This window comes from Stegostoma tigrinum, chromosome 38 (genome assembly GCF_030684315.1).
Source record: "Stegostoma tigrinum isolate sSteTig4 chromosome 38, sSteTig4.hap1, whole genome shotgun sequence".
Taxonomy (NCBI): Eukaryota; Metazoa; Chordata; class Chondrichthyes; order Orectolobiformes; family Stegostomatidae; genus Stegostoma; species Stegostoma tigrinum.
The window spans coordinates 13,587,636-13,727,841 of NC_081391.1; the positions used below are offsets into that span (position 1 = coordinate 13,587,636).

General features: G+C 46.3%; 11 protein-coding genes and 2 pseudogenes across 11 annotated transcripts; all 13 read left to right on the top strand.

Annotated features, from left to right (window-relative positions):
- The first annotated feature begins 759 nt into the window (after positions 1-759).
- Positions 760-15,493, top strand: LOC132206488 (ferritin, heavy subunit-like). Its single transcript, XM_059640679.1, has 7 exons — positions 760-861; positions 3,657-3,803; positions 5,171-5,296; positions 12,219-12,365; positions 13,774-13,899; positions 14,364-14,501; positions 15,452-15,493. Exons 1-7 carry the CDS (start codon positions 760-762, stop codon positions 15,491-15,493), a joined length of 828 nt encoding a protein of 275 aa, XP_059496662.1.
- A 1,233-nt stretch (positions 15,494-16,726) lies between these two features.
- On the top strand, positions 16,727-22,346 carry LOC132206489 (ferritin, middle subunit-like). The gene is made up of 5 exons (XM_059640680.1): positions 16,727-16,828; positions 19,187-19,333; positions 20,863-20,988; positions 21,452-21,595; positions 22,227-22,346. Exons 1-5 carry the CDS (start codon positions 16,727-16,729, stop codon positions 22,344-22,346), a joined length of 639 nt encoding a protein of 212 aa, XP_059496663.1.
- A 2,597-nt stretch (positions 22,347-24,943) lies between these two features.
- On the top strand, positions 24,944-30,103 carry LOC132206372 (ferritin, heavy subunit-like). Its single transcript, XM_059640418.1, has 4 exons — positions 24,944-25,045; positions 27,834-27,980; positions 29,358-29,483; positions 29,948-30,103. Exons 1-4 carry the CDS (start codon positions 24,944-24,946, stop codon positions 30,101-30,103), a joined length of 531 nt encoding a protein of 176 aa, XP_059496401.1.
- Positions 30,104-34,554: 4,451 nt separating this feature from the next.
- Positions 34,555-38,718, top strand: LOC132206447 (ferritin, middle subunit-like). Its single transcript, XM_059640619.1, has 4 exons — positions 34,555-34,656; positions 36,420-36,566; positions 37,973-38,098; positions 38,563-38,718. Exons 1-4 carry the CDS (start codon positions 34,555-34,557, stop codon positions 38,716-38,718), a joined length of 531 nt encoding a protein of 176 aa, XP_059496602.1.
- A 12,558-nt stretch (positions 38,719-51,276) lies between these two features.
- Positions 51,277-56,437, top strand: LOC132206442 (ferritin, middle subunit-like). Its single transcript, XM_059640605.1, has 4 exons — positions 51,277-51,381; positions 54,176-54,322; positions 55,706-55,831; positions 56,282-56,437. The coding sequence occupies exons 1-4, from the start codon at positions 51,277-51,279 to the stop codon at positions 56,435-56,437; spliced, it is 534 nt and encodes a 177-aa protein (XP_059496588.1).
- Positions 56,438-59,763: 3,326 nt separating this feature from the next.
- LOC132206430 (ferritin, heavy subunit-like) lies at positions 59,764-64,758 on the top strand. Its single transcript, XM_059640561.1, has 4 exons — positions 59,764-59,865; positions 62,486-62,632; positions 64,013-64,138; positions 64,603-64,758. Exons 1-4 carry the CDS (start codon positions 59,764-59,766, stop codon positions 64,756-64,758), a joined length of 531 nt encoding a protein of 176 aa, XP_059496544.1.
- Positions 64,759-69,173: 4,415 nt separating this feature from the next.
- LOC132206445 (ferritin, middle subunit-like) lies at positions 69,174-73,338 on the top strand. The gene is made up of 4 exons (XM_059640612.1): positions 69,174-69,275; positions 71,039-71,185; positions 72,593-72,718; positions 73,183-73,338. Exons 1-4 carry the CDS (start codon positions 69,174-69,176, stop codon positions 73,336-73,338), a joined length of 531 nt encoding a protein of 176 aa, XP_059496595.1.
- A 13,154-nt stretch (positions 73,339-86,492) lies between these two features.
- Positions 86,493-91,982, top strand: LOC132206490 (ferritin, heavy subunit-like). Its single transcript, XM_059640681.1, has 6 exons — positions 86,493-86,684; positions 88,846-89,005; positions 90,225-90,244; positions 90,537-90,626; positions 91,087-91,125; positions 91,863-91,982. Exons 1-6 carry the CDS (start codon positions 86,583-86,585, stop codon positions 91,980-91,982), a joined length of 531 nt encoding a protein of 176 aa, XP_059496664.1. The 5' UTR covers positions 86,493-86,582.
- Positions 91,983-94,556: 2,574 nt separating this feature from the next.
- Positions 94,557-99,743, top strand: LOC132206554 (ferritin, heavy subunit-like). The gene is made up of 4 exons (XM_059640765.1): positions 94,557-94,658; positions 97,480-97,626; positions 98,999-99,124; positions 99,588-99,743. The coding sequence occupies exons 1-4, from the start codon at positions 94,557-94,559 to the stop codon at positions 99,741-99,743; spliced, it is 531 nt and encodes a 176-aa protein (XP_059496748.1).
- A 4,453-nt stretch (positions 99,744-104,196) lies between these two features.
- LOC132206584 (ferritin, heavy subunit-like) lies at positions 104,197-108,353 on the top strand (annotated as a pseudogene).
- Positions 108,354-113,575: 5,222 nt separating this feature from the next.
- Positions 113,576-121,038, top strand: LOC132206491 (ferritin, middle subunit-like; annotated as a pseudogene).
- A 260-nt stretch (positions 121,039-121,298) lies between these two features.
- Positions 121,299-126,291, top strand: LOC132206565 (ferritin, heavy subunit-like; the record flags this gene model as incomplete). The annotated part of the gene is made up of 4 exons (XM_059640796.1): positions 121,299-121,400; positions 124,034-124,180; positions 125,558-125,683; positions 126,148-126,291. Coding segments are annotated over exons 1-4 (519 nt in total), but the record flags the coding sequence as incomplete, so codon positions are not given.
- Positions 126,292-130,312: 4,021 nt separating this feature from the next.
- Positions 130,313-134,418, top strand: LOC132206591 (ferritin heavy chain B-like; the record flags this gene model as incomplete). Its single annotated transcript, XM_059640835.1, has 4 exons — positions 130,313-130,384; positions 132,137-132,283; positions 133,691-133,816; positions 134,281-134,418. Coding segments are annotated over 4 exons (483 nt in total), but the record flags the coding sequence as incomplete, so codon positions are not given.
- Between the last annotated feature and the right edge of the window lie 5,788 nt (positions 134,419-140,206).

A 140,206-nucleotide genomic window follows, 5' to 3' on the forward strand; every position in this document is an offset into this window, starting at 1 on the left:
TACTTCAAACAACGAAAACGAAACTGGGAGACAGAAATGTTCAACGTGCGATACATTTCTAGCAGCAACTGAGGCATAGAGGCCTGAGGCCTACTGTGTAGAAGAGGCACTCAGCACATTTAGCGTTTTGCTTTTCAAACTGGGCTTCAAGGTCAAGGTCAGGGAGATCACATCAGATGCAGAATGGATCCACAAAGTACATCAGTTGCCTGTTTTAGATGATCCAAAAGCACATTATTTCTGTTGCTGCACAGAAATAGGAAAATGTTCAGATCAACCAAATCGAGCCATTTTTCAAAGAGCTCCAACACCAACGTTCAAAAATTATGACGACTAATCCCTCAGAATAGCAATCCGACAGAATTCTGCAAATCTGTGATGAGTGTGTCTTAACGCACAACCTCAGATAGAAAAGTGAAGTTTTAGAGTATATTTTATTCTCATTTTCAGGGAGATGTCCTTCCAGAATTTGCACTTGTGCGGGAGGTCAAAGGTCATTTCAGCAATTTCATCATCAACCAGTTGTCAATTCTGATTGGTTTTTTGACCCGATTCCCATCCTGCGCTGATTGGATGTGGCAGCTGATCAATTGATTAACAAGAGTGTTTGGCCATCACTGATGATCTCATTTCCTGCTTCATAAAATGAGTGTTGGCTCCTGGAGTATAAATAGAGTCCCACGGGAGGCATGTTTACTGTTGCTCTTAACTTTGTCATTTTTGTGGTGAGGAAAATAAAGCAAGTGTTTCCTTTATAAGATGGCCTCTCAGATTAGTCAGAACTATCACCAGGATTGTGAAGCTGCTGTCAACAAGCAGATTAATGTGGAGCTCACTGCCTCCTATCTCTATCAGTCTTTGGTGAGTGGAGTCTCTGTTGGGTGAAACATACTTCTGTTCTGTTGAAGTGAACTCTTCCCCTTGGATGTAATTAAGTTGTCTATCTTATAGACTGAGTTTTGTGGCTCCTACCCCTTTCTCAATGCAGGATGAGTGTGATGTTATTATAACAATAGTTTGGTGCCTAATGTTACTGTAACTTGGGTCCCAGTTGGTTGTCAGTGAGATGTGGAGTGTTCTTGTAGTTACTTGCCTGTCCCATGATGGTGCTGTGACTGGTGGTAATTATCGCTTCCTGTGACTGTTTGAAACTTGAGGGAACTAATTTAAAAATGAATTGGGACTCACCATTGTGGGAATGGAAGCACCATCAGCTAGTCATTGCTTTTCTTTTCCCTCTTGTATCCTTGTTTCTATTTGAATCTTGTGGGGATCTGAAGTAAACCTGCCAATTGATACTGAGAATCTTGGTTTCCTATTGCAATCAGCTTAGAATAGGCTTGTTCTAGCCCTGCAGAGCGGGGCTGAGAGGTGGCAAATGGAGTTTAATGCAGTCAAGTGTGAGCTGATGCACTGTGTTAGGAGTAACCGGAAGGCAAAGTACAGGGCTGATGGTAAGATTCTTGGTAGTGTAGATGAGCAGAGAGATCTGTGTCGATAGGTAGACACGGATTGTTCAAAGTTGCCACCCAGGTTGACAGGGCAATTAAGGCAGTGTTTTGTCTTTTATTAAGAGGATTGAGTTCTGGAACCAAGTGGTTATGGTGAAGCTATCCAAAAACTCTGGTGCATACAGTTCTGGTCACTGCATTATAAGGATGTGAAGCTTTGGAAAGGGTGTAGAGGAGATCTGCTAGGATGTTTCCTGGTATGGAAGGAACATCTTATGAGGAAAGGCTGAGGGACTTGAGGCTCTCTTCATTAGAGAGAAGAAGGTTGAGAGGTGACTTAATTGAAACATATAAAATAATCAGAGGGCTAGTTCGGGTGGATAGGGAGAGCCTTTTTCCTAGATGGTGATGGTGAGCATGAGGTGGGGTAGCTTTAAATTGAGGGCTGATAAATATAGGACAGATGTCAGAGGTAGTTTCTTTACTCAGTCAGGGAATGCAATGCTTTGCCTGTGACAGTAGTAGATTTGCCCACTTTAGGTACACTTAAGTCATCATTGGATAAGCAAATGGGCGTACATGGAATAGTGTAGGTTAGATGGGCTTGAGATCAGTATGACAAGTCGGCACAACATCAAGGGCTGAAGGGCCTGCACTTGGCTGTTATGTTCTATGCTCAGATTAAACTGGGTGAGGTTGTGACTCTTATCTGATTCAGCAGATCTCCATTTGAAATCTACCTTGCTTTTCTTCATACTCATGAGGTGGGTGTGGGCTGTCTGTATGTCAAGTGTTGGAGCTTTTCAAAGGCACAGCACTGCCATGGGGCTGAGAATGTACTGACCCAGTGACTCTGGTAAAAAGTTTGTGCCCGTTGTATTTGGCCTGATTCTAAACTAACTGGACCCTCTTTCCCCAGGTGGGGTGCTTGTGCCCTTCCAAGGGGTAGAAGGTGTTTACGTAACCTTGGTGTTTGTTGCAGGGTGCTCTCTGGGCTTGTCCCTGTCAGCAGGAAGTCCCCCTCCTGATGAGGATCAAGCCCCTGTCAGCCCCAGTTTGGGAGGGGGAACAGCTTTCATTGAGCCAGCAGTTGGGTTTTAATCACTGACCCATTGTCCCAACACACCTTGTAAGCATGTGCCAGGAATGAAATCCTTACTATTCTACATCTTCTAACTGCACATTTAAATCGCAAAGATAAATTGTGCTTGTGTTTGCATTTGAGAATTGAAGCAACTTTTTTCAGCAGGATTTGTAAGAATGTGCTTGTTACTGGCTGCTTCCAATAGCAGACCTGCTAAACCTCAATACATTGAATTGTGAACATCCTGGTTTAGAAATCTACAGGACTTTGCCTGTTGGATTAAGTCAACAGTGGTTTTTCCAGGTTAATGAGGGATCTTGTCTGGAGAGTAGTTGATCTGCGGATCACTGTCATATTTGTCATGTGATCAGTTTGTTTTGTCAGTCTTTGTTTCATGTGTAATGGTACAAGTTGCTAGCAGTCTGAGTCAGTGCAGCTGTTTTAGATGCAACAATAAACTGTTGCAGTAACAACCCAAAGGCTGTCCTTAGGCAGGCTTTCCTTGGCAGATTCTTGGAGCTAACATCCTTCATTCATCTCCTCCTCTCCCCCCCCCCCCCAGCCACCCCAATACTGCAGTTCTTGTCAAACTAATACATACAGTGCATCCAATTGCATTGATCCTGACTCAGCAGAAAATGTGCTTCTTCCAAGCTGTTAATTGCAGTGTCTAGGATCTGTTTTCTGGCCTTTGCCAAAGCAGCAATACAGTGCCCTGCAGCTGTTCTATTGGTGTACATCCTGCACTCCAGCCCCTGGCATTTCTTGAAACCCGATTCAATCAAAGATTTATCCCATTTCTGGTGGAGGTTAATCAGTAAAAACATCAATTCACACTTGTTCTCACCAAATGCTGTGCCAGACCCTCCTGGGCAATTTGCCTGGAGTTTCAAACCAAAATAAAACACATGGTATTTACAGCTTACTGGAGGAAGCTGGGATTGTTTTGATTTTTCCAATTCAACAGCAACTGTTCAAAACTGGGTTCTGAATTGTTAATGCATCAGGTACTTAACAGCTTATTGTCAGTTTGATTTTGAGAATGCTCAACTAGCCCTGTAGTTCTGAACTGAAATTGGCCCATGACTTGTTAATGGACTTTACCTTGTTCTCCCTTCCAGATGTCCTACTTTGACCGGGACGATGTTGCCCTTCCCCATTTTTCCCAGTTCTTCAAACATCAGTCTCAGGAGAAGCGGGAACATGCAGAGAAGCTGCTGAAATTCCAGAATCAGCGTGGAGGCGGAGTCTTCCTCCAGGATGTGAAGGTTGGAGTTGGGTGGGGTGGGGAATGGGATGGTAATGGCTGCTCTTGTGGTGTGGTTTCAAGTCAGTGACAAGGTTTTCATTTGAGTCAAAACTTTGTTCAGCCTGTTTGATCTCCTTTTTGAAGCCAGTGTGGAAAGAAGCCCTTTGGCCCACCATGTCTATGCTGACCCCACAAACACTAACAACATTAATCCCACTTACCTGCCCTTGGTCCACAGGCCACTGTCCTGGCACTAAGTATTTGTCCAGCTGGACCCTAAACTGATCTGGAGTAGCTGTCTCCACCACCATCCAACCCTTTATGTGGTTCATCTCATATTTCAAACAGCCCCTCAGAGGGGTGGGGGTGGGGTGAAGTTTCCTCCAATCCCCTCTAACCTGCTTACTCCTCAAACCTGGTTTCTCTCCTGTCTTGGTGTCTGCCATGGGAAGACATTCCATCAACTGGCCACTCTCTATTCTTCAATTACATCAGGTCACTCCCTCAGCTGTTCCTGCTCCACAGAAAATCCCAGCCTATCTAACCTCCAATCAATGGATCTTGGGCAACAGCCTGGGGAACCTCACCAGCTTCCCCCTGCAGTGCCATCCTGTCCAGGTGACTGGTGAGGCCAAAGAGGAATAATGTGGTGACCAGAAAAACAAACTGAGGAGACTGGTCCCCTTCCTGTTCCACCACACCCAACTAATAGAGGTTGCTTGCCCTCTGTCACTGTTACACCCTGTTGACCTTGTCTGAACTTTGAGGGATCTATGGTTGTGGGCCTTTCTTAACTGTTAGCAGCACAACACACTTTGCAAACACCTCGCTGTCCCTTTGATGAATTAAATAGCCGTGATGTTTCTGATCATCCTGCTCGGGCATGTATGAAGCCACCAGCACAAGTGGTACTTGAACCTTGGCCTTGTCAGCCAGAGACAGGGGCACTACCACTGTACCATGACAGCATTTAGGATTCACTCGTGAATATCCTCGCAATTCCATCAGATGGACCCTGATGCAAATCTTGTCATTATCCCCCACAATGACCTGTTATTCACCTTCCTCCTTCAGATCAAGGACCGACAGGCAAGGTGAAAGCAATTCTGAAGGAACTGTGCTCCAGGGCTGCCTCAGGGGCTAGCAGTGTTCTCAGTGCCAGGGACACAGGTTTTGATCTGGCCTCTGGTGAGGGACTGGTGTTTACATGTCCTCCCCATGTCTGCGTTGGTGTCCTCATAGTATAAGAGGATTGGCCATCTGAAATGCAGGGTTACAGGAATAGGGTGGGAGAAGGACGAGTTGGGATCCTCTTCAGAGCAGTTACAGACTGATCCACGTTGTAGAGATTCTGAAGCTAAACTGTCCTTCTTTGCCTCCTCCCAGAAGCCAGAGAGGGATGAGTGGGGTAACAGCCTGCAGGCAATGCAGGTTGCCCTGGATCTGGAGAAGAATGTGAACCAGAGTTTGCTGGATCTACACCAAGTCGCCACTGCCCAGGCTGACCCTCATGTAAGCTTCACCTCCTCATTGACTTCACTGCTAGGCCCTCAGGGCAACACCTTCATTGGTTGGTCTTTTGTGGATTAGAAATTCAGTTAGACTTTGTTTTTGTGCAGATGACATGGATCACTTCAGATCCATAGTGATTACAAAATCATTGCTGAGCAGTTGACTCCAAGTATGTATTTTAACTTGTAAACCTGTGGGGAGGACTGAGGCGATATTGGTGACTGAATTCTCATTCAGGGCCACTGCAGTGGAATGACTTTTATCCATCACAAGTCAACTCTGCTCCAGTAAATAAACAGCAAGATGAAGCAGCTAAAAAGCAGTTGTCCTCATTGCACAATTTCTCCAGGCGTTGGCTCTAGTCATCCCTGACAATCTCCCTCCATATGCATGTTTTTCAGTGGGGATTGTGAAGTTGTCTTGGATAGTGTTAATGTACCAAGTGTCATATTCCTCTGTTGCAGCTGTGTGACTTCCTGGAGACCCACTATTTGGATGAGGAGGTGAGGATCATCAAGCAACTTGGGGACTACATCACCAACCTGAAGCGCCTGGGAGCCCCTGAGAATGGGATGGGAGAGTACCTGTTTGACAGGCTCTCCCTGGAGGACAGCAGTTAGTGTGGCCTGGAGTACTGTCTGCTTGTCAGAATGCATTCCCCACTTCACCCTGGCCAATCTGTCTCTCTCCAGGGAGAAAGGACTTTGAGCAAAGAATGTAATGGCTGTCCCAGCCGAATGGAAATGAATAAAATGATCTCTTGATCTCAGTTACTGTGCATCATTTTGAGACCACTGATACCTCTTTGGTCAAGCAAGCTTTCTTGCCTCTCTTCACCATTGCTTTTCCCCAACCCCCTGTGGACAGACTCCAGGCCTATGGGAGCCAGTTGGGGTTCAAATGGGGCCTGTGACCGACCCTGACGACAACCATCAACTAGTGGCCCTGCTGACCAGTTCACTTTGTCACTGAAGTCTGCTGCTCCTCCCAGGGGCCCTTGGGTTTTCTGAACTTTCTTGGTTCAACTGCATAGATTTGTTTTTCCCCCAGAAGGAATCCAAAATTCCTTCAAGTGGCTTCCTCGGTTTGTTGCTTTCTTTCCTCCGCCCAGGGCTCAGGCCCTCCCCATAACTGGAAGTCCACCAGCCCTGAGCTGGGGGAAATTCAGCCCAAACATTATGAACAGTCACATTCCAGAGAATCATCTCCAGATTCTCTGGGGCTACTTGATTGATAGTGGATGCTCTTTAAACCATAAATACAAGGATTGGTGACCTGGAGCTTGGATGATTGCCCATGGTTCAAAATACTCACATTTGGTTTATGCTTGCTGCTACAACTGGCCTCTGACTGTTGAAGGGTTTGTACAAAAAGCTGCTGCCTTGGTTCTTGGAACCTTTCCATGGGCTGATGAAATTTTTTTTTGACCCAGTGAGGGAGCAGGGATTTCTGGGGAAGATGGGGGCTGTCTCCTTCAGTCAAGATGCCTGGACATGCTGACTTTGCCTTACAGCTGTTTCCTTGATCATTCAAGGTGTCTGATCATGGGTTAGGGAGGGGGTGATCAGAGACAGCCCGGAGATTATCTTGAGTTTTGGCACAAGTGCACACTGTAGCCTTAGGAAGAGTGTGGGTCATTAAGGTACTGAATAGATTTGTTCCATCACAAAAATCGTTGTTGTTTGGCCCAGTCTCTATCCTTGGTGATAGAATCCCTGCTCTCTGGCAAGAGGCCATTTGACCCAGGTAGCATCAACCTCCTGACCAGAATCCTGCTCAGACCCACCCCAGTCCTTTAACCCTGTGTCTTCCCCATGGCTAATCCAGCTTGCCCCTTGTCAATATCACCAACTTAGCATTGCCTATCCACTTGACCAGCAAATAGTTCAGATGGTGGGTGGGAAACCAAACAGACACTGTAAATGTACAAACTCCCCAGGGTGCCCTAAGGCTGTAATAAATCCCATGTCGCTGTGAGGTAAGTGTTCGCTACTGAGACACTGTTTCACCCTAAAGTACCGAACAAAGGAATATGCTGTTGCATACTGTCAGAGTCCTACAGCAGAGATACAGGTTGTTTGGCTCAAACCGTCCAGGTCGAGCAGTGTTCCAAATCTGAACTAGTTGTGTTTGCCCCGTTTCCCTCAACCAGTCCTTTCCCTGGAAATCACCAAATGTCTTTTAACAACTGCAATTGCACCTACTTCTCCTGCTTTATGTAGCCACTCATTCTTGACATAAACCATTTTCTGTGGGGGAAAAGCTGTTCTTCAGATTCCTTCCCTCTCCTCTTTTCTCCCCCCCCCCCCCCCCCCAAACTCCACATGCCTGTGTGTGAAAACATTACCCCTACCACCTCTAGTTTTGGACTCCCCTACCCTGTCCCAGCATGCTTACTGTATGCAGTCAATCGTGAGTCTGCCAAGGGCAAGGCCACATTTAGTACTCAGCAAGTGTTACACTTCAGGAGGTGGTGATGAGCTGGTCATTACAGTCCATCTGGTGTAGGAGAGACTGGAATGATGCTGCTGAGGAGGGGCTTCTGGGATTTTCATTCTCAAACAGGGATATTTTCCCAAGTCAGGATGGTGACAGACTTACATGGAGCTCCATTGCATGTTGTTGGTGCTGCCTCCAGCCAGAACATTGAAAACTGTTCCAGCATTACTCACTCCTAACTTCAGTCTTATTGATGGTGGACCGGCTTTGGAAAGTTAGAAGTTGTGTAATCACAACAGAATTCCCTGCCTCTGACTTCCCAATTCTTGAGTTGTTCACTCTACAGAATGCAATGAAAACTGTAACAGATACTGTCACCTTGGAAACATGCTGGCGTTAAGCGCTGATTCAACTTCAACAATGAAAAACCAAACATGGAGACAGAAATGTTCAACGTGCGATACATTTCTAGCAGCAGCTGAGACATAGAACCCTGAGGCCTACTGTGTATAAGAGGCACTCAGCACATTTAGCATCTTGCTTTTCAAACTGGGCTTCATGCGACCCTAAGTCACGGTGATCACAGCAGATTCAGAATGGATCTGCAAAGGACATCGGTTGCCTGTAGCAGACGATCCAAAAGCACATTATTCTGTTGCTGCACAGAAATAGGAAAATGTTCATATCAACCAAATCAGGGCATTTGACAAAGATGAGGATTGCAAATGTCATTCCCCTGTTCAGAGGATAGCAAATGTGGTTCCCCTGTGCAAGAAGGGGAGTAGAGACAACCCTGGTAATTGTAGACCAGTCAGCCTTACCTCAGTTGTTGGTAAAGTGTTGAAAAAGGTTATAAGGGATAGGATTTATAATTATCTCGAAAAGAATAAATTGGTTAGGGATAGTCAGCATGGTTTTGCGAAGGGAAGGTCGTGCCTCACAAACCTTATTGAATTCTTTCAGAAGGTGATCAAACAGGTATTTGAGAGTAAACCGGTTGATGTGGTGCATATGGATTTCAGCAAGTCGTTCGATTAGGTTCGCCACAGTCGGCTATTGTACAAAATGCGGAGGAATGGAATTGTGGGAGATATAGCAGTTTGGATCGGAAATTGACTTGCTGAAAGAAGACACAGGGTGGTAGTTGATGGAAAATGTTCATCCTGGAGACCAGTTACTAGTGGTGTACTGCAAGGGTCGGTGTTGGGTCCACTGCTGTTTGTCATTTTTATAAATGACCTGGATGAGTTTGTAGAAGGATGGGTTAGTAAATTTGCAGACGACACTAAGGTCAGTGGAGTTGTGGATAGTGACGAAGGTAGCTGTAGGTCGCAGAGAGACATAGATAAGCTGCAGAGCTGGGCTGAGAAGTGGCAAATGGAGTTTAATGCAGACAGGTGTGAGGTGATGCACTTTTGTAGGAGTAACTGGAAGGCAAAGTACAGGGCTAATGGTAAGATTCTTGGTGGTGTAGATGAGCAGAGAGATCTCGGTGTCCATGTACACAGATCCTTGAAAGTTGCCACCCAGGTTGACAGGGTGGTTGAGAAGGCATACAATGTTTTGGCTTTTATTAATAGAGGGATTGAGTTCCAGAACCAAGAGGTTATGGCGAAGCTGTACAAAACTCTGGTTAGGCCGCACTTGGAGTATTGTGTATAGTTCTGGTCACCCCATTATAAGAAGGATGTAGAAGCTTTGGAAAGGGTGCAGAGGAGATTTACTAGGATGTTGCCTGGTATGGAGGGAAGGTCTTAAGAGGAAATGCTGAGGGACTTGAGGCTGTTTTCATTCGAGAGAAGAAGGCTGAGAGGTGACTTAATTGAAACATATAAAATAATTAGAGGGTTGGATAAGGAGAGCCTTTTTCCTAGGATGGTGACAGCGAGCACGAGGGGGCATTGCTTTAAATTGAGGTGTGAACGATATAGGACAGATTTCAGAGGTAGTTTCTCTACTCAGAGTAGTGAGGGAATGGAACGCTTTGCCTGCAACGGTAGTAGATTCGCCAACTTGAGGTACATTTCAGTCGTCATTGGACGAGCATCTGGACGTACATGGAATAGTGTCGGTTAGATGGGCTCCATATCGGTATGACTGGTCGGCACAACATCGAGGGCCGAAGGGCCTGTACTGTGCTGTAATGTTCTATGTTTTATGTTCTATATTCTATGGCTCCAACACCAACGTTCAAAAGTTATGACGACTATTCCCTCAGATTAACAATCCGACAGAATTCCGCAAATCTGTGATGACTGAGTCTTAATGCACAACCTCAGATACACAAGTGAAGGTTTAGAGTATATTTTATTGTCATTTTGTGGCAAATACATTTACAGAATGTGCACTTGTAGAGGAGGTCAAAGCTCATTCAGCAATTCCATCATCGACCAGTTGTCAACTGTGATTCGTTTCTGGATCCAGTTCCCATCCTGCACTGATTGGACGTGGCAGCTGATCAACTGATCATCAAGAGTGATTGGCCATCACTGATGATGTCATTTCCTGCTTCATAAAAAGAGGGTCTGCCCCTGGGGTATAAATAGAGTCCCACGGGAATGATGTTGATTGTTCTTCCTAATTTTGTTATTTTGGTGGTGAGGAGAATAAAAGAAGTTTATTGTCACAAGATGGCCTCCCAGATCAGTCAGAACTATCACCAGGATTGTGAAGCTGCTGTCAACAAGCAGATTAATGTGGAGCTCACTGCCTCCTATCTCTATCAGTCTTTGGTGAGTGCTGTCTCTCGGGGTTAAACATATAAATCTGTTCTGTTGAAGTAAATTCTTTGCCTGGCCTCTAGTGAAGCTGACAATCTAGTAGATTGAGGTTTTGTGGCTCCTACCTAAATATCAGTTCAGGATAGAGGTGGTGTTACTGTCACGATGGTGTAGGATACTGATGTATGTTAACTCAGGTCCCAGTTGGCCTTCAGTGGTATCTGGAGGGTAAAAGCCTCTTGCTTTTGTTTTCTTTCTGACACAAGTTTCCTGACTTCATTTGCCTGATCTCTGTGGTGGTCCTAAACAAACATGCTGATTTTTTTTAACACTGACTATAACAATAACTTCCCTGTTGCAGTGGCCCTTGTTAGTCTGAACAAACCTGAGGCTAGTCTGTGACTGGTATCTATTTTATGTGGATCTCCTTCATTGAGGCTGACTTGGCTTTACTTGTATTTATTCAAGAGGTGGGTGTGGCCTATCCCGTTCCTACTGAGAGTTGATCTGCCGTGTGTGAGAAATGTTGGATTCCCTCTCCACCCCACCCCACCCCACACTGGGGCTGCAGGAATGTGCTGAGGCTATTAGCCCAGTGACATTGAAGAAATGGAGGTTGTTCCCATATCATTCAGCTTGACCTAAAACAAAATGTCCCCTCTAACCCGGTGGTGATGTGACTGTGCCCTTCCAAGGAGTAGAATGTGCTTGGAAGCTATGTGTTGAAGTAACCTTGGTGAGTGCTGCAGGGGACCTGGTAGGTAATGGACCCTGAAAGGAGGTGGTGAATGCAGTCCCCATGAAGTGGGCTGCCCTGTCCTGGATGGTGTCTGCTTCTTGCATGTTGTAGCTCCCCTTCTACAGACACACGGGGAATATTCATCTCTCTCTGGGCTTGTGCCTCTTGGAAGGAAGTTGTCTTGTAATGAGGACTAAGTCCCTATAAGCCTCACTTGGGAGGTGGGACCGCTTTAATGGTGAGCCAGTTGTTGGGGTTTCATCACTGTGTCCCAACTCTATTGGCACATGCTTCCCAAGGATAAAATCCCGACTATCTTCTGCCACAACTTGTAACTACCCACTGAAACCACAGATATTTGCTTGCCTGACTGTGGTTTTTGGATTTGAGGATTAAAGTAACTTTACAGGAGTCCTTCCCCAGAATGTAATTCTTAGCTGATGCTTCCAATAGCGAGCATTAGCTCTTAAACCCTTACATCGAATTGTGAACATGACAGTTTAGATATGAGTCACATGGGCTGAAAACCTACAGGATTTTTTGCCTGTTTGGGTAAAGTCAGGGCAAGTGTTTTTCCAGGTTACTGTTTTCACTAGTGACGTTATCTACAGGCCACTAATAGTTGACATTTGATCATTTGTTTTGCAATTTGTTTCAGTCATGTGACTTGGTGCAAGTTTCTGACAGCCTGAGTTTGCACTATTTAGGCAGAGCAATAACCCACTGCTGCAACGATCCAAAGGCTGTTACTGGGCAGGCTTTCCTCGGCATTATCTTAGTGCCAAACTCCATACTGGAGACAGCACACCTTTGTAGAGTTCATGTGTACACTTACATCCCAATCTCATTGATCCTGGGTTTGCAGAAAACATGCTCCCTACTAGTCGTTGACTACAGCAGGGTTTCAACATCTTTTTTCCAGTTTTCCCCAAAGGCAAAACATAGTGCCTTGCGTCTTGTAGTTGAGAACTGGAATGGGGAGTGAGCCAGTGATGTCTGATGTAATTTTAACTTGATCTTCCAGATGTCCTACTTTGACCGGGACGATGTTGCCCTCGCCCATTTCTCCCGGTTCTTCAAAGATCAGTCCCAGGAGAAGCGGGAACATGCAGAAAAGCTGCTGAAATTCCAGAATCAGCGTGGAGGCCGAGTCCTCCTCCAGGATGTGAAGGTTGGGGTTGGGTGGTGGGGGAAGTGCAGGGGGGAATGGCTGCTCTTGCGGTGTCATCTCCAGTGACAAGATTTTCAGATCCTGAGCGAGTGTGAGAAGTTCTTTTGCTTGGCTTCCCTGTTTGCTCTTCTCCATCTCCAGTGTTTCAGCATTTATGCAAGCCCTCTGGTCCACCAGGCCTATGCTGACGCAGCAAAGACCGAACTGTACTCACCCTGTACTTGGTCCAGGCCCTACTATACCCTAGTGTTTAGCACTCGCCCAGCTAGTCCTTTAAACAGTGCTGCAGTAGCCGTTTCCAGCACTTTGTTCTTCCGTTCCCCAACACACCCACCAAATTTCCTCCAATCCCCTCTATCCTGCTTCCTCAAACCTGTGCCCTCTGGTCTGAGTGTCTGCCATGGGGAAGACATTTTCCCCATCTACTGTCCAGACTTCCTTGTCTTCCATCAAACAACCACCTCAGCCTCACCTGCTCAAAGGAAAACCCCCAGCCCATCCAATCTCTCTCCTCAATGGATTTTCTGTCTTGGCGAAACAACCTGGGGACCCTCACCAGCACCCCCTGCAGTAGCATCCTGTCCTTCTGACCAGTGAGGCCAACGATAGAATGCAGCAGAGACCGGAAGAACAATTTTCATAAAATGTGTTCAAAGGACTTGTCCCTGTGCTGTTCCTCACAACCCTGCCCCAAACTAACACATGTTACTTGGCCTATGTCCCCTTTCACACACAGTTTGCCTTGTGTGAGCATTGAGGGATCGATGATCCTGTGTTTATTGTAAGCACATTACTGCCCCCCACAATGAATTCAAGTCATGATGGTTCTGACCATGCTGCTCGGGCATGTATGAGGCCACAAGCACAAGTGAGACTTGAACCTCAGCCTTGTCAACCGGAGCTTGGGACACTACCGCTACTTCCCCCACAGCCCTTGGGATTCACTCCTGAATATCCTTTTTAAGACTCCAGCAGATGGACACTGGTGCAAATAACTAATCTGGTACATTTTTATTCCCTGTGGTACAAGGATACGTTCCTGAGCTTCCGGCTTCAGGTCAAGGATAAATGGGGCAAGGTGAAAGGAGTCACCAAGTAGCTAATGTTTTCTTTACCTGGACTTCAGGGATGGCACAGTGGCTCAGTGGTTGGCACTGTTGACTCAGTGCCAGGGGCACCAGTTTGGTTCTGGCCTGTGACGAGAATTTAAACGTTATCCCAAAGCATGGCTTCCCCACAGAGTAGAAAAGAGGATTGGCAACTTGAAATGCAGGTTACACGAACAGGGTGGGAATGGGGCCAGATGGGATGCTCTTCAGCAGTTATGGTCTCAATGGGGTGAATGGCCAGCTCCCATGCTGCAGGGATTCTGTTTCTAAAGCTTACCTGTCCTTCTCTCCATCCCCAGAAGCCAGAGAGGGATGAGTGGGGTAACAGTCTGCAGGCAATGCAGGTTGCCCTGGATCTGGAGAAGAATGTGAACCAGAGTTTGCTGGATCTCCACCAACTCGCCACAGCACAGACTGACCCTCATGTAAGCTTCACCTCCTCATTCACATCACTGCTAGACTCTCAGGGTAATGTTTCATTGGTTGGTCTGTGTGGATTGGAAATTCACTAATGTAACACTTTCCATCCATTACTTTCCTGAACTATTGTAACATTGATCACTTGGGATCATACTGATTACAATGAGGTATAAGGGGAATTTGATCTCGAATCTAGTGGAAGTGCTGAAATGACGTTGGCCACTGAGTTCTTCATTAGTATCATTGCAGTGGAATGATCATTGTCCATCACAATCCAACTCAGCTCCATTTCACAAACAGCAAGATGCAGCAGCTGACATGTTGTCCTCACTGGCACAAATTCTCCAGGTGTTAGCTCGCTTTTCAGGGCTGTCCAGAGCTAGTCATGGCTAAGTCTGTCTTGCAGAGGGAATTCTGAAATTGTCTTGGATAGTATAAATGTACCAAGTGTCATATTCCTCTGTTGCAGCTGTGTGACTTCCTGGAGACTCACTATTTGGATGAGGAGGTGGAGATCATCAAGCAACTCGGGGACTACATCACCAACCTGAAGCGCCTGGGAGCCCCTGAGAATGGGATGGGAGAGTACCTGTTTGACAGGCTCTCCCTGGAGGACAGCAGTTAGTGTGGCCTGGAGTACTGTCTGCTTGTTCTGAATGTATTCCCCACTTCACCCTGGGCAACCCGTCTCCTTCCAGGGAGAAGAGGCTTGTAGCAAAGAATAATGGCTGTACCAGCTGAATGCAAATGAATAAAATCATTTATGATCTTGCTTATTGTCCATCATTCAGAGCACTGGATATTTTGGGAAATGTCTTATTGAGCTTGAAGGCAGTTCTCTTTCTGTAATTTGGCTGACCCAATTACTAATTGGACATGAAAACAACCTTTCAATGGATGTATTTACTCACTCTCGATCATTGCACAGTAACTAGACGGACTTCCTTTTTCTCATGACACAGGAGACTCAAGACTTTCCCCTCTAAGTAGGATGAGGTTGGTGTTTCCCCAATTGTGGGGTGGAAAATCTTCCAGAGGTCAATTAGTACAGTTCTGGATACTCTAGGTTCAATTGTCGATCAGAACTTGTCTTCCTTTTTGAGACAGGAAGTTCCCGTACCTGCTCGAAGGGATAAACCAGACGCCCATTCCATAGGATGTGGGATATCTACGTTCAATGCCAGGTTTCCCTTCCTGCAGCCTCCCCTCAGTCACCACGCGCAATGAGATTTGTCACTCGGACGATAATCTAATGGGAAGACAAGTCTGTGATTTGGAGGCTGGATCAGTTGACAAAATGCTGGCGGAAGTAGATATATCAAGTTCTGCTCTAAATCCAGTTGCAGGAACCAGCTAAGTTAGGAAAGACACAGGCTTGACTCATCTGGTGTAACCTCCCCAGTGAGGCCCTACCATGACCAGTATTTTCTATTCTCAGCATTGTTGTTTTTGGTCTCCTGTGAATGTAGCCTAGGGATCTTGGAGCCGGTTATGGATCAAAGCAGGACCAGCACTGGAGGCCTGTGACCTTCTCTTTCTCCCCATCTCTTGTTCCAGCCAACTGCAGTTGCACCCCCTACCCAGTTAAATCCCTCTTGACATTTCTGAGGGAGGGTGGCTGGACTCACTGTGGGTTGGCTTTTTCATTCCTCCATCTGAGTAACATAGCCCGCTCCATCTTTGCTCAAGAAGGAGTCAGTTCACACTGGGGCTGAGCTTTTCCCAAGAGCAATCCAAAATTGTCTTTAATGTGGCATCCTCCCCTTCTTCCTCCTCCTTTCTCCACCACACCCCCCTTCTCTCCCAGCATTCACTCCAACAAGCTGCCCAGCCCAGATCTGGGAAAATTCAGCCCAACCGTTCACAGAAGCCACATACCAAGAGGTCAGCTGGAATTCCCCTGATCTGTATGGGATTCCAATGTCTGCTCTCGATGCTAACAACAGGAAGTTTTAGTTTTTGCTGTAGAATCCCTCAATGCGGGCAGATGCCATTCAGCTGATTAAATTTGTAATGACCTACTGAGCAACCTCCTGCTGAGGGACACCCTATTCCCTTAATCCCACATTTCCCATGGCTAATCTAACAAATCCGAATGCCCCTTGTCACTGTCAGCAATTATCTTTGCCAATCGACCTAATCTGCAGCCCATTGGACTAGGGGAGGGAGTCGGAGCAGATGGTGGAAATCCATGCAGACACAGGGAGAATGTGCAAACTCCACTCATGTTGCCAAAGGCTCGAATTGAACCAGAGTCCCTGTGGCTGTGACGTATCAGTGTTAACCACTGAGCCCCCATCACGTCCAAAAGTACCATACAAAAGGGGGAGGCTGTTGCACAGTCATCAAGTCATACATCATGGAAATAGACTCTTCTGCCCACACAGTCCCTACAGACCAGGTTTCCAAAACTCTGTAGTGCCATTTGGCCCATCTTCCTCGAAGCCATTCCTTCCCCCATAAGTGTCCAAATGTCTTATCAAAGTGGTAATTATACGTCTATTTTATTCTCATTTTCAGCTTGATAAACTTATACAATTTGTTCTTGCACAGGAGGTCAAAGGTCATTCAGCAATTCCATCATCCACCAGTTGTCAATTCTGGTTTCTGGATCCAATTCCCATCCTGCACTGATTGGACGTGGCAACTGATCAATTGATTAACAAGAGTGATTGGCCATCACTGATGATGTCATTTCCTGCTCAAAAAATGAGGGTCTTCTCCTGGAGTATAAATAGAGCCCAATGGCATTGCTATTTTAGGTGTAGCTGATTTTCTTTCTATATTTATAATTTGGTTTTGTTGGATAAGGAAAGCTGTTTCTATCACAAAATGGCCTCCCAGATCAGTCAGAACTATCACCAGGATTGTGAAGCTGCTGTCAACAAGCAGATTAATGTGGAGCTCACTGCCTCCTATCTCTATCAGTCTTTGGTGAGTGCTGTCCCTGTGGGGTTGGAGTTACTTCTGTTATGAAGTGAACTGTTTTTTTTTTAAAACAAACTAGATTAATACTCTTGTATAATAAAATGTGAGGCTGGATGAACACAGCAGGCCAAGCAGCATCTCAGGAGCACACGTTTAGCTTTTGTGCTCCTGAGATGCTGCTTGGCCTGCTGTGTTCATCCAGCCTCACATTTTATTATCTTGGAATTCTCCAGCATCTGCAGTTCCCATTATCTTTAACACTCTTGTAGACTTGTTTGTTTTTTTTTGTATCTCTCTTAGCTATTTCTTGATTCAGCGTAAATGTGGTGACAATGGGATATGATACTGATATGCAGCAACTGAGGCCCCAGTTGTCTCAATGATATATGGAGGGTGAAGCATCTTGTGATTTATCTTACAATTCCTTTTAGGGCTGTGATTGCCTATAACTGGCTGTGGCTCTCCATAATTTTCTAAACTACTGTCAAGCTTTGATCCAGATAACCATTGGCTAACTACCTTTTTAAATCTGCCTTGATGTATCTGCTTTAATTTTGTGCATGTAAATAAACAAACATACTGGTTTTGGTATTTACAATAAGGTGTTGTAGTAATTTGACAAATCAGATTTTTTTAAGCTGAACTGAAGTCCTTGAGGTAAGACAAGCTGCTCCCTGCTTAAGTAGGTCTCCGATATTATTTTGGCTTTCTGTGCTCTATATCATGAAGTGGGTTTGATCCATCACTTCACAACCTATAGAAAGTTGACTTGTTATAGGTGCCTGCCCCCCCCGACCCCCCCGCCCCCAAAAGGGGGCTGCTGGAACATGCTGAGGCTATTGACCCAGAGGTGAAGAAATAAATGTTCTTCCTTTACCATTTAACCAGATAAAGAAACAAACTGGCTCCTCCCACCATGTGGTGGTGCCCCTGTGCCCTTCCAAGGAGTAGAATGTGTTCAGAAGGTGTTGAGGTCCCCTTGGTGAGTGCTGCAGGGGACCTGGTAGATAATGGACCCTGAAAGGAGGTGGTGAATGCAGTCCCCACGAAGTGGGCTGCTCTGTCCTGGATGGTGTCTGCTTCTTGCACGTTGCAGCTCCACTTTTCTCCAGACACATGGAGAATATTCATCACTCTCTGGGCTTGTGCCTATTGGAAGGAAGTCCTATCTAGGGACATGAGGATAAAGTCCCTATAACTACCTTTTTGGGAGGTGGGAATAGCTTTAACTAGTGAACCAATTGTTGGGTTTTAGTCACTGACCACTGTCCCAACTCAATAGGGAATCTTGTGTGCTGATAATAAAATCCCCACTATTCTTCACCTTCTACAACTTAACTACCCAATTAAACCACTTTTTTAACTTTTAGTTTGTATTTGAGGATTAAACTAACTTCTCACCAGGATTCTACCAAAGAACAACTTCTTCTTTTGATGTCAATAGACTGTTCCTAATCAGCAGTAACTTGTTGGATTGTGAATCTCAGTTGAAAAGTGAGTGAAATGAGTGGGGAAAACAATAGTTTAGCCTCTTGGAATAAGCTAAATTGAGCTCTCCAGCTTTGAACAAGTCAACAATCTATAGGTCACACAGTCCTGCAGATACCATTAGGTCTCCTGAACATTTGATCTTGTTTCAGTTGTGAATTTTAATGCTTTGCTTTGCAAGCTTCTGGCAACCTGAGTGCATGGCATAAACAAATGTGATAAACTATTGCTGCAACAAGCCAAAGGCTGTCACTGGGCAGGCTCTCCTTTAGCACCAAGATTCTCCTAATCGCCCTCATTCTCCTGCATACTGCAAACAGCATCTCTTGTAGAGCTGCTTTATGTAAAAAAAAAAAACAGTACATCTGATCCAATTGGTTGCAGAAGACCTGTACCTACCAGCTATATTAATGTCCAGCATCTGCATGTTACTCGAGCACCAGGGGAGACATGTAATGACTTGAAGTTGCCTGACCCTGTGCACATCCTGCATTCCAGCTCCTGGCACTTGTTTAAACCCTATTCAGTTACCACTTCCATCCATTTCTGGAGGCTAGATGGTAGAAATGTGCTTTCAGCTTTTCTATCCAGGCTGTGCCAGACACCCCCCCCCCCCAACCAATTCAGCAGGGTTTACAAACCAAAACACTGAAATTGTATCTTACATGGAAGAAGCTGGGGTTGTTTGGTTTCCTCCAATTAAAGGAGCTGCTGGCTAACTTTGCAACACCATTAGTGAACATTGTAAGGTGTCAACAATTTTCAGCTGATTGAATCATTAGTTTGCTTTAGACTAAACCAGTCCTCCAGTTCTGAGCATGAGAAATGGGGTCAATGATGTGTTTAATGGGCTTTAACATGTTATCTCCCTTCTAGATGTCCTACTTTGACCGGGATGATGTTGCCCTCACCCATGTCTCCCGGTTCTTCAAAGATCAGTCCCAGGAGAAGCAGGAACATGCAGAGAAGCTGCTGAAATTCCAGAATCGGCGTGGAGGCAGAGTCCTCCTCCAGGATGTGAAGGTTGGAGTTTGGGAGGGGGGCATGGTGTGGTGTGCAGGAATGGTAGCTCATGGTGTTTTCTGTTAGTAGTGACAAGATTTTCATGTGGTAAAGGATGTGAAGGTTGGAGTTGGAGAAGGCAGGCAGTGGGGAGGAGATGTGAGAAATGGCTGCTTATGGTGTGGTTTCATGTCCTGAAAGAAAGTGAAAACTGTTTTGTTTGGCTCCCCTCCTTTTGATGAAAAGGAAAGAAATCCTAGAAACAAGCCTCTTGGCTCCCCTCCACCTGCTGCTTTCCCCCACACCCACCCCCCCACCCCCCCACCCCCCCACCCCCCCACCCCCCCACCACCATGCTGACCCGATAAACACCAAACCACATTAATCCCATTTACTGCACTTGGTCTACAGCCCCCATGGCATTGGTAGTTGTCTAGAAGCTGCTTAAATATTGCAGCAGGAGATGCCTCCCCCACTGCCCCACCCCCCCCATATTATTTTTCCACTACCCTCTCGGCAAAGGATTCCTCTAACCTGCTTACTCCTCACATCAGTGCCCTCTGGTCTTAATGTCTCTTTCTCCCCACCCCCTCATAGCAGACACTCCCCATCTACTATCAAGACTCCACACTAATCAAATGCCATCACATAAACATCTCAACTGACTTCACTCTGAGGATTGGAGTGAGAAATCTGATCTCTCCTTTTAATGGATTTTTCAGTCTTGGGGCAACATCCTGGTGACCCTTCCAGTGCCATTGTGGCTCTGGTCACCACACAGTATTCCACCTTTGCATGGCCAATGCTGCAAAGTTTGTGACAAGACTGGAGTCCCTGTACTGCGCCCCAAGAAATGGGGAAGGGCATTGTGGAAGCCAACTTCCCCACCCTGTCTACACTTATGGATCCTTGAAATATCTCTAGTCTTGTTCTCTTGGTTCCTTTTATTGTCAACATATTGCTGTCCCTTCAATGAATTAAATAGTAGTGATGCTTTTGATCATTCAGGTCAGTCCTATATGAAGCCATAAGCACAAGTGGGACTTCAACCTGGGCCTATGCTCCAAACCTAGGGACAGTACCACTGCATTACGAGCCCTGGGATTAAGTTGTGAATATCCTCCTTGGGATGCCATCAGATGGGCACTGACAATTCTGTGCAAACATAACTCTTATCCCCACTATGACCTGGTTGTGAATTGACTTTCCTTTCGGAAGAAGCAAATAGGGCTAGGTGAAAGCAATTCCTTAAATAACTGATCTGTTCTTCCTAAGGACTTCAGGGATGGCGGTGGTTAGCACAACTGCATCAGTGCTTGGGGCACAAGCTTAATTCTGGAGTTGACATGTTCACCGCATCTCTACATAGGCTTCCTCCCACAGTCCAAAGATGTGCAGGGTAGGATAGGCCATGAAAAATGCAGGATTACATGGCTGGGGCTAGGACCAGGTTGGATGCTCTTCAGATGGTCATGAGTGGGCAGAATGGCCTGATGCATGCTGCAGGGATGTTGTTTCTGAGGCTTACCTGTCCTTCTTTCCATCCTCAGAAGCCAGAGAGGGATGAGTGGGGTAACAGTCTGCAGGCGCTGCAGGTTGCCCTGGATCTGGAGAAGAATGTGAACCAGAGTTTGCTGGATCTACACCAACTCTCCACAGCCCAGACTGACCCTCATGTAAGCTTCACCACCTCCTCATTCTCATCACTGCTAGACCCTCAGGGCAACACTTCATTGGTTGGTCTGTGTGGATTGGAAATTCACAGGTGTGCACTGATCACTTTGGGTCCATGCTGCTGAGCAGTTGTTACATGGTGATCAGTAATGAAGTGAAATGGGAGTTTGGAAGGCAATCCATTGGGAGTGATGAAGTGATATTGGCCATTGAATTCCCATTCTCACTTGGGAGCATTACAGTGGAATGATCATTGTCCATCACCATCCAACTCAGCTACACTTCACAAACAGCAAGATGGAGCAGCTGACATCCTATTGTCTTCACTGGCACAGATTTTCCAGGTGTTAGCTAAATTTTCAGGGCTGTCTGGAACTAGTATGGTAAAGCCTGTTTTTCAGTGGGAATTCTGAAATTGTCTTGGATAGTGTTAATGCACCCAGTTGTCATATTCCTCTGTTGCAGCTGTGTGACTTCCTGGAGACTCACTATTTGGATGAGGAGGTGGAGATCATCAAGCAACTTGGGGACAACATCACCAACCTGAAGCGCCTGGGAGCCCCTGAGAATGGGATGGGAGAGTACCTGTTTGACAGGCTCTCCCTGGAGGACAGCAGTTAGTGTGGCCTGGAGTACTGTCTGCTTGGTCTGAATGCATTCCCCACTTCACCCTGGACAACCTGTCTCCTTCCAAGGAGAAGGGACTTGGAGCAAAGAATGTAATGGCTGTACCAGCTAAATGGAAATGAATAAAATCATGTATTGATCTTGCTTATTGTCCATCATTCAGAGCTCTGAATACTTTGGGTGATAGCTCTTGCTTGAAGCCAATTCGTTTTCTGTCATTTGATTGGTCCAATTTCTAATTGGATTAGGCAACCCTTCACAGAATAGCTCACTATCCCCACATTAGAATGTAACTCGATGGAGTGTTTTTTTTTGGTTAGTCCTGTGGAAATTGAAGGTGTTTCTCCTCCAAATAGGATAAGGTTGGGATTTGTCAATTGTGGCATTCTCCCTCTTCTAGAGGACAATTAGTGCGCTTCTGGATATGGTGGGTTCAACTGTAGCTCAAAGAAATTGTCTTCCTCTGGTGACAGGAAGTTCCCACACCTTCTAAATAGACTTCTCTACCCAGCCTGATAGAATTTGGGATAGTGGTGTTCAATTGCACATTTCCCTTAATCTCTTCCCCGCCTCAGCCATCCTGCGTACTCAATTATTGCCTGAATGATGACAGCAACACAAAGTGAAGACAGCCCTTTATCTACTGACCCAGCTGCCTGATCACAAAGGTCTAAAGGAAGAGGCCCAGCAGGCTCTGATTTCAATCCAGCTGGCGGAAGCAGCAGAGGTGTGAAACAATCTCGACTGCCTGGTATATCTCTTTTTTTTTTTTTTCCCCCATTGGGCCCTACCCTGACCAATAAACACTATATTCTCAGTATTGTTACTTTTGGTTTCACCATCCCAAACTGTGGCTGGCGCTCTTTCTCTTCCGCTTCTCCTCACTTCTCTCACCCCGCCCTCCCCCCACCCAACCTTTTCTATCCACGTGCCCCCACCAGCCTAAACATTCACCACAGCCCCTTTCCCTGGGAGTCAGCTCCAGACGTTCACCTGAACTGTACTGGATTATAATGCAGGGCCTCATTGCTGCTTACAGCAGGATAACAGGGACCTGGGAAGAACACAGCAATGCACCTGGTTAAATGCTGCTGTTTGATTGGCTCTTGTTGCTAATGCCAGCATTGAGCACACTAAGCTGCTCCTTTGGTTCCTCTGAGCTTTCCCCCATGGTGAACATTACTCCTGATGCAGGTTGATTGGGTGAAATCACATTGAAGGAGCAAAGTGGCTCGGAGGAGACATGGAGATGCTGACTTTCCTTTACGGCTGCTTCTTTTATCTTTCAAGGTGTCAGAGATCATGGGTTCGTGAGGGGGCTATCAGAGACATCCTGAGGATTGTTCCAGGGAGTTTTGTAGCGAGTGCACACTGCAGCCTTCATCGAGGTTGGCTGGGGTGGGGGGGGGTGCTGCAGAGTCAAAAGGCACTCAACATATTTGTTCCACCACATAAAGCAATTTATTTTTGGTGACAATAAGTCTTGGCTACAGTAACCCTCAAGTGCAGGAAGGGACCATTAGGCCCATTAAATCTGCATCGACCTTCTGAACAGCATCCTCCTTAGACCCAACCCCTTTGCCTTAACTCCACATTTCCCACGGCTAATCGACCTAGCCTGCAGGCCCCTGCTCACGATCGACAATCTGCAAATCGTTGGGCTGTGTGAGGAAACTCAAGCACCTGGAAGAAATCCACGCAGTCCATCACCCAGGGGGAGAATCGAACCTGGGTCCCTGGCACTGAGGCGCCAAAACATTCTAAAGTACCAAAGGAAAGGAATACACTGCGGCAAACTACGCCATGGGAATAGACTCTGCAGCGCAGCCCGAACTTGCAGACCAGGTTTTCATAAACTGTGTAGTGCCATTTGCCTACGTTTGGCCCATCTTTCTCTAAACCGTTCCTTTCCATGTAAATCTCCAAATGTCACTTAAATGTTGTAATTCTATCCACCTCGACCACTTCCTCTGGCAGCTCGTTCCATACACGCACCACCCTCTGTGTGACAATGTTGTCACTCACGCCCCTTTTAAATCTTGCCGCTCTCCCCTCAAACCGGTGCCCTCTAGTTTTGGACTCCCCTACCCTGTCCCAGCATGCTTTTTATATACAGTCAATCTTGAGTGTGCCAATGGCAAGGCTACATTTAGTGCTCAGCAACTGTTACACTTCAGGAGGTGGTGATGAGCTGCTTATTACAGTCCACCTGGTGTCGGAGAGACCGGAATGATGCTGCTGCTGCTGCTGTTGCTGAGGAGGGGCTCCTGGGATTTTCATTCACAAACAGGGATATTGTTCCAAGTCAGGATGGTGACAGAGTTACATGGAGCTGCTTGAGTGTCGTTGGTGCTGCCTCCAGCAAGAACATTGTAAACTATTCCAGCACTACTCCCAATTTCAGCCTTATTGAGGGTGGGCAGGTTTTGGAAACTCAGGAGTTGAGTACTTCCTGACAGAATTCCCAGCATCTGAATTCCCAGTTTCTGAGCTGTACCATCTAGAGAACGCAATGTAAACAGAACCAGAAATTCTTCACTTGGAAACATGCTGGGGTGAATCACTAGTTCTACTTCAAACAACGAAAAACGAAACTGGGAGACAGAAATGTTCAACGTGCAATACATTTCTAGCAGCAACTGAAACATAGAGGCCTGAGGCCTACTGTGTAGAAGAGGCACTCAGCACATTTAGCGTTTTGCTTTTCAAACTGGGCTTCAAGGTCAAGGTCAGGGAGATCACATCAGATGCAGATTGGACCCACAAAGTACATCAGTTGCCTGTTTTAGATGATCCAAAAGCACATTATTTGTGTTGCTGCACAGAAATAGGAAAATGTTCTGATCAACCAAATCGAGCCATTTTTCAAAGAGCTCCAACACCAACGTTCAAAAATTATGACGACTAATCCCTCAGAATAGCAATCCGACAGAATTCTGCAAATCTGTGATGAATGTGTCTTAACGCACAACCTCAGATACAGACGTGAAGTTTTAGAGTATATTTTATTCTCATTTTCAGGGAGATGTCCTTCCAGAATTTGCACTTGTGCGGGAGGTCAAAGGTCATTTCAGCAATTTCATCATCAACCAGTTGTCAATTCTGATTGGTTTTTTGACCCGATTCCCATCCTGCACTGATTGGATGTGGCAGCTGATCAATTGATTAACAAGAGTGTTTGGCCATCACTGATGATCTCATTTCCTGCTTCATAAAATGAGTGTTGGCTCCTGGAGTATAAATAGAGTCCCAGGGCAGGGATGTTTACTGTTGCTTTTAGCTGTGTCATTTTTCTGGGGAGGAAAATAAAGCAAGTGTTTCCTTTATAAGATGGCCTCCCAGATCAGTCAGAACTATCACCAGGATTGTGAAGCTGCTGTCAACAAGCAGATTAATGTGGAGCTCACTGCCTCCTATCTCTATCAGTCTTTGGTGAGTGGTGTCTCTGTTGGGTGAAACATACTTCTGTTCTGTTGAAGTGAACTCTTCCCCTTGGATGTAATTAAGTTGTCTATCTTATAGACTGAGTTTTGTGGCTCCTCCCTCTTTCTCAATGCAGGATGAGTGTGATGTTACTGTAACAATAGTTTGGTGTCTAATGTTACTCTAACTTGGGTCCCAGTTGGTTGTCAGTGAGATGTGGAGGGTGGAGTGTTCTTGTAGTTACTTGCCTGTCCCATGATGGTGCTGTGACTGGTGGTAATTATAGCTTCCTGTGGCTGTTTGAAACTTGAGGGAACAAAATTAAAAATGAATTGGGACTCACCATTGTGGGAATGGAAGCACCATCAGCTAGTCACTGCTTTTCTTGTATCCTTGTTTCTATTTGAATCTTGTGGGGATCTGAAGTAAACCTGCCAATTGTGACTGAGAATCTTGGTTTCCTATTGCAATCAGCTTAGAATAGGCTTGTTCTAGCCCTACAGTGATGGGCCGAGAGGTGGCAAATGGAGTTTAATGCAGACAAGTGTGAGCTGATGCACTTTGGTAGGAGTAACCGGAAGGCAAAGTACAGGGCTAATGGTAAGATTCTTGGTAGTGTAGATGAGCAGAGAGATCTGTGTCGATAGGTAGACACGGATTGTTCAAAGTTGCCACCCAGGTTGACAGGGCAATTAAGGCAGTGTTTTGTCTTTTATTAAGAGGATTGAGTTCTGGAACCAAGAGGTTATGGTGAAGCTATCCAAAAACTCTGGTGCATACAGTTCTGGTCACTGCATTATAAGGATGTGAAGCTTTGGAAAGGGTGTAGAGGAGATCTGCTAGGATGTTTCCTGGTATGGAAGGAACATCTTATGAGGAAAGGCTGAGGGACTTGAGGCTCTCTTCATTAGAGAGAAGAAGGTTGAGAGGTGACTTAATTGAAACATATAAAATAATCAGAGGGCTAGTTCGGGTGGATAGGGAGAGCCTTTTACCTAGATGGTGATGGTGAGCATGAGGTGGGGTAGCTTTAAATTGAGGGCTGATAAATATAGGACAGATGTCAGAGGTAGTTTCTTTACTCAGTAAGGGAATGCAATGCTTTGCCTGTGACAGTAGTAGATTTGCCCACTTTAGGTACACTTACGTCATCATTGGATAAGCAAATGGGCGTACATGGAATAGTGTAGGTTAGATGGGCTTGAGATCAGTATGACAAGTCGGCACAACATCAAGGGCTGAAGGGCCTGCACTTGGCTGTTATGTTCTATGCTCAGATTAAACTGGGTGAGGTTGTGACTCTTATCTGATTAAGCAGATCTCCATTTGAAATCTACCTTGCTTTTCTTCATACTCATGAGGTGGGTGTGGGCTGTCTGTATGTCAAGTGTTGGAGCTTTTCAAAGGCACAGCACTGCCATGGGGCTGAGAATGTACTGACCCAGTGACTCTGGTTAAAAAGTTTATGCCCATTGTATTTGGCCTGATTGTAAACTAACTGGACCCTCTTTCCCCAGGTGGGGTGCTTGTGCCCTTCCAAGGGGTAGAAGGTGTTTACGTAACCTTGGTGTTTGTTGCAGGGTGCTCTCTGGGCTTGTCCCTGTCACCAGGAAGTCCCCCTCCTGATGAGGATCAAGCCCCTGTCAGCCCCAGTTTGGGAGGGGGAACAGCTTTCATTGAGCCAGCAGTTGGGTTTTAATCACTGACCCATTGTCCCAACACACCTTGTAAGCATGTGCCAGGAATGAAATCCTTACTATTCTACATCTTCTAACTGCACATTTAAATCGCAAAGATAAATTGTGCTTGTGTTTGCATTTGAGAATTGAAGCAACTTTTTTCAGCAGGATTTGTAAGAATGTGCTTGTTACTGGCTGCTTCCAATAGCAGACCTGCTAAACCTCAATACATTGAATTGTGAACATCCTGGTTTAGAAATCTACAGGACTTTGCCTGTTGGATTAAGTCAACAGTGGTTTTTCCAGGTTAATGAGGGATCTTGTCTGGAGAGTAGTTGATCTGCAGATCACTGTCATATTTGTCATGTGATCAGTTTGTTTTGTCAGTCTTTGTTTCATGTGTAATGGTACAAGTTGCTAGCAGTCTGAGTCAGTGCAGCTGTTTCAGATGCAACAATAAACTGTTGCAGTAACAACCCAAAGGCTGTCCTTAGGCAGGCTTTCCTTGGCAGATTCTTGGAGCTAACATCCTTCATTCATCTCCTCATGCCCCCCCCAGCCACCCCAATACTGCAGTTCTTGTCAAACTAATAGATACAGTGCATCCAATTGCATTGATCCTGACTCAGCAGAAAATGTGCTTCTTCCAAGCTGTTAATTGCAGTGTCTAGGATCTGTTTTCTGGTCTTTGCCAAAGCAGCAATACAGTGCCCTGCAGCTGTTCTATTGGTGTACATCCTGCACTCCAGCCCCTGGCATTTCTTGAAACCCGATTCAATCAAAGATTTATCCCATTTCTGGTGGAGGTTAATCAGTAAAAACATCAATTCACACTTGTTCTCACCAAATGCTGTGCCAGACCCTCCTGGGCAATTTGCCTGGAGTTTCAAACCAAAATAAAACACATGGTATTTACAGCTTACTGGAGGAAGCTGGGATTGTTTTGATTTTTCCAATTCAACAGCAACTGCTCAAAACTGGGTTCTGAATTGTTAATGCATCAGGTACTTAACAGCTTATTGTCAGTTTGATTTTGAGAATGCTCAAGTAGCCCTGTAGTTCTGAACTGAAATTGGCCCATGACTTGTTAATGGACTTTACCTTGTTCTCCCTTCCAGATGTCCTACTTTGACCGGGACGATGTTGCCCTTCCCCATTTTTCCCAGTTCTTCAAACATCAGTCTCAGGAGAAGTGGGAACATGCAGAGAAGCTGCTGAAATTCCAGAATCAGCGTGGAGGCGGAGTCTTCCTCCAGGATGTGAAGGTTGGAGTTGGGTGGGGTGGGGAATGGGATGGTAATGGCTGCTCTTGTGGTGTGGTTTCAAGTCAGTGACAAGGTTTTCATTTGAGTCAAAACTTTGTTCAGCCTGTTTGATCTCCTTTTTGAAGCCAGTGTGGAAAGAAGCCCTTTGGCCCACCATGTCTATGCTGACCCCACAAACACGAACAACATTAATCCCACTTACCTGCCCTTGGTCCACAGGCCACTGTCCTGGCACTAAGTATTTGTCCAGCTGGACCCTAAACTGATCTGGAGTAGCTGTCTCCACCACCATCCAACCCTTTATGTGGTTCATCTCATATTTCAAACAGCCCCTCAGAGGGGTGGGGGTGGGGTGAAGTTTCCTCCAATCCCCTCTAACCTGCTTACTCCTCAAACCTGGTTTCTCTCCTGTCTTGGTGTCTGCCATGGGAAGACATTCCATCAACTGGCCACTCTCTATTCTTCAATTACATCAGGTCACTCCCTCAGCTGTTCCTGCTCCACAGAAAATCCCAGCCTATCTAACCTCCAATCAATGGATCTTGGGCAACAGCCTGGGGAACCTCACCAGCTTCCCCCTGCAGTGCCATCCTGTCCAGGTGACTGGTGAGGCCAAAGAGGAATAATGTGGTGACCAGAAAAACAAACTGAGGAGACTGGTCCCCTTCCTGTTCCACCACACCCAACTAATAGAGGTTGCTTGCCCTCTGTCACTGTTACACCCTGTTGACCTTGTCTGAACTTTGAGGGATCTATGGTTGTGGGCCTTTCTTAACTGTTAGCAGCACAACACACTTTGCAAACACCTCGCTGTCCCTTGGATGAATTAAATAGCCGTGATGTTTCTGATCATCCTGCTCAGGCATGTATGAAGCCACCAGCACAAGTGGTACTTGAACCTTGGCCTTGTCAGCCAGAGACAGGGGCACTACCACTGTACCATGACAGCATTTAGGATTCACTTGTGAATATCCTCGCAATTCCATCAGATGGACCCTGATGCAAATCTTGTCATTAACCCCCACAATGACCTGTTATTCACCTTCCTCCTTCAGATCAAGGACCGACAGGCAAGGTGAAAGCAATTCTGAAGGAACTGTTCTTCAGCTGTGCTCCAGGGCTCCCTCAGGGGCTAGCAGTGTTCTCAGTGCCAGGGACACAGGTTTTGATCTGGCCTCTGGTGAGGGACTGGTGTTTACATGTCCTCCCCTTGTCTGCGTTGGTGTCCTCATAGTAAAAGAGGATTGGCCATCTGAAATGCAGGGTTACAGGAATAGGGTGGGAGAAGGACGAGTTGGGATCCTCTTCAGAGCAGTTACAGACTGATCCACGTTGTAGAGATTCTGAAGCTTAACAGTCCTTCTTTCCCTCCTCCAGAAGCCAGAGAGGGATGAGTGGGGTAACAGCCTGCAGGCAATGCAGGTTGCCCTGGATCTGGAGAAGAATGTGAACCAGAGTTTGCTGGATCTACACCAAGTTGCCACTGCCCAGGCTGACCCTCATGTAAGCTTCACCTCCTCATTGACTTCACTGCTAGGCCCTCAGGGCAACACCTTCATTGGTTGGTCTTTTGTGGATTAGAAATTCAGTTAGACTTTGTTTTTGTGCAGATGACATGGATCACTTCAGATCCATAGTGATTACAAAATCATTGCTGAGCAGTTGACTCCAAGTATGTATTTTAACTTGTAAACCTGTGGGGAGGACTGAGGGGATATTGGCGACTGAATTCTCATTCAGGGCCACTGCAGTGGAATGACTTTTATCCATCACAAGTCAACTCTGCTCCAGTAAATAAACAGCAAGATGAAGCAGCTAAAAAGCAGTTGTCCTCTTTGCACAATTTCTCCAGGCGTTGGCTCTAGTCATCCCTGACAATCTCCCTCCATATGCATGTTTTTCAGTGGGGATTCTGAAGTTGTCTTGGATAGTGTTGATGTACCAAGTGTCATATTCCTCTGTTGCAGCTGTGTGACTTCCTGGAGACCCACTATTTGGATGAGGAGGTGGAGATCATCAAGCAACTTGGGGACTACATCACCAACCTGAAGCGCCTGGGAGCCCCTGAGAATGGGATGGGAGAGTACCTGTTTGACAGGCTCTCCCTGGAGGACAGCAGTTAGTGTGGCCTGGAGTACTGTCTGCTTGTCTGAATGCATTCCCCACTTCACCCTGGGCAATCTGCCTCTCTCCAGGGAGAAAGGACTTTGAGCAAAGAATGTAATGGCTGTACCAGCCGAATGGAAATGAATAAAATGATCTCTTGATCTCAGTTACTGTGCATCATTTTGAGACCACTGATACCGCTTTGGTCAAGCAAGCTTTCTTGCCTCACTTCACCATTGCTTTTCCCCAACCCCCTGTGGACAGACTCCAGGCCTATGGGAGCCAGTTGGGGTTCAAATGGGGCCTGTGACCGACCCTGACGACAACCATCAACTGGTGGCCCTGCTGACCAGTTCCCTTTGTCACTGAAGTCTGCTGCTCCTCCCAGGGGCCCTTGGGTTTTCTGAACTTTCTTGGTTCAACTGCATAGATTTGTTTTTCCCCCAGAAGGAATCCAAAATTCCTTCAAGTGGCTTCCTCAGTTTTTTGCTTTCTTTCCTTCGCCCTGGGCTCAGTCCCTCCCCATAACTGGAAGTCCACCAGCCCTGAGCTGGGGAAATTCAGCCCAAACATTCTGAACAGTCACATTCCAGAGAATCATCTCCAGATTCTCTGGGGCTACTTGATTGATAGTGGATGCTCTTGATACCATAAATACAAGGATTGGTGACCTGGGGCTTGGATGATTGCCCATGGTTCAAAATACTCACATTTGGTTTATGCTTGCAGCTACAACTGGCCTCTGACTGTTGAAGGGTTTGTACAAAAAGCTGCTACCTTGGTTCTTGGAACCTTTCCATGGGCTGATGAAATTTTTTTTTTGACCCAGTGAGGGAGCAGGGATTTCTGGGGAAGATGGGGGCTGTCTCCTTCAGTCAAGATGCCTGGACATGCTGACTTTGCCTTACAGCTGTTTCCTTGATCATTCAAGGTGTCTGATCATGGGTTAGGGAGGGTGTGATCAGAGACAGCCCGGAGATTATCTTGAGTTTTGGCACAAGTGCACACTGTAGCCTTAGGAAGAGTGTGGGTCATTAAGGTACTGAATAGATTTGTTCCATCACAAAAATCCTTGTTGTTTGGCCCAGTCTCTATCCTTGGTGATAGAATCCCTGCTCTCTGGCAAGAGGCCATTTGACCCAGGTAGCATCAACCTTCTGACCAGAATCCTGCTCAGTCCCACCCCAGTCCTTTAACCCTGTGTCTTCCCCATGGCTAATCCAGCTTGCCCCTTGTCAATATCACCAACTTAGCATTGCCTATCCACTTGACCAGCAAATAGTTCAGATGGTGGGTGGGAAACCAAACAGACACTGTAAATGTACAAACTCCCCAGGGTGCCCTAAGGCTGTAATAAATCCCATGTCGCTGTGAGGTAAGTGTTCGCTACTGAGACACTGTCTCACCCGAAAGTACCGAACAAAGGAATATGCTGTTGCATACTGTCAGAGTCCTACAGCAGAGATACAGGTTGTTTGGCTCAAACCGTCCAGGTCGAGCAGTGTTCCAAATCTGAACTAGTTGTGTTTGCCCCATATCCCTCAACCAGTCCTTTCCCTGGAAATCACCAAATGTCTTTTAACAACTGCAATTGCACCTACTTCTCGTGCTTTATGTAGCCACTCATTCTTGACATAAACCATTTTCTGTGGGGCAAAGCTGTTCTTCAGCTTCCCTCCCTCTCCACCCCCCTTCCCCCCCCCCCCCCCCCCAAACTCCACATGCCTGTGTGTGAAAACATTACCCCTACCACCCCTAGTTTTGGACTCCACGACCCTGTCCCAGCATGCTTACTGTATGCAGTCAATCGTGAGTCTGCCAAGGGCAAGGCCACATTTAGTGCTCAGCAAGTGTTACACTTCAGGAGGTGGTGATGAGCTGGTCATTACAGTCCACCTGGTGTCGGAGAGACCGGAATGATAATGTTGCCGAGGAAGGGCTTCTGGGATTTTCATTCGCAAACAGGAATATTTTCCCAAGTCAGGATGGTGACAGACTTACATGGAGCTGCTTGCATGTTGTTGGTGCTGCCTCCAGCCAGAACATTGAAAACTGTTCCAGCATTACTCACTCCTAACTTCAGTCTTATTGATGGTGGACCGGCTTTGGAAAGTTAGAAGTTGCGTAATCACAACAGAATTCCCTGCCTCTGACTTCCCAATTTTTGAGTTGTTCACTCTACAGAATGCAATGAAAACTGTAACAGATACTGTCACCTTGGAAACATGCTGGCGTTAAGCGCTGATTCAACTTCAACAATGTAAAACCAAACATGGAGACAGAAATGTTCAACGTGCGATACATTTCTAGCAGCAGCTGAGACACAGAACCCTGAGGCCTACTGTGTATAAGAGGCACTCAGCACATTTAGCATCTTGCTTTTCAAACTGGGCTTCATGCGACCCTAAGTCACGCTGATCACAGCAGATTCAGAATGGATCTACAAAGGACATCGGTTGCCTGTATCAGACGATCCAAAAGCACGTTATTCTGTCGCTGCACAGAAATAGGAAAATGTTCATATCAACCAAATCAGGGCATTTTACAAAGATGAGGATTGCAAATGTCATTCCCCTGTTCAGAGGATAGCAAATGTGGTTCCCCTGTGCAAGAAGGGGAGTAGAGACAACCCTGGTAATTGTAGACCAGTCAGCCTTACCTCAGTTGTTGGGAAAGTGTTGAAAAAGGTTATAAGGGATAGGATTTATAATTATCTAGAAAAGAATAAATTGGTTAGGGATAGTCAGCACGGTTTTGTGAAGGGAAGGTCGTGCCTCACAAACCTTATTGAGTTCTTTCAGAAGGTGAGCAAACAGGTATTTGAGAGTAAACCGGTTGATGTGGTGCATATGGATTTCAGCAAGTCGTTCGATTAGGTTCGCCACAGTCGGCTATTGTACAAAATGCGGAGGAATGGAATTGTGGGAGATATAGCAGTTTGGATCGGAAATTGGCTTGCTGAAAGAAGACACAGGGTGGTAGTTGATGGGAAATGTTCATCCTGGAGACCAGTTATTCGTGGTGTACTGCAAGGGTCGGTGTTGGGTCCACTGCTGTTTGTCATTTTTATAAATGACCTGGATGAGTTTGTAGAAGGATGGGTTAGTAAATTTGCAGACGACACTAAGGTCAGTGGAGTTGTGGATAGTGACGAAGGTAGCTGTAGGTCGCAGAGAGACATAGATAAGCTGCAGAGCTGGGCTGAGAAGTGGCAAATGGAGTTTAATGCAGACAGGTGTGAGGTGATGCACTTTTGTAGGAGTAACTGGAAGGCAAAGTACAGGGCTAATGGTAAGATTCTTGGTGGTGTAGATGAGCAGAGAGATCTCGGTGTCCATGTACACAGATCCTTGAAAGTTGCCACCCAGGTTGACAGGGTGGTTGAGAAGGCATACAATGTTTTGGCTTTTATTAATAGAGGGATTGAGTTCCAGAACCAAGAGGTTATGGCGAAGCTGTACAAAACTCTGGTTAGGCCGCACTTGGAGTATTGTGTACAGTTCTGGTCACCCCATTATAAGAAGAATGTAGAAGCTTTGGAAAGGGTGCAGAGGAGATTTACTAGGATGTTGCCTGGTATGGAGGGAAGGTCTTAAGAGGAAATGCTGAGGGACTTGAGGCTGTTTTCATTCGAGAGAAGAAGGCTGAGAGGCGACTTAATTGAAACATATGAAATAATTAGAGGGTTGGATAAGGAGAGCCTTTTTCCTAGGATGGTGACAGCGAGCACGAGGGGGCATTGCTTTAAATTGAGGTGTGAACGATATAGGACAGATTTCAGAGGTAGTTTCTCTACTCAGAGTAGTGAGGGAATGGAACGCTTTGCCTGCAACGGTCGTAGATTCGCCAACTTTAGGTACATTTGAGTCGTCATTGGACGAGCATCTGGACGTACATGGAATAGTGTAGGTTAGATGGGCTTCATATCGGTATGACTGGTCGGCACAACATCGAGGGCCGAAGGGCCTGTACTGTGCTGTAATGTTCTATGTTTTATGTTCTATATTCTATGGCTCCAACACCAATGTTCAAAAGTTATGACGACTAATCCCTCAGATTAACAATCCGACGAAATTGTGCAAATCTGTGATGACTGAGTCTTAACGCACAACCTCAGATACACAAGTGAAGGTTTAGAGTATATTTTATTGTCATTTTCTGGCAAATACATTTACAGAATGTGCACTTGTACAGGAGGTCAAAGCTCATTCAGCAATTCCATCATCGACCAGTTGTCAACTGTGTTTCGTTTCTGGATCCAGTTCCCATCCTGCACTGATTGGACGTGGCAGCTGATCAACTGATCATCAAGAGTGATTGGCCATCACTGATGATGTCATTTCCTGCTTCATAAAAAGAGGGTCTGCCCCTGGGGTATAAATAGAGTCCCACGGGAATGATGTTGATTGTTCTTCCTAATTTTGTTATTTTGGTGGTGAGGAAAATAAAAGAAATTTATTGTCACAAGATGGCCTCCCAGATCAGTCAGAACTATCACCAGGATTGTGAAGCTGCTGTCAACAAGCAGATTAATGTGGAGCTCACTGCCTCCTATCTCTATCAGTCTTTGGTGAGTGCTGTCTCTCGGGGTTAAACATATAAATCTGTTCTGTTGAAGTAAACTCTTTGCCTGGCCTCTAGTGAAGCTGACAATCTAGTAGATTGAGGTTTTGTGGCTCCTACCCAAATATCAGTTCAGGATAGAGGTGGTGTTACTATCACGATGGTGTAGGATACTGATGTATGTTAACTCAGGTCCCAGTTGGCCTTCAGTGGTATCTGGAGGGTAAAAGCCTCTTGCTTTTGTTTTCTTTCTGACACAAGTTTCCTGACTTCATTTGCCTGATCTCTGTGGTGGTCCTAAACAAACATGCTGATTTTTTTTAACACTGACAATAACAATAACTTCCCTGTTGCAGTGGCCCTTGTTAGTCTGAACAAACCTGAGGCTAGTCTGTGACTGGTATCTATTTTATGTAGATCTCCTTCATTGAGGCTGACTTGGCTTTACTTGTATTTATTCAAGAGGTGGGTGTGGCCTATCCCGTCCCTACTGAGAGTTGATCTGCCGTGTGTGAGAAATGTTGGATCCCCTCTCTGCCCCCTCTCCTCCCCACCCCACCCCACACTGGGGCTGCGGGAATGTGGTGAGGCTATTAGCCCAGTGACATTGAAGAAATGGAGGTTGTTCCCATATCATTTAGCTTGACCTAAAACAAAATGTCCCCTCTATCCTGGTGGTGATGTGACTGTGCCCTTCCAAGGAGTAGAATGTGCTTGGAAGGTATGTGTTGAAGTAACCTTGGTGAGTGCTGCAGGGGACCTGGTAGGTAATGGACCCTGAAAGGAGGTGGTGAATGCAGTCCCCATGAAGTGGGCTGCCCTGTCCTGGATGGTGTCTGCTTCTTGCATGTTGTAGCTCCCCTTCTACAGACACATGGGGAATATTTATCTCCCTCTGGGCTTGTGCCTATTGGAAGGAAGTTGTCTTGTAATGAGGACTAAGTCCCTATAAGCCTCACTTGGGAGGTGGGACCGCTTTATTGGTGAGCCAGTTGTTGGGGTTTAATCACTGTGTCCCACCTCAACTGGCACATGCTTCCCAAGGATAAAATCCCGACTATCTTCTGCCACAACTTGTAACTACCCACTGAAACCACAGATATTTGCTTGCCTGAGTGTGGTTTTTGGATTTGAGGATTAAAGTAACTTTACAGGAGTCCTTCCCCAGAATGTAATTCTTAGCTGATGCTTCCAATAGCGAGCATTAGCTCTTAAACCCTTACATCGAATTGTGAACGTGACAGTTTAGATATGAGTCACATGGGCTGAAAACCTACAGGATTTTTTGCCTGTTTGGGTAAAGTCAGGGCAAGTGTTTTTCCAGGTTACTGTTTTCACTAGTGACGTTATCTACAGGCCACTAATAGTTGACATTTGATCATTTGTTTTGCAATTTGTTTCAGTCATGTGACTTGGTGCAAGCTTTTGACAGCCTGCGTTTGCACTACTTAGGCAGAGCAATAACCCACTGCTGCAACGATCCAAAGGCTGTTACTGGGCAGGCTTTCCTCGGCATTATCTTAGTGCCAAACTCCAAACTGGAGACAGCACACCTTTGTAGAGTTCATGTGTACACTTACATCCCAATCTCGTTGATCCTGGGTTTGCAGAAAACATGCTCCCTACTAGTCGTTGACTACAGCAGGGTTTCAACATCTTTTTTTCCAGTTTTCCCCAAAGGCAAAACATAGTACCTTGCGTCTTGTAGTTGAGAACTGGAATGGGGAGTGAGCCAGTGATGTCTGATGTAATTTTAACTTGATCTTCCAGATGTCCTACTTTGACCGGGACGATGTTGCCCTCGCCCATTTCTCCCGGTTCTTCAAAGATCAGTCCCAGGAGAAGCGGGAACATGTAGAAAAGCTGCTGAAATTCCAGAATCAGCGTGGAGGCCGAGTCCTCCTCCAGGATGTGAAGGTTGGGGTTGGGTGGTGGGGGAGTGCAGGGGGGAATGGCTGCTCTTGCGGTGTCATCTCCAGTGACAAGATTTTCAGATCCTGAGCGAGTGTGAGAAGTTCTTTTGCTTGGCTTCCCTGTTTGCTCTCCTCCATCTCCAGTGTTTCAGCATTTATGCAAGCCCTCTGGTCCACCAGGCCTATGCTGACCCAGCAAAGACCGAACTGTACTCACCCTGTTCTTGGTCCAGGCCCTACTATACCCTAGTGTTAGCACTCGCCCAGCTAGTCCTTTAAACAGTGCTGCAGTAGCCGTTTCCAGCACTTTGTTCTTCCGTTCCCCAACACACCCACCAAATTTCCTCCAATCCCCTCTATCCTGCTTCCTCAAACCTGTGCCCTCTGGTCTGAGTGTCTGCCATGGGGAAGACATTTTCCCCATCTACTGTCCAGACTTCCTTGTCTTCCATCAAACAACCACCTCAGCCTCACCTGCTCAAAGGAAACCCCCCAGCCCATCCAATCTCTCTCCTCAATGGATTTTCTGTCTTGGGGAAACAACCTGGGGACCCTCACCAGCACCCCCTGCAGTACCATCCTGTCCTTCTGACTAGTGAGGCCAACGATAGAATGCAGCAGAGGCCGGAAGAACAATTTTCATAAAATGTGTTCAAAGGACTTGTCCCTGTGCTGTTCCTCACAACCCTGCCCCAAACTAACACATGTTACTTGGCCTATGTCCCCTTTCACACACAGTTTGCCTTGTGTGAGCATTGAGGGATCGATGATCCTGTGTTTATTGTAAGCACTTTACTGCCCCCCACAATGAATTCAAGTAATGATGGTTCTGACCATGCTGCTCGGGCATGTATGAGGCCACAAGCACAAGTGAGACTTGAACCTCAGCCTTGTCAACCGAAGCTTGGGACACGACCGCTACTTCCCCCACAGCCCTTGGGATTCACTCCTGAATATCCTTTTTAAGACTCCAGCAGATGGACACTAGTGCAAATGACTAATCTGGTACATATTTATTCCCTGTGGTACAAGGATATGTTCCTGAGCTTCCGGCTTCAGGTCAAGGATAAATGGGGCAAGGTGAAAGGAGTCACCAAGTAGCTAATGTTTTCTTTATCTGGACTTCAGGGATGGCACAGTGGCTCAGTGGTTGGCACTGTTGACTCAGTGCCAGGGGCACCAGTTTGGTTCTGGCCTGTGACAAGAATTTAAACGTTATCCCAAAGCATGGCTTCCCCACACAGTAGAAAAGAGGATTGGCAACTTGAAATGCAGGTTACACGAACAGGGTGGGAATGGGACCAGATGGGATGCTCTTCAGCAGTTATGGTCTCAATGGGGTGAATGGCCAGCTCCCATGCTGCAGGGATTCTGTTTCTGAAGCTTACCTGTCCTTCTCTCCATCCCCAGAAGCCAGAGAGGGATGAGTGGGGTAACAGTCTGCAGGCAATGCAGGTTGCCCTGAATCTGGAGAAGAATGTGAACCAGAGTTTGCTGGATCTACACCAACTCGCCACAGCCCAGACTGACCCTCATGTAAGCTTCACCTCCTCATTCACATCACTGCTAGACCCTCAGGGTAACATTTCATTGGTTGGTCTGTGTGGATTGGAAATTCACTGATGTAACACTTTCCATCCATTACTTTCCTGAACTATTGTAACATTGTAATCAGTATGATCCCAAGTGATCAATGAGGTATAAGGGGAATTTGATCTATAATCTAGTGGAAGTGCTGAAATGACGTTGGCCACTGAGTTCTTCATTAGTATCATTGCAGTGGAATGATCATTGTCCATCACAATCCAACTCAGCTCCATTTCACAAACAGCAAGATGCAGCAGCTGACATGTTGTCCTCACTGGCACAAATTCTCCAGGTGTTAGCTCGCTTTTCAGGGCTGTCCAGAGCTAGTCATGGCTAAGTCTGTCTTGCAGAGGGAATTCTGAAATTGTCTTGGATAGTATAAATGTACCAAGTGTCATATTCCTCTGTTGCAGCTGTGTGACTTCCTGGAGACTCACTATTTGGATGAGGAGGTGGAGATCATCAAGCAACTTGGGGACTACATCACCAACCTGAAGCGCCTGGGAGCCCCTGAGAATGGGATGGGAGAGTACCTGTTTGACAGGCTCTCCCTGGAGGACAGCAGTTAGTGTGGCCTGGAGTACTGTCTGCTTGGTCTGAATGCATTCCCCACTTCACCCTGGGCAATCTGGCTCCATCCAGGGAGAAGGGACTTGTAGCAAACAATGTAATGGCTGTACCAGCTGAATGGGAATGAATAAAATGTATTGATGTTGCTTATTGTCCATCATTGAGACCCTTGATATTAAAGAGCTTTTGAGAGCTTCAAGCCTTTAATTTTGGCTAATGAAATTATCAATAATTTGACAAAATATTTCCCTGGTCTTCTCTCCAACACACCCCCGCCTCAGTCTCGGAAATCCCGAGGAACTTCCTCTGTTATGAATCAAAGTTATTCCTCCAGCCAGAGCATGAGGTTGGGGCCTGTGGGGTGTAAAATCACTTTGTACTATTATCTCACACCCAGGAATGATGAATACACGTGCAGCTAAAATTTTGTATTGTTTTCAAAAGAGAAAACACGCCTGCATGTGCAAAAGAAAGACTTGACACCCACTTTCAGAGAAACAGGGCTGTTGGATGCTTATTTTCATGTCTAGCTTGCATAGCAATAGCTTCCCTGTCAACCTCCACCAACCTAGACTGATGCTGAAGTCAACTGAAATCACAAGTTGATGCCAACATAAATTATGTGCTGGCTGGCTCAGCTTTCCTCAACAAGAGCTTAAGGGAAGAGATCCATCAGCGACCCCCTCTCTAGCCTTGTGGAGGAGCCAGCAATGCTGGGAGCAATAATATTAAACTTAGCAACTGGGATCTGCCACACCTGGTCTATTCTACTCCAATCATTTTTATTACTTTGTGCTGAGAGTGCATCCTAGAACTTGAGGTTGGGGCCTGTGGGCAGGAAAATCACTTTTTGCTATTATCTCACAGCACGTACAATGAATACACATGCAGTTAAGATTCTCGGTGAGCCAGTTGAGGTTCAAGCCAAGACCAGCCGTGTGCCCTGCTGACCACCGCCACCAACTGCCTGCCTCAGGACAGCCATCAGCAGTTGCTCACAGTGACCAGTTCATTTGTTCCTTCGCCTGAGGAACATGCGCTGCTCTCCCCGGGGATGTGGATTAAATACCCATTGTAGCTCGACAAGAGAATTCACACGGGGGGAACCGTTTGCCATGAGTAATCCAAAGCTGTCCTAATGTGGCTTTGCTCCATTTACTTTCTTGCTCTCTGCCAAGTCTTGGTCAAAAACCCCACCACGCCTAGTAATAAACTTCAGGCCGGCCAGCCCAGAGCTGGGAATATTCAGCCCAAGTCTGCTTGAAAAAATTCACCTGAGCTGGATGCACTTAATGGCACCTACAGCAGGATAATAGTGACCTGGGAATAACACAGCAACGCTCCTGGTTAAATGCTGCCATTTGATTGGCTCTTGCTGCTAAAGCCAGCATTGAGCCCACTAAGCTGCTCCCTTGGTTCCTCTGAGCTTCCCCCACGGGGAGGGTTACTCCTGATGCAGGTTGATTTCACCCGATCACATTGAAGGAGCAGTGTGACTCAGGGAGGAGAACTGGAGATGCTGACTTTCCTGAATGGCTGCTTCCTTTATCTTTCGAGGTGTCAGAGATCGTGGTTTAGGGTGGGGGCTGTCAGAGACATCCTGGGGAATGTTTCAGGGAGTTTTGTAGCGAGTGCACACTGCAGCCTTCACTGAGGTGTGGGTCTTTAAGGCACTGAATGTATTTGTTCCACCACATAAAGTGTTTTATTTTAAACAATCTTGAGTCTTGGCTGTAGAATCCCTGTCGTGCAGGAAGAGGTTTTTCAGCTCATTTCGTCTGCACTGATCCTCTGAACAGCATCTTGTTCAGACACACCCTGCCTTCTTACGCCATCTTTCCCATGGCCAGTCCAAAATAAACTGCATGTCTTTGGACTGTGGGAGGAGGTCCACACAGGCACGGGGAGGATGTGCAGCCTCGACACGTGACTGGAATTGACCCCAGGTCCCTGGCACGAGGGTTCAGTAATGCTAACCATTAAAATACCCTGTTTGCATACAATTAGAGTTAATGACTCATTCCATATGCAAACAGACCCTTCGGCTACTCCAGCATTATTCCTAACTTCAGTCTTATCGATGGTGGACAGACTCTGAAAAGTCTGATGTAGAGTTATTCGCAACAGAATTCCCAGACTCTGACTTGGTCTCAAAGCCATGAGCTCATTAATTAGGATTGACCTTTGCCCATGGTTTCTTAGAAAATAGAACCTAGAACAGTACAGCACAGTTCAGGCCCTTCAGCCCACGATGATGTGCCGAACGTTTATCCTAAACCCAAGGCCTGTCTCACCTCCACTACTTTATGCTATCATCCATATGCTTATCTAATAGCCGCTTAAATGCCCCTAACGAGGCCGACTCCACTACACTCTCCGGAAATGCAATCCATGCCCCGGCCACTCTCTGAGTAAAGAACCTACCTCTGACGTCTCCTCTGTATCTACCTCCACTCACTTCAAAACTATGCCCCCTCATAATAGCTAACTCCATCCTAGGAAAAAGTCTCTGGCTGTCTAATCTGCCTATACTTATGATCATTTTGTACACCTCTATCAAGTCACCTCTCATCCTTTGTTCTGAAGAGAAAAGCCCTCGTTCTCTCAACCTTTCCTCGTAAGACCTTCCCTCCATTCCAAGCAACATCCTGGTAAATCTCCTCTGCACCTTTTCTAACGCTTCCACATCTTTGCTGGAATGAGGTGACCAGAACTGGACACAATACTCCAGATGTGGCCGAACCAGGCTTTTGTCTAGCAGGAGCATAACTTCACAGCTCTTGAACTCAATCCCTCTATGAATGAAAGCTAACACACCACACGCCTTCTTAACAACTCTATCCACCTGGCTGGCAGCTTTCAGGGAACTGTGGACATGAACCCCGAGATCCTTCTGCTCCTCCACACTGCCAAGAATCTTTCCATTAACCCTGTATTCTGCTTTCAAATTTGTCCTTCCAAAATGAATCATTTACCAAAATCATAAATAGAAGAGGACCCCGAACAGACCCTTGAGGTACACCACTCATAACTGAGCACCATGTTGAATATTTTCAGTCAACTGTCACCCATGTCTTCCATGGGTCAGCCAATTCTGAATCCAATCTGCCTCATTTCCCCCGTCGCATGCCTCCTGACTTTCTGCCCGAGCCTGCCATGGGCAACCTGATCAAACGCCTTACTTCAATCCATGTATCCCACATTCACTGATCTACCTTCATTCACATGTTTGGTCATCACTTCAAAGAATTCAATCAGATTTGTGAGGCATGATGTGATCATTAATTCTGTTTCTTAGAGTCCTTCCCATTAATTTGCCAACCACTGGCATAAGACTAGCTGGCCTGTAATTTCCAGGGTTACCCCGATTCCCTTTTTTGAACACATGAATAATATTCACATTTGTCCTTCAAAGCAAAAAGATAGCACTAGACTGCAACCTGCTATTTGAAGCAGATATTGAGTAAAAGTAACTTGCTTCCACCAGTCTGTACATCAGTGCTGTGATCATACTCGAACGTTCATTGGGGATCCTCAATTCCCAAAGCCTCACAGGCCACCAGTGCATGGGAGGCTGCTCCATTCAACGCAGTTGCTGAGCCATACATTCTACAGAATGTAATGTAAACAGGACCAGAAACTCTCCACTTGGAAACATGCTGGAGTTAAGCTCTCGATCTACTTCAAACAATTAAAAATCAAACTTTGCGATAGAAAGTTTGCATGTGCTATACATTTCCAGCAGCAATGTAGACAGGGAGGTGTGAGGTCTACTATGCAGGAGAGGCACTCAGCACATTTAGCACCTTGCTTTTCAAACTGCACTTCATGAACCCAACGTCAAGGAGATCACAGCAGATTCAGAATGGATCCACAAAGGAATGAGCTTCCTGTATGAGATAACCCAAAAGCACATTGTTTCTGTCGCTGCACAGCAATAAGAAAATGTTTATTGTTAACAAAATCTGGCCATTTTTCAATGTGCTCCAACGCTGTTATTCAACAAGTACAAAGACTAATCCCTCAGAGTAACAAACTGACAGAATTCTGCCAATCTGTGATGAGTGTGTCTTAAGATATAATCTCAGACACAATTGTGAACTTCTAGAGTATATTTCATTGTCATTTTCTCATAGAAATACTTCCAGAATTTGCACTTGTGCAGGAGGTCAAAGGTCATTCAGCAATTCCATCATCGACCAGTTGTCAATTCTGATCGTTTTCTGGATCCAATTCCCATCCTGCACTGATTGGACGTGGCAGCTGATCAATTGATTAACAAGAGTGATTGGCCATCACTGATGATGTCATTTCCTGCTTCATAAAATGAGAGTCTGCTCCTGGAGTATAAGTAATGCCCCAAGGACGTTATGTTTTTTTGTCTAGTTGATGTTGGTTCTAAATTGGTCACTTATGTCGTGAATAGAGTAAAACAAACTCCTCATCACAAGATGGCCTCCCAGATTAGTCAGAACTATCACCAGGATTGTGAAGCTGCTGTCAACAAGCAGATTCATGTGGAGCTCACTGCCTCCTATCTCTATCAGTCTTTGGTGAGTGTTGTCCCTAGGGGGTTAAAACTTGATCTATGTAGTTGCAGTAAATGGTTTCTCTTGAATTTAAATAACTGGACACTCTCTCTGGTCGACTGAGTTTTGTGGTCCTTTCCTAAATATTAATTCAGGATAAGGGCAATGTTACTATACCAATGGGGTTTGATAATGATGTACTCTGAAGCTGGGTCCCAGTTGGCATTTGGAGATATGTGGAGGTTTAAGTGTCCCTGGAGATATTTGCCAGTTTTGATTGGCAGTAGATGTCATTCCCTCTAAGATTACACAGCAGGCTGAGCAGGATGGCTGATGTTTTGGGGCTTGACCCTTCTGAAGGTGTGTCTAGGCCCAAAACATCAGCTTTCCTGCTCCTTTGCTTGGCCTGATGTGTTCATTCAGCTCTACATCATTGTATCTCAAGGGGTAGAGTGTGTTTGGAGGTTGTGTTGAAGTAACCTTGGTGAGTGCTGCAGGGGACCTGGTAGATAATGGACCCTGAAAGGAGGTGGTGAATGCAGTCCCCATCAAGTGGGCTGCTCTGTCCTGGATGGTGTCTGCTTCTTGCAAGTGGCAGCTCCACCTCCACGGACACATGGAGAAGCTTCATCACACTCAGCTTTTGTCTCTTAGAAAGAAGATGCCTCATGACAGATGGATGAAGCCTGTGTAAACTCCATTTGGGAGGTGGGTACAGCTTTCATTGGTGAGCTAGTTGATGGGTGTTAATTCCTGACCAGGGTCCCAATTCCCTTGGGCAACATGTGTGCCAATTCTAAAATCCTTCCTATTCTCTCCTGCCACAGCTTGTCCCTACCCCAATTAAACAGCCAAGAAATTTTGTTTGACTGCTTCTGCTTCAAGAAAGTAACTTCCCACCAGGTTTCCTCAACAACAAAACCCTTAGCTCCTGTTTCAAATATCAGAAGAATAGCCCTTCATAAACCTCAAGGCATTGGATTGTGAATATCTCGGTTCGGAAGTGAGTCACATATGGGTGGACAAACAACAGAACGCTGCCTGCTGGAATAAGCCAAACTCTGGTGTCCAGCTTTGTGTTAACTAGTGATGTTAGATCAGCCATTATCTGGAGGTACATGTCGCATTGGCCTGCTCCCTCTCTCTCTCCCCCCCCTGCGTGCTCTTGTGGTCATGTGACCCTTGTTTTCTCCCCCCTGACCCCTTCTGGATGTGAGTGCACTAATTTTAGTGTGCTATAAACTATAGCTGCAACAATCCAGAGGCTGTTACTGGGTAGGTTTTCCTTTGCACTACTTGTTGTTGCTTTCTCTCATTCGCCGCTACTATATCTTGTAGTAATAAAATATACCGTACACTCAATCTCCCTGGTTTTGAGGCCGCAGAAACCTTGCTTCCTCCTGGTTATATTGTTACAGCAGTGTCTAACATGCATTTCCATGCCAGCCCCAAAGGAGCAATAGTGTTGCAGCTCCGCTACTCAACTATAGCCTGCACTCCAGCTCCTGGTGCTTGTTTCAGCTGTTTTTTAGGCTCTAAATTTGTCCAATTCAGATGAAGGTTAGTGAGTGAAAACATGGCTGGATGTAAGAAGAGCTATAATGCTGTGCCAGACAGCCTGAGCAATTCACTGTTTTAAGCCAAACTTTTGCCAGTTTCCAATAGGAAATTGGGATTGTTGTTAGTTCCCAGTTGAAGGATCCGCTGGCCAGCTGGATATCAGTGGATTCTCAACCATGTTCACATACCACGCAGTTAACAGCTAACTGAGCAGTTAGCTTGCTGCAGAAGGCTGAACTAGAATTTGGAGTCAGTGCTGTGTTCAATGGGCTTTAACATGTTCTCTCCCTTCCAGATGACCTACTTTGACTGGGATGATGTGGCCCTCCCCCACTTCTCCCAGTTCTTCAAAGATCAGTCCCAGGTGAAGCAGGAACCTGCAGAGAAGCTGCTGAAATTCCAGAATCAGTGTGGAGGCAGAGGCTGAGTCCTCCTCCAGGATGTGAAGGTTGGAGTTGTGTGGGAGGGTTGCAGCTGTGGGGAAGAGAATGGCAGCTCTTGTGGTGCTGCTTCCTGTTGGGATGTAAAAATCCTCTTTTGGCCTGGCTTCCCTGTTTGATTTCTTTTGAAGGCAGTTTCTAAACTAGCCCTATTGTCCACCATGTCTATGCTGCCCACAAACCTCAAACTACATTAACACAATTTCCTTGCACTTAGTCCACAGCCTACTATCTTCTGGCATGAAGAAGTTGTTGAGATTAGGCTTAAATGTTGCTGGAGTAACTTCCTCCACTGACCCCTCAGGTCATGCATCCCATACCTCTCCCACCCTCCATTATCCTCCAATCTCCTCAAACCTGTGCCATCTGGTCTTCATGTCTGCCACAGGGACTGTCTATTGTCCATGCTCCCTGATCTTCCACACTTCCATGAGATAACCATCCCAGTCTATCCAACCTCCCTCTCATCATTGTTTTTTTTGTCAGTTTTCTTCCCCCATCTTGGGCCAACATCCTGATGACACTCACCTGTACCCCCTCCAGTGTCACCCTGCCCCTCTGATTGTGGTTCTGGTCACCACACTACATTCCATCTTTGGTCTGGCCAATGCTGCCATGTTTATGGCAAGACTCATCCTTTTTACTGATCCCCAACTCCTGGAGACCAGCATCCATGTCAGCCCCTTCCCCACTCTGTCTACCGTTGCTGAACCTTGAGGGATGGCCTTGGGCATTTGTTGCTTGTCCCTTTTACTGTAAGCACATTGCTGCTCCCTTCAATGAATTAAACAGCAGTGATGTCTGATCATCCTGCTCAGACATGTATGAAGCCACTGGCACAGGTGAGACATAGATGCCTGGCCTGCAAGGTCTAGATTGGTACTCTACCTCAAGAGCCCTTGAGACGAAGGTGTGAATGTCCTGATCTAAATGACAAATGGGCACTGGTGCAAACAGTTTAACTTTGTGTGAAATAAATCCCTGTCCCCACAATGACTTCATGCTTCAGATCAAGGATAAATGGAGCAAAGTGAAGTCACCTACAAGTCATCAATGTGGGTTTTAGGGGTGGCACAGTTGCTCAGTGGTTAGCACTGCTGCCTCAGTGCCAGGGACACAGGTTTAGCTCTGGCCTCTAGTGACTGGTGCTGACATGATCAGTTTCTTCCTACAGTCCAAATATGGGCAGGCTGGGTGAAGTAGCTGTGGGGGAAATGCAGGGCTATGGGATCAGGTAAATCTGAGATCTGCTTCAGAAGGTTGATTGCAGACTCAATGGGCTGAATGGCCTGCTCCCATGCTGCAGGAAGTCTGATTCTGAGGCTTAACTGTTCTTCTTTCCCCCCTCCAGAAGCCAGAGAGGGATGAGTAGGGTAACAGCCTGCAGGCAATGCAAGTTCTCCTGGATCTGGAGAAGAACGTGAACCAGAGTTTGTTGGATCTACCCCAACTCGCCACAGCCCAGACTGACCCTCATGTAAGCTTCACCTCTTCATTCTCACCACTGCCATGCCTCCTCAACTTCATTGGTTGATCTTTGTGGAGTGGAAAGTCACACACGTAACTCTGTCCAGATGCTACATTGTCATCATAATTATGTTATTAAGGTACAATGTTACAACTGCTCAACACTGAACTGAAATAGGAATTTGGATTACAGTCTAGTGGGAATGCTGATGTGATTTTTGGCTGCTGAATTGGGATTGTTGCACTATACAATACAACTTGGAGCTCTTTAAGAAGGTGAGATGGATCAGCTGAAATGTTGTCGTCACTGGCATCAATTCTCCACCTGGTAGCAAGATTTTCAGGGCTGTCTAGAGCAAGTTATGGCTAAGGGTTTTTCAGTGGGAATTGTACAATTGTCTTGGATAGTGTTAATGCACCCAGTTGTCATATTCCTCTGTTGCAGCTGTGTGACTTCCTGGAGACTCACTATTTGGATGAGGAGGTGGAGATCATCAAGCAACTGGGTGACTACATCACCAACCTGAAGCACCTGGGAGCCCCTGAGAATGGGATGGAAGAGTACCTGTTTGACAGGCTCTCCCTGGAGGACAGCAGTTAGTGTGGCCTGGAGCACTGTCTACTTGGTCTGAATGCATGCCCCTCTTCACCTTGGACAACCTGTCTCCTTCCAAGGAGAAGGGACTTGGAGCAAAGAATGTAATGGCTGTAGCAGCCGAATGGGAATGAATAAAATGATGTGTTGATCTTGCTTATTGTCCATCATTCAGAGAACTGAGTGGTGTCTCTCGAGAGCTTGAAGCCTGTAATCTTTCTGTAGTTTGATTGGCTGGTCCAATTACAATTGGACATGAGACTAATTTGGGGCGGCACGGTGGCTCAGTGGTTAGCACTGCAGCCTCACAGCGCCAAGGACCCGGGTTCAATTCCCACCTCAGGCGACTGTCTGTGTGGAGTTTGCACATTCTCCCCGTGTCTGCGTGGGTTTCCTCCGGGTGCTCCGGTTTCCTCCCACAGTCCAAAGATGTGCAGGCTAGGTGGATTGGACATGCTAAATTGCCTGTAGTGTTCAGGGTTATGGGGGCATGGGCCTGGATGGGATGCTTCAAAGGGCGGTGTGGACTTGTTGGGCCGAAGGGCCTGTTTCCACGCTGTAGGGCATCTAATTCACTGGGTCTTTTGACAATTTCCCCACCTCACTGGTCAGGGATAATGAGATGGAGTGCCTCCTTTGTGTGAAACAAGATATTCCCCTCCCACCAGAATTTGAGGTTGTGGTTTGATGCTGTTGGCCGAGAAAACGTTTTCGACAATGACTAGCATACTGTTGGATGTGGTGTGCACAATTGTAGTTAACAGAACGTGGAATTCCTTTTGCAAAAGCAACTTCCCACACCTTTTATCAAAAGCTGGGACCAGGCCCCAACATTCTGAAAATTAGGGAAATTTTAACTTGTACATGGATAAGGCATGGAAAAATTAACGTTAAATACCTTTCCTCATCAGCCTCCCTGAACAGTACCTTACACTCCAAGTGACAGAAATCACAATTTGACGACAAAACTAACTAATCTGCTGGCTGGATCAGCTCAGCCGAAGGAGGTGAGATATCGGGATGTGTTTCCTTGCCCGGGGCAGGAACCAGCTCATTGGGAGAGGATACCACTTCAGCTGGTCTGCTATTCATTGTGACTCGGGCCCTAACATGACGTGACGAGTATATTCTATTCTCAGTTCTCAGCATTGTTGTCTCCTTTGTTTCTGTTACTTTTTTCTTTACACCCCCCTCCCCCACAACCATGTGTGCAGCCCAACAGCGTTGGGTGCTGGTAAAGGGTCAAACCAGGACCAGCAGTCAAGGTGGTGGGGGGTGGGGTGCCACGTGCCACTCTCTAAAACCCATTCACCCTTCCCTTGTTACACGTCTCCACCAGTTGGCAATGCTCACCAGTTGATTCCTCCTTCAGTCTGAGTTACCACACGGTGACACTTCAGGGGATTTTATATCCACTTCAGCTCCAAAAGGAGTCAATGCCCATGGTTGCTGGGGGCAGTATGCGCAGAAGCAATCCCAATTTGTCCGAATGTGGCTCCCTTATTCCACTTTCTTTCCCTATCCTTGCACTTACTCTACCGCTTCATCCAAGGAAAAATTTTCAAGCCTACCACCCCCAAGGCCTGGGAAAGTGCAGCCCAAATTTTCACAGCAGCCTCTATCAGACAGTCAGCTCACATTCACCTGAGCTGTATGGGCGTATAATGCCTGCTCTTGATGCCACCCACAGTGGCAGTGTCTTGAGCATAGCATAGCACAGCAGCGCTCCTGGTTAAATGTTGCCATTTGATTGGCTCTTGCTGCTAAAGCCTGCATTGAGCGCACTAAGCTGCTCCTTTGGTTCCTCTGAGCCTCCCCCACGGTGAGCGTTACTCCTGATGCAGGTTAATTGGGTGAAATCACATTGAAGGAGCAGTGTGACTCAGAGAGGAGACTTGGAGATGCTGATTTTCCTGTCCCCCTGCTTCCCTTATCTTTCGAGGGGTCAGAGATCCTGGGTTAGGGAGGGGGCTATCAGAGACATCCTGAGGATTGTTCCAGGGAGTTTTGTAGCGAGTGCACACTGCAGCCTGCATGAGGGTGTGGGTCTTTAAGGCACTGAGCGTGTTTGTTCCTCCACAGAGAGCAGTTTAATTGCAGCAAATTGAAGTCTTGGCTGGAGAATCCCAATAGTGCAGCAAGAGGATATTAGGCCCATTAAATCTGCATCGACCCACTGAACCACATCCTGCTCAGACCCAACCCATTTGCTTAACCCCACGGACAATCGAATTACCTTGGATGCGCATTGTCACTATGGGGCTATTTAGTATTACCAACCCACCTACCCTGCAAATCATTGGGCTGTGTGAAGAAACTCAAGCACCTGGAGGAAATCCACGCAGGCCATCAGCCAGGGGTAGAATCGAACCTGGGTCCCTGGCACTGAGGCGCCAAAACATTCTAAAGTACCAAAGGGAAGGAATGCACTGTGGCAAACTACGTCATGGGAATAGACTCTGCAGCCCAGCCCGAACTTGCAGACCAGGTTTTCATAAACTGTGTAGTGCCATTTGCCTACATTTGGCCCATCTTTCTCTAAACCGTTCCTTTCCATGTAAATCTCCAAATGTCACTTAAATGTTGTAATTCTATCCACCTCGACCACTTCCTCTGGCAGCTCGTTCCATGCACGTACCACCCTCTGTGTGAAAATGTTGTCCCTCACGCCCCTTTTAAATCCTTCCCCCTCTCCCATCAAACCGGTGCCCTCTAGTTTTGGACCCCCCTACCCTGTCCCAGCATGCTTTTTATATACAGTCAATCTTGAGTGTGCCAATGGCAAGGCTACATTTAGTGCTCAGCAACTGTTCCACTTCAGGAGGTGGTGATGAGCTGCTTATTACAGTCCACCTGGTGTAGGAGAGACCGGAATGATGCTGCTGCTGCTGCTGAGGAGGGGCTTCTGGGATTTTCGTTCACAAACAGGGATAGTGTTCCAAGTCAGGATGGTGACAGATTTACATGGAGCTGCTTGAGTGTCGTCGGAGCTGCCTCAAGCGAGAACATTGTAAACTATTCCAGCACTACTCCCAACTTCAGCCTTATTGACGGTGGACAGGTTTTGGAAACTCAGGAGTTGAGTACTTCCTGACAGAATTCCCAGCATCTGAATTCCCAGTTTCTGAGCTGTACCATCTACAGAACGCAATGTATACAGGACCAGAAATTCCTCACTTGGAAACCTGCTGGGGTTAATCGCTAGTTCTACTTCAAACAATGAAAAACGAAACTGGGAGACAGAAATGTTCAACGTGCGATACATTTCTAGCAGCAACTGAGACATAGAGGCCTGAGGCCTACTGTGTAGAAGAGGCACTCAGCACATTTAGCGTTTTGCTTTTCAAACTGGGCCTTCAAGGTCAAGGTCAGGGAGATCACATCAGATGCAGATTGGATCCACAAAGTACATCAGTTGCCTGTTTTAGATGATCCAAAAGCACATTATTTCTGTTGCGGCACAGAAATAGGAAAATGTTCAGATCAACCAAATCGAGCCATTTTTCAAAGAGCTCCAACACCAATGTTCAAAAATTATGACGACTAATCCCTCAGAATAACAATCTGACAGAATTCTGCAAATCTGTGATGAATGTGTCTTAACGCACAACTTCAGATACAGACGTGAAGTTTTAGAGCATACTTTATTCTCATTTTCAGGGAGATGTCCTCCCAGAATTTGCACTTGTTCAGGAGGTCAAAGATCATTTCAGCAATTTCATCATCAACCACTCATCAATTCTGATTGGTTTTTTGACCCGATTCCCATCCTGCACTGATTGGATGTGGCAGCTGATCAATTGATTAACAAGAGTGTTTGGCCATCACTGATGATCTCATTTCCTGCTTCATAAAATGAGTGTTGGCTCCTGGAGTATAAATAGAGTCCCAGGGCAGGGATGTTTATTGTTGTTCTTAACTTTGTCATTTTTGTGGTGTGGAAACTAAAGCAAGCTTTTCCTTTATATGATGGCCTCCCAGATCAGTCAGAACTATCACCAGGATTGTGAAGATGCTGTCAACAAGCAGATTAATGTGGAGCTCACTGCCTCCTATCTCTATCAGTCTTTGGTGAGTGGTGTCTCTGTTGGGTGAAACATACTTCTGTTCTGTTGAAGTGAACTCTTCCCCTTGGATGTAATTAAGTTGTCTATCTTCTAGACTGAGTTTTGTGGCTCCTACCTCTTTCTCAATGCAGGATGAGTGTGATGTTACTGTAACAATAGTTTGGTGTCCAATGTTACTCTAACTTGGGTCCCAGTTGGTTGTCAGTGAGATGTGGAGTGTTCTTGTAGTTACTTGCCTGTCCCATGATGGTGCTGTGACTGGTGGTAATTATAGCTTCCTGTGGCTGTTTGAAACTTGAGGGAACTAATTTAAAAATGAATTGGGACTAACCATTGTGGGAATGGAAGCACCATCAGCTAGTCACTGCTCTTCTTTTCCTTCTTGTATCCTTGCTTGTATTTGAATTTTGTGGTGATCCCAACTTAACATCTCAAATAATCTTGAGAATCTTGATTTCCTATTGCAATCAGCTTAGAATAGGCTTGTTCTAGCCCTACAGAGCTGGGCTGAGAGGTGGCAAATGGAGTTTAATGCAGACAAGTGTGAGGTGATGCACTTTGGTAGGAGTAACCGGAAGGCAAAGCACGAGGCTAATGGTAAGATTCTTAGTAATGTAGATGAGCAGAGAGATCTCGGTGTCCACGTAAACAGGTCCTTGAAAGTTGCCATCCAGGTTGACAGGGCGGTTAAGAAGGCAGTGTTTTCTCTTTGATTAATAGAGGCATTGAGTTCTGGAACCAAGAGGTTATGGTGAAGCTGTACCAAACTCTGGTGTGGCTGCACTTGTAGTATTGTATACAGTTCTGGTCACTGCATTATAAGGATGTGGAAGCTTTGGCAAGAGTGCAGAGGAGGTTTACTAGGATGTTGCCTGGTATCGAGGGAAGACTGAGGGACTTGAGGCTGTCTTCATTGGTGAGAAGGTTGAGAGTTGACTTAATTGAAACATATAATATTCTGAGGGTTGGAAAGGGAAATCCTCTTTCTGCGGACGGTGAGCATGAGGGGGCATAGCTGTAAATTGAGGGATGATAGATATAGGACAGATGTCTGAGGTAGTTTCTTTACTCAGTAGTAAGGGAATGGAATGCTTTGCCTGTGACGGTAGTAGATTTGCCAACTTTAGGTACATTTAAGTCGTCATTGGACAAGCATATGGACGTACAGGGAATAGTCTAGGTTAGATGGGCTTGAGATCAGTATGACAAGTTGACACAACATCTAGGGCCTGTACTGTGCTGTTATGTTCTAGTTTCAGATTAAACTGGGTGAGGTTGTGACTGGTATCTGATCAAGCAGATCTCCATTTGAGATCTACTTTGCTTTTTTTCATACTCATGAGGTGGGTGTGGGCTGTCGGTATATGAAGTGTTGGAGCTTTTCCAAGGCACGGCACTGCCGTGGGGCTGAGAATGTGCGGAGGGTACTGACCCAGTGAATATGGTAAAAAAGCTTATTCCTGTTGTATTTGGCCTGACTCTAACTAGCCCCTCTTTCCCCAGGTGGTTGGGTGCCTGTGCCCTTCCAAGGGGTAGAATGTGTTTAGAAGGTGTTAGAAGTAACCTTAGTGAGTGTTGCCGGGTGCTCTCTGGGCTTGTGCTTGTCAGCAGGAAGTCCTCTCATGATGAGGATCAAGTCCCTGTCAGCCCCACTTTGGGAGGTGGCAACAGCTTTCATTGAGCCAGCAGTTCAGTTTTAATCGCTGACCCATGTTCCTAACACAACTTGGAAGCATGTCCCAAGAGTAAAATCTCCACTATTCTACATCTTCTAACTGCCCATTTAAATGGGCAATGATAAATTGTGCTTGTGTTTGCATTTGACAATTAAAGCAACTTTTTTCAGCAGGATTCCCAAGAATGTGTGTCTTAGTAGCTGCTTCCAATAGCAGACCTGGTAAACCTGAATACATTGAATTGTGAACATCCTGGTTTAGAAATCTACAGGACTTTGCCTGTTGGATTAAGTCAACAGTAGCATTTCCACGTTACTGTTTTAATAAGTGATGTTGTCTAGAGAGTAGGTGATCTGCAGGTCACTGTCATATTTGTCATGTGATCAGTTTGTTTTGTCAATCATTGTTTCATGTGTAATGGTACAAGTTGCTAGCAGTCTCAGTACAGCTGTTTTAGTTGCAGCAGTAAACTGTATCTAGAACAATCCAAAGACTGTCCCGAGGCAGGCTTTCCTTGGCAGATTCTTGGTGCCCATGTCCTTCATTCATCCCTTCCCCCTCATCCCAGCCACCCCACTACTGCAGCCCTTGTCAACCTAATACAGTGCATCCAATTGCATTGATCCTGACTAAGCAGAAAATGTGCTCCTTCCTAGCTGTTAGTTGCAGTGATGGGATCTGTTTTCTGGCCTTTGCCAAAGGAGCAATAGCGTGCCCTGCAGCTGTTCTATTGGTGCACATCCTGCATTCCAGCTTCTGGCATTTCTTGAAACCCTATTCAATCAGTAATTTATCCCATTTCTGGTGGAGGTTAATCAGTAAAAACATCAATTCACACTTGTTCTCACCCAATGCTGTGCCAGACCCACTGAGCAATTTGCCAGGAGTTTCAAACCAAAATAAAACACATGGTGTTTACAGCTTACCTGGAGGAAGCTGGGATTGTTTTGATTTTTCCAATTCAACAGGAACTGCTCAAAACTGGGTTCTGAATTGTTAATGCATCAGGTACTTAACAGCTTATTGTCAGTCTGATTTTGAGAATGCTCAAGTAGCCCTGGAGCTCTGAACTAAAATTGGCCCGTGACTTGTTAATGGGCTTTACCTTGATCTCCCTTCCAGATGTCCTACTTTGACCGGGATGATGTTGCCCTCCCCCATGTCTCCCGCTTCTTCAAACATCAGTCCCAGGAGAAGCGGGAACATGCAGAGAAGCTGCTGAAATTCCAGAATCAGCGTGGAGGCCGGGTCCTCCTCCAGGATGTGAAGGTTGGAGTTGGGTGGGGTGGGGGTTGGGATGGTAATGGCTGCTCTTGTGGTGTGGTTTCAAGTCAGTGACAAGGTTTTCATTTGAGTCAAAACTTTGTTCGGCCTGTTTGATCTCCTTTTTGAAGCCAGTGTAGAAAGAAGCCCTTTGGCCCACCATGTCTTTGCTGACCCCCCCAAACACTAAAGCACATTAATCCCATTTATCTTCCCTTGGTCCACAGGCCACTGTCCTGGCACTATGTACTTGTCCAGCTGGACCTTAAACTGATCTGGAGTAGCTGACTCCACCACCATCCAACCCTTTATGTGGTTCATCTCATATTTCTAACCTCCCCCTCGGAGGAGGGTGAAGAGAACGTTTCCTCCAATCCCCTCTAACCTGCTTACTCCACAAACCTGGTTTCTCTCTGGTCTTGGTGTCTGCCATGGGGAAGACATTCCATCAACTGGCCACTCTCTATTCTTCAATAGTTACATCAGGTCACTCCCTCAGCCGTTCCTGCTCCACAGAAAATCCCAGCCTATCTAACCTCCAATCAATGGATCTTGGGCAACAGCCTGGGCAACCTCACCAGCTTCCCCCTGCAGTGCCATCCTGTCCTTGTGACTGGTGAGGCCAAAGAGGGAATAATGTGGTGACTAGAAGAACAAACTGTGACAAGACTGGCCCCCTTCCTGTTCCACCACACCCAACTAATAGAGGTTGCTTGCCCTCTGTCACTGTTACACCCTGTTGACCTTGTCTGAACTTTGAGGGATCTATGGTTGTGGGCCTTTCTTAACTGTTAGCAGCACAACACACTTTGCAAACACCTCGCTGTCCCTTGGATGAATTAAATAGCCGTGATGTTTCTGATCATCCTGCTCAGGCATGTATGAAGCCACCAGCACAAGTGGTACTTGAACCTTGGCCTTGTCAGCCAGAGACAGGGGCACTACCACTGTACCATGACAGCATTTAGGATTCACTTGTGAATATCCTCGCAATTCCATCAGATGGACCCTGATGCAAATCTTGTCATTATCCCCCACAATGACCTGTTATTCACCTTCCTCCTTCAGATCAAGGACCGACAGGCAAGGTGAAAGCAATTCTGAAGGAACTGTTCTTCAGCTGTGCTCCAGGGCTCCCTCAGGGGCTAGCAGTGTTCTCAGTGCTAGGGACGCAGGTTTTGATCTGGCCTCTGGTGAGGGACTGGTGTTTACATGTCCTCCCCATGTCTGCGTTGGTGTCCTCATAGTATAAGAGGATTGGCCATCTGAAATGCAGGGTTACAGGAATAGAGGGGGAGTGGGATGAGCTGGGATGCATTTCAGAGCAGTTCTGCACTGATCGATGTTGTAGAGATTCTGAAGCTTCACTTTCCTTCTTTCCATCCTCAGAAGCCAGAGAGGGATGAGTGGGGTAACAGCCTCCAGGCAATGCAGGTTGCCCTGGATCTGGAGAAGAATGTGAACCAGAGTTTGCTGGATCTTCACCAACTTGCCACAGCCCAGACTGACCCTCATGTAAGCTTCACCACTTCATTCTCTTCACTGCTGGTCACTCAGGGCAACACCTTCAATGGTTGGTCTTTTGTGGATTAGAAGTTGCCTGCTGTCTCAGACAAGTACAATTTGGATCTCTTCAGATCTGTACCAATGCTTATAATCTGATCAGCTCAGCAATCAAGTAAAATGGGAATTTGGATTATAATCTAGTAGGAGTGATGAAGTGATATTGGCCACTGAATGCTCATCCAGGATTATTGCAGTGGAATGATCACTATCCATCATAATCCAACACAGCATCACTTAACAAACTGCAAGAGCAGTTGAAATACATGGTCCTCACTGGCATAGTCTCCAGGTGTTAGGTTTTCAGGGTAGTCTCGAGCTCATATGGCTGAGTGTTTTGCAGTAGGAAATCTGAGGTTGTCTTGGATAGCATTAATGTAGCAAGTTGTCATATTCTTGCAGCTGTGTGACTTCCTGGAGACTCACTATTTGGATGAGGAGGTGGAGATCATCAAGCAACTCGGGGACTACATCACCAACCTGAAGCGCCTGGGAGCCCCTGAGAATGGGATGGGAGAGTACCTGTTTGACAGGCTCTCCCTGGAGGACAGCAGTTAGTGTGGCCTGGAGTACTGTCTGCTTGGTCTGAATGCATTCCCCACTTGACCCTGGACAACCTGTCTCCTTCCAAGGAGAAGGGACTTTTGTAGCAAAGAATGTAATGGCTGTACCAGCTAAATGGAAATGAATAAAATGATGTGTTGATCTTGCTTATTGTCCATCATTCAGAGCTCTGAATACTTTGGGTGATAGCTCTTGCTTGAAGCCAATTTGTTTTCTGTCATTTGATTGGTCCAATTTCTAATTGGATTAGGCAACCCTTCACAGAATCGCTCACTATCCCCACATTAGAATGTAACTAGATGGAGTGTTTTTTTGGTTAGTCCTGTGGAAATTGAAGGTGTTTCTCCTCCAAATAGGATAAGGTTGGGATTTGTCAATTGTGGCACTGGCTTTCTTCTAGAGGACAATTAGTGCGCTTCTGGATATGGTGGGTTCAACTGTAGCTCAAAGAAATTGTCTTCCTCTGGTGCCAGGAAGTTCCCACACCGTCCAAAGAGACTTCTCTACCCAGCCTGATAGAATTTGGGATAGTGGTGTTCAATTGCACATTTCCCTTGAAATCTCTTCCCCGCCTCAGCCATCCTGCGTACTCAATTATTGCCTGAATGATGACAGCAACAAAAAGTGAAGACAGCCCTTTATCTACTGACCCAGCTTCCTGATCACAAAGGTCTAAAGGAAGAGGCCCAGCAGGCTCTGATTTCAATCCAGCTGGCGGAAGCAGCAGAGCTGTGAAACAATCTCGACTGCCTGGTATATCTTTTTTTTTCCCCATTGGGCCCTACCCTGACAAATAAAACACTATATTCTCAGTATTGTTACTTTTGGTTTCACCATCCCAAACTGTGGCTGGAGCTCTTTCTCTTCCGCTTCTCCTCACTTCGCTCACCCCGCCCTCCCCCCACCCGACCTTTTCTATCCACGTGCCCCACCAGCCTAAACATTCACCACAGCCCCTTTCCCTGCGAGTCAGCTCAAGACATTCACCTGAACTGTACTGGATTAGAATGCAGGGCCTCATTGCTGCTTACAGCAGGATAACAGGGACCTGGGAAGAACACAGCAATGCACCTGGTTAAATGCTGCTGTTTGATTGGCTCTTGTTGGTAAAGCCAGCATTGAGCACACTAAGCTGCTCCCTTCGTTCCTCTGAGCTTTCCCCCATGGTGAACATTACTCCTGATGCAGGTTGATTGGGTGAAATCACATTGAAGGAGCAAAGTGGCTCGGAGAGGAGACATGGAGATGCTGACTTTCCTTTACGGCTGCTTCTTTTATCTTTCAAGGTGTCAGAGATCATGGGTTCGTGAGGGGGCTATCAGAGACATCCTGAGGATTGTTCCAGGGAGTTTTGTAGCGAGTGCACACTGCAGCCTTCATCAAGGTTGGCGGGGGGGTGCTGCAGAGTCAAAAGGCGCTCAACATATTTGTTCCACCACATAAAGCAATTTATTTTCGGTGAAAATAAGTCTGGGCTACAGTAACCCTCAAGTGCAGGAAGGGACCATTAGGCCCATTAAATCTGCATCGACCTTCTGAACAGCATCCTCCTTAGACCCAACCCCTTTGCCTTAACTCCACATTTCCCACGGCTAATCGACCTAGTCTGCAGGCCCCTGCTCACGATCGACAATCTGCAAATCATTGGGCTGTGTGAGGAAACTCAAGCACCTGGAGGAAATCCACGCAGTCCATCACCCATGGGTAGAATTGAACCTGGGTGCCTGGCACTGAGGCGCCAAAACATTCTAAAGTACCAAAGGAAAGGAATACACTGCGGCAAACTACGCCATGGGAATAGACTCTGCAGCGCAGCCCGAACTTGCAGACCAGGTTTTCATAAACTGTGTAGTGCCATTTGCCTACATTTGGCCCATCTTTCTCTAAACCGTTCCTTTCCATGTAAATCTCCAAATGTCACTTAAATGTTGTAATTCTATCCACCTCGACCACTTCCTCTGGCAGCTCGTTCCATACACGCACCACCCTCTGTGTGACAATGTTGTCACTCACGCCCCTTTTAAATCTTGCCGCTCTCCCCTCAAACCGGTGCCCTCTAGTTTTGGACACCCCCTACCGTGTCCCAGCATGCTTTTTATATACAGTCAATCTTGAGTGTGCCAAAGGCAAGGCTACATTTAGTGCTCAGCAACTGTTACACTTCAGGAGATGGTGATGAGCTGGTTATTACAGTCCACCTGGTGTCAGAGAGACCGGAATGATGCTGATGCTGCTGCTGTTGCTGAGGAGGGGCTCCTGGGATTTTCATTCACAAACAGGGATATTGTTCCAAGTCAGGATGGTGACAGAGTTACATGGAGCTGCTTGAGTGTCGTTGGTGCTGCCTCCAGCGAGAACATTGTAAACTAATTCCAGCACTACTCCCAACTTCAGCCTTATTGAGGGTGGGCAGGTTTTGGAAACTCAGGAGTTGAGTACTTCCTGACAGAATTCCCAGCATCTGAATTCCCAGTTTCTGAGCTGTACCATCTAGAGAACGCAATGTAAACAGAACCAGAAATTCTTCACTTGGAAACATGCTGGGGTGAATCACTAGTTCTACTTCAAACAACGAAAAACGAAACTGGGAGACAGAAATGTTCAACGTGCAATACATTTCTAGCAGCAACTGAAACATAGAGGCCTGAGGCCTACTGTGTAGAAGAGGCACTCAGCACATTTAGCGTTTTGCTTTTCAAACTGGGCTTCAAGGTCAAGGTCAGGGAGATCACATCAGATGCAGATTGGATCCACAAAGTACATCAGTTGCCTGTTTTAGATGATCCAAAAGCACATTATTTCTGTTGCTGCACAGAAATAGGAAAATGTTCTGATCAACCAAATCGAGCCATTTTTCAAAGAGCTCCAACACCAACGTTCAAAAATTATGACGACTAATCCCTCAGAATAGCAATCCGACAGAATTCTGCAAATCTGTGATGAATGTGTCTTAACGCACAACCTCAGATACAGACGTGAAGTTTTAGAGTATATTTTATTCTCATTTTCAGGGAGATGTCCTTCCAGAATTTGCCCTTGTGCGGGAGGTCAAAGGTCATTTCAGCAATTTCATCATCAACCAGTTGTCAATTCTGATTGGTTTTTTGACCCGATTCCCATCCTGCACTGATTGGATGTGGCAGCTGATCAATTGATTAACAAGAGTGTTTGGCCATCACTGATGATCTCATTTCCTGCTTCATAAAATGAGTGTTGGCTCCTGGAGTATAAATAGAGTCCCACGGGAGGGATGTTTACTGTTGCTCTTAACTTTGTCATTTTTCTGGGGAGGAAAATAAAGCAAGTGTTTCCTTTATGAGATGGCCTCCCAGATCAGTCAGAACTATCACCAGGATTGTGAAGCTGCTGTCAACAAGCAGATTAATGTGGAGCTCACTGCCTCCTATCTCTATCAGTCTTTGGTGAGTGGAGTCTCTGTTGGGTGAAACATACTTCTGTTCTGTTGAAGTGAACTCTTCCCCTTGGATGTAATTAAGTTGTCTATCTTATAGACTGAGTTTTGTGGCTCCTACCTCTTTCTCAATGCAGGATGAGTGTGATGTTATTATAACAATAGTTTGGTGCCTAATGTTACTCTAACTTGGGTCCCAGTTGGTTGTCAGTGAGATGTGGAGGGTGGAGTATTCTTGTAGTTACTTGCCTGTCCCATGATGGTGCTGTGACTGGTGGTAATTATAGCTTCCTGTGGCTGTTTGAAACTTGAGGGAACTAATTTAAAAATGAATTGGGACTCACCATTGTGGGAACGGAAGCACCATCAGCTAGTCACTGCTTTTCTTTTCCCTCTTGTATCCTTGTTTCTATTTGAATTTTGTGGGGATCTGAAGTAAACCTGCCAATTGTGACTGAGAATCTTGATTTCCTATTGCAATCAGCTTAGAATGTTGAAAGTTGCCACCCAGGTTGACAGGGCAATTAAGGCAGTGTTTTGTCTGTTATTAAGAGGATTGAGTTCTGGAACCAAGAGGTTATGGTGAAGCTGTACAAAACTCTGGTGCATACAGTTCTGGTCACTGCATTATAAGGATGTGAAGCTTTGGAAAGGGTGTAGAGGAGATCTGCTAGGATGTTGCCTGGTATGGAGGGAAGATCTTATGAGGAAAGGCTGAGGGGCTTGAGGCTCTCTTCATTAGAGAGAAGAAGGTTGAGAGGTGACTTAATTGAAACAATAAAATAATCAGAGGGCTGGATAGAGAGAGCCTTTTTCCTAGATGGTGATGGTGAGCATGAGGTGGGGTAGCTTTAAATTGAGGGCTGATAAATATAGGACAGATGTCAGAGGTAGTTTCTTTACTCAGTAAGGGAATGCAATGCTTTGCCTGTGACAGTAGTAGATTTGCCCACTTTAGGTACACTTAAGTCATCATTGGATAAGCAAATGGGCATACATGGAATAGTGTAGGTTAGATGGGCTTGAGATCAGTATGACAAGTCGGCACAACATCAAGGGCTGAAGGGCCTGCACTTTGCTGTTATGTTCTATGTTCAGATTAAACTGGGTGAGGTTGTGACTCTTATCTGATTAAGCAGATCTCCTTTTGAGATCTACCTTGCTTTTCTTGATACTCCATTAGGTGGGTGTGGGCTGTCTGTATGTCAAGTGTTGGAGCTTTTCAAAGGCACAGCACTGCCATGGGGCTGAGAATGTACTGAGGGTACTGACCCAGTGACTCTGGTAAAAAGTTTATGCCTGTTGTATTTGGCCTGATTCTAAACTAACTGGACCCTCTTTCCCCAGGTGGGGTGCTTGTGCCCTTCCAAGGGGTAGAAGGTGTTTATGTAACCTTAGTGTTTGTTGCAGGGTGCTCTCTGGGCTTGTCCCTGTCAGCAGGAAGTCCCCCTCCTGATGAGGATCAAGCCCCTGTCAGCCCCAGTTTGGGAGGGGGAACAGCTTTCATTGAGCCAGCAGTTGGGTTTTAATCACTGACCCATTGTCCCAACACACCTTGTAAGCATGTGCCAGGAATGAAATCCTTACTATTCTACATCTTCTAACTGCACATTTAAATCGCAAAGATAAATTGTGCTTGTGTTTGCATTTGAGAATTGAAGCAACTTTTTTCAGCAGGATTTGTAAGAATGTGCTTGTTACTGGCTGCTTCCAATAGCAGACCTGCTAAACCACAATACATTGAATTGTGAACATCCTGGTTTAGAAATCTACAGGACTTTGCCTGTTGGATTAAGTCAACAGTGGTTTTTCCAGGTTAATGAGGGATCTTGTCTGGAGAGTAGTTGATCTGCAGATCACTGTCATACTTGTCATGTGATCAGTTTGTTTTGTCAGTCTTTCTTTCATGTGTAATGGTACAAGTTGCTAGCAGTCTGAGTCAGTGCAGCTGTTTCAGATGCAGCAACAAACTGTTGCAGTAACAATCCAAAGGCTGTCCTTCGGCAGGTTTTCCTTGGCAGATTCTTGGAGCTAACGTCCTTCATTCATCTCCTCATGCGCCCCCCCCCAGCCACCCCAATACTGCAGTTCTTGTCAAACTAATAGATACAGTGCATCCAATTGCATTGATCCTGACTCAGCAGAAAATGTGCTTCTTCCTAGCTGTTAATTGCAGTGTCTAGGATCTGTTTTCTGGTCTTTGCCAAAGCAGCAATACAGTGCCCTGCAGCTGTTCTATTGGTGTACATCCTGCACTCCAGCCCCTGGCATTTCTTGAAACCCTATTCAATCAAAGATTTATCCCATTTCTGGTGGAGGTTAATCAGTAAAAACATCAATCCACACTTGTTCTCACCAAATGCTGTGCCAGACCCTCCTGGGCAATTTGCCAGGAGTTTCAAACCAAAATAAAACACATGGTATTTACAACTTACTGGAGGAAGCTGGGATTGTTTTGATTTTTCCAATTCAACAGCAATTGCTCAAAACTGGGTTCTGAATTGTTAATGCATCAGGTACTTAACAGCTTATTGTCAGTTTGATTTTGAGAATGCTCAAGTAGCCCTGTAGTTCTGAACTGAAATTGGCCCATGACTTGTTAATGGACTTTACCTTGTTCTCCCTTCCAGATGTCCTACTTTGACCGGGACGATGTTGCCCTTCCCCATTTTTCCCAGTTCTTCAAACATCAGTCTCAGGAGAAGCGGGAACATGCAGAGAAGCTGCTGAAATTCCAGAATCAGCGTGGAGGCGGAGTCTTCCTCCAGGATGTGAAGGTTGGAGTTGGGTGGGGTGGGGAATGGGATGGTAATGGCTGCTCTTATGGTGTGGTTTCAAGTCAGTGACAAGGTTTTCATTTGAGTCAAAACTTTGTCCAGCCTGTTTGATCTCCTTTTTGAAGCCAGTGTGGAAAGAAGCCCTTTGGCCCACCATGTCTATGCTGACCCCACAAACACTAACAACATTAATCCCACTTACCTGCCCTTGGTCCACAGGCCACTGTCCTGGCACTAAGTACTTGTCCAGCTGGACCCGAAACTGATCTTGAGTCGCAGTCTCCACCACCATCCAACCCTTTATGTGGTTCATCTCATATTTCAAACAGCCCCTCAGAGGGGTGGGGGTGGGGTGAAGTTTCCTCCAATCCCCTCTAACCTGCTTACTCCACAAACCTGGTTTCTCTCCTGTCTTGGTGTCTGCCATGGGGAAGACATTCCATCAACTGGCCACTCTCTATTCTTCAATTACATCAGGTCACTCCCTCAGCCGTTCCTGCTCCACAGAAAATCCCAGCCTATCTAACCTCCAATCAATGGATCTTGGGCAACAGCCTGGGGAACCTCACCAGCTTCCCCCTGCAGTGCCATTCTGTCCAGGTGACTGGTGAGGCCAAAGAGGAATAATGTGGTGACCAGAAAAACAAACTGAGAAGACTGGTCCCCTTCCTGTTCCACCCCCACCAAACTAATAGAGGTTGCTTGCCCTCTGTCACTGTTACACCCTGTTGACCTTGTCTGAACTTCGAGGGATCTATGGTTTTGGGCCTTTCTTAACTGTTAGCAGCACAACACACTTTGCAAACACCTCGCTGTCCCTTTGATGAATTAAATAGCCGTGATGTTTCTGATCATCCTGCTCAGGCATGTATGAAGCCACCAGCACAAGTGGTACTTGAACCTTGGCCTTGTCAGCCAGAGACAGGGGCACTACCACTGTACCATGACAGCATTTAGGATTCACTCGTGAATATCCTCGCAATTCCATCAGATGGACCCTGATGCAAATCTTGTCATTATCCCCCACAATGACCTGTTATTCACCTTCCTCCTTCAGATCAAGGACCGACAGGCAAGGTGAAAGCAATTCTGAAGGAACTGTTCTTCAGCTGTGCTCCAGGGCTCCCTCAGGGGCTAGCAGTGTTCTCAGTGCTAGGGACACAGGTCTGGATCTGGCCTCTGGTGAGGGACTGGTGTTGACATGTCCTCCCCATGTCTGCGTTGGTGTCCTCAGAGTATAAGAGGATTGGCCATCTGAAATGCAGGGTTACAGGAATAGGGTGGGAGAAGGACGAGTTGGGATCCTCTTCAGAGCAGTTACAGACTGATCCACGTTGTAGAGATTCTGAAGCTTAACTGTCCTTCTTTTCCCTCCTCCAGAAGCCAGAGAGGGATGAGTGGGGTAACAGCCTGCAGGCAATGCAGGTTGCCCTGGATCTGGAGAAGAATGTGAACCAGAGTTTGTTGGATCTACACCAAGTCGCCACAGCCCAGACTGACCCTCATGTAAGCTTCACCTCCTCATTGACTTCACTGCTAGGCCCTCAGGGCAACACGTTCATTGGTTGGTCTTTTGTGGATTAGAAATTCAGTTAGACTTTGTTTTTGTGCAGATGACATGGATCACTTCAGATCCATAGTGATTACAAAATCATTGCTGAGCAGTTGACTCCAAGTCTGTATTTTAACTTGTAAACCTGTGGGGAGGACTGAGGCGATATTGGTGACTGAATTCTCATTCAGGGCCACTGCAGTGGAATGACTTTTATCCATCACAAGTCAACTCTGCTCCAGTAAATAAACAGCAAGATGAAGCAGCTAAAAAGCAGTTGTCCTCTTTGCACAATTTCTCCAGGCGTTGGCTCTAGTCATCCCTGACAATCTCCCTCCATATGCATGTTTTTCAGTGGGGATTCTGACGTTTTCTTGGATAGTGTTAATGTACCAAGTGTCATATTCCTCTGTTGCAGCTGTGTGACTTCCTGGAGACCCACTATTTGGATGAGGAGGTGAGGATCATCAAGCAACTTGGGGACTACATCACCAACCTGAAGCGCCTGGGAGCCCCTGAGAATGGGATGGGAGAGTACCTGTTTGACAGGCTCTCCCTGGAGGACAGCAGTTAGTGTGGCCTGGAGTACTGTCTGCTTGTCTGAATGCATTCCCCACTTCACCCTGGCCAATCTGTCTCTCTCCAGGGAGAAAGGACTTTGAGCAAAGAATGTAATGGCTGTACCAGCCGAATGGAAATGAATAAAATGATCTCTTGTTCTCAGTTACTGTGCATCATTTTGAGACCACTGATACCTCTTTGGTCAAGCAAGCTTTCTTGCCTCACTTCACCACTGCTTTTCCCCAAACCCCTGTGGACAGACTCCAGGCCTATGGGAGCCAGTTGGGGTTCAAATGGGGCCTGTGACCGACCCTGATGACAACCATCAACTAGTGGCCCTGCTGACCAGTTCACTTTGTCACTGAAGTCTGCTGCTCCTCCCAGGGGACCTTGGGTTTTCTAAACTTTCTTGGTTCACTGCATAGATTTGTTTTTCCCCCAGAAGGAATCCAAAATTCCTTCAAGTGGCTTCCTCAGTTTGTTGCTTTCTTTCCTCCGCCCAGGGCTCAGGCCCTCCCCATAACTGGAAGTCCACCAGCCCTGAGCTGGGGGAAATTCAGCCCAAACATTCTGAACAGTCACATTCCAGAGAATCATCTCCAGATTCTCTGGGGCTACTTGATTGATAGTGGATGCTCTTTATACCATAAATACAAGGATTGGTGACCTGGGGCTTGGATGATTGCCCATGGTTCAAAATACTCACATTTGGTTTATGCTTGCAGCTACAACTGGCCTCTGACTGTTGAAGGGTTTGTACAAAAAGCTTCTACCTTGGTTCTTGGAACCTTTCCATGGGCTGATGAAATTTTTTTTGACCCAGTGAGGGAGCAGGGATTTCTGGGGAAGATGGGGGCTGTCTCCTTCAGTCAAGATGCCTGGACATGCTGATTTTCCTGTACAGCTGTTTCCTTGATCATTCAAGGTGTCTGATCATGGGTTAGGGAGGGGGTGATCAGAGACAGCCCGGAGATTATCTTGAGTTTTGGCACAAGTGCACACTGTAGCCTTAGGAAGAGTGTGGGTCATTAAGGTACTGAATAGATTTGTTCCATCACAAAAATCCTTGTTGTTTGGCCCAGTCTCTATCCTTGGTGATAGAATCCCTGCTCTCTGGCAAGAGGCCATTTGACCCAGGTAGCATCAACCTTCTGACCAGAATCCTGCTCAGTCCCACCCCAGTCCTTTAACCCTGTGTCTTCCCCATGGCTAATCCAGCTTGCCCCTTGTCAATATCACCAACTTAGCATTCCCTATCCACTTGACCAGCAAATAGTTCAGATGGTGGGTGGGAAACCAAACAGACACTGTAAATGTACAAACTCCCCAGGGTGCCCTAAGGCTGTAATAAATCCCATGTCGCTGTGAGGTAAGTGTTCGCTACTGAGACACTGTCTGACCCGAAAGTACCGAACAAAGGAATATGCTGTTGCATACTGTCAGAGTCCTACAGCAGAGATACAGGTTGTTTGGCTCAAACCGTCCAGGTCGAGCAGTGTTCCAAATCTGAACTAGTTGTGTTTGCCCCATATCCCTCAACCAGTCCTTTCCCTGGAAATCACCAAATGTCTTTTAACAACTGCAATTGCACCTACTTCTCGTGCTTTATGTAGCCACTCATTCTTGACATAAACCATTTTCTGTGGGGCAAAGCTGTTCTTCAGCTTCCCTCCCTCTCCACCCCCCTTCCCCCCCCCCCCAAACACCACATGCCTGTGTGTGAAAACATTACCCCTACCACCCCTAGTTTTGGACTCCACGACCCTGTCCCAGCATGCTTACTGTATGCAGTCAATCGTGAGTCTGCCAAGGGCAAGGCCACATTTAGTGCTCAGCAAGTGTTACACTTCAGGAGGTGGTGATGAGCTGGTCATTACAGTCCCCCTGGTGTAGGAGAGACCGGAATGATAATGCTGCCGAGGAAGGGCTTCTGGGATTTTCATTCGCAAACAGGAATATTTTCCCAAGTCAGGATGGTGACAGACTTAAATGGAGCTCCATTGCGTGTTGTTGGTGCTGCCTCCAGCCAGAACATTGAAAACTGTTCCAGCATTACTCACTCCGAACTTCAGTCTTATTGATGGTGGACCGGCTTTGGAAAGTTAGAAGTTGTGTAATCACAACAGAATTCCCTGCCTCTGACTTCCCAATTTTTGAGTTGTTCACTCTACAGAATGCAATGAAAACTGTAACAGATACTGTCACCTTGGAAACATGCTGGCGTTAAGCGCTGATTCAACTTCAACAATGAAAAACCAAACATGGAGACAGAAATGTTCAACGTGCGATACGTTTCTAGCAGCACCTGAGACACAGAACCCTGCGGCCTACTGTGTATAAGAGGCACTCAGCACATTTAGCATCTTGCTTTTCAAACTGGGCTTCATGCGACCCTAAGTCACGCTGATCACAGCAGATTCAGAATGGATCTACAAAGGACATCGGTTGCCTGTATCAGACGATCCAAAAGCACGTTATTCTGTTGCTGCACAGAAATAGGAAAATGTTCATATCAACCAAATCAGGGCATTTTACAAAGATGAGGATTGCAAATGTGGTTCCCCTGTGCAAGAAGGGGAGTAGAGACAACCCTGGTAATTGTAGACCAGTCAGCCTTACCTCAGTTGTTGGGAAAGTGTTGAAAAAGGTTATAAGGGATAGGATTTATAATTATCTAGAAAAGAATAAATTGGTTAGGGATAGTCAGCACGGTTTTGTGAAGGGAAGGTCGTGCCTCACAAACCTTATTGAGTTCTTTCAGAAGGTGAGCAAACAGGTATTTGAGAGTAAACCGGTTGATGTGGTGCATATGGATTTCAGCAAGTCGTTCGATTAGGTTCGCCACAGTAGGCTATTGTGCAAAATGCGGAGGAATGGAATTGTGGGAGATATAGCAGTTTGGATCGGAAATTGGCTTGCTGAAAGAAGACAGAGGGTGGTAGTTGATGGGAAATGTTCATCCTGGAGACCAGTTACTAGTGGTGTACTGCAAGGGTCGGTGTTGGGTCCACTGCTGTTTGTCATTTTTATAAATGACCTGGATGAGTTTGTAGAAGGATGGGTTAGTAAATTTGCAGACGACACTAAGGTCAGTGGAGTTGTGGACAGTGACGAAGGATGCTGTAGGTCGCAGAGAGACATAGATAAGCTGCAGAGCTGGGCTGAGAAGTGGCAAATGGAGTTTAATGCAGACAGGTGTGAGGTGATGCACTTTTGTAGGAGTAACTGGAAGGCAAAGTACAGGGCTAATGGTAAGATTCTTGGTGGTGTAGATGAGCAGAGAGATCTCGGTGTCCATGTACACAGATCCTTGAAAGTTGCCACCCAGGTTGACAGGGTGGTTGAGAAGGCATACAATGTTTTGGCTTTTATTAATAGAGGGATTGAGTTCCAGAACCAAGAGGTTATGGCGAAGCTGTACAAAACTCTGGTTAGGCCGCACTTGGAGTATTGTGTACAGTTCTGGTCACCCCATTATAAGAAGGATGTAGAAGCTTTGGAAAGGGTGCAGAGGAGATTTACTAGGATGTTGCCTGGTATGGAGGGAAGGTCTTAAGAGGAAATGCTGAGGGACTTGAGGCTGTTTTCATTCGAGAGAAGAAGGCTGAGAGGTGACTTAATTGAAACATATGAAATAATTAGAGGGTTGGATAAGGAGAGCCTTTTTCCTAGGATGGTGACAGCGAGCACGAGGGGGCATTGCTTTAAATTGAGGTGTGAACGATATAGGACAGATTTCAGAGGTAGTTTCTCTACTCAGAGTAGTGAGGGAATGGAACGCTTTGCCTGCAACGGTCGTAGATTCGCCAACTTTAGGTACATTTGAGTCGTCATTGGACGAGCATCTGGACGTACATGGAATAGTGTAGGTTAGATGGGCTTCATATCGGTATGACTGGTCGGCACAACATCGAGGGCCGAAGGGCCTGTACTGTGCTGTAATGTTCTATGTTTTATGTTCTATATTCTATGGCTCCAACACCAATGTTCAAAAGTTATGACGACTATTCCCTCAGATTAACAATCCGACGAAATTGTGCAAATCTGTGATGACTGAGTCTTAATGCACAACCTCAGATACACAAGTGAAGGTTTAGAGTATATTTTATTGTCATTTTCTGGCAAATACATTTACAGAATGTGCACTTGTACAGGAGGTCAAAGGTCATTCAGCAATTCCATCATCGACCAGTTGTCAACTGTGTTTCGTTTCTGGATCCAGTTCCCATCCTGCACTGATTGGACGTGGCAGCTGATCAACTGATCATCAAGAGTGATTGGCCATCACTGATGATGTCATTTCCTGCTTCATAAAAAGAGGGTCTGCCCCTGGGGTATAAATAGAGTCCCACGGGAATGATGTTGATTGTTCTTCCTAATTTTGTTATTTTGGTGGTGAGGAAAATAAAAGAAATTTATTGTCACAAGATGGCCTCCCAGATCAGTCAGAACTATCACCAGGATTGTGAAGCTGCTGTCAACAAGCAGATTAATGTGGAGCTCACTGCCTCCTATCTCTATCAGTCTTTGGTGAGTGCTGTCTCTCGGGGTTAAACATATAAATCTGTTCTGTTGAAGTAAATTCTTTGCCTGGCCTCTAGTGAAGCTGACAATCTAGTAGATTGAGGTTTTGTGGCTCCTACCTAAATATCAGTTCAGGATAGAGGTGGTGTTACTATCACGATGGTGTAGGATACTGATGTATGTTAACTCAGGTCCCAGTTGGCCTTCAGTGGTATCTGGAGGGTAAAAGCCTCTTGCTTTTTTTTTCTTTCTGACACAAGTTTCCTGACTTCATTTGCCTGATCTCTGTGGTGGTCCTAAACAAACATGCTGATTTTTTTTAACACTGACAATAACAATAGCTTCCCTGTTGCAGTGGCCCTTGTTAGTCTGAAAAAACCTGAGGCAAGTCTGTGACTGGTATCTATTTTATGTGGATCTCCTTCATTGAGGCTGACTTGGCTTTACTTGTATTTATTGAAGATGTGGGTGTGGCCTATCCCGTTCCTACTGAGAGTTGATCTGCCGTGTGTGAGAAATGTTGGATCCCCTCTCTGCCCCCTCTCCTCCCCACCCCACCCCACACTGGGGCTGCGGGAATGTGCTGAGGCTATTAGCCCAGTGACATTGAAGAAATGGAGGTTGTTCCCATATCACTTAGCTTGACCTAAAACAAAATGTCCCCTCTATCCCGGTGGTGATGTGACTGTGCCCTTCCAAGGAGTAGAATGTGCTTGGAAGGTATGTGTTGAAGTAACCTTGGTGAGTGCTGCAGGGGACCTGGTCGGTCATGGACCCTGAAAGGAGGTGGTGAATGCAGTCCCCATGAAGTGGGCTGCCCTGTCCTGGATGGTGTCTGCTTCTTGCATGTTGTAGTTCCCCTTCTACAGACACATGGGGAATATTCATCTCTCTCTGGGCTTGTGCCTATTGGAAGGAAGTTGTCTTGTAATGAGGACTAAGTCCCTATAAGCCTCACTTGGGAGGTGGGACTGCTTTATTGGTGAGCCAGTTGGTGGGGTTTTATCACTGTGTCCCAACTCTATTGGCACATGCTTCCCAAGGATAAAATCCCGACTATCTTCTGCCACAACTTGTAACTACCCACTGAAACCACAGATATTTGCTTGCCTGACTGTGGTTTTTGGATTTGAGGATTAAAGTAACTTTTCAGGAGTCCTTCCCCAGAATGTAATTCTTAGCTGATGCTTCCAATAGCGAGCATTAGCTCTTAAACCCTTACATCGAATTGTGAACATGACAGTTTAGATATGAGTCACATGGGCTGAAAACCTACAGGATTTTTTGCCTGTTTGGGCAAAGTCAGGGCAAGTGTTTTTCCAGGTTACTGTTTTCACTAGTGACGTTATGTACAGGCCACTAATATTTGACATTTGATCATTTGTTTTGCAATTTGTTTCAGTCATGTGACTTAGTGCAAGTTTTTGACAGCCTGAGTTTGCACTATTTAGGCAGAGCAATAACCCACTGCTGCAACGATCCAAAGGCTGTTACTGGGCAGGCTTTCCTCGGCATTATCTTAGTGCCAAACTCCATACTGGAGACAGCACACCTTTGTAGAGTTCATGTGTACACTTACATCACAATCTCATTGATCCTGGATTTGCAGAAAACATGCTCCCTACCAGTCGTTGACTACAGCAGGGTTTCAACATCTTTTTTTCCAGTTTTCCCCAAAGGCAAAACATAGTACCTTGCGTCTTGTAGTTGAGGACTGGAATGGGGAGTGAGCCAGTGATGTCTGATGTAATTTTAACTTGATCTTCCAGATGTCCTACTTTGACCAGGACGATGTTGCCCTCGCCCATTTCTCCCGGTTCTTCAAAGATCAGTCCCAGGAGAAGCGGGAACATGCAGAAAAGCTGCTGAAATTCCAGAATCAGCGTGGAGGCCGAGTCCTCCTCCAGGATGTGAAGGTTGGGGTTGGGTGGTGGGGGAGTGCAGGGGGGAATGGCTGCTCTTGCGGTGTCATCTCCAGTGACAAGATTTTCAGATCCTGAGCGAGTGTGAGAAGTTCTTTTACTTGGCTTCCCTGTTTGCTCTCCTCCATCTCCAGTGTTTCAGCATTTATGCAAGCCCTCTGGTCCACCAGGCCTATGCTGACCCAGCAAAGACCGAACTGTACTCACCCTGTTCTTGGTCCAGGCCCTACTATACCCTAGTGTTTAGCACTCGCCCAGCTAGTCCTTTAAACAGTGCTGCAGTAGCCATTTCCAGCACTTCGTTCCTCCGTTCCCCAACACACCCACCAAATTTCCTCCAATCCCCTCTATCCTGCTTCCTCAAACCTGTGCCCTCTGGTCTTCGTGTCTGCCATGGGGAAGACATTTTCCCCATCTACTGTCCAGACTTCCTTGTCTTCCATCAAACAACCACCTCAGCCTCACCTGCTCAAAGGAAAACCCCCAGCCCATCCAATCTCTCTCCTCAATGGATTTTCTGTCTTGGGGAAACAACCTGGGGACCCTCACCAGCACCCCCTGCAGTACCATCCTGTCCTTCTGACCAGTGAGGCCAACGATAGAATGCAGCAGAGACCGGAAGAACAATTTTCATAAAATGTGTTCAAAGGACTTGTCCCTGTGCTGTTCCTCACAACCCTGCCCCAAACTAACACATGTTACTTGGCCTATGTTCCCTTTCACACACAGTTTGCCTTGTGTGAGCATTGAGGGATCGATGATCCTGTGTTTATTGTAAGCACATTACTGCCCCCGACAATGAATTCAAGTAATGATGGTTCTGACCATGCTGCTCGGGCATGTATGAGGCCACAAGCACAAGTGAGACTTGAACCTCAGCCTTGTCAACTGGAGCTTGGGACATGACCGCTACTTCCCCCACAGCCCGTGGGATTCACTCCTGAATATCCTTTTTAAGACTCCAGCTGATGGACACTGGTGCAAATGACTAATCTGGTACATATTTATTCCCTGTGGTACAAGGATACGTTCCTGAGCTTCCGGCTTCAGGTCAAGGATAAATGGGGCAAGGTGAAAGGAGTCACCAAGTAGCTAATGCTTTCTTTATCTGGACTTCAGGGATGGCACAGTGGCTCAGTGGTTGGCACTGTTGACACAGTGCCAGGGGCACCAGTTTGGTTCTGGCCTGTGACGAGAATTTAAACGTTATCCCAAAGCATGGCTTCCCCACACAGTAGAAAAGAGGATTGGCAACTTGAAATGCAGGTTACACGAACAGGGTGGGAATGGGACCAGATGGGATGCTCTTCAGCAGTTATGGTCTCAATGGGGTGAATGGCCAGCTCCCATGCTGCAGGGATTCTGTTTCTGAAGCTTACCTGTCCTTCTCTCCATCCCCAGAAGCCAGAGAGGGACGAGTGGGGTAACAGCCTGCAGGCAATGCAGGTTGCCCTGGATCTGGAGAAGAATGTGAACCAGAGTTTGCTGGATCTACACCAACTCGCCACAGCCCAGACTGACCCTCATGTAAGCTTCACCTCCTCATTCACATCACTGCTAGACTCTCAGGGTCATGTTTCATTGGTTGGTCTGTGTGGATTGGAAATTCACTGATGTAACACTTTCCATCCATTACTTTCCTGAACTATTGTAACATTGATCACTTGGGATCATACTGATTACAATGAGTTAAAAGGGGAATTTGATCTCTAATCTAGTGGAAGTGCTGAAATGACGTTGGCCATTGAGTTCTTCATTCGTATCATTGCAGTGGAATGATCATTGTCCATCACAATCCAACTCAGCTCCATTTCACAAACAGCAAGATGGAGCAGCTGACATGTTGTCCTCACTGGCACAAATTCTCCAGGTGTTAGCTCGCTTTTCAGGGCTGTCCAGAGCTAGTCATGGCTAAGTCTGTCTTGCAGTGGGAATTCTGAAATTGTCTTGGATAGTATAAATGTACCAAGTGTCATATTCCTCTGTTGCAGCTGTGTGACTTCCTGGAGACTCACTATTTGGATGAGGAGGTGGAGATCATCAAGCAACTCGGGGACTACATCACCAACCTGAAGCGCCTGGGAGCCCCTGAGAATGGGATGGGAGAGTACCTGTTTGACAGGCTCTCCCTGGAGGACAGCAGTTAGTGTGGCCTGGAGTACGGTCTGAATGCATTCCCTACTTCACCCTGGGCAATCTGTCTCCTTCCAGGGAGAAGGGGCTTGGAGCAAACCATGTAATGGCTGTACCAGCTGAATGGAAATGAATACAATGTATTGATGTTGCTTATTGTCCATCATTGAGACCCTTGATATTAAAGAGCTTTTGAGAGCTTCAAGCCTGTAATTTTGGCTAATGAAATTATTAATTTGACAAAATATTTCCCTGGTCTTCCCTCCAGCACCACCCCAGCATCAGTCTCGGAATTCCCGTGGAACTTCCTCTAAGTTAGGAACCCAAGTTATTCCTCCACCCAGAACTTGAGGTTGGGGCCTGTGGGGTATAAAATCAGTTTGTACTATTATCTCACACCCAGGTATGATGAATACAGGTGCAGTTAAAATTTTCATTGCTCTCAAAAGAGAAAACACCCTTGCTTGGCTGAAAGAAAGACTTGACACCCACTTTCACTGAAACAGGGCTGTTGGATGCTTTATGTTCATGTCTAGTTTGCTTAGCAATAGCTTCCCTGTCAATCTCCACCAACCGAGACTTATTGCTAAAATCCACACAAATCACAAGTTGATGCCAACGTAAATTCTGTGCGAGCTGGCTCAGCTTGCCTCAAAACGAGCTTAAGGGAAGAGATCCAGCAGCGTCCCCCCTCTAGCCTTGTGGAGGAACCAGCAATGCTGGGAGCAATAATATTAAACGTAGCAACTGGGATCTGACTCACCTGGTCTATTCTATTCAAATCAATGTTATTACTTTTTCCTGACAGTGCATCCTAGATTCACTCAGACCCAGTTGAGGTTCAAGCCAAGACCAGCCCTGTGGCCTCCTGACCCCCACCACCAACTGCCTGCCTCAGGACAGCCATCAGCAGTTGCTCACAATGACCAGTTCATTTGTTCCTTCGCCTGAGGAACGTGCGCTGCTCTCCCAGGCGATATGGATTAAATCCCCATTGTAGCTCGACAAGAAAGCTCACACTGGGGGAACCATTTCCCAGGAGTAATCCAAAGCTGTCCTAATGTGGCTTTGCTCCATTTACTTCCTTGCTCTCTGCCAAGTCTTGGTCAAAAACCCCACCACGCCTAGTAATAAACTTTAGGCCTGCCAGCCAAGAGATGGGAATATTCAGCACAAGTCTGCTTGAAAAAATTCACCTGAACTGGATGCGCTTAATGGCACCGACAGCAGGATAACAGTGACCTGGGAATGACACAGCAACGCTCCTGGTTAAATGCTGCCATTTGATTGGCTCTTGCTGCTGAAGCCTGCTTTGAGCGCACTCAGCTGCTCCCTTGGTCCCTCTGAGCTTCCCCCACGGGGAGGGTTACTCCTGATGCAGGTTGATTTCACCCGATCACATTGAAGGAGCAGTGTGACTCAGGGAGGAGACCTGCAGATGCTGACCTTCCTGAATGGCTGCTTCCTTTATCTTTCGAGGTGTCAGAGATCGTGGTTTAGGGAGGGGGCTATCAGAGACATCCTGGGGAATGTTTCAGGGAGTTTTGTAGCGAGTGCACACTGCAGCCTTCACTGAGGGTGTGGGTCTTTAAGGCACTGAATGTATTTGTTCCACCACGTAGAGTTTTATTTTAAACCATCTTGAGTCTTGGGTGTAGAATCCCTGCAGTGCGGGAAGAGGTTGTTCAGCCCATTTAGTCTGCACTGATCCTCTGAAGAAGTTGTTCAGCCCATTTAGTCTGCACTGATCCTCTGAAGAAGTTGTTCAGCCCATTTAGTCTGCACTGATCCTCTGAACAGCATCTTGTTCAGACACACCCTGCCTTCTTACGCCATCTTTCCCACGGCCAGTCCAAAATAAACTGCATGTCTTTGGACTGTGGGAGGAGGCCCACACGGGCACGGGGAGGATGTGCAGCCTCCACACGTGACTGGAATTGACCCCAGGTCCCTGGCACTATGAGGCAGTAATGCTGACCATTAAAATACCCTGCCATCCAAAAGTTACAAAAAACAGGAACACTCTGTTGCATAGAATTAGAGTGAATGACTCATTTCTTACGGAAACAGACCCTTCGGTCCTACCGGTCCATGCTGACGAGGTTTCCCAACCTGACATAGTCCCACTTGCCTGCCTTTGGCCCATATCCTTCTAAACCATGCCTTTCCATGTAAATCTCCAAATGTCACTTAAAATGTTGTAATTCTAACTACTTCCACCACTGTCTCTGACAGCTCGTTCTAAACATACACACCACCTTCTGTATGAAAATGTTGCCCCTCATGTCCCCATCAAATCTTACCCCTCTCCCCTCAAACCGATGCTCTCTAATTTTGGACCCCCCCCCCGACCCTGTCCCAGCATGCTTTTTATATACAGTCAATCTGGAGTGTGCCAATGGCAAGGCTACATTTAGTGCTCAGCAACTGTTACACTTCAGGAGGTGGTGATGAGCTGCTTATTACAGTCCACCTGGTGTAGGAGAGACCGGAATGATGCTGCTGCTGTTGCTGAGGAGGGACTTCTGGGATCTCCACTCACAAACACTGATATTATTCCAAGTGAGGATGGTGACGGATTTACTTGGAGCTGCATCAGTGTCACTGGGGCGGCATTGAGCTGGAAAATTGCAAACTACTCCAGCATTATTCCCAACTTCAGTCTTATCGATGGTGGACAGACTCTGGAAAGTCTGAAGTAGAGTTATTCACAACAGAATTCCCAGACTCTGACTTGGTCTCAAAGCCATGAGCACATGAATTAGGACTGACCTCTGCCCATGGTTTCTTAGAAAATAGAACCTAGAACAGTGCAGCACAGTTCAGGCCCTTCAGCCCACGATGTTGTTTCGAACTTTTATCCTAAACCCAAGGCCTATCTCACCTCCACTACCTTATACTTATCATCCATATGTTTATCTAATAGCCGCTTAATTGCCCCTAACGAGGCCGACTCCACGACACTCTCTGGCAATGCATTCCACGCCCCAGCCACTCTCTGAGTAAAGAATCTACCTCTGACATCCACCCTATATCTACCTCCACTCACTTCAAAACTATGCCCCCTCATAATAGCTAACTCCATCCTAGGAAAAAGTCCCTGGCTGTCTAATCTGCCTATACTTATGATCATTTTGTACACCTCTATCAAGTCACCTCTCATCCTTTGTTCTGAAGAGAAAAGCCCTCGTTCTCTCAACCTTTCCTCCTAAGACCTTCCCTCCATTCCAAGCAACATTCTGGTAAATCTCCTCTGCACCTTTTCTAACACTTCCACATCTTTCCTGGAATGAGGTGACCAGAACTGGACACAATACTCCAGATGTGGCCGAACCAGGCTTTTGTACAGCTGGAGCATAACTTCACAGCTCTTGAAATCAATCCCTCTATTAATGAAAGCTAACACACCACATGCCTTCTTAACAACTCTATCCACCTGACTGGCAGCTTTCAGGGAACTGTGGACATGAACCCCGAGATCCATCTGCTCCTCCACACTGCCAAGAATCTTTCCGTTAACCCTGTATTCTGCTTTCAAATTTGTCCTTCCAAAATGAATCACTTCACGCTTTTCAGGGTTAAACTCCGTCTGCCACTTCTCAGCCCCACTCAGTACCCTATCAATGTCCTTTTGTAACCTAGAACAGCACTCCACACTATCCACAAGTCAAATCACCTTCGTATCTTCCAAAAACTTACTAATCCGCCATTCCACTCCTGCATCCAAATCATTTACCAATATCATAAATAAAAGAGGACCCCGAACAGACCCTTGAGGTACACCACTCGTAACTGAGCGCCATGTTGAATATTTTCAGTCAACTGTCACCCATGTCTTCTATGGGTCAGCCAATTCTGAATCCAATCTGCCACGTTTCCCCTGTCGCATGCCTCCTGACTTTCTGCCCGAGCCTGCCATGGGGAACCTTATCAAACGCCTTACTTCAATCCATGTATCCCACATTCACTGATCTACCTTCATCCACACGTTTGGTCATCCCTTCAAAGAATTCAATCAGATTTGTGAGGCATGATGTACGCCTCACAAATCCGCACTGGCCATCACAAATCATACTGTGCCCATCCAAGTGATCATTAATTCTGTTTCTTACAGCCCTTCCCATTAATTTGCCCACCACTGGCATAAGACTAGCTGGCCTGTAATTTCCAGGGTTACCCCATTCCCTTTTTTGAACACATGAATAATATTCACATTTGTCATTCAAAGCTAAAAGATAGCACTAGACTGCATCCTGCTTTTTGAAGCAGATATTGAGTGAAAGTAACTTGCTTCCACCAATCTGTACATCAGTGCTGTGATCATACTCGAACGTTCATTGGGGATCCTCAATTCCCAAAGCCTCACAGGCCACCAGTCCATGGGAGGCTGCTCCATTCAATGCAGTTGCTGAGCCATACATTCTACAGAATGTAATGTAAACAGGACCAGCAACTCTCCACTTGGAAACATGCTGGAGTTTAGCGCTCGATCTACTTCAAACAATTTAAAAGCAAACTTTGCGAAAGAAAGTTTGCATGTGCTATACATTTCCAGCAGCAATGTAGACAGGGAGGTGTGAGGTTTACTATGCAGGAGAGGCACTCAGCACATTTAGCACCTTGCTTTTCAAACTGCACTTCATGAACCCAACGTCAAGGAGATCACAGCAGATTCAGAATGGATCCACAAAGGAATGAGCTTCCTGTATGAGGTAACCCAAAAGCACATTGTTTCTGTCGCTGCACAGCAATAAGAAAATGTTTACTGTTAACAAAATCTGGCCATTTTTCAATGGGCTCCAACGCTGTTATTCAACAAGTACAAAGACTAATCCCTCAGAGTAACAAACTGACAGAATTCTGCCAATCTGTGATGAGTGTGTCTTAAGATATAATCTCAGATACAATCGTGAACTTTTAGAGTATATTTTATTGTCATTTTCACAGAGAAATATTTCCAGAATTTGCACTTGTGCAGGAGGTCAAAGGTCATTCAGCAATTCCGTCATCGACCAGTTGTCAATTCTGATCGTTTTCTGGATCCAATTCCCATCCTGCACTGATTGGACGTGGCAGCTGATCAATTGATGAATGAGAGTGATTGGCCATCACTGATGATGTCATTTCCTGCTCAAGAAAACGAGGGGGCTGCTGCTCGAGTATAAAAAATGTCCCAAGAGTGTGATGTATGTGGTGTAGTTGATCATCTTTCCAAGTTTGTTCTTTGATTGTAGAGGAAAAGGAAAGGTTTCCCCCCCCCACCCCACCCCCACCCCCCCCCCACCCCACCCACCCCCACCCCACCCCACCCACCCCCACCCCCCCCCCCCCCACCCCCACCCCCACCCCCACCCCACCCCACCCCACCCCACCCCACCCCACCCCACCCCCCCCCCACCCCCCCCCACCCCACCCCACCCCACCCCCCCCCCACCCCACCCCACCCCCCCCCCACCCCACCCCACCCCCCCACCCCACCCCCACCCACCCCCCCCACCCCACCACCCCCCCCCCCACCCCCCCCCCCCCCACCCCACACACAAACTGGCCTCCCAGATCAGTCAGAACTATCACCAGGATTGTGAAGCTGCTGTCAACAAGCAGATTAATGTGGAGCTCACTGCCTCCTATCTCTATCAGTCTTTGGTGAGTGCTGTCTTGATGGAGTTGAAATTAAATCTATTCTGCAAATATGAGCTGATCCTCTTGTTTCTAATTAACTTCATAGTCTTGTAGATTTGAGGTGTTCAAGTTCTTAGCTTAAAAATCATTTTGGGATAAATGTGATGCCCTTTGGTAACAATGGATTTTGATATTGATGTAGAATAACTAATTCACCAGCTGGGATTGAGTGATAGATGGAGGGCAAATTGTTCTGTCAATTATTTTACAATTTACTGCCAGGCCTTTGCCTGGTGGTAACTGTCTATTTTCTCCCCAGAATTGACCAACCTTTACTAAAAATAGATGTAATGGTTTTGGGAGTTGTAGGCACCCCTTGGCTAGTCATCCTGAAACATTTTAATATACCTTGATCACACTTTATTTGTCCTCTGATCCTAAATAAACATCATGCCAGTTTCCATTCTGTGATGGAGAATGATGGTGGTGACTGGCTTCTGAGCGTATTCACTTGTAATTTGCATTGAGGAGGCCTCAGATGTGGACTAGTTGGCTTTCTGCCTTCTCCATTCACGAATGGACTGTTAGTGGTCAGGAAGTCACTTGTTGTCCATTCCTCCAACAGATCAATGCTCTCCTGTGAGTGCATGCACAGGGTGTCTAGAATAACCTGAGGTTTTTATTTCAATAAATATGAAGAAATGGGAAATGGCCCCTTTCTCCACGTAGTACTGTGCCCATGCCCTTCCAAAATGGAAGGATGTAATGGTTTGGAAATGTTGAAGCAGATTTTGAAGGCTGCTGGGTACCTAGTAGGTAGTGGACACCAGGAGTGCATTCACTCACTCCCTTCAATGAGGTGGGCTGCTCTATCCTGCACAGTGTCTACTTTGTGCATGTTGCAGCTCCACTTCTTGGGACAAGGGGACAATATTTATCCCTTGTGGGGCTTATCACTGAGAAGCCATCTCTTCCCACTCTTTCAGGATGAAATCCCTGTACCCTTCCCTTTAGCAGGTGGGAACAGCTATCACCAATAAGCCTTTTGGGTCTTAACTGTCAGTGGTGTCCCTCATCAATTGGGCAGCATGTGCCCAAACAACCCACTATCCTCCATCTGTAAGATGCAGCTACCCAAGTTAAGCCAGAGAAATTTACACAACTGTTTTTTGACAAAAGAAGCTTCTTAGCCTGATCAGTAGGAACTAGATAACCTGCTTTAACAAGGTGTCAAGCTGGATGAACACAGCAGGCCAAGCAGCATCAGGGAAGCTGATGTTTTGGGCCTGGACCCTTCAGAAATGGGGAGGGGAATGGGTCCCTGACATAGGAAGGGGTGGGGAGGTGGATGGATGAGGGATAAAGAAACAGATGGTGAGGAGACAGAGGTCTGAGGTGAGGATAGGGCCAAAAAGGCCAAATGAGTTGGGTAGGCTTGTCCAGGGAGGTGGGGATGGGTTTTGAGGTAGGGGTGGTGTGGGGAAGTAGGTGGGAGGAAGGATGGACAAGCTAGGGAGGTGGGGACCAGCTGGGCTGTGATTGGGGGCAGGGAGATCTTTCAGCTTAAGTCCTCACTGATACCATTGGGCTGCAGGGTTCCCAAGCAGAATACAAGGTGCTGTTCCTGCAACCTTTGGGTGGCATTGGAGGCCCAGAATGGACATCAACTGTCCCCTCCTGCTCCTCTGAAGGGGAAGTAGTTTGTGACTGGGAGGTGCAGCTGCCAGTCATGAGCCAAGCATGGGTGCTCCACAAAGTGGAGTCAAGCCTCTGCTCGGCTTTCCTGATGTAGAGAAGGCCACATTAGGAACAGTGGATACAGTATACATCACTGCAGATGTGTAGGTGAACATCTGCTTGATGTGGAAGGTCTTGGGCCCTGGGATGGGGGGGGAGGTGTAGCACTATCTGTGTGGCAGTTAAAGCCCTGGCTGGAGGGGCTAGTGGAATGGACAAGGAATCAGTGGTCTCTCCAGAAGGCAGCTAAGGTTGGGGAGGTAAAAAATGTCTTGGCCAGATCGCAGATGGTCGAAGTGCCAGAGGATGATGCATTGGATCCAGGCATTGAGGCGGTACTGAAGGATGAGAGGATTCTGTTTTGGTTGTGTGCGGGATAAGTTGCAAGACGCTGTTGTGTTTTTCTTCAACTGAAGGTAAGTTACACTTCATTGGAAAATGAGGACATCTGGGATGCCCAGGAGTAGAATGCCTCCCCTCAGGGCTGGAGGTGAAGGAATTGGATTAGGAGATGGCACTTTCCTTCCACAGGAAGGTGGGTGAGGTGTATTCTAGGTAGCTGTAGGAGTCAGTAGGTTAGAAATATATCCAAGGATATATCGAAGATTGATAGATCAACTTAAGGTTGAGGTAGAAGGTTCTAATGAATTAGAGGAACTGTTCAAGCTCTTTGTGGGATGTAATAGAGGAAGATGTGGAGTTTATGGCCCATCTCGCTGTAGAAGGATTGTTCCACATATCCTACCAAGAAGCAGGCACAGCTTGTACCTATGGCCACCCCCTTCCTCTGTAGGAGTTGGGAGGAATTGAAGGAGAAGTTGGGGGTGAGGATGAGTTTGCTAGGTGGACAAGGTTGTTGGTGAACAGGGACCAGTCAGGCCTGCAGGACGAGAGAAGCAGAGGGAATTAGGCCATCTCCATGGGGAATGGATGAGGTTGGAGGCTGTGGGTGGGAGGTAACCTCCAGTGAGGTTGTGGATGGACTAGGAGATGGTTTGGTGGTCAGCGGTGGAGTCATGATCAAGGTGGGTAGGTGGTAGGAGGCATCGGCTGCTCTTCCACACAACTACATGTGGCACTCCAGCTCCTGGCATTTCCTTTAAACCCTGTTCAGTCACGAACTTCATCCAATTCTGATGGTGCTTAGAGTGGATATGTTCTTCTCTCTACAGACAAGAACAGGCCTGGTCAATTCACAGGTTTTTGTAAAGGAATTTTAAAAAATAGGGTATTTGCCTGGTTACCAGGAGGAGGCGAGGGTTGTTTTTGATGATTCTTGAACTGGAGCCACTGGCTAACTGGACAATGGTTCTCCTCCAACTTGATGTATCTAATATTTATTGACTTCTCAATTTGAAGGTGAAACCAGTCATGTCTGGCACCAATTGTATGATGTTTAATGGATGTAACTTGTTTTCTCCCAGGTGTCGTACTTTGACCAGGATGATGTTGCTCTCCCCCATGTCTCCCGGTTCTTCAAAGATCAGTCCCAGGTGAAGCAGGAACGTGCAGAGAAGCTGCTGAAATTCCAGAATCAGCGTGGAGGCCAAGTCTTCCTCCAGGATGTGAAGTTTGGAGTTGGGTTTTTGGGGTGGGGGGAGTTGGGTGGTAGAGTGGCTGCTCCTCAGGGATGGCACAGTGACTCAGTGTTTACCATGCCTGCCTCAGTGCCAGGGATCCAAGTTGGTTCTTGGTTCTAGGCTCCAGTGAATGAGTGATGTTTACTTGCTCTTGCCATGTCCACATTGGCTTCACAGTTCAATGATGTGTGTGTTAGAAGGATTGCCATTTAAAATGCAGGGTGACAAGAATAAGGTGGGATTCTTCACGGAGAAGGGCCTTGTCGCAACAAACGTAGTGGCTGTACCTGCTGATCGGGGATGAATGAAATGATGCAGTGACCTTGGTTATTGTCACCATGAGTCAAATAGCCTGTTCCCATGCTGCAGAGATTGTGAAGCTTACCTGTCCTCTCTCCATCCGCAGAAGCCAGAGAGGGATGAGTGGGGTAACAGCCTGCAGGCAATGCAGGTTGCCCTGGATTTGGAGAAGAATGTGAACCAGAGTTTGCTGGATCTCCACCAACTCGCCACAGCCCAGACTGACCCTCATGTAAGCTTCACCTCTTCATTCTCATCACTGCCATGCCTCTTCAACTTCATTGGTTGGTCTTTGTGGAGTGGAAATTCGCAGACGTAACTTTGTCCAGATGCTACATTGTACCTTTGTCATCATAATTATGATGACAATGTTAAACTGCTCAACACCGAACTGAAATAGGAATTTGGATTACAGTCTAGTGGGAATGCTGATGTGACTTTTTTGACTGCTGAATTGGGGATTGTTGCACTATACAAGACAACTTGGAGCTCTTTGAGAAGGTGAGATGGAGCAGCTGAAATGTCCTCACTGGCACAAATTCTCCACCTGTTAGCTAGATTTTCAGGGCTGTCTAGAGCTAGTTATGGCTCAGTCTTTTTCAGGAGGAATTGTGAAGTTGTCTTGGATAGTATAAATGTACCAAGTGTCATATTCCTCTGTTGCAGCTGTGACTTCCTGGAGACTCACTATTTGGATGAGGAGGTGGAGATCATCAAGCAACTTGGGGACTACATCACCAACCTGAAGCGCCTGGGAGCCCCTGAGAATGGGATGGGAGAGTACCTGTTTGACAGGCTCTCCCTGGAGGACAGCAGTTAGTGTGGCCTGGAGTACTGTCTGCTTGGTCTGAATGCATTCCCCACTTCACCCTGGACAACCTGTCTCCTTCCAGGGAGAAGGGACTTGGAGCAAAGAATGTGATGGCTGTACCAGCTGAATGGGAATGAATAAAATCATGTATTGATCTTGTTTATTGTCCATCATTCAGAGCACTGGATATTTTGGGAAATGTCTTATTGAGCGTGAAGGCAGTCCTCTTTCTGTAGTTTGGCTGACCCAATTACTAATTGGACATGAAAACAACTTTTCAATGGATGTATTTACTAACTCTCGATCATTGCACAGTAACTAGTTGGACTTGCTTTTTCTCATGACACAGACTCAAGACTTTCCCCTCTTAATAGGATGAGGTTGGTGTTTCCACAATTGTGGGATGGAAAATCTTCCAGAGGTCAATTAGTACACTTCTGGATACTGTAGGTTCAATTGTAGTTCAGAACTTGTCTTCCTTTTTGAAACAGGAAGTTCCCGTACCTTCTCTAAGGGATAAACCAGACGCCCATTCCATAGAATCTGGGATATCTACGTTCAATGCCAGGTTTCCCTTCCTACAGCCTCCCCTCAGTCACCACTCAGTCACCACGAGCAATGAGATTTGTCACTCGGACACTAATCTAATGGGAAGACAAGTCTGTGATCTGGAGGCTGGATCAGTTGACAAAATGCTGGCGGGAGTAGATATATCAAGTTCTGCTCTCAATCCAGTTGCAGGAACCAGCTAAGTTAGGAAAGACACAGGCTTGATTCATCTGGTGTAACCTCCCCAGCGAGGCCCTACCATGACCAGTATTTTCTATTCTCAGCGTTGTTGTTTTTGGCCTCCTGTGGATGTAGCCTAGGGATCTTGGAGCCGGTTATGGATCAAAGCAGGACCAGCACTGGAGGCCTGTGACCTTCTCTTTCTCCCCATCTCTTGTTCCAGCTAACTGCAGTTGCACCCCCTGCCTGGTTCAATCCCTCTTGACAGTTCTGAGGAAGGGTGGCTGGACTCACTGTGGGTTCGCTTTTTCATTCCTCCATCTGAGTAACATAGCCCGCTCCATCTTTGCTCACGAAGGAGTCAGTCCACACTGGCGCTGAGCTTTTCCCAATAGCAATCCAAAATTGTCTTTAATGTGGCATCCTCCCCTTCTTCCTCCACCACACCCCCCTTCTCTTCCCAGCGTTCACTCCAACAAGCTACCCAGCCCAGATCTGGGAAAATTCAGCACAAACGTTTGCAGAAGCCACTTACCAACAGGTCAGCTGGAATTCCCCTGATCTGTATGAGATTACAATGTCTGCTCTTGATGCTAACCTCCTGCTCAGGGACACCCTGTTCCCTTAATCCCACATTTCCCATGGCTAATCTAACAAATCCGAATGCCCCTTGTCACTGTCAGCAATTATCTTTGCCAATCGACCTAATCTGCAACCCATTGGACTAGGGGAGGGAGTCGGAGCAGATGGTGGAAATCCATGCAGACGCAGGGAGAATGTGCAAACTCCACTCATGTTGCCAAAGGCTCGAATTGAACCAGAGTCCCTGTGGCTGTGACGTATCAGTGCTCACCACTGAGCCCCCATCACGCCCAAAAGTACCAAACAAAAGGGGGAGGCAGTTGCACAGTCATCAAGTCGTACATCATGGAAATAGACTCTTCTGCCCACACAGTCCCTACACACCAGGTTTCCAAAACTCTGTAGTGCCATTTGGCCCATCTTCCTCGAAGCCATTCCTTCCCCCATAAGTGTCCAAATGTCTCATCAAAGTGGTAATTATACGCACCTCGACCGCTTCTTCTGGCAGCTCGTTCCATACACACACACACCACCCTCTGTGTGAAAACATGGTCCCTCATGTCCCTTTTAAATTTTTGCCCCTCTCCCCTCAAACCGATGCCCTCCAGTTTTGGACTCCCCTAATCTGTCCCAGCATGCTTTTTATATACAGTCAATCTCGAGTGTGCCAAGGGCAAGGCTACATTTAGTGCTCAGCAACAGTTACACTTCAGGAGGTGGTGATGAGCTGCTTATTACAGTCCACCTGGTGTAGGAGAGACCGGAATGATGCTGCTGCTGCTGCTGAGGAGGGGCTTCTGGGATGTTCATTCACAAACAGGGATATTGTTCCAGGTCAGGATGGTGATAGATTTACATGGAGCTGCTTCAGTGTTGCTGGGCCTGCACTGAGCTATAATTGTGAACAATCCCAGCACTATTAATTAATACTTCCTCACTCCGGTCTTAAAGATCGCAGACAGGTTTTGGACAGTCAGGAAGGAGTTGAGAAGTTCACAGCAGAATTCCTAGCCTGTGACTTCCCAGTTTCTGAGCTGTTCGTTCTACAGAATGCAATGTAAATAGCTGCAGAAACTCTCTGCTTCAAAACATGCTGGAGTTAAGTACCAGTTGTCCTTGAAATTGTTAAGAACTGAATACAGAGATAAAAATGTTGAACATACAATACATTTCCAACAGCTGACAACTGGGCCATTTAAATATAGAGGCCTGAGGCCGACTGTGCGCCTGAGGCACTCAGAATATTTAAAGTTTTAATTTTCGAACTCGGTTTCGTGAGATCTAAAGTCAATGACAATCTGGCAGATTCAAAATGGATCCTTTAAGGACATCAGTTTCCTGTATTAAATGGTCCGGAAGCACATGAATTTTGTTGCTGCACAGCGATAGGAAAATGTTTACTGTCAACAAAATCTGGCCATTTCTCATTGGGCTCCAACACTGTCGTTCAAAAGGTACAAAGAGTAATCCCTCAGAGTAACAAACTGACAGAATTCAGCAAATCTGTGATGAGCGAGTCTTCATACATAAACGCAGATACAAAAGTGAAGTTCTCGAGTCTATTTTATTCTCATTTTCAGGTTAATAAACTTATACAATTTGTTCTTGCACAGGAGGTCAAAGGTCAGTCAGCAATTCCATCATCGACCAGTTGTCAATTCTGATCGGTTTCTGGATCCAATTCCCATCCTGCACTGATTGGACGTGGCAACTGATCAATTGAGTAACAAGAGTAATTGGCCATCACTGATGATGCCATTTCCTGCTTCACAAAGTGAGGGTCTGCTCCTGGAGCATAAATAACGTCCTAAGAGAATGCTGTTTTAGGTGTAGTTGGTTTTCTTTTTCTAGTTATAATTTGATTGTGAAGGAAAAGGAAAGTTGTTTCTATCACAAGATGGCCTCCCAGATCAGTCAGAACTATCACCAGGATTGTGAAGCTGCTGTCAACAAGCAGATTAATGTGGAGCTCACTGCCTCCTATCTCTATCAGTCTTTGGTGAGTGTCCCTGTAGTGTTGGATTTAAATCTGTTATGAAGTGAACTTTTTCTTAAAAAACTAGATTAACACTCTTGTAGACTTTTCTTTGTATCTCTTGCCTATTTCTTGAGTCAGGGTAAATGTGATGACAATGGGATATGATACTGATATGCAGCAACTGAGGCCCCAGTTGTCTCAATGATATAGGGAGGGTGAAGCATCTTGTGATTTATCTTAAAATTCCTTTTAGGGCTGTGATTGCCTATAACTGACCGTGGTTCTCCATAATTTTCTAAACTACTGTCAAGTTTTGATGATCAAGATAACATTTGGCTAATTACCTTTTTTAAATCTGCCTTGATGTATCTATTTTAATTTTCAGCATGTAAATAAACAAACAAACATACTGATTTTGGTATTTACAATGAAGTGTTGTAGTAATTTGACCAATCAGATTTGGTTAAGCTGAACTCTAGTCCTCCAGGTAAAACAGGCTGCTACCTACTTAAGTAGGTCTCCTATATTTTGGCTTCTTGTACTCTATCATGAGGTGGGTTTGATCCATCACTTCACAACCTATAGATAGTTGACTTGTGGGTGCCCTGCACCCACCCCCGCCCCACCAGGGCTGCTGGAACATGCTGAGGCTATTGACTTCAGGGGTGAAGAAATAAATGTTCCTTTACCATTTAACCAGATAAAAAAAACAAACTGGCCCCTCCCACCAGGTGGTGGTGTCCCTGTGCCCTTCCAAGGAGTAGAATGTGTTCAGAAGGTGTTGCAGTCCCCTTGGTGAGTGCTGCAGGGGACCTGGTAGATAATGGACCCTGAAAGGAGGTGGTGAATGCAGTCCCCATGAAGTGGGCTGCTCTGTCCTGGATGGTGTCTGCTTCTTGCATGTGGCAGCTCCACTTCTTCAGACACATGGAGAATATTCATCACTCTCTGGGCTTGTGCTTGTTGGAGCGAAGCTGCCTCTAAATGACATGAGGATCAAGCCCCTATAACCTACCTTTTTGGGAGGTGGAACAGCTTTAACTAGTGAACCAATTGTTGGGTTTTAGTCACTGACCACTGTCCCAACTCAATAGGGAATCTTGTGTGCTGATAATAAAATCCCCACTATTCTACACCTTCTATGACTTAACTACCCCATTAAACCACTTTTTTTTAACTTTTTTTGTTTTTATTTGAGGATTAAACTAACTTTTCACCAGGATTCCACCCAAGAACGAAATCTTCTTTTGAAGAAGTCAATAGACTACTCCTAATCAACAATAACTTGTTGGATTGTGAATCTCAGTTGAAAAGTGAGTGAAATGAGTGGGGAAACAATAGTTTAGATCTTGGAATAAGCTAAATTGAGCTCTCCAGCTTTGCAATCTATAGATCATGTGACTTGTTCATAGTCCTGCAGATACTATTAGGTCTCCTGAACATTCGATCTTGTTTCAGTTGTGAATTTTTTTAATGCTTTGCTTTGCAAGCTTCTGGCAACCTGAGTGCACTGCATAAACAAATGTGATAAACTATTGCTGCAACAAGCCAAAGGCTATCACTGGGCAGGCTCTCCTTTAGCACCAAGATTCTCCAAATTGCCCTCATTCTCCTGCATACTGCAAACAGCATCTCTTGTAGAGCTGCTTTATGTAAAGAAAAAATACAGTACATCTGATCCAACTGGTTGCAGAAGACCTGTACCTACTCGCTACATTCATGTCCAGCATCTGCATGCTACTCTAGCACCAGGGGAGACATGTAATGACTTGAAGTTGCCTGACCCTGTGCACATCCTGCATTCCAGCTCCTGGCACTTGGTTAAACCCTATTCAGTTACCACTTCCATCCAATTCTGGAGGCTAGATGGCAGAAATGTGCATTCAGCTTTTCTATCTAGGCTGTGCCAGACCCACACCCCCAAACAATTCAGCAGGGTTTATAAACCCAAACACTGAAATTGTATCTTACATGGAAGAAGCTGGGGTTGTTTGGTTTCCTCCAATTAAAGGAGCTGCTGGCTAACTTTGCAACACCATTAGTGAACATTGTAAGGTGTCAACAATTTTCAGCTGATTGAATCATTAGTTTGCTTTAGACTAAACCAGTCCTCCAGTTCTGAGCATGAGAAATGGGGTCAATGATGTGTTTAATGGGCTTTAACTTTTGTTCTCCCTTCCAGATGTCCTACTTTGACCGGGATGATGTTGCCCTCGCCCATGTCTCCCGGTTCTTCAAAGATCAGTCCCAAGAGAAGCAGGAACATGCAGAGAAGCTGCTGAAATTCCAGAATCAGCGTGGAGGCAGAGTCCTCCTCCAGGATGTGAAGGTTGGAGTTTTTGGTGGGGGGTTGTGTGGCAGTGTGCAGGAATGGCAGCTCATGGTGTTTTCTGTCATTAGTGACAGGATTTTCACGTGGTAAAGGGTGTGTAGGTTAGAGTTGGAGAACTTAGGCAGTGGGGAGGAGATGTGAGAAATGGCTGCTTGTGGTGAGGTTTCATGTCCTGAAAGAAAGTGAAAACTGTTCTTGTTTGGCTCCCCTCCTTTTGACTAAAAGGGAAGATCCTCGAAACAAGCCTCTTGGCTCCCCTCCACCTGCTGCTTCTCCACACCGCGCCCCCCCCCCCCCCACCCCATGCTGACCCAACAAACACCAAACCACATTCATCCCATTTACTGCACTTGGTCTCCAGCCCCCATGGCATTGGTAGTTGTCTAGAAGCTGCTTCAATATTGCAGCAGTAGATGCCTCCCCCACTGCCCCACCCCCCCATATTATTTTTCCACTACCCTCTCGGCAAAGGATTCCTCTAACCTGCTTACTCCTCACATCAGTGCCCTCTGGTCTTAATGTCTCTTTCTCCCCACCCCCTCATAGCAGACACTCCCCATCTACTATCAAGACTCCACACTAATCAAATGCCATCACAGAAACATCTCAACTGACTTCACTCTGGGGATTGGAGTGAGAAATCTAATCTCTCCTTTTAATGGATTTTTCAGTCTTGGGGCAACATCCTAGTGACCCCTTCCAGTGCCATTGTGGCTCTGGTCACCACACTGTATTCCACGTTTGCATGGCCAATGCTGCAAAGTTTGTGACAAGACTGGAGTCCCTGGACTGCACCCCAGGAAATGGGGACAGGCATTGTGGAAGCCAACTTCCCCATCCTGTCTACACTTATGGATCCTTGAAATATCTTTAGTCTTGTGCTCTTGGTTCCTTTATTGTCAACATATTGCTGTCCCTTCAATGAATTAAATAGTAGTGCTGATTTTCATCATTCAGGTCAGTCCTATATGAAGCAATAGGCCCAGGTTGAAGTCCCACTTGTGCTTATGCTCCAAGCCTAGGGACAGTACCACTGCATAACAAGCCCCGGGCTCAAGTTGTGAATATCCTCCTTGGGATGCCATCAGATGGGCACTGACAATTCTGTGCAAGCATAACTCTTATCCCCACTATGACCTGGTCATGAATTGACTCTCCTTTCGGAAGAAGCAAATAGGGCTAGGTGAAAGGAATTCTTAAATAACTGATCTGGGCTTCAGGGATGGCAGTGGTTAGCACAACTGCATCAGTGCTTGGGGCACAAGCTTAATTCTGGCCTCTGGTGACTGACTGGAATTTACATGTTCACCACATCTCTACATAGGTTTCCTCCCACAGTCCAATGATGTGCAGGTTAGGATAGGCCATGAAAAATGCAGGATTACATGGCTAGGTCTAGGACCAGGTTGGATGCTCTTCAGACGGTCATGAGTGGGCAGAATGGCCTGTTGCATGCTGCAGGGATTTTTGTTTCTGAGGCTTAACTGTCCTTCTGTCCATCCTTAGAAGCCAGAGAGGGATGAGTGGGTAACAGTCTGCAGACAATGCAGGTTGCCCTGGATCTGGAGAAGAATGTGAACCAGAGTTTGCTGGATCTACACCAACTCTCCACAGCCCAGACTGACCCTCATGTAAGCTTCACCACTTCATTCTCATCACTGCGAGACCCTCAGGGTAACACTTCATTGGTTGGTCTGTGTGGATTGGAAATTCACAGGTGTGCACTGATCACTTCGGGTCCATGCTGCTGAGCAGTTGTTACATGGTGATCAGTAATGAAGTGAAATGGGAGTTTGGAAGGCAATCCATTGGGAGTGATGAAGTGATATTGGCCATTGAATTCCCATTCTCACTTGGGAGCATTACAGTGGGATGATCATTGTCCATCACCATCCAACTCAGCTCCACTTCACAAACAGCAAGATGGAGCAGCTGAAATCCTATTGTCATCACCGACACAGATTTTCCAGGTGTTAGCTAAATTTTCAGGGCTGTCTGGAACTAGTATGGTAAAGCCTGTTTTTCAGTGGGAATTCTGAAATTGTCTTGGATAGTGTTAATGCACCCAGTTGTCATATTCCTCTGTTGCAGCTGTGTGACTTCCTGGAGACTCACTATTTGGATGAGGAGGTGGAGATCATCAAGCAACTCGGGGACTACATCACCAACCTGAAGCGCCTGGGAGCCCCTGAGAATGGGATGGGAGAGTACCTGTTTGACAGGCTCTCCCTGGAGGACAGCAGTTAGTGTGGCCTGGAGTACTGTCTGCTTGGTCTGAATGCATTCCCCACTTCACCCTGGACAACCTGTCTCCTTCCAAGGAGAAGGGACTTGTGTAGCAAAGAATGTAATAGCTGTACCAGCTAAATGGAAATAAATAAAATTATGTATTGATCTTGCTTATTGTCCATCATTCAGAGCTCTGAATACTTTGGGTGATAGCTCTTGCTTGAAGCCAGTTCTCTTCTGTAATTTGATTGGTCCAATTTCTAATTGGACTGGGCAACCCTTCACGGAATCGCTCACTATCCCCACATTAGAATGTAACTAGATGGAGTGTTTTTTTGGTTATTCCTGTGGAAATTGAAGGTGCTTCTCCTCCAAATAGGATAAGGTTGGGATTTGTCAATTGTGGCATTGGCTTTCTTCTAGAGGACAATTAGTGCGCTTCTGGATATGGTGGGTTCAACTGTAGCTCAAAGCAATTGTCTTCCTCTGGTGCCAGGAAGCTCCCACACCGTCCAAAGAGACTTCTCTACCCAGCCTGATAGAATTTGGGATAGTGGTGTTCAATTGCACATTTCCCTTGAAATCTCTTCCCCGCCTCAGCCATCCTGCGTACTCAATTATTGCCTGAATGATGACAGCAACAAAAAGTGAAAACAGCCCTTTATCTACTGACCCAGCTGCCTGATCACCAAGGTCTAAAGGAAGAGGCCCAGCAGGCTCTGATTTCAATCCAGCTGGCGGAAGCAGCAGAGCTGTGAAACAATCTCGATGGCCTGGTATATCTCTTTTTTTTTTTCCCCATTGGGCCCTACCCTGACCAAAACACACTATATTCTCAGTATTGTTACTTTTTGGTTTCACCATCCCAAACTGTGGCTGGAGCTCCTTCTCTTCCGCCTCTTCCCCGCTTCTCTTTCCCCCCGCCCGCAACCCAACCTCTTCTTTCTTTTCTTTCCACGTGCCCCCAGCAGCCTTAACCTTCACCACAGCCCCTTCCCCTGGGAGTCAGCTCAAGACATTCACCTGAACTGGACTGGATTATCATGTAGAGCCTCATTGCCGCTTACAGCAGGATAACAGGGACCTGGGAATAACACAGCAATGCACCTGGTTAAATGCTGCTGTTTGATTGGCTCTTGTTGCTAAAGCCAGCATTGAGCGCACTAAGCTGCTCCCTTGGTGAACATTATTCCTGATGCAGGTTGATTGGGTGAAATCACATTGAAGGAGCAAAGTGGCTCGGAGAGGAGACATGGAGATGCTGACTTTCCTTTACGGCTGCTTCTTTTATCTTTCAAGGTGTCAGAGATCATGGGTTCGTGAGGGGGCTATCAGAGACATCCTGAGGATTGTTCCAGGGAGTTTTGTAGCGAGTGCACACTGCAGCCTTCATAGAGGTTGGCGGGGGGGGAGGGGTTGCTGCAGAGTCAAAAGGCACTCAACATATTTGTTCCACCACATAAAGCAATTTATTTTCGGTGAAAAAGTCTGGGCTACAGTAACCCTCAAGTGCAGGAAGGGACCATTAGGCCCATTAAATCTGCATCAACCTTCTGAACAGCATCCTCTTTAGACCCAACCCCTTTGCCTTAAATCCACATTTCCCACGGCTAATCGACCTAGTCTGCAGGCCCCTGCTCACGATCGACAATCTGCAAATCATTGGGCTGTGTGAGGAAACTCAAGCACCTGGAGGTAATCCACGCAGGCCATCACCCATGGGTAGAATCGAACCTGGGTCCCTGGCACTGAGCCGCCAAAGCATTCTAAAGTACCAAAGGAAAGGAATACACTGCGGCAAACTACATCATGGGAATAGACTCTGCAGCCCAGCCCGAACTTGCAGACCAGGTTTTCATAAACTGTGTAGTGCCATTTGCCTACATTTGGCCCATCTTTCTCTAAACCGTTCCTTTCCATGTAAATCTCCAAATGTCACTTAAATGTTGTAATTCTATCCACCTCTACCACTTCCTCTAGCAGCTCGTTCCACACACGCACCACACTATGTGTGAAAATGTTGTCACTCACACCCCTTTTAAATCTTGCCCCTCTCCCCTCAAACCAATGCCCTCTAGTTTTGGACCCCCCCTACCCTGTCCCAGCATGCTTTTTATATACAGTCAATCTTGAGTGTGCCAATGGCAAGGCTACATTTAGTGCTCAGCAACTCTTACACTTCAGGAGGTGGTAATGAGCTGCGTATTACAGTCCACCTGGTGTCGGAGAGACCGGAATGATGCTGCTGCTGTTGCTGAGGAGGGGCTTCTGGGATTTTCATTCACAAACAGGGATATTGTTCCAAGTCAGGATGGTGACAGAGTTACATGGAGCTGCTTGAGTGTCGTTGGTGCTGCCTCCAGCGAGAACATTGTAAACTATTCCAGCACTACTCCCAATTTCAGCCTTATTGAGGGTGGGCAGGTTTTGGAAACTCAGGAGTTGAGTACTTCCTGACAGAATTCCCAGCATCTGAATTCCCAGTTTCTGAGCTGTACCATCTACAGAACGCAATGTAAACAGGACCAGAAATTGCTCACTTGGAAACATGCTGGGGTTAATCGCTAGTTCTACTTCAACCAACGAAAAACGAAACTGGGAGACAGAAATGTTCAACGTGCGATACATTTCTAGCAGCAACTGAGACATAGAGGCCTGAGGCCTACTGTGTAGAAGAGGCACTCAGCACATTTAGCGTTTTGCTTTTCAAACTGGGCCTTCAAGGTCAAGGTCAGGGAGATCACATCAGATGCAGATTGGATCCACAAAGTACATCAGTTGCCTGTTTTAGATGATCCAAAAGCACATTATTTCTGTTGCTGCACAGAAATAGGAAAATGTTCAGATCAACCAAATCGAGCCAGTTTTCAAAGGGCTCCAACACCAACGTTCAAAAATTATGACGACTAATCCCTCAGAATAGCAATCCGACAGAATTCTGCAAATCTGTGATGAGTGTGTCTTAACGCACAACCTCAGATACAGACGTGAAGTTTTAGAGTATATTTTATTCTCATTTTCAGGGAGATGTCCTTCCAGAATTTGCACTTGTGCGGGAGGTCAAAGGTCATTTCAGCAATTTCATCATCAACCAGTTGTCAATTCTGATTGGTTTTTTGACCCGATTCCCATCCTGCACTGATTGGATGTGGCAGCTGATCAAGTGATTAACAAGAGTGTTTGGCCATCACTGATGATCTCATTTCCTGCTTCATAAAATGAGTGTTGGCTCCTGGAGTATAAATAGAGTCCCAGGGCAGGGATGTTTATTGTTGCTTTTAACTTTGTCATTTTTGTGGTGAGGAAAATAAAGCAAGCTTTTCCTTTATAAGATGGCCTCCCAGATCAGTCAGAACTATCACCAGGATTGTGAAGCTGCTGTCAACAAGCAGATCAATGTGGAGCTCACTGCCTCCTATCTCTATCAGTCTTTGGTGAGTGGTGTCTCTGTTGGGTGAAACATACTTCTGTTCTGTTGAAGTAACCTCTTCCCCTTGGATGTAATTAAGTTGTCTATCTTCTAGACTGAGTTTTGTGGCTCCTACCTCTTTCTCAATGCAGGATGAGTGTGATGTTACTGTAACAATAGTTTGGTGTCTAATGTTACTCTAACTTGGGTCCCAGTTGGTTGTCAGTGAGATGTGGAGGGTGGAGTGTTCTTGTAGTTACTTGCCTGTCCCATGATGGTGCTGTGACTGGTGGTAATTATCGCTTCCTGTGACTGTTTGTTTGAAACTTGAGGGAACAAAATTAAAAATGAATTGGGACTCACCATTGTGGGAACGGAAGCACCATCGGCTAGTCACTGCTCTTCTTTTCCTCCTTGTATCCTTGCTTGTATTTGAATTTTGTGGTGATCCCAACTTAACATCTCAAATAATCTTGATTTCCTATTGCAATCAGCTTAGAATAGGCTTGTTCTAGCCCTGCAGAGCTGGGCTGAGAAGTGGCAAATGGAGTTTAATGCAGACAAGTGTGAGGTGATGCACTTTGGTAGGAGTAACCAGCAGGCAAAGCACGAGGCTAATGGTAAGATTCTTAGTAATGTAGATGAGGAGAGAGATCTCGGTGTCCACGTAAACAGGTCCTTGAAAGTTGCCATCCAGGTTGACAGGGCGGTTAAGAAGGCAGTGTTTTCTCTTTGATTAATAGAGGCATTGAGTTCTGGAACCAAGAGGTTATGGTGAAGCTGTACCAAACTCTGGTGTGGCTGCACTTGTAGTATTGTATACAGTTCTGGTCACTGCATTATAAGGATGTGGAAGCTTTGGCAAGAGTGCAGAGGAGGTTTACTAGGATGTTGCCTGGTATCGAGGGAAGCTCTTATGAGGAAAGACTGAGGGACTTGAGGCTGTCTTCATTGGTGAGAAGGTTGAGAGTTGACTTAATTGAAACATATAATATTCTGAGGGTTGGAAAGGGAAATCCTCTTTCTGCGGACGGTGAGCATGAGGGGGCATAGCTGTAAATTGAGGGATGATAGATATAGGACAGATGTCTGAGGTAGTTTCTTTACTCAGTAGTAAGGGAATGGAATGCTTTGCCTGTGACGGTAGTAGATTTGCCAACTTTAGGTACATTTAAGTCGTCATTGGACAAGCATATGGACGTACAGGGAATAGTCTAGGTTAGATGGGCTTGAGATCAGTATGACAAGTTGACACAACATCTAGGGCCTGTACTGTGCTGTTATGTTCTAGTTTCAGATTAAACTGGGTGAGGTTGTGACTGGTATCTGATCAAGCAGATCTCCATTTGAGATCTACTTTGCTTTTTTTCATACTCATGAGGTGGGTGTGGGCTGTCTGTATATCAGTGTTGGAGCTTTTCCAAGGCATGGCACTGCCGTGGGGCTGAGAATGTGCGGAGGGTACTGACCCAGTGAATATGGAAAAAATAGCTTATTCCTGTTGTATTTGGCCTGACTCTAAACTAACTAGCCCCTCTTTCCCCAGGTGGTTGGGTGCCTGTGCCCTTCCAAGGGGTAGAATGTGTTTAGAAGGTGTTAGAAGTAACCTTAGTGAGTGTTGCCGGGTGCTCTCTGGGCTTGTGCTTGTCAGCAGGAAGTCCTCTCATGATGAGGATCAAGTCCCTGTCAGCCCCACTTTGGGAGGTGGCAACAGCTTTCATTGAGCCAGCAGTTCAGTTTTAATCGCTGACCCATGTTCCTAACACAACTTGGAAGCATGTCCCAAGAGTAAAATCTCCACTATTCTACATCTTCTAACTGCCCATTTAAATGGGCAATGATAAATTGTGCTTGTGTTTGCATTTGACAATTAAAGCAACTTTTTTCAGCAGGATTCCCAAGAATGTGTGTCTTAGTAGCTGCTTCCAATAGCAGACCTGGTAAACCTGAATACATTGAATTGTGAACATCCTGGTTTAGAAATCTACAGGACTTTGCCTGTTGGATTAAGTCAACAGTAGCATTTCCACGTTACTGTTTTAATAAGTGATGTTGTCTAGAGAGTAGGTGATCTGCAGGTCACTGTCATATTTGTCATGTGATCAGTTTGTTTTGTCAATCAGTGTTTCATGTGTAATGGTACAAGTTGCTAGCAGTCTCAGTACAGCTGTTTTAGATGCAGCAGTAAACTGTATCTAGAACAATCCAAAGACTGTCCCGAGGCAGGCTTTCCTTGGCAGATTCTTGGTGCCCATGTCCTTCATTCATCCCTTCCCCCTCACCCCAGCCACCCCACTACTGCAGCCCTTGTCAAACTAATAGATACAGTGCATCCAATTGCATTGATCCTGACTAAGCAGAAAATGTGCTCCTTCCTAGCTGTTAGTTGCAGTGTCTGGGATCTGTTTTCTGGCCTTTGCCAAAGGAGCAATAGCGTGCCCTGCAGCTGTTCTATTGGTGCACATCCTGCATTCCAGCTTCTGGCATTTCTTGAAACCCTATTCAATCAGTAATTTATCCCATTTCTGGTGGAGGTTAATCAGTAAAAACATCAATTCACACTTGTTCTCACCCAATGCTGTGCCAGACCCACTGAGCAATTTGCCAGGAGTTTCAAACCAAAATAAAACACATGGTGTTTACAGCTTACCTGGAGGAAGCTGGGATTGTTTTGATTTTTCCAATTCAACAGGAACTGCTCAAAACTGGGTTCTGAATTGTTAATGCATCAGGTACTTAACAGCTTATTGTCAGTCTGATTTTTAGAATGCTCAAGTAGCCCTGGAGCTCTGAACTAAAATTGGCCCGTGACTTGTTAATGGGCTTTACCTTGATCTCCCTTCCAGATGTCCTACTTTGACCGGGATGATGTTGCCCTCCCCCATGTCTCCCGCTTCTTCAAACATCAGTCCCAGGAGAAGCGGGAACATGCAGAGAAGCTGCTGAACTTCCAGAATCAGCGTGGAGGCCGGGTCCTCCTCCAGGATGTGAAGGTTGGAGTTGGGTGGGGTGGGGGTTGGGATGGTAATGGCTGCTCTTGTGGTGTGGTTTCAAGTCAGTGACAAGGTTTTCATTTGAGTCAAAACTTTGTTCGGCCTGTTTGATCTCCTTTTTGAAGCCAGTGTAGAAAGAAGCCCTTTGGCCCACCATGTCTTTGCTGACCCCACAAACACTAAAGCACATTAATCCCATTTACCTTCCCTTGGTCCACAGGCCACTGTCCTGGCACTATATACTTGTCCAGCTGGACCTTAAACTGATCTGGAGTAGCTGACTCCACCACCATCCAACCCTTTATGTGGTTCATCTCATATTTCTAACCTCCCCCTCGGAGGAGGGTGAAGAGAACGTTTCCTCCAATCCCCTCTAACCTGCTTACTCCACAAACCTGGTTTCTCTCTGGTCTTGCTGTCTGCTATGGGGAAGACATTCCATCAACTGGCCACTCTCTATTCTTCAATAGTTACATCAGGTCACTCCCTCAGCCGTTCCTGCTCCACAGAAAATCCCAGCCGATCTAACCTCCAATCAATGGATCTTGGGCAACAGCCTGGGCAACCTCACCAGCTTCCCCCTGCAGTGCCATCCTGTCCTTGTGACTGGTGAGGCCCAAGAGGGAATAATGTGGTGACTAGAAGAACAAACTGTGACAAGACTGGCCCCCTTCCTGTTCCACCACACCCAACTAATAGAGGTTGCTTGCCCTCTGTCACTGTTACACCCTGTTGACCTTGTCTGAACTTTGAGGGATCTATGGTTGTGGGCCTTTCTTCACTGTTAGCAGCACAACACACTTTGCAAACACCTCGCTGTCCCTTGGATGAATTAAATAGCCGTGATGTTTCTGATCATCCTGCTCAGGCATGTATGAAGCCACCAGCACAAGTGGTACTTGAACCTTGGCCTTGTCAGCCAGAGACAGGGGCACTACCACTGTACCATGACAGCATTTAGGATTCACTTGTGAATATCCTCGCAATTCCATCAGATGGACCCTGATGCAAATCTTGTCATTATCCCCCACAATGACCTGTTATTCAACTTCCTCCTTCAGATCAAGGACCGACAGGCAAGGTGAAAGCAATTCTGAAGGAACTGTGCTCCAGGGCTGCCTCAGGGGCTAGCAGTGTTCTCAGTGCTAGGGACACAGGTCTGGATCTGGCCTCTGGTGAGGGACTGGTGTTTACATGTCCTCCCCATGTCTGCATTGGTGTCCTCATAGGATAAGGGGATTGGCCATCTGAAATGCAGGGTTACAGGAATAGGGTGGGAGAATGACGAGTTGGGATCCTCTTCAGAGCAGTTACAGACTGATCCACGTTGTAAAGATTCTGAAGCTTAACTGTCCAACTTTCCTTCCTCCAGAAGCCAGAGAGGGATGAGTGGGGTAACAGCCTGCAGGCAATGCAGGTTGCCCTGGATCTGGAGAAGAATGTGAACCAGAGTTTGTTGGATCTACACCAAGTCGCCACAGCCCAGACTGACCCTCATGTAAGCTTCACCTCCTCATTGACTTCACTGCTAGGCCCTCAGGGCAACACGTTCATTGGTTGGTCTTTTGTGGATTAGAAATTCAGTTAGACTTTGTTTTTGTGCAGATGACATGGATCACTTCAGATCCATAGTGATTACAAAATCATTGCTGAGCAGTTGAGTCCAAGTGTGTATTTTAACTTGTAAACCTGTGGGGAGGACTGAGGGGATATTGGTCACTGAATTCTCATTCAGGACCACTGCAGTGGAATGACTTTTATCCGTCACAAGTTAACTCTGCTCCAGTAAATAAACAGCAAGATGAAACTGCTAAAAAGCAGTTGTCCTCTTTGCACAATTTCTCCAGGCGTTGGCTCGAGACATCCCTGACCATCTCCCTCCATATGCATGTTTTTAGTGGGAATTCTGAAGTTGTCTTGGATAGTGTTAATGTACCAAGTGTCATATTCCTCTGTTGCAGCTGTGTGACTTCCTGGAGACCCACTATTTGGATGAGGAGGTGAGGATCATCAAGCAACTCGGGGACTACATCACCAACCTGAAGCGCCTGGGAGCCCCTGAGAATGGGATGGGAGAGTACCTGTTTGACAGGCTCTCCCTGGAGGACAGCAGTTAGTGTGGCCTGGAGTACTGTCTGCTTGGTCTGAATGCATTCCCCACTTCACCCTGGCCAATCTGTCTCCTTCCAGGGAGAAGGGGCTTGTAGCAACGAACGTAATGGCTGTACCAGCCGAATGGAAATGAATAAAATGATCTCTTGATCTCAGTTCCTGTGCATCATTTTGAGCCCATTGATACCTCTCTTTGGTCAAGCAAGCTTTCTTGCCTTACTTCACCACTGCTTTTCCCCAACCCCCATGGACAGACTGCAGGCCAATGGGAGCCAGTTGGGGTTCAAATGGGGCCTGTGACCGACCCTTACTACAGCCATCAACTGGTGGCCCTGCTGACCAGTTCACTTTGTCACTGAAGTCTGCTGCTCCTCCCAGGGGACCTTGGGTTTTCTGAACTTGCTTGGTTCAACTGCATAGATTTGTTTTTTCCCCGGAAGGAATCCAAAATTCCTTCAAGTGGCTTCCCCAGTTTGTTGCTTTCTTTCCTTGGCCCAGGGCTCAGGCCCTCCCCATAACTGGAAGTCCACCAGCCCTGAGCTGGGCAACTTCAGCCCAAACATTCTCAACAGTCACATTCCAGAGAATCATCTCCAGATTCTCTGGGGCTACTTGATTGATAGTGGATGCTCCTGATACCATAAATACAAGGATTGGTGACCTGGGGCTTGGATGATAGCCCATGGTTCAAAATACTCCCATTTGGTTTATGCTTGCAGCTACAACAGGCCTCTGACTGAAGGGTTTGTACAAAAAGCTGCTGCCTTGTTTCTTGGAACCTTTCCATGGGCTGATTGAGGTTTTTTTGACCCAGTGAGGGAGCAGGGATTTCTGGGGAAGGTGGGGACTGTCTCCTTTAGTCAAGATGCCTGGACATGCTGACTTTGCCTTACAGCTGTTTCCTTGATCATTCAAGGTGTCTGATCATGGGTTAGGGAGGGGGTGATCAGAGACAGCCCAGAGATTGTCTTGTTTTGGCACGAGTGCACACTGTAGCCTTCAGAAGAGTGTGGGTCATTAAGGTACTGAATATATTTGTTCCATCACAAAAATCCTTGTTGTTTGGCCCAGTCTCTATCCTTGGTGATAGAACCCCTGCTCTCTGGCAAGAGGCCATTTGACCCAGGTAGCATCAACCTTCTGACCAGCATCCTGCTCAGTCCCACCCCAGTCCTTCAACCCTGTGTCTTCCCCATGGCTAATCCAGCTTGCCCCTTGTCAAAATCTCCAACTTAGCATTGCCTATCCACTTGACCAGCAAATAGTTCAGATGGTGGGTGGGAAACCAAACAGACACTGTAAATGTACAAACTCCCCAGGGTGCCCTAAGGCTGTAATAAATCCCATGTCGCTGTGAGGTAAGTGCTTGTTACTGAGCCACTGTCTCACCCTAAAGTACCGAACAAAGGAATATGCTGTTGCATTCTGTCAGAGTCCTACAGCAGAGATACAGGTTGTTTGGCTCAAACCGTCCAGGCCGAGCAGTGTTCCAAATCTGAACTAGTTGTGTTTGCCCCATATCCCTCAACCAGTCCTTTCCCTGGAAATCACCAAATGTCTTTTAACAACTGCAATTGCACCCACTTCTCCTGCTTCATGTAGCAGCTCATTCTTGACAAACCATTTTCTGTGGGAAAAGCTCTTCTTCAGCTTCTTTCTCTTTCCCCCACCCCCCCCCCCCCCCGACCAACCCCACATGCCTGTGTGTGAAAACATTACCCCTCCCTCCTGTAGTTTTGGACTCCCCTACCCTGTCCCAGCATGCTTACTGTATGCAGTCAATCTTGAGTGTGCCAATGGCAAGGCCACATTTAGTGCTCAGCAAGTGTTACACTTCAGGAGGTGGTGATGAGCTGGTCATTACAGTCCACCTGGTGTAGGAGAGACCGGAATGATGCTGCTGAGGAGGGGCTTCTGGGATTTTCATTCACAAACAGGAATATTTTCCCAAGTCAGGATGGTGACAGACTTACATGGAGCTCCATTGCGTGTTGTTGGTGCTGCCTCCAGCCAGAACATTGAAAACTGTTCCAGCATTACTCACTCCTAACTTCAGTCTTATTGATGGTGGGCCGGCTTTGGAAAGTTACAAGTTGAGTAATTACCAACAGAATTCCCTGCCTCTGACTTCCCAATTTTTGAGTTGTTCACTCTACAGAATGCAATGAAAACTGTAACAGATACTGTCACCTTGGAAACATGCTGGCGTTAAGCGCTGATTCAACTTCAACAATGTAAAACCAAACATGGAGACAGAAATGTTCAACGTGCGATACGTTTCTAGCAGCAGCTGAGACACAGAACCCTGAGGCCTACTGTGTATAAGAGGCACTCAGCACATTTAGCGCACATTTCGCACACATTTTTGCATCTTGCTTTTTCCAAGTGGGCTTCATGCGACCCTAAGTCACGCTGATCACAGCAGATTCAGAATGGATCTACAAAGGACATCGGTTGCTTGTATCAGACAATCCAAAAGCACGTTATTCTGTCACTGCACAGAAATAGGAAAATGTTCATATCAACCAAATCAGGGCATTTTACAAGGATGAGGATAGCAAAGGTCATTCCCCTGTTCAGAGGATAGCAAATGTGGTTCCCCTGTGCAAGAAGGGGAGTAGAGACAAACCTGGTAATTGTAGACCAGTCAGCCTTACCTCAGTTGTTGGTAAAGTGTTGAAAAAGGTTACAAGGGATAGGATTTATAATTATCTCGAAAAGAATAAATTGGTTAGGGATAGTCAGCACGGTTTTGCGAAGGGAAGGTCGTGCCTCACAAACCTTATTGAATTCTTTCAGAAGGTGATCAAACAGGTATTTGAGAGTAAACCGGTTGATGTGGTGCATATGGATTTCAGCAAGTCGTTCGATAAGGTTCGCCACAGTAGGCTATTGTACAAAATGCGGAGGAATGGAATTGTGGGAGATATAGCAGTTTGGATCGGAAATTGGCTTGCTGAAAGAAGACAGAGGGTGGTAGTTGATGGAAAATGTTCATCCTGGAGACCAGTTACTAGTGGTGTACTGCAAGGGTCGGTGTTGGGTCCACTGCATTTTTATAAATGACCTGGATGAGTTTGTAGAAGGATGGGTTAGTAAATTTGCAGACGACACTAAGGTCAGTGGAGTTGTGGATAGTGACGAAGGCAGCTGTAGGTCGCAGAGAGACATAGATAAGCTGCAGAGCTGGGCTGAGAAGTGGCAAATGGAATTTAATGCAGACAGGTGTGAGGTGATGCACTTTTGTAGGAGTAACTGGAAGGCAAAGTACAGGGCTAATGGTAAGATTCTTGGTGGTGTAGATGAGCAGAGAGATCTCGGTGTCCATGTACACAGATCCTTGAAAGTTGCCACCCAGGTTGACAGGGTGGTTGAGAAGGCATACAATGTTTTGGCTTTTACTAATAGAAGGATTGAGTTCCAGAACCAAGAGGTTATGGCGAAGCTGTACAAAACTCTGGTTAGGCCGCACTTGGAGTATTGTGTACAGTTCTGGTCACCCCATTATAAGAAGGATGTAGAAGCTTTGGAAAGGGTGCAGAGGAGATTTACTAGGATGTTGCCTGGTATGGAGGGAAGGTCTTACGAGGAAATGCTGAGGGACTTGAGGCTGTTTTCATTCAAGAGAAGAAGGCTGAGAGGTGACTTAATTGAAACATATAAAATAATTCGAGGGTTGGATAAGGAGAGCCTTTTTCCTCGGATGGTGACAGCGAGCACGAGGGGGCATTGCTTTAAATTGAGGTGTGAATGATATAGGACAGATTTCAGAGGCAGTTTCTCTACTCAGAGTAGTGAGGGAATGGAACGCTTTGCCTGCAACGGTAGTAGATTCACCAACTTGAGGTACATTTCAGTCGTCATTGGACGAGCATATGGACGTACATGGAATAGTGTTGGTTAGATGGGCTCCATATCGGTATGACTGGTTGGCACAACATCGAGGGCAGAAGGGCCTGTACTGTGCTGTAATGTTCTATGTTTTATGTTCTATATTCTATGGCTCCAACACCAACGTTCTAAAGTTATGACGACTATTCCCTCAGATTAACAATCCGACGAAATTGTGCAAATCTGTGATGACTGAGTCTTAACGCACAACCTCAGATACACAAGTGAAGGTTTAGAGTATATTTTATTGTCATTTTCTGGCAAATACATTTACAGAATGTGCACTTGTACAGGAGGTCAAAGGTCATTCAGCAATTCCATCATCGACCAGTTGTCAACTGTGATTCGTTTCTGGATCCAGTTCCCATCCTGCACTGATTGGACGTGGCAGCTGATCAACTGATCATCAAGAGTGATTGGCCATCACTGATGATGTCATTTCCTGCTTCATAAAAAGAGGGTCTGCCCCTGGGGTATAAATAGAGTCCCACGGGAATGATGTTGATTGTTCTTCCTAATTTTGTTATTTTGGTGGTGAGGAGAATAAAAGAAATTTATTGTCACAAGATGGCCTCCCAGATCAGTCAGAACTATCACCAGGATTGTGAAGCTGCTGTCAACAAGCAGATTAATGTGGAGCTCACTGCCTCCTATCTCTATCAGTCTTTGGTGAGTGCTGTCTCTCGGGGTTAAACATATAAATCTGTTCTGTTGAAGTAAATTCTTTGCCTGGCCTCTAGTGAAGCTGACAATCTAGTAGATTGAGGTTTTGTGGCTCCTACCTAAATATCAGTTCAGGATAGAGGTGGTGTTACTATCACGATGGTGTAGGATACTGATGTATGTTAACTCAGGTCCCAGTTGGCCTTCAGTGGTATCTGGAGGGTAAAAGCCTCTTGCTTTTTTTTTCTTTCTGACACAAGTTTCCTGACTTCATTTGCCTGATCTCTGTGGTGGTCCTAAACAAACATGCTGATTTTTTTTAACACTGACTATAACAATAACTTCCCTGTTGCAGTGGCCCTTGTTAGTCTGAACAAACCTGAGGCTAGTCTGTGACTGGTATCTATTTTATGTGGATCTCCTTCATTGAGGCTGACTTGGCTTTACTTGTATTTATTCAAGAGGTGGGTGTGGCCTATCCCGTTCCTACTGAGAGTGGATCTGCCGTGTGTGAGAAATGTTGGATCCCCTCTCTGCCCCTTCTCCACCCCACCCCATGCTGGGGCTGCGGGAATGTGCTGAGGCTATTAGCCCAGTGACATTGAAGAAATGGAGGTTGTTCCCATATCATTTAGCTTGACCTAAAACAAAATGTCCCCTCTATCCCGGTGGTGATGTGACTGTGCCCTTCCAAGGAGTAGAATGTGCTTGGAAGGTATGTGTTGAAGTAACCTTGGTGAGTGCTGCAGGGGACCTGGTAGGTAATGGACCCTGAAAGGAGGTGGTGAATGCAGTCCCCATGAAGTGGGCTGCCCTGTCCTGGATGGTGTCTGCTTCTTGCATGTTGTAGCTCCCCTTCTACAGACACACGGGGAATATTCATCTCTCTCTGGGCTTGTGCCTATTGGAAGGAAGTTGTCTTGTAAGGAGGACTAAGTCCCTATAAGCCTCACTTGGGAGGTGGGACCGCTTTAATGGTGAGCCAGTTGTTGGGGTTTAATCACTGTGTCCCAACTCTATTGGCACATGCTTCCCAAGGATAAAATCCCGACTATCTTCTGCCACAACTTGTAACTACCCACTGAAACCACAGATATTTGCTTGCCTGACTGTGGTTTTTGGATTTGAGGATTAAAGTAACTTTACAGGAGTCCTTCCCCAGAATGTAATTCTTAGCTGATGCTTCCAATAGCGAGCATTAGCTCTTAAACCCTTGCATCGAATTGTGAACATGACAGTTTAGATATGAGTCACATGGGCTGAAAACCTACAGGATTTTTTGCCTGTTTGGGTAAAGTCAGGGCAAGTGTTTTTCCAGGTTACTGTTTTCACTAGTGACGTTATCTACAGGCCACTAATAGTTGACATTTGATCATTTGTTTTGCAATTTGTTTCAGTCATGTGACTTGGTGCAAGTTTCTGACAGCCTGAGTTTGCACTATTTAGGCAGAGCAATAACCCACTGCTGCAACGATCCAAAGGCTGTTACTGGGCAGGCTTTCCTCGGCATTATCTTAGTGCCAAACTCCATACTGGAGACAGCACACCTTTGTAGAGTTCATGTGTACACTTACATCCCAATCTCATTGATCCTGGGTTTGCAGAAAACATGCTCCCTACTAGTCGTTGACTACAGCAGGGTTTCAACATCTTTTTTCCAGTTTTCCCCAAAGGCAAAACATAGTGCCTTGCGTCTTGTAGTTGAGAACTGGAATGGGGAGTGAGCCAGTGATGTCTGATGTAATTTTAACTTGATCTTCCAGATGTCCTACTTTGACCAGGACGATGTTGCCCTCGCCCATTTCTCCCGGTTCTTCAAAGATCAGTCCCAGGAGAAGCGGGAACATGCAGAAAAGCTGCTGTAATTCCAGAATCAGCGTGGAGGCCGAGTCCTCCTCCAGGATGTGAAGGTTGGGGTTGGGTGGTGGGGGAAGTGCAGGGGGGAATGGCTGCTCTTGCGGTGTCATCTCCAGTGACAAGATTTTCAGATCCTGAGCGAGTGTGAGAAGTTCTTTTGCTTGGCTTCCCTGTTTGCTCTCCTCCATCTCCAGTGTTTCAGCATTTATGCAAGCCCTCTGGTCCACCAGGCCTATGCTGATGCAGCAAAGACCGAACTGTACTCACCCTGTACTTGGTCCAGGCCCGACTATACCCTAGTGTTTAGCACTCGCCCAGCTAGTCCTTTAAACAGTGCTGCAGTAGCCGTTTCCAGCACTTTGTTCTTCCGTTCCCCAACACACCCACCAAATTTCCTCCAATCCCCTCTATCCTGCTTCCTCAAACCTGTGCCCTCTGGTCTGAGTGTCTGCCATGGGGAAGACATTTTCCCCATCTACTGTCCAGACTTCCTTGTCTTCCATCAAACAACCACCTCAGCCTCACCTGCTCAAAGGAAAACCCCCCAGCCCATCCAATCTCTCTCCTCAATGGATTTTCTGTCTTGGCGAAACAACCTGGGGACCCTCGCCAGCACCCCCTGCAGTAGCATCCTGTCCTTCTGACCAGTGAGGCCAACGATAGAATGCAGCAGAGACCGGAAGAACAATTTTCATAAAATGTGTTCAAAGGACTTGTCCCTGTGCTGTTCCTCACAACCCTGCCCCAAACTAACATGTTACTTGGCCTATGTCCCCTTTCACACACAGTTTGCCTTGTGTGAGCATTGAGGGATCGATGATCCTGTGTTTATTGTAAGCACATTACTGCCCCCCACAATGAATTCAAGTCATGATGGTTCTGACCATGCTGCTCGGGCATGTATGAGGCCACAAGCACAAGTGAGACTTGAACCTCAGACTTGTCAACCGGAGCTTGGGACACTACCGCTACTTCCCCCACAGCCCTTGGGATTCACTCCTGAATATCCTTTTTAAGACTCCAGCAGATGGACACTGGTGCAAATGACTAATCTGGTACATTTTTATTCCCTGTGGTACAAGGATACGTTCCTGAGCTTCCGGCTTCAGGTCAAGGATAAATGGGGCAAGGTGAAAGGAGTCACCAAGTAGCTAATGTTTTCTTTACCTGGGCTTCAGGGATGGCACAGTGGCTCAGTGGTTGGCACTGTTGACTCAGTGCCAGGGGCACCAGTTTGGTTCTGGCCTGTGACGAGAATTTAAACGTTATCCCAAAGCATGGCTTCCCCACACAGTAGAAAAGAGGATTGGCAACTTGAAATGCAGGTTACATGAACAGGGTGGGAATGGGACCAGATGGGATGCTCTTCAGCAGTTATGGTCTCAATGGGGTGAATGGCCAGCTCCCATGCTGCAGGGATTCTGTTTCTAAAGCTTACCTGTCCTTCTCTCCATCCCCAGAAGCCAGAGAGGGATGAGTGGGGTAACAATCTGCAGGCAATGCAGGTTGCCCTGGATCTGGAGAAGAATGTGAACCAGAGTTTGCTGGATCTCCACCAACTCGCCACAGCACAGACTGACCCTCATGTAAGCTTCACCTCCTCATTCACATCACTGCTAGACTCTCAGGGTAATGTTTCATTGGTTGGTCTGTGTGGATTGGAAATTCACTAATGTAACACTTTCCATCCATTACTTTCCTGAACTATTGTAACATTGATCACTTGGGATCATACTGATTACAATGAGGTATAAGGGGAATTTGATCTATAATCTAGTGGAAGTGCTGAAATGACGTTGGCCACTGAGTTCTTCGTTAGTATCATTGCAGTGGAATGATCATTGTCCATCACAATCCAACTCAGCTCCATTTCACAAACAGCAAGATGGAGCAGCTGACATGTTGTCCTCACTGGCATAAATTCTCCAGGTGTTAGCTCGCTTTTCAGGGCTGTCCAGAGCTAGTCATGGCTAAGTCTGTCTTGCAGAGGGAATTCTGAAATTGTCTTGGATAGTGTTAATGTACCAAGTGTCATATTCCTCTTGCAGCTGTGTGACTTCCTGGAGACTCACTATTTGGATGAGGAGGTGGAGATCATCAAGCAACTCGGGGACTACATCACCAACCTGAAGCGCCTGGGAGCCCCTGAGAATGGGATGGGAGAGTACCTGTTTGACAGGCTCTCCCTGGAGGACAGCAGTTAGTGTGGCCTGGAGTACTGTCTGCTTGGTCTGAATGCATTCCCCACTTCACCCCATGCAATCTGGCTCCTTCCAGGGAAAAGGGGCTTGTAGCAAAGCATGTAATAGCTGTACCAGCTGAATGGGAATGAATGAAATGTATTGATGTTGCTTCTTGTCCATCATTGAGACCCTTGATATTAAAGAGCTTTTGAGAGCTTCAAGCCTGTAATTTTGGCAAATGAAATTATTAATTTGACAAAATATTTCCCTGGTCTTCCCTCCAACACCACCGCAGCATCAGTCTCGGAATTCCTGTGGAACTTCCTCTAAGTTATGAATCGAAGTTATTCCCCCAGCCAGAACTTGAGGTTGGGGCCTGCGGGGTGTAAAATCAGTTTGTACTATTATCTCACACGCAGGTATGATGAATACAGGTGCAGCTAAAATTTTCATTGCTCTCAAAAGAGAAAACACCCCTGCTTGGCCGAAAGAAAGACTTGACACCCACTTTCACTGAAACAGGGCTGTTGGATGCTTTATGTTCATGTCTAGTTTGGTTAGCAACAGCTCCCCTGTCAACCTCCACCAACCGAGACTGATTGCTAAAGTCCACACAAATCACAAGTTGATGCCAATGTCAATTCTGTGCCAGCTGGCTCAGCTTGCCGCAACAAGAGCTTAAGGGAAGAGACCCAGCAGCGTCCCCCCTCTAGCCTTGTGGAGGAACCAGCAATGCTGGGAGCAATAAACTTAAACTTAGCAATGGGGATCTGACACACCTGGTCTATTCTATTGAAATCAATGTTATTACTTTCTCCGCACAGTGCATCCTAGATTCACTGAGACCCAGTTGAGGTTCAAGCCAAGACCAGCCCTGTGGCCTCCTGACCCCCACCACCAACTGCCTGGCTCAGGACAGCCATCAGCAGTTGCTCACAATGACCAGTTCATTTGTTCCTTCGCCTGAGGAACATGCGCTGCTCTCCCAGGCGATATGGATTAAATCCCCATTGTAGCTCGACAAGAAAGCTCACACGGGGGGAACCATTTCCCAGGAGTAATCCAAAGCTGTCCTAATGTGGTTTTGCTCCATTTACTTCCTTGCTCTCTGCCAGGTCTTGGTCAGAAACCCCACCACGCCTAGTAATAAACTTTAGGCCTGCCAGCCCAGAGATGGGAATATTCAGCACAAGTCTGCTTGAAAAAATTCACCTGAACTGGATGCACTTAATGCGACCGACAGCAGGATAACAGTGACCTGGGAATGACACAGCAACGCTCCTGGTTAAATGCTGCCATTTGATTGGCTCTTGCTGCTGAAGCCTGCATTGAGCGCACTCAGCTGCTCCCTTGTTCCTCTGAGATTCCCCCACGGGGAGGGTTACTCCTGATGCAGGTTGATTTCACCCGATCACATTGAAGGAGCAGTGTGACTCAGGGAGGAGACCTGCAGATGCTGACTTTCCTGAATGGCTGCTTCCTTTATCTTTCGAGGTGTCAGAGATCGTGGTTTAGGGAGGGGGCTATCAGAGACATCCTGGGGAATGTTTCAGGGAGTTTTGTAGCGAGTGCACACTGCAGCCTTCACTGAGGGTGTGGGTCTTTAAGGCACAGAATGTATTTGTTCCACCACGTAGAGTTTTATTTTAAACCATCTTGAGTCTTGCGTGTAGAATCCCTGCAGTGCGGGAAGAGGTTGTTCAGCCCATTTAGTCTGCACTGATCCTCTGAAGAGGTTGTTCAGCCCATTTAGTCTGCACTGATCCTCTGAACAGCATCTTGTTCAGACACACCCTGCCTTCTTACGCCATCTTTCCCACGGCCACTCCAAAATAAACTGCATGTCTTTGGACTGTGGGAGGAGGCCCACACAGGCACGGGGAGGATGTGCAGCCTCCACACGTGACTGGAATTGACCCCAGGTCCCTGGCACTATGAGGCAGTAATGCTGACCATTAAAATACCCTGCCATCCAAAAGTTACAAAAAACAGGAACACTCTGTTGCACAGAATTAGAGTGAATGACTCATTTCTTACGGAAACAGACCCTTCGGTCCTACCCGTCCATGCTGACGAGGTTTCCCAACCTGACATAGTCCCACTTGCCTGCCTTTGGCCCATATCCTTCTAAACCATTCCTTTCCATGTAAATCTCCAAATGTCACTTAAATGTTGTAATTCTAACTACATCCACCACTGTCTCTGACAGCTCGTTCTAAACATACACACCACCTTCTGTATGAAAATGTTGCCCCTCATGTCCCCATCAAATCTTACCCCTCTCCCCTCAAACCGATGCCCTCTAATTTTGGACGCCCCCCCCACCCCGACCCTGTCCCAGCATGCTTTTTATATACAGTCAATCTTGAGTGTGCCAACGGCAAGGCTACATTTAGTGCTCAGCAACTGTTACACTTCAGGAGGTGGTGATGAGCTGCTTATTACAGTCCACCTGGTGTAGGAGAGACCGGAATGATGCTGCTGCTGTTGCTGAGGAGGGGCTTCTGGGATCTTCACTCACAAACACTGATATTATTCCAAGTCAGGATGGTGACGGATTTACTTGGAGCTGCTTCAGTGTCACTGGGGCGGCATTGAGCTGGAAAATTGCAAGCTTCTCCAGCATTATTCCCAACTTCAGTCTTATCGATGGTGGACAGACTCTGAAAAGTCTGAAGTAGAGTTATTCACAACAGAATTCCCAGACTCTGACTTGGTCTCAAAGCCATGAGCACATGAATTAGGACTGACCTCTGCCCATGGTTTCTTAGAAAATAGAACCTAGAACAGTGCAGCACAGTTCACGCCCTTCAGCCCACGATGTTGTTTCGAACTTTTATCCTAAACCCAAGGCCTATCTCACCTCCACTACCTTATACTATCATCCATATGCTTATCTAATAGCCGCTTAATTGCCCCTAACGAGGCCGACTCCACGACACTCTCTGGCAATGCATTCCACGCCCCAGCCACTCTCTGAGTAAAGAACCTGCCTCTGACATCCACCCTATATCTACCTCCACTCACTTCAAAACTATGCCCCCTCATAATAGCTAACTCCATCCTAGGAAAAAGTCCCTGGCTGTCTAATCTGCCTATACTTATGATCATTTTGTACACCTCTATAAAGTCACCTCTCATCCTTTGTTCTGAAGAGAAAAGCCCTCGTTCTCTAAACGTTTCTTCGTAAGATCTTCCCTCCATTCCAAGCAACATCCTGGTAAATCTCCTCTGCACCTTTTCTAACACTTCCACATCTTTCCTGGAATGAGGTGACCAGAACTGGTCACAATACTCTAGATGTGGCCAAACCAGGCTTTTGTATAGCTGGAGCATAACTTCACAGCTCTTGAACTCAATCCCTCTATGAATGAAAGCTAACACACCACATGCCTTCTTAACAACTCTATCCACCTGACTGGCAGCTTTCAGGGAACTGTGGACATGAACCCCGAGATCCATCTGCTCCTCCACACTGCCAAGAATCTTTCCGTTAACCCTGTGTTCTGCTTTCAAATTTGTCCTTCCAAAATGAATCACTTCACGCTTTTCAGGGTTAAACTCCATCTGCCACTTCTCAGCCCCACTCAATACCCGACCAATGTCCTTTTGTAACCTAGAACAGCCCTCCACACTATCCACAAGTCAAATCACCTTCGTATCTTCCAAAAACTTACTAATCCGCCATTCCACTCCTACATCCAAATCATTTAACAAAATCATAAATAAAAGAGGACCCCGAACAGACCCTTGAGGTACACCACTCGTAACTGAGCGCCATGTTGAATATTTTCAGTCAACTGTCACCCATGTCTTCTATGGGTCAGCCAATTCTGAATCCAATCTGCCACATTTCCCCCGTCGCATGCCTCCTGACTTTCTGCATGAGCCTGCCATGGGGAACCTTATCAAAAGCCTTACTTCAATACATGTATCCCACATTCACTGATCTACCTTCATCCACATGTTTGGTCATCCCTTCAAAGAATTCAATCAGATTTGTGAGGCATGATGTACGCCTCACAAATCCACACTGGCCGTCACAAATCATACTGTGCCTGTGCAAGTGATAATTAATTCTGTTTCTTAGAGCCCTTCCCATTAATTTGCCCACCACTGGCATAAGACTAGCTGGCCTGTAATTTCCAGGGTTACCCCATTCCCTTTTTTGAACACATGAATAATATTCAAACTTGTCATTCAAAGCTAAAAGATAGCACTAGATTGCATCCTGCTTTTTGAAGCAGATATTGAGTGAAAGTAACTTGCTTCCACCAATCTGTACATCAGTGCTGTGATCATACTCGAACGTTCATTGGGGATCCTCAATTCCCAAAGCCTCACAGACCACCAGTCCATGGGAGAGGCTGCTCCATTCAACGCAGTTTCTGAGCCATACATTCTACAGAATGTAATGTAAACAGGACCAGCAACTCTCCACTTGGAAACATGCTGGACTTAAGCTCTCGATTTACTTCATTCAATTAAAAACCAAACTTTGCGAAAGAAAGTTTGCATGTGCTATACATTTCCAGCAGCAATGTAGACAGGGAGGTGTGAGGTCTACTATGCAGGAGAGGCACTCAGCACATTTAGCACCTTGCTTTTCAAACTGCACTTCATGAACCCAACGTCAAGGAGATCACAGCAGATTCAGAATGGATCCACAAAGGAATGAGCTTCCTGTATGAGGTAACCCAAAAGCACATTGTTTCTGTCGCTGCACAGCAATAAGAAAATGTTTACTGTTAACAAAATCTGGCCATTTTTCAATGGGCACCAACGCTGTTATTCAACAAGTACAAAGACTAATCCCTCAGAGTAACAAACTGACAGAATTCTGCCAATCTGTGATCAGTGTGTCTTAAGATATAATCTCAGACACAATCGTGAACTTTTAGAGTATATTTTATTGTCATTTTCACATAGAAATATTTCCAGGATTTGCACTTGTGCAGGAGGTCAAAGGTCATTCAGCAATTCCATCATCGACCCGTTGTCAATTCTGATCGTTTTCTGGATCCAATTCCCATCCTGCACTGATTGGATGTGGCAGCTGATCAATTGATGAACGAGAGTGATCGACCATCACTGATGATGTCATTTCCTGCTCAAGAAAATAAAGGGCTGCTGCTCGAGTAAAAAAAAGTCCCAAGAGAGTGTGATGTTTATGGTGTAGTTGGTTATCTTTCCAAGTTTGTTATTTGATTTTGGAGGAAAAGGAAAGCTATTTTCTTCATAAAATGGCCTCCCAGATCAGTCAGAACTATCACCAGGATTGTGAAGCTGCTGTCAACAAGCAGATTAATGTGGAGCTCACTGCCTCCTATCTCTATCAGTCTTTGGTGAGTTTTGTCTCGATGGAGTTAAAATTAAATCTATTCTGCAAAAATGAGCTGATCCTCTTGTTTCTAATTAACTTCATAGTCTTGTAGATTTGAGGTGTTTCAGTTTGCACCTTTAAAAATCATTTTGGGATAAATGTAGTGCCCTTTGGTAACAATGGATTTTGATATTGATGTGCAGTATCTAATTCACCAGCTGGGATTGAGTGATAGATGGAGGGCAAATTGTTCTGTCAATTATTTTACAATTTACTGCCAGGCCTTTGCCTGGTGGTAACTGTCATTTTCCTCCCCAGAATTGACCAAACTTTACTAAAATTAGATGTAATGGTGTTGGGAGTTGTATGCACCCCTTGGCTAGTCATCCTGTAACATTTTAATATACCTTGATCACACTTACTTTGTGCTCTGATCCTAAATACACATCATGCCAGTTTCCATTCTGTGATGGAGAATGATGGCAGTGACTGGCTTCTCTGAGCATATGCATGTGTAACTTGCATTGAGGAGGCCTCAGATGTGGACTAGTTGGCTTTCTGCATTCTCAGTTCATGAATGGACTGTTAGTGGTCAGGAAGTCACTTGTTGTCCATTCCTCCAATAGATCAATGCTCTCCTGTGAGTGCATGCACAGGGTGTCTGGAATAACCTGAGGTCTTCACTTCACCAAAAAAGGTGAAGAATTGGAGTTTCAAATTCCCACGGTATGGGAAATGGTGCCTTTCTCCAGGGAGCACTGTGCCTATGGCCTCTCAAAATGGCAGGCTATAATGGTTTGGAAATGTTGAAGCAGCTTTTGAAGGCTGCTAGGTACCTGGTAGATAGTGGACACTAGGAGTGCATTCACTCACTCCCTTCAATGAGGTGGGCTGCTCTGTCCTGCATAGTGTCTGCTTTGTGCATGTTGCAGCTCCACTTCTTGGGGGGAAAAAGGGAGAATATTCATCCCTCGTGGGGCTTATCACTGAGAAGCATTCTCTTCCCACACTTTCAGGATGAAATCCCTGTACCCTTCCCTTTAGCAGGTGGGAACAGCTATCACCAATAAGCCTGTTGGGTCTTAACTGTCAGTGGTGTCCCATATCAATTGGGCAGCATGTGCCCAAACAACCCACTATTGTACATCTGTAAGATGCAGCTACCCAAGTAAAGTCAGAGAAAGTTGCATAACTGTTTTTCGACAAAAGAAACTTCTCAGCCTGATCAGTAGGAACTAGATAACCTGCTCTAACAAGGTGTAGAGCTGGATGAACACAGCAGGCCAAGCAGCATCGGGGGAGCAGGGAAGCTGATGTTTTGGGCCTGGACCCTTGAGAAATGGGGAGGGGAAGAGGTCCCTGAAATAGCAAGGGGTGGGGAGGTGGATGGATGAGGGATCAAGAAACAGGTGGTGAGGAGACTCCGGTCTGAGGTGAGGATGGAGCCAATAAAGTCAAGTGAGTTGGGTAGGCCTGTCCAGGGAGGTGGGGATGGGGTTTGAGGTGGCGGGGGAGGTGGGGTGGGGTGGTGTGGGGAAGTAGGTGGGAGGAAGGATGGACAAGTTAGGGAGGTGGGGACTAGCTGAGCTGTGACTGGGGGAAGGGAGATCTTTCAGCTTAAGTCCTCACTGATACCATTGGGCTGCAGGGTTCCCAAGCAGAATACAAGGTGCTGTTCCTGCAACCTTTGGGTGGCATTGGAGGCCCAGAATGAACATCAACTGTCCCCTCCTGCTCCTCTGGAGGGGAAGTAGTTTGTGACTGGGAGGTGCAGCTGCTGATCACGAGCCCAGCATAGGCACTCCACAAAGTGGTGTCAAGCCTCTGCTCGGCTTTCCTGATGTAGAGGAGGCCACGTTAGGAACAGTGGGTACAGTATATCTCACTGCAGATGTGTAGGTCCACTTCTTCTTGATGTGGAAGGTCTTGGGGCCTGGGATGAGGGGAGGTGTAGCACAATCTGTGTGGCAGGAAAAAAGCCCTGGCTAGTGGAATGGACAAGGGAATCAGTGGTCTCTCCAGAAGGCAGCTATGGTTGGGGAGGTAAAAAAATGTCTTTGTCAGATCGTAGATGGTATAAGTGCCAGAGGATGCTGCACTGGATCCTGTCATTGAGGTGGTACTGAAGGATGAGAGGATTCTGTTTTGGTTGTGTGCGGGATAAGATGCAAGACCGGTTGTGTTTTTCTTCCACTAAAGGGAAGTTACGCTCCCTCGGAAAACGAGGACATCTGGGATGCCCAGGAGTAGAATGCCTCCCCTCAGGGCTGGAGGTGAAGGAATTGGATTAGGGGAAGGCGTTTTCCTTCCACAGGAAGGTGGGTGAGGTGTAATCTTGGTAGCTGTAGGAGTCAGTAGGTTTGAAATAGATCAAAGATTGATCGACAAACTTAAGGTTGAGGTAGAAGGTTCTAATGAATTAGAGGAACCGTTCAAGCTCCTTGTGGGATGTAATGGAGGAAGATGTGGAGTTTATGGCCCATCTCCCTGTAGAAGGATTGTTCCACATATCCTAACAGAAGCAGGCACAGCCTGGGCCCATGCAGGTACCTATGGCCACCCCCTTCCTCTGTAGGAGGTGGGAGGAATTGAAGGAGAAGTTAGGGGTGAGGATGAGTTGGCTAGTGGAAAAGCTTGTTGGTGAATGGGGACCAGTCAGACCTGCAGGATGAGAGAAGCAGAGGGCCTTCGGCTGTCTCCACGGGGAATGGATGAGGTTGGAGGCTGTGGGTGGGAGGTCATCTGCAGTGAGGTTGTAGATGGACGAGGAGATGGTTTGGTGGTCAGGGGTGGAGTCATGATCAAGGGCGGGGTGGTAGGAGGTATCGGCTGCTCTTCCACACAAGTATATGTGGCACTCCAGCTCCTGGCGTTTCCTTAAACCCTGTTCAGTCACGAACTTCATCCAATTCTGATGGTGCTTAGAGTGGAAATGCTCTTCTCTCTACAGACAAGAACAGGCCTGGGCACCTCAGGTTTTTGTCAAGGAATTTTAAAAAGTGTTTGCCTGGTTACCAGGAGGAGGCGAGGGTTGTTTTTGATGATCCTTGAACTGGAGCCACTGGCTCATTGGACAATGGTTCTCATCCACCTTGATGTATTCAAAAAATTCATGTTTATTGACTTCTCAATTTGATTGAAGGCTAAACCAGTCATGTCTGGCACCAATTGTATGATGCTTAATGGATATAACTTGTTTTCTCCCAGATGTCCTACTTTGACCGGGATGATGTTGCCCTCCCCCATGTCTCCCAGTTCTTCCAAGATCAGTCCCAGGAGAAGCAGGAACATGCAGAGAAGCTGCTGAAATTCCAGAATCGGCATGGAGGCAGTCCTCCTCCAGGATGTGAAGGTTGGTGTTGGGTTTTTGGGGTGGGGGGAGTTGGGTGGTAGAGAGTGGCTGCTCCTCAGGGATGGCACAGTGACTCAGTGTTTCCCATGCATGCCTCAGTGCCAGGGATCCAAGTTTGGTTCTTGGTTCTAGGCTCCAGTGAATGACTGGAGTTGACTTGTTCTTGCCATGTCCACATTGGCTTCACGGTTCAATGACGTGTGGGTTAGAAGGATTGCCATTTAAAATGCAGGGTTACAGGAATAAGAAGGGACTTGTAGCGACGAATGTAGTGGCTGTACCTGCCGATTGGGGATGAATAAAATGATGTCGTGACCTTGGTTATTGTCACCATGACTCAAATAGCCTGTTCCCATGCTGCAGAGATTGTGAAGCTTACCTGTCCTCTCTCCATCCCCAGAAGCCAGAGAGGGATGAGTGGGGTAACAGTCTGCAGGCAATGCAGGTCGCCCTGGATCTGGAGAAGAATGTGAACCAGAGTTGGCTGGATATGCACCGAGTTGCCACAGCCCAGACTGACCCTCATGTAAGCCTTCCCACCACCTCCTCATTCTGATCACTGCTAGGCCCTCAGGGCAACACCTCATTGGTCTTTTGTAGATTAAAATTCACTCGGATACTTGGATCACAATATCATATCTGAACAGTATGTTCATTTAATCAACATTAAAGCAGCTCAGCTATGAGCTGAAATGGGAATTTGGATTCACTACCAGGAGTGATGTTGGCCAATGAATTCACTTTCAGGGCCACTTGCATTAGAATGATCATCGTCTGTCACAGTTCAGCTCAGCTCCATTTCACAAACAAGAAGGTGCATCTGGAACGTTACTGTCCTCACTGGCGCAACATCTCCTAGATGTCAGTGGCTTTTCCAGCTGTCGAAAGCTAGTTATGTTGGGGTCTGTTTCGCAGTGGGAATTCTGAAATTTTCCTAGATCATGCAAATGTACCAAGTTGCCATAATTCCTCTGTTGCAGCTGTGTGACTTCCTGGAGACTCTCTATTTGGATGAGGAGGTGGAGATCATCAAGCACCTTGGGGACTACATCACCAACCTGAAGCGCCTGGGAGCCCCTGAGAATGGGATGGGAGAGTACCTGTTTGACAGGCGCTCCCTGGAGGACAGCAGTTAGTGTGGCCTGGAGTAGTGTCTGCTTGGTCTGAATGCATTCCCCACTTCACCCTGGACAACCTGTCTCCTTCCAGGGAGAAGGGGCTTGTAGCAAAGAATGTAATGGCTGTACCAGCTGAATGCAAATGAATAAAATGATGTGTTTATCTTGGTTCTTGTCCATCATTCAGACAGCTGGATGCTGTCGGCTTTCACCAATAGGCCTATGGGAAGAGATATCAGGCTCTGCTTTCTACCCAGGTGCAGGAAACAGCTCAGTTGGGACTGAGATGAGTTCAACCTGACTCGTATCCTCCCAATGGGCCCTGACATGACCAGCATATTCTGTTTTTCATTTGCTGCCTTTTTCTCATGTGGATACAGCCTAAAGTTACTGGGAGCGAGTGAAGGTTCAAACCAAGGCCAGTACTGGTGGGCTGTGACCTACCCTGCCTTGTTACAGCCTACTGTAGTTGATTGCACTGAACGGTTCATTCCTCTTTTCATGGGAGTTAAATATGCTGCTACCCTGAAGGGACCTTGGCGTAATTACCCTTAGCCTCGAGTCAATTCTCCTAGGAGCATTCTGAAGCTGGCCTAATGTGGCTTTTGTCAGTTTACTTTCTCTGACCTGTTCCAACACCTTCATTCCTTTTCTCACCCCTCCCACCACCCCACTCCGAGCAATAAACTTCCACCCTGCCAGTCTACAGCTGGGAAAATTCAGCCCCAACATTGACAGCACCCATATTCCATGGAGTTCGCTCTGGAAATTATCCTGAACTGTTACATGCTCATGTATGAGCTCAATACCACTTCGAGCAGCATCACTGGGTCTTTGGGAGTAACACAGCAACACTCATGGTTCAATGCTGCCATTTGATTGGCTCTTACTGCTAAAAGCAGCATTGAGCGCACTAAGCTGCTCCCTTAGTTCCTCTGAGCTTCCCACACGCTGAGGGTTACTCCTGATGCAGGTAGATTTCACCCGATCACATTGAGGGAGCAGTGTGACTGGGAGAGGCGACCGTGAGATGCTGACTTTGCTGTACAGCTGCTTCCTTTACCTTTTCGAGGTGTCAGAGAGATGATGGGTTGAGGAGGGGGTTATCGGAGACAGCCTGAGGATTGTTTCAGGGAGTTTTGTAGCGAGTGCACGCTGCAGCCTTCACTGAAGGTGTGGGTCGTTCAGGCACTGAATGTATTTGTTCCACTACATAAAGTGTTTTATTTCAAACAATCCTGAGTCTTGGCTGTAGAATTCCCGCAGTGCGGGAAGAGGTTGTTCAGCCCCTTTAGTCTGCACTGATCCTCTGAACAGCATCTTGTTCAGACACACCCTGTCTTCTTGCCCCCATCTTTCTACCCCACAGCCGTTCCAAAATAAACTGCATATCTCTGGACTGTGGGAGGGAAGGAACCCCCACAGACACGGGGAGGATGTGCAGCCTCCTGAGAGTTGCCCATGACTGGAATTACATGTGGGTCCCGGGCACTATGCAGCAGTAGTGCTCGTCATTAAGAAACCATGCCACCTAAAGTAACAAAAACAGGAGCACCCTGTTGCATATGATGAGAGTCGCAAACACATTCATTACAGAAATAGACCCCATTGCCCCTGCTGATGAGGTTTCCACGTTTGGCCCATTTCCCTTTAATGCCATTCCTTTCCATGTAAATCAGCAGATGGCTTTCAAAAGTTCTAATTATGCCACTTCCTCTAACAGTGTATTTCATATACAGATCACCCTCTGTGAGGATAGAGTTGGCCTTCTGGTTCCCTTTCACATCTTTCCCCTCAAACCCATGTCTTCTAGTTTTGGACTCCCCTACCATGTCCCAGCATGCTTTTTACATACCGTCAACGTTGAGTGTGCCAGTGGCAAGGCTACATTTAGTGCTCAGCAACTGTTACACTTCAGGAGGTGGTGATGAGCTGCTTATTACAGTCCACCTGGTGTCGGAGAGACCGGAATGATGCTGCTGAGGAGGGGCTTCTGGGATTTTCAGTCACAAGCAGGGGTATTGTTCCAAGTCAGGATGGTGACGGACTTACATGGAGCTGCTTGAGCAATGTTGGGGCTGCATGGAGTCAGCAAATTGTAAAGTATTCATTAACACTTCCTAACTGTGGTTTTGAAGATGATGGACAGGCTTTGCAAAATCAGCAGTTGAGTTATTCACAACAGAATTCCTCGCATCTGACTTGCTCTTAAACCCATGATGATTCACAAGGTGTGATCTCAGACCATGGTTTATGTATAATATTCATACTTGTAAGTTAATCTAATAGGACGAGACTGCAACCTGGTATTTGAAGCAGATATTGAGACAAAGTAACTTGCTTCCACCAGTCTGTACATCAGTGCTGTGATCATACCCTAACATCTTCAATTCCCAAAGCCTCACAGGCCACCAGTCCATGGGAGGCTGCTCCATTCAACACAATCAAGGTTGCCTGTGCTACACATTTCCAGCAGCAATTTAGACAGGGAGGCCTAAGGCCTACTGTGTAGAAGGAGACACTCAGCACATTTAACGATTGCCTTTCAAACTGGGCTTCATGAGACCCAATGTCAAGGAGATCACAGCAGGTTCAGAATGGATCCACAAAGTACATCAGTTACACGTACGAGATGACCCAAAAGCACATTCATTCTGTTGATGCACAGCAGTAGGAAAATGTTTAATGTCAACAAAATCTAGCCATTTTGCAATGGACTCCAACACTGTCATTCGAAACATATGAAGACAAATCCCTCAGAGTAACAAACTGACAGAATTCAGCAAATCTGCGATGAGCGTGTCTTAATAGTTAACCTCAGATACTCAAGTGAAGTTGTAGAGTATATTTTATTGTCATTTTTAGGTTGATATACTTACCGAATTTGTACTTGTGCAGGAGGTCAAAGGTTAAGCAGCAATTCTATCATCGACCAGTTGTCAATTCTGATCGATTTCTGGATTCAATTCCCATCCTGCACTGATTGGATGTGGCAGCTGATCAAGTGATTAACAAGAGTGTTTGGCCATCACTGATGATCTCATTTCCTGCTTCATAAAATGAGTGTTGGCTCCTGGAGTATAAATAGAGTCCCACGGCAGGGATGTTTACTGTTGCTCTTAGCTTTGTCATTTTGGTGGTGAGGAAAATAAAGCAAGCTTTTCCTTTATAAGATGGCCTCCCAGATCAGTCAGAACTATCACCAGGATTGTGAAGCTGCTGTCAACAAGCAGATTAATGTGGAGCTCACTGCCTCCTATCTCTATCAGTCTTTGGTGAGTGGTGTCTTTGTGGGGTGAAACATACTTCTGTTCTGTTGAAGTGAACTCTTCCCCTTGGATGTAATTAAGTTGTCTATCTTATAGACTGAGTTTTTGTGGCTCCTACCTCTTTCTCAATGCAGGATGAGTGTGATGTTACTGTAACAATAGTTTGGTGTCTAATGTTACTCTAACTTGGGTCCCAGTTGGTTGTCAGTGAGATGTGGAGGGTGGAGTGTTCTTGTAGTTACTTGCCTGTCCCATGATGGTGCTGTGACTGGTGGTAATTATCGCTTCCTGTGGCTGTTTGAAACTTGAGGGAACAAAATTAAAAATGAATTGGGACTAACTGGTGTGGGAATGGAAGCACCATCAGCTAGTCACTGCTTTTCTTTTCCCTCCTGTATCCTTGTTTGTATTTGAATTTTGTCGGGATCTGAAGTAAACCTGCCAATTGATAATGAGAATCTTGGTTTCCTATTGCAATCAGCTTAGAATAGGCTTGTTCTAGCCCTGCAGAGCTGGGCCAAGAGGTGGCAAATGGAGTTTAATGCAGACAAGTGAAGTGATGCTCTTTGGTAGGAGTAACCGGAAGGCAAAGTACAGGGCTAATGGTAAGATTCTTGGTGGTGTAGTTGAGCAGAGAGATCTTGGTGTCCACGTACACAGATCCTTGAAAGTTGTCACCCAGGTTGACAGGGCTGTTAAGGCAGTGTTTTGGCTTTTATTAATAGAGGGATTGAATTCTAGAACCAAGAGGTTATGGTGAAGCTGTACAAAACTCTGGTGTGGCAGCACTTGGAGTATTGTGTACAGTTCTGGTTGCTGCATTATAAGGATGTGGAAGCTTTGGATAGGGTGCAGAGGAGATCTACTAGGATGTTGCCTGGTATGGAGGGAAGGCCTTATGAGGAAAGGCTGAGGTACTTGAGGCTGTTTTCATTGGAGAGAAGAAGGTTGAGAGGTGACTCAATTGAAAGATATAAAATAATCAGAGGGGTAGATAGGGAGAGCCTTTTCTGTGGATGGTGATGGCGAGCATGAGGGGGCATAGCTTTAAATTGAGGGGTGATAGATATAGGACAGATGTCAGAGTTAGTTTCTTTACTTGGTAGCAAGGGAATGGAATGCTTTGCCTGCGACAGTAGTAGATTTGCCAATTTTAGGTACACTTAAGTCGTCATTTGACTTTAGCATATGGACTTACATGGAATAGTGTAGGTTAGATGGGCTTGATCGGTATGACAAGTTGGTGCAACATGAAGGGCCTGTACTGTGCTGTTATGTTTGAAGTTCAGATCAAACTGGGTGAGGTTGTGACTGGTATCTGATTAAGCAGATCTACTTTGCTTTTTTTCATACTGATGGGGTGGGTGTGGGCTGTCTGTATGTCAAGTGTTGGAGCTTTTCAAAGGCACAGCACTGCCATGGGGCTGAGAATGTGCTGAGGGTACTGACCCAGTGACTATGGAAAGAAGCTTATCCCTGTTGTGTTTGGCCTGACTCTAAACTAACTGGCCCCTTTTTCCCCAGGTGGTGGAGTGCCTGTGCCCTTCCAAGGGGTAGAATGTGTTTAGAAGGTGTTAGAAGTAACCTTAGTGAGTGTTGCAGGGTGCTGTCTGGGCTCGTGCCTGTCAGCAGGAAGTCCTGTCATGATGAGGATCAAGTCCCTGTCAGCCCCACTTTGGGAGGTGGGAACAGCTTTCATTGAGCCAGCAGTTGGGTTTCAATTGCTGACCCATTGTCCTAACACACCTTGTAAGCATGTGCCAGGAATGAAATCCCTACCATTCTACATCTTCCAAGTGCCCATTTAAATGACAATGATAAATTGTGCTTGGGTGTTTGCATTTGAGAATTGAAGCAACTTTTTTCAGCAGGATTCGTAAGAATGTGATTCTAAATGGCTGCTTCCAATAGCAGACCTGTTAAACCTGAATATGTTGAATTGTGAACATCCTAGTTTAGAAATCTACAGGACTTTGCCTGTTGGATTAAGTCAACAGTGGTTTTTCCAGGTTATTGTTTTAATGAGTGCTCTCCTCTGGAGAGTAGTTGATCTGCAGGTCACTGTCATATTTGTGATGTGATCAGTTTGTTTCTTTCATGGGTAATGGTACAAGTTCCCAACAGTCTGAGTCAGTACAGCTGTTTTAGATGCAACAATCCAAAGGCTGTCCCTTGGCAGGCTTTCCTTTGGACTTTTCTGGCCTTTGTCAAAGGAGCAATACAGTGCCCTGCAGCTGTTCTATTGGTGTACATCCTGCACTCCAGCTCCTGGCATTTCTTGAAACCCTATTCAATCACTAATTTATCCCGTTTCTGGTGGAGGTTAATCAGTAAAAACATCAATTCACATTTGTTCTCACCAAATGCTGTGCTAGACCCCCTTGAGCAATTTACCAGGAGTTTCAAACCAAAATAAAACACATGGTATTTACAGCTTATCTAGAGGAAGCTGGGATTGTTTTGATTTTTTTCCGATTCAACAGCAACTGTTCAAAACTGGGTTCTGAATTGTTAATGCATCAGGTACTGAACAGCTTACTGTCAGTTTGACTTTTTTAGAATGCTCAAGTAGCCCTATAGTTCTGAACTGAAATTGGACCATGACTTGTTAATGGGCTTTACCTTGTTCTCCCTTCAAGATGTCCTACTTTGACCGGGACGATGTTGCCCTTCCCCATTTTTCCCGGTTCTTCAAACATCAGTCCCAGGAGAAGCAGGAACAAGCAGAGAAGCTGCTGAAATTCCAGAATCAGCGTGGAGGCAGAGTCCTCCTGCAGGATGTGAAGGTTGGAGTTGGGTGGGCTGGGGGATGGGATGGGATGGTCATGGCTGCTCTTGTGGTGTGGTTTCTTGTCAGTGACAAGGTTTTCATTTGAGTCAAAACTTTGTTCAGCCTGTTTGATCTCCTTTTTGAAGCCAGTGTAGAAAGAAGCCCTTTGGCCCACCATGTCTATACTGACCCCACAAACACTAAACCACATTAATCCCATTTACCTGCCCTTGGTCCACAGGCCACTGTCCTGGCACTAAGTACATGTCCAGCAAGGCCTTAAACTGATCTGGAGTAGCTGTCTGTCTCCACCACCATCCAAACCTTTATGTGGTTCGTCTCATATTTCTAACTCCCCTCGGAGTGGGTGAGGAGGGTGAAGAGAGTTTCCTCCAATCCCCTCTAACCTGCTTACTCCACAAACCTGTATTCTCTCTGGTCTTGCTGTCTGCCATGGGGAAGACATTCCATCAACTGGCCACTCTCTCCAATAATTACATCAGGTCACTCCCTCAGCCTTTCCTGCTCCACAGAAAATCCCAGCCTTTCTAACTTCCAATCAATGGCTCTTGGGCAACCTCACCAGCATCCCCCTGCAGTGCCATCCTGTCCTTGTGACTGTTGAGGCCCAAGAGGGAATAATGTGGTGACCAGAAAAACAAACTGTGAAGACTGGTCCCCTTCCTGTTCCACCCCACCAAACTAATAGAGGTTGCTTGCCCTCTGTCACTGTTACACCCTGTTGACCTTGTCTGAACTTTGAGGGATCTATGGTTGTGGGCCTTTCTTAACTGTTAGCAGCACAACACACTTTGCAAACACCTCGCTGTCCCTTGGATGAATTAAATAGCCGTGATGTTTCTGATCATCCTGCTCAGGCATGTATGAAGCCACCAGCACAAGTGGTACTTGAACCTTGGCCTTGTCAGCCAGAGACAGGGGCACTAACACTGTACCATGACAGCATTTAGGCTTCACTTGTGAATATCCTCGCAATTCCATCAGATGGACCCTGATGCAAATCTTGTCATTATCCCCCACAATGACCTGTTATTCAACTTCCTCCTTCAGATCAAGGACCGACAGGCAAGGTGAAAGCAATTCTGAAGGAACTGTTCTTCAGCTGTGCTCCAGGGCTGCCTCAGGGGCGAGCAGTGTTCTCAGTGCTAGGGACACAGGTTTTGATCTGGCCTCTGGTGAGGGGCTGGTGTTTACATGTCCTCCGCTTGTCTGCGTTGGTGTCGGCATAGTATAAGAGGATTGGCCATCTGAAACGCAGGGTGACAGGAATAGGGTGGGAGAAGGACGGGTTGGGTTCCTCTTCAGAGTAGTTACAGACTGATACACATTGTAGAGATTCTGAAGCTTAACTGTCCTTCTTTCCCTCCTCCAGAAGCCAGAGAGGGATGAGTGGGGTAACAGCCTGCAGGCAATGCAGGTTGCCCTGGATCTGGAGAAGAATGTGAACCAGAGTTTGCTGGATCTACACCAAGTCGCCACTGCCCAGACTGACCCTCATGTAAGCTTCACCTCCTCATTGACTTCACTGCTAGGCCCTCAGGGCAACACCTTCATTGGTTGGTCTTTTGTGGATTAGAAATTCAGTTAGACTTTGTTTTTGTGCAGATGACATGGATCACTTCAGATCCATAGTGATTACAAAATCATTGCTGAGCAGTTGAGTCCAAGTCTGTATTTTAACTTGTAAACCTGTGGGGAGGACTGAGGGGATATTGGTCACTGAATTCTCATTCAGGACCACTGCAGTGGAATGACTTTTATCCATCACAAGTCAACTCTGCTCCAGTAAATAAACAGCAAGATGAAGCTGCTAAAAAGCAGTTGTCCTCATTGCACAATTTCTCCAGGCATTGGCTCTAGTCATCCCTGACAATCTCCCTCGATATGCACGTTTTTCAGTGGGGATTCTGAAGTTGTCTTGGATAGTGTTAATGTACCAAGTGTAATGTTCCTCTGTTGCAGCTGTGTGACTTCCTGGAGACTCACTATTTGGATGAGGAGGTGGAGATCATCAAGCACCTTGGGGACTACATCACCAACCTGAAAAGCCTGGGAGCCCCTGAGAATGGGATGGGAGAGTACCTGTTTGACAGGCTCTCCCTGGAGGACAGCAGTTAGTGTGGCCTGGAGTACTGTCTGCTTGTCTGAATGCATTCCCCACTTCACCCTGGCCAATCTGTCTCCTTCCAGGGAGAAAGGACTTGGAGCAAAGAATGTAATGGCTGTACCAGCTGAATGGAGATGAATAAAATGATCTCTTGATCTCAGTTACTGTGCATCATTTTGAACCCATTGAGGCCTCTCTTTGGTCAAGCAAGCTTTCTTGCCTTAGTTCACCACTGCTTTTCCCCAACCCCCGTGGACAGACTCCAGGCCTATGGGAGCCAGTTCGAGTTCAAATGGGGCCTGTGACCTACCCTTAGTACAGCCATCAACTGGTGGCCCTGCTGACCAGTTCACTTTGTCACTGAAGTCTGCTGCTCCTCCCAGGGGCCCTTGGGTTTTTCTAAACTATCTTGGTTCAACTGCATAGATTTGTCTTTCCCCAGAAGGAATCCAAAATTCCTTCAAGTGGCTTCCTCAGTTTTTTGCTTTCTTTCCTTCGCCCCAGGCTCAGTCCCTCCCCATAACTGGAAGTCCACCAGCCCTGAGCTGGGGAAATTCAGCCCAAACATTCTGAACAGTCACATTCCAGAGAATCATCTCCAGTTTCTCTGGGGCTACTTGATTGATAGTGGATGCTCTTGATACCATAAATACAACGATTGGTGACCTGGGGCTTGGATGATAGCCCACGGTTCAAAATACTCACATTTGGTTTAAGCTTGCAGCTACAACTGGCCTCTGACTGTTGAAGGGTTTGTACAAAAAGCTGCTGCCTTGGTTCTTGGAACCTTTCCATGGGCTGATGAAATTTTTTTTGACCCAGTGAGGGAGCAGGGATTTCTGGCAAAGGTGGGGACTGTCTCCTTCAGTCAAGATGCCTGGACATGCTGACTTTCCTGTACAACTGTTTCCTTGATCATTCAAGGTGTCAGATCATGGGTTAGGGAGGGGGTGACCAGAGACAGCCCAGAGATTGTTGTGAGTTTTCGCGCAAGTGCACACTGTAGCCTTTAGCCAGAGTGTGGGTCATTAAGGTGCTGAATATATTTGTTTTGTTTGCCCCATATCCCTCAACCATGCCTTTCCCTGGAAATCACCAAGTGTCTTTTAACAACGGTAATTGCACCCACTTCTCCTGCTTCGTATAACAGCTCATTCTTTACATAAACCATTTTCTGTGGGAAAAGCTCTTCCACCACCACACCCACCCACCCCCCCCCCCCCCCCCCCACCCCCCAACCCCACATGCCTGTGTGTGAAAACATTACCCCTACCACCTCTAGTTTTGGACTCCCCTACCATGTCCCAGCATGCTTTATATATACAGTCGATCTTGAGTGTGTCAATGGCAAGGCTACATTTAGTGCTCAGCAACTGTTACACTCCAGAAGGTGGTGATGAGCTGGTCATTACAGTCCATCTGGTGTAGGAGAGACTGGAATGATGATGCTGCTGAGGAGGGGCTTCTGGGATTTTCATTCACAAACAGGGATATTTTCCCAAGTCAGGATGGTGACAGACTTACATGGAGCTCCATTGCATGTTGTTGGTGCTGCCTCCAGCCAGAACATTGAAAACTGTTCCAGCATTACTCACTCCTAACTTCAGTCTTATTGATGGTGGACCGGCTTTGGAATGTTACAAGTTGCGTAATCACAACAGAATTCCCTGCCTCTGACTTCCCAATTTTTGAGTTGTTCACTCTACAGAATGCAATGAAAACTGTAACAGATACTGTCACCTTGGAAACATGCTGGCGTTAAGCGCTGATTCAACTTCAACAATGAAAAACCAAACATGGAGACAGAAATGTTCAACGTGCGATACGTTTCTAGCAGCAGCTGAGACACAGAACCCTGAGGCCTACTGTGTGTAAGAGGCACTCAGCACATTTAGCATCTTGCTTTTTCCAAGTGGGCTTCATGCGACCCTAAGTCACGCTGATCACAGCAGATTCAGAATGGATCTACAAAGGACATCGGTTGCCTGTATCAGACGATCCAAAAGCACGTTATTCTGTTGCTGCACAGAAATAGGAAAATGTTCATATCAACCAAATCAGGGCATTTTACAAAGATGAGGATTGCAAATGTCATTCCCCTGTTCAGAGGATAGCAAATGTGGTTCCCCTGTGCAAGAAGGGGAGTAGAGACAACCCTGGTAATTGTAGACCAGTCAGCCTTATCTCAGTTGTTGGGAAAGTGTTGAAAAAGTTTATAAGGGATAGGATTTATAATTATCTAGAAAAGAATAAATTGGTTAGGGATAGTCAGCACGGTTTTGTGAAGGGAAGGTCGTGCCTCACAAACCTTATTGAGTTCTTTCAGAAGGTGAGCAAACAGGTATTTGAGAGTAAACCGGTTGATGTGGTGCATATGGATTTCAGCAAGTCGTTCGATAAGGTTCGCCACAGTCGGCTATTGTACAAAATGCGGAGGAATGGAATTGTGGGAGATATAGCAGTTTGGATCGGAAATTGGCTTGCTGAAAGAAGACAGAGGGTGGTAGTTGATGGGAAATGTTCATCCTGGAGACCAGTTACTAGTGGTGTACTGCAAGGGTCGGTGTTGGGTCCACTGCTGTTTGTCATTTTTATAAATGACCTGGATGAGTTTGTAGAAGGATGGGTTAGTAAATTTGCAGATGACACTAAGGTCAGTGGAGTTGTGGACAGTGACGAAGGATGCTGTAGGTCGCAGAGAGACATAGATAAGCTGCAGAGCTGGGCTGAGAAGTGGCAAATGGAGTTTAATGCAGACAGGTGTGAGGTGATGCACTTTTGTAGGAGTAACTGGAAGGCAAAGTACAGGGCTAATGGTAAGATTCTTGGTGGTGTGGATGAGCAGAGAGATCTCGGTGTCCATGTACACAGATCCTTGAAAGTTGCCACCCAGGTTGACAGGGTGGTTTAGAAGGCATACAATGTTTTGGCTTTTATTAATAGAGGGATTGAGTTCCAGAACCAAGAGGTTATGGCGAAGCTGTACAAAACTCTGGTTAGGCCGCACTTGGAGTATTGTGTACAGTTCTGGTCACCCCATTATAAGAAGGATGTAGAAGCTTTGGAAAGGGTGCAGAGGAGATTTACTAGGATGTTGCCTGGTATGGAGGGAAGGTCTTACGAGGAAATGCTGAGGGACTTGAGGCTGTTTTCATTCGAGAGAAGAAGGCTGAGAGGTGACTTAATTGAAACATATAAAATATTTAGATGGTTGGATAAGGAGAGCCTTTTTCCTCGGATGGTGACAGCGAGCACGAGGGGGCATTGCTTTAAATTGAGGTGTGAACGATATAGGACAGATTTCAGAGGTAGTTTCTCTACTCAGAGTAGTGAGGGAATGGAACGCTTTGCCTGCAACGGTAGTAGATTCACCAACTTGAGGTACATTTCAGTCGTCATTGGACGAGCATATGGACGTACATGGAATAGTGTAGGTTAGATGGGCTCCATATCGGTATGACTGGTCGGCACAACATCGAGGGCCGAAGGGCCTGTACTGTGCTGTAATGTTCTATGTTTTATGTTCTATATTCTATGGCTCCAACACCAACGTTCAAAAGTTATGACGACTATTCCCTCAGATTAACAATCCGACGAAATTGTGCAAATCTGTGATGACTGAGTCTTAACGCACAACCTCAGATACACAAGTGAAGGTTTAGAGTATATTTTATTGTCATTTTCTGGCAAATACATTTACAGAATGTGCACTTGTACAGGAGGTCAAAGCTCATTCAGCAATTCCATCATCGACCAGTTGTCAACCGTGATTCGTTTCTGGATCCAATTCCCATCCTGCACTGATTGGACGTGGCAGCTGATCAATTGATTAACAAGAGTGATTGGCCATCACTGATGTCATTTCCTGCTTCATAAAAAGAGGGTCTGCCCCTGGGGTATAAATAGAGTCCCACGGGAATGATGTTGATTGTTCTTCCTAATTTTGTTATTTTGGTGGTGAGGAAAATAAAAGAAATTTATTGTCACAAGATAGTTCTGACTGATCTGGGAGGCCATCACCAGGATTGTGAAGCTGCTGTCAACAAGCAGATTAATGTGGAGCTCACTGCCTCCTATCTCTATCAGTCTTTGGTGAGTGCTGTCTCTCGGGGTTAAACATATAAATCTGTTCTGTTGAAGTAAATTCTTTGCCTGGCCTCTAGTGAAGCTGACAATCTAGTAGATTGAGGTTTTGTGGCTCCTACCTAAATATCAGTTCAGGATAGAGGTGGTGTTACTATCACGATGGTGTAGGATACTGATGTATGTTAACTCAGGTCCCAGTTGGCCTTCAGTGGTATCTGGAGGGTAAAAGCCTCTTGCTTTTGTTTTCTTTCTGACACAAGTTTCCTGACTTCATTTGCCTGATCTCTGTGGTGGTCCTAAACAAACATGCTGATTTTTTTTAACACTGACAATAACAATAACTTCCCTGTTGCAGTGGCCCTTGTTAGTCTGAACAAACCTGAGGCTAGTCTGTGACTGGTATCTATTTTATGTGGATCTCCTTCATTGAGGCGGACTTGGCTTTACTTGTATTTATTCAAGAGGTGGGTGTGGCCTATCCCGTCCCTACTGAGAGTGGATCTGCTGTGTGTGAGAAATGTTGGATCCCCTCTCCACCCCACCCCACCCCACACTGGGGCTGCAGGAATGTGCTGAGGCGATTAGCCCAGTGACATTGAAGAAATGGAGGTTGTTCCCATATCATTTAGCTTGACCTAAAACAAAATGTCCCCTCTATCCTGGTGGTGATGTGACTGTGCCCTTCCAAGGAGTAGAATGTGCTTGGAAGGTCTGTGTTGAAGTAACCTTGGTGAGTGCTGCAGGGGACCTGGTAGGTCATGGACCCTGAAAGGAGGTGGTGAATGCAGTCCCCATGAAGTGGGCTGCCCTGTCCTGGATGGTGTCTGCTTCTTGCATGTTGTAGCTCCCCTTCTACAGACACATGGGGAATATTCATCTCCCTCTGGGCTTGTGCCTATTGGAAGGAAGTTGTCTTGTAATGAGGACTAAGTCCCTATAAGCCTCACTTGGGAGGTGGGACCGCTTTATTGGTGAGCCAGTTGTTGGGGTTTAATCACTGTGTCCCACCTCTACTGGCACATGCTTCCCAAGGATAAAATCCCGACTATCTTCTGCCACAACTTGTAACTACCCACTGAAACCACAGATATTTGCTTGCCTGAGTGTGGTTTTTGGATTTGAGGATTCAAGTAACTTTTCAGGAGTCCTTCACCAGAATGCAACTCTTAGCTGATGCTTCCAATAGCGAGCATTAGCTCTTAAACCCTTGCATCGAATTGTGAACGTGACAGTTTAGATATGAGTCACATGGGCTGAAAACCGACAAGATTTTTTGCCTGTTTGGGTAAAGTCAGGGCAAGTGTTTTTCCAGGTTACTGTTTTCACTCGTGACGTTATCTACAGGCCACTAATAGTTGACATTTGATCATTTGTTTTGCAATTTGTTTCAGTCATGTGACTTGGTGCAAGCTTTTGACAGCCTGAGTTTGCACTATTTAGGCAGAGCAATAACCCACTGCTGCAACGATCCAAAGGCTGTTACTGGGCAGGCTTTCCTCGGCATTATCTTAGTGCCAAACTCCAAACTGGAGACAGCACACCTTTGTAGAGTTCATGTGTACACTTACATCCCAATCTCATTGATCCTGGGTTTGCAGAAAACATGCTCCCTACTAGTCGTTGACTACAGCAGGGTTTCAACATCTTTTTTTCCAGTTTTCCCCAAAGGCAAAACATAGTACCTTGCGTCTTGTAGTTGAGAACTGGAATGGGGAGTGAGCCAGTGATGTCTGATGTAATTTTAACTTGATCTTCCAGATGTCCTACTTTGACCGGGATGATGTTGCCCTCGCCCATGTCTCCCGGTTCTTCAAAGATCAGTCCCAGGAGAAGCGGGAACATGTAGAAAAGCTGCTGAAATTCCAGAATCAGCGTGGAGGCCGAGTCCTCCTCCAGGATGTGAAGGTTGGGGTTGGGTGGTGGGGGAGTGCAGGGGGGAATGGCTGCTCTTGCGGTGTCATCTCCAGTGACAAGATTTTCAGATCCTGAGCGAGTGTGAGAAGTTCTTTTGCTTGGCTTCCCTGTTTGCTCTCCTCCATCTCCAGTGTTTCAGCATTTATGCAAGCCCTCTGGTCCACCAGGCCTATGCTGACCCAGCAAAGACCGAACTGTACTCACCCTGTTCTTGGTCCAGGCCCTACTATACCCTAGTGTTTAGCACTCGCCCAGCTAGTCCTTTAAACAGTGCTGCAGTAGCCGTTTCCAGCACTTTGTTCTTCCGTTCCCCAACACACCCACCAAATTTCCTCCAATCCCCTCTATCCTTCTTCCTCAAACCTGTGCCCTCTGGTCTTAGTGTCTGCCATGGGGAAGACATTTTCCCCATCTACTGTCCAGACTTCCTTGTCTTCCATCAAACAACCACCTCAGCCTCACCTGCTCAAAGAAAATCCCCCAGCCCATCCAATCTCTCTCCTCAATGGATTTTCTGTCGTGGGGAAACAACCTGGGGACCCTCACCAGCACCCCCTGCAGTACCATCCTGTCCTTCTGACTAGTGAGGACAACGATAGAATGCAGCAGAGGCCGGAAGAAGAATTTTCATAAAATGTGTTCAAAGGACTTGTTCCTGTGCTGTTCCTCACAACCCTGCCCCAAACTAACACATGTTACTTGGCCTATGTCCCCTTTCACACACAGTTTGCCTTGTGTGAGCATTGAGGGATCGATGATCCTGTGTTTATTGTAAGCACATTACTGCCCCCCACAATGAATTCAAGTCATGATGGTTCTGACCATGCTGCTCGGGCATGTATGAGGCCACAAGCACAAGTGAGACTTGAACCTCAGCCTTGTCAACCGAAGCTTGGGACACGACCGCTACTTCCCCCACAGCCCTTGGGATTCACTCCTGAATATCCTTTTTAAGACTCCAGCAGATGGACACTGGTGCAAATGACTAATCTGGTACATATTTATTCCCTGTGGTACAAGGATACGTTCCTGAGCTTCCGGCTTCAGGTCAAGGATAAATGGGGCAAGGTGAAAGGAGTCACCAAGTAGCTAATGTTTTCTTTATCTGGACTTCAGGGATGGCACAGTGGCTCAGTGGTTGGCACTGTTGACTCAGTGCCAGGGGCACCAGTTTGGTTCTGGCCTGTGACAAGAATTTAAACGTTATCCCAAAGCATGGCTTCCCCACACAGTAGAAAAGAGGATTGGCAACTTGAAATGCAGGTTACACGAACAGGGTGGGAATGGGACCAGATGGGATGCTCTTCAGCAGTTATGGTCTCAATGGGGTGAATGGCCAGCTCCCATGCTGCAGGGATTCTGTTTCTGAAGCTTACCTGTCCTTCTCTCCATCCCCAGAAGCCAGAGAGGGATGAGTGGGCTAACAGTCTGCAGGCAATGCAGGTTGCCCTGAATCTGGAGAAGAATGTGAACCAGAGTTTGCTGGATCTACACCAACTCGCCACAGCCCAGACTGACCCTCATGTAAGCTTCACCTCCTCATTCACATCACTGCTAGACCCTCAGGGTAACATTTCATTGGTTGGTCTGTGTGGATTGGAAATTCACTGATGTAACACTTTCCATCCATTACTTTCCTGAACTATTGTAACATTGTAATCAGTATGATCCCAAGTGATCAATGAGGTATAAGGGGAATTTGATCTATAATCTAGTGGAAGTGCTGAAATGACGTTGGCCACTGAGTTCTTCATTAGTATCATTGCAGTGGAATGATCATTGTCCATCACAATCCAACTCAGCTCCATTTCACAAACAGCAAGATGGAGCAGCTGACATGTTGTCCTCACTGGCACAAATTCTCCAGGTGTTAGCTCGCTTTTCAGGGCTGTCCAGAGCTAGTCATGGCTAAGTCTGTCTTGCAGAGGGAATTCTGAAATTGTCTTGGATAGTATAAATGTACCAAGTGTCATATTCCTCTGTTGCAGCTGTGTGACTTCCTGGAGACTCACTATTTGGATGAGGAGGTGGAGATCATCAAGCAACTCGGGGACTACATCACCAACCTGAAGCGCCTGGGAGCCCCTGAGAATGGGATGGGAGAGTACCTGTTTGACAGGCTCTCCCTGGAGGACAGCAGTTAGTGTGGCCTGGAGTACTGTCTGCTTGTTCTGAATGCATTCCCCACTTCACCCTGGGCAATCTGGCTCCATCCAGGGAGAAGGGACTTGTAGCAAACAATGTAATGGCTGTACCAGCTGAATGGGAATGAATAAAATGTATTGATGTTGCTTATTGTCCATCATTGAGACCCTTGATATTAAAGAGCTTTTGAGAGCTTCAAGCCTGTAATTTTGGCTAATGAAATTATCAATAATTTGACAAAATATTTCCCTGGTCTTCTCTCCAACACACCCCCGCCTCAGTCTCGGAAATCCCGAGGAACTTCCTCTGTTATGAATCAAAGTTATTCCTCCAGCCAGAGCATGAGGTTGGGGCCTGTGGGGTGTAAAATCACTTTGTACTATTATCTCACACCCAGGAATGATGAATACACGTGCAGCTAAAATTTTGTATTGTTTTCAAAAGAGAAAACACGCCTGCATGTGCAAAAGAAAGACTTGACACCCACTTTCAGAGAAACAGGGCTGTTGAATGCTTATTTTCATGTCTAGCTTGCATAGCAATAGCTTCCCTGTCAACCTCCACCAACCTAGACTGATGCTAAAGTCAACTGAAATCACAAGTTGATGCCAACATAAATTATGTGCCGGCTGGCTCAGCTTGCCTCAACAAGAGCTTAAGGGAAGAGATCCATCAGCGACCCCTCTCTAGCCTTGTGGAGGAGCCAGCAATGCTGGGAGCAATAATATTAAACTTAGCAACTGGGGTCTGCCACACCTGGTCTATTCTACTCGAATCATTTTTATGACTTTGTGCTGAGAGTGCATCCTAGAACTTGAGGTTGGGGCCTGTGGGCAGGAAAATCACTTTTTGCGATTATCTCACAGCACGTACAATGAATACACATGCAGTTAAGATTCTCGGTGAGCCAGTTGAGGTTCAAGCCAAGACCAGCCGTGTGCCCTGCTGACCACCGCCACCAACTGCCTGCCTCAGGACAGCCATCAGCAGTTGCTCACAGTGACCAGTTCATTTGTTCCTTCGCCTGAGGAATATGTGCTGCTCTCCCCGGGGATGTGGATTAAATACCCATTGTAGCTCGACAAGAGAATTCACACGGGGGGAACCGTTTGCCATGAGTAATCCAAAGCTGTCCTAATGTGGCTTTGCTCCATTTACTTTCTTGCTCTCTGCCAAGTCTTGGTCAAAAACCCCACCACGCCTAGTAATAAACTTCAGGCCGGCCAGCCCAGAGCTGGGAATATTCAGCACAAGTCTGCTTGAAAAAATTCACCTGAGCTGGATGCACTTAATGGCACCTACAGCAGGATAATAGTGACCTGGGAATAACACAGCAACGCTCCTGGTTAAATGCTGCCATTTGATTGGCTCTTGCTGCTAAAGCCAGCATTGAGCGCACTAAGCTGCTCCCTTGGTTCCTCTGAGCTTCCCCCACGGGGAGGGTTACTCCTGATGCAGGTTGATTTCACCCGATCACATTGAAGGAGCAGTGTGACTCAGGGAGGAGAACTGGAGATGCTGACTTTCCTGAATGGCTGCTTCCTTTATCTTTCGAGGTGTCAGAGATCGTGGTTTAGGGTGGGGGCTGTCAGAGACATCCTGGGGAATGTTTCAGGGAGTTTTGCAGCGAGTGCACACTGCAGCCTTCACTGAGGTGTGGGTCTTTAAGGCACTGAATGTATTTGTTCCACCACATAAAGTGTTTTATTTTAAACAATCTTGAGTCTTGGCTGTAGAATCCCTGTCGTGCAGGAAGAGGTTTTTCAGCTCATTTCGTCTGCACTGATCCTCTGAACAGCATCTTGTTCAGACACACCCTGCCTTCTTACGCCATCTTTCCCATGGCCAGTCCAAAATAAACTGCATGTCTTTGGACTGTGGGAGGAGGTCCACACAGGCACGGGGAGGATGTGCAGCCTCTACACGTGACTGGAATTGACCCCAGGTCCCTGGCACGAGGGTTCAGTAATGCTAACCATTAAAATACCCTGTTTGCATACAATTAGAGTTAATGACTCATTCCATATGCAAACAGACCCTTCGGCTACTCCAGCATTATTCCTAACTTCAGTCTTATCGATGGTGGACAGACTCTGAAAAGTCTGATGTAGAGTTATTCACAACAGAATTCCCAGACTCTGACTTGGTCTCAAAGCCATGAGCTCATTAATTGGGATTGACCTTTGCCCATGGTTTCTTAGAAAATAGAACCTAGAACAGTACAGCACAGTTCAGGCCCTTCAGCCCACGATGATGTGCCGAACGTTTATCCTAAACCCAAGGCCTGTCTCACCTCCACTACTTTATGCTATCATCCATATGCTTATCTAATAGCCGCTTAAATGCCCCTAACGAGGCCGACTCCACTACACTCTCCGGAAATGCAATCCATGCCCCGGCCACTCTCTGAGTAAAGAACCTACCTCTGACATCTCCTCTGTATCTACCTCCACTCACTTCAAAACTATGCCCCCTCATAATAGCTAACTCCATCCTAGGAAAAAGTCTCTGGCTGTCTAATCTGCCTATACTTATGATCATTTTGTACACCTCTATCAAGTCACCTCTCATCCTTTGTTCTGAAGAGAAAAGCCCTCGTTCTCTCAACCTTTCCTCGTAAGACCTTCCCTCCATTCCAAGCAACATCCTGGTAAATCTCCTCTGCACCTTTTCTAACGCTTCCACATCTTTGCTGGAATGAGGTGACCAGAACTGGACACAATACTCCAGATGTGGCCGAACCAGGCTTTTGTCTAGCAGGAGCATAACTTCACAGCTCTTGAACTCAATCCCTCTATGAATGAAAGCTAACACACCACATGCCTTCTTAACAACTCTATCCACCTGGCTGGCAGCTTTCAGGGAACTGTGGACATGAACCCCGAGATCCATCTGCTCCTCCACACTGCCAAGAATCTTTCCATTAACCCTGTATTCTGCTTTCAAATTTGTCCTTCCAAAATGAATCATTTACCAAAATCATAAATAGAAGAGGACCCCGAACAGACCCTTGAGGTACACCACTCATAACTGAGCACCATGTTGAATATTTTCAGTCAACTGTCACCCATGTCTTCCATGGGTCAGCCAATTCTGAATCCAATCTGCCTCATTTCCCCCGTCGCATGCCTCCTGACTTTCTGCCCGAGCCTGCCATGGGCAACCTGATCAAACGCCTTACTTCAATCCATGTATCCCACATTCACTGATCTACCTTCATTCACATGTTTGGTCATCACTTCAAAGAATTCAATCAGATTTGTGAGGCATGATGTGATCATTAATTCTGTTTCTTAGAGTCCTTCCCATTAATTTGCCAACCACTGGCATAAGACTAGCTGGCCTGTAATTTCCAGGGTTACCCCGATTCCCTTTTTTGAACACATGAATAATATTCACATTTGTCCTTCAAAGCAAAAAGATAGCACTAGACTGCAACCTGCTATTTGAAGCAGATATTGAGTAAAAGTAACTTGCTTCCACCAGTCTGTACATCAGTGCTGTGATCATACTCGAACGTTCATTGGGGATCCTCAATTCCCAAAGCCTCACAGGCCACCAGTGCATGGGAGGCTGCTCCATTCAACGCAGTTGCTGAGCCATACATTCTACAGAATGTAATGTAAACAGGACCAGAAACTCTCCACTTGGAAACATGCTGGACTTAAGCTCTCGATCTACTTCAAACAATTAAAAATCAAACTTTGCGATAGAAAGTTTGCATGTGCTATACATTTCCAGCAGCAATGTAGACAGGGAGGTGTGAGGTCTACTATGCAGGAGAGGCACTCAGCACATTTAGCACCTTGCTTTTCAAACTGCACTTCATGAACCCAACGTCAAGGAGATCACAGCAGATTCAGAATGGATCCACAAAGGAATGAGCTTCCTGTATGAGGTAACCCAAAAGCACATTGTTTCTGTCGCTGCACAGCAATAAGAAAATGTTTATTGTTAACAAAATCTGGCCATTTTTCAATGGGCTCCAACGCTGTTATTCAACAAGTACAAAGACTAATCCCTCAGAGTAACAAACTGACAGAATTCTGCCAATCTGTGATCAGTGTGTCTTAAGATATAATCTCAGACACAATTGTGAACTTCTAGAGTATATTTTATTGTCATTTTCACAGAGAAATATTTCCAGAATTTGCACTTGTGCAGGAGGTCAAAGGTCATTCAGCAATTCCATCATCGACCAGTTGTCAATTCTGATCGTTTTCTGGATCCAATTCCCATCCTGCACTGATTGGACGTGGCAGCTGATCAATTGATTAACAAGAGTGATTGGCCATCACTGATGATGTCATTTCCTGCTTCATAAAATGAGAGTCTGCTCCTGGAGTATAAGTCATGCCCCAAGGACGTTATGTTTTTTTGTCTAGTTGATGTTGGTTCTAAATTGGTCACTTATGTCGTGAATAGAGTAAAACAAACTCCTCATCACAAGATGGCCTCCCTGATTAGTCAGAACTATCACCAGGATTGTGAAGCTGCTGTCAACAAGCAGATTCATGTGGAGCTCACTGCCTCCTATCTCTATCAGTCTTTGGTGAGTGTTGTCCCTAGGGGGTTAAAACTTGATCTATGTAGTTGCAGTAAATGGTTTCTCTTGAATTTAAATAACTGGACTCTCTCTGGTCGACTGAGTTTTGTGGTCCTTTCCTAAATATTAATTCAGGATAAGGGCAATGTTACTATACCAATGGGGTTTGATAATGATGTATTCTGAAGCTGGGTCCCAGTTGGCATTTGGAGATATGTGGAGGTTTAAGTGTCCCTGGAGATATTTGCCAGTTTTGATTGGCAGTAGATGTCATTCCCTCTAAGATTACACAGCAGGCTGAGCAGGAAGGCTGATGTTTTGGGGCTTAACCCTTCTGAAGGTGTGTCTAGGCCCAAAACATCAGCTTTCCTGCTCCTTTGCTTGGCCTGATGTGTTCATTCAGCTCTACATCATTGTATCTCAAGGGGTAGAGTGTGTTTGGAAGTTGTGTTGAAGTAACCTTGGTGAGTGCTGCAGGGGACCTGGTAGATAATGGACCCTGAAAGGAGGTGGTGAATGCAGTCCCCATCAAGTGGGCTGCTCTGTCCTGGATGGTGTCTGCTTCTTGCAAGTGGCAGCTCCACCTCCACAGACACATGGAGAAGCTTCATCACACTCAGCTTTTTTCTCTTAGAAAGAAGATGCCTCATGACAGATGGATGAAGCCTGTGTAAACTCCATTTGGGAGGTGGGTACAGCTTTCATTGGTGAGCTAGTTGATGGGTGTTAATTCCTGACCAGGGTCCCAATTCCCTTGGGGAACATGTGTGCCAATTCTAAAATCCTTCCTATTCTCTCCTGCCACAGCTTGTCCCTACCCCAATTAAACAGCCAAGAAATTTTGTTTGACTGCTTCTGCTTCAAGAAAGTAACTTCCCACCAGGTTTCCTCAACAACAAAACCCTTAGCTCCTGTTTCAAATATCAGAAGAATCGCCCTTCATAAACCTCAAGGCATTGGATTGTGAATATCTCGGTTCGGAAGTGAGTCACATATGGGTGGACAAACAACAGAACGCTGCCTGCTGGAATAAGCCAAACTCTGGTGTCCAGCTTTGTGTTAACTAGTGATGTTAGATCAGCCATTATCTGGAGGTACATGTCGCATTGGCCTGCTCCCTCTCTCCCTCTCCCCCCCCGTGTGCTCTTGTGGTCATGTGACCCTTGTTTTCTCCCCCCCGACCCCTTCTGGATGTGAGTGCACTAATTTTAGTGTGCTATAAA

Bases quoted from the DNA above. Each gene is read 5' to 3' on its own strand.
- LOC132206554 (XM_059640765.1), top strand. From the start codon at position 94,557: ATGGCCTCCCAGATCAGTCAGAACTATCACCAGGATTGTGAAGCTGCT. The intron at 94,659-97,479 runs GTGAGTGGTGTC...TCTCCCTTCCAG, and splicing joins CCTATCTCTATCAGTCTTTG to ATGTCCTACTTTGACCGGGA. The intron at 97,627-98,998 runs GTTGGAGTTGGG...TCCTTCCTCCAG, and splicing joins TCCTCCTCCAGGATGTGAAG to AAGCCAGAGAGGGATGAGTG.
- LOC132206489 (XM_059640680.1), top strand. From the start codon at position 16,727: ATGGCCTCCCAGATCAGTCAGAACTATCACCAGGATTGTGAAGCTGCT. The intron at 19,334-20,862 runs GTTGGAGTTTGG...TTCCATCCTCAG, and splicing joins TCCTCCTCCAGGATGTGAAG to AAGCCAGAGAGGGATGAGTG. The intron at 20,989-21,451 runs GTAAGCTTCACC...CCTCTGTTGCAG, and splicing joins CAGCCCAGACTGACCCTCAT to CTGTGTGACTTCCTGGAGAC.
- LOC132206445 (XM_059640612.1), top strand. From the start codon at position 69,174: ATGGCCTCCCAGATCAGTCAGAACTATCACCAGGATTGTGAAGCTGCT. The intron at 69,276-71,038 runs GTGAGTGCTGTC...TTGATCTTCCAG, and splicing joins CCTATCTCTATCAGTCTTTG to ATGTCCTACTTTGACCAGGA. The intron at 72,719-73,182 runs GTAAGCTTCACC...CCTCTGTTGCAG, and splicing joins CAGCCCAGACTGACCCTCAT to CTGTGTGACTTCCTGGAGAC.
- LOC132206447 (XM_059640619.1), top strand. From the start codon at position 34,555: ATGGCCTCCCAGATCAGTCAGAACTATCACCAGGATTGTGAAGCTGCT. The intron at 36,567-37,972 runs GTTGGGGTTGGG...CTCCATCCCCAG, and splicing joins TCCTCCTCCAGGATGTGAAG to AAGCCAGAGAGGGATGAGTG. The intron at 38,099-38,562 runs GTAAGCTTCACC...CCTCTGTTGCAG, and splicing joins CAGCCCAGACTGACCCTCAT to CTGTGTGACTTCCTGGAGAC.
- LOC132206430 (XM_059640561.1), top strand. From the start codon at position 59,764: ATGGCCTCCCAGATCAGTCAGAACTATCACCAGGATTGTGAAGCTGCT. The intron at 59,866-62,485 runs GTGAGTGGAGTC...TCTCCCTTCCAG, and splicing joins CCTATCTCTATCAGTCTTTG to ATGTCCTACTTTGACCGGGA. The intron at 62,633-64,012 runs GTTGGAGTTGGG...TCCCTCCTCCAG, and splicing joins TCTTCCTCCAGGATGTGAAG to AAGCCAGAGAGGGATGAGTG.
- LOC132206488 (XM_059640679.1), top strand. From the start codon at position 760: ATGGCCTCTCAGATTAGTCAGAACTATCACCAGGATTGTGAAGCTGCT. The intron at 5,297-12,218 runs GTAAGCTTCACC...TTGATCTTCCAG, and splicing joins CTGCCCAGGCTGACCCTCAT to ATGTCCTACTTTGACCGGGA. The intron at 14,502-15,451 runs CTGGAGGACAGC...CTCTTGTTCCAG, and splicing joins ACCTGTTTGACAGGCTCTCC to CCAACTGCAGTTGCACCCCC.
- LOC132206372 (XM_059640418.1), top strand. From the start codon at position 24,944: ATGGCCTCCCAGATCAGTCAGAACTATCACCAGGATTGTGAAGCTGCT. The intron at 27,981-29,357 runs GTTGGAGTTGGG...TCCCTCCTCCAG, and splicing joins TCTTCCTCCAGGATGTGAAG to AAGCCAGAGAGGGATGAGTG. The intron at 29,484-29,947 runs GTAAGCTTCACC...CCTCTGTTGCAG, and splicing joins CTGCCCAGGCTGACCCTCAT to CTGTGTGACTTCCTGGAGAC.
- LOC132206442 (XM_059640605.1), top strand. From the start codon at position 51,277: ATGATGGCCTCCCAGATCAGTCAGAACTATCACCAGGATTGTGAAGAT. The intron at 51,382-54,175 runs GTGAGTGGTGTC...TCTCCCTTCCAG, and splicing joins CCTATCTCTATCAGTCTTTG to ATGTCCTACTTTGACCGGGA. The intron at 54,323-55,705 runs GTTGGAGTTGGG...TTCCATCCTCAG, and splicing joins TCCTCCTCCAGGATGTGAAG to AAGCCAGAGAGGGATGAGTG.
- LOC132206490 (XM_059640681.1), top strand. From the start codon at position 86,583: ATGGCCTCCCAGATCAGTCAGAACTATCACCAGGATTGTGAAGCTGCT. The intron at 86,685-88,845 runs GTGAGTGTCCCT...TCTCCCTTCCAG, and splicing joins CCTATCTCTATCAGTCTTTG to ATGTCCTACTTTGACCGGGA. The intron at 91,126-91,862 runs GTGGAGATCATC...GAATGATGACAG, and splicing joins CTCACTATTTGGATGAGGAG to CAACAAAAAGTGAAAACAGC.